Source organism: Pinus tabuliformis, chromosome 4_1, assembly GCF_031772625.1.
Source record: "Pinus tabuliformis cultivar Carrire ecotype Pingquan chromosome 4_1, CPIR1, whole genome shotgun sequence".
Lineage (NCBI taxonomy): Eukaryota > Viridiplantae > Streptophyta > Pinopsida > Pinales > Pinaceae > Pinus > Pinus tabuliformis.
Genome location: NC_142303.1, coordinates 314,228,137 through 314,372,315, shown reverse-complemented (window position 1 = coordinate 314,372,315; position 144,179 = coordinate 314,228,137). Strand labels below are relative to the sequence as shown.

The window sequence follows — 144,179 nt, the reverse complement described above, 5'->3', positions numbered from 1 at the left end:
TACCTTACAAAAGAATTCCATTTGGTCTTGTGAACATAGACACAAAATTTCAGCATGCCATCGACATTTCTTTCTGCAGAATTATCAGACGGAGCGTAGTGGTTTACCTTGATGGCATGACGGTCTTTTCCAGAAAATGGTCAGACCACATATGCCATCTGAAGAAGATATTCAAACGATGCTAAAAATAAGGGATATCCTTGAATCCAAAGAAGAGCGCATTTGCAGTCTTTGAGGGGAACCTCCTTGGGCACATTATTGCCAAGACTGGGATCAAGGTTGATCCAGACTGAGTTCGGACAATCACACAGATTCCTCACCTAGTCAACAAGAAATCCATGCAATCCTTCTTGGGAAATATCAACTTCCTCCAGAAGTTCATCTCGGATTATGCACAGACGGTGAAACCAATGCAAGACATGATCAAGAATGATGCAGTCTACAGCTAGGGTAAGAAGGAAAATGATGCATTCACCCGTATCAAGCAGGCTATAGCAGATGCACCTGCACTTTATAGCCCAAACTTTAACAAGGATTTCTTGCTATACACCTTCGCCTCCAAAACTTCGCTTGCTACAGTACTCACTCAGAAGGATGAGATGAACAATGAATGTCCCATCTCCTTCATGAGTGCAAGCATGTAGGGACCCGAAATCAACTACCTCGCCATCGATAAACAAGCATACACAGTATACAAGGTGGTGAAACACTTCAAACCCTACCTGTTGAAGAACCATTGCATAGTCTTTGTGCCACACCCAACAGTCAGATCACTGCTTGTTCAACAAGAGTTGGGTGAAAGACATGCGAACTGGATGACAGGATTGCAAGAGTATGATCTTGACATCAAGCCAGTTCACACTGTCAAGGGTCATGGTCTCTGCAGACTCGCAGCCGAAGCAATCCATGCACATGAGGAATAACAATAGCTCGTTGGTTGGGAGTGAGAAATCGAGAAGTACGATGTAGAGCGAGCACAACCCACTTCATACAGAGACTCTTGGTATGAAGATGTGCTCCAGTAACTTGAGCATGGAACCATTCCCTCTCACTTTTCCATGAGACAGAAGAGTGCACTCCTCAAATGTTTACCTTACCAGTTGGTGCATGGAGTGCTTTATAGAAAGCACAACAACAAAATTTTTCTCAGGTGCCTGGAGGGACATGATTCAGAGAAGTTCTTGCATGATCTGCACGACGAACCAACTGGGGGTCACTTCACGGGAAACACCATTTCTCACAAAGTCATGTGCGACAGTTTCTACTGGTACACATTATTCAAGGATGCACATGCTTATGCTTGCAAGTGCCTGAACTGTTAGCGATGTGTCGATAGAACAAGAAGTTCAACAACCCCATTGCACCCTCTTGTAGTGAGTGAACCATTTCAATAGTGGGGCTTAGACATCATTGGGGATATTTCCCCACACTCATCAAAGAAACACCGCTACATCTTGACAGCTACTCACTACTTCACGTAGTGGACAGAAGTCGTTCCGCTTAAGCAAGTGAATGACTAGGAAGTCATCAAATTCCTTCAATAGAACATCATCTCACGATTAGACATTCCAGTATCACTTGTTTTTGACAATGCAACTTAATTTTCATCTTTAAAGATTTATGATTTTGCATTGCAATATGGTATCCTGCTTAAACACTCAACTAGCTACTACCTGCAGGAAAATGGTCTCGACGAATCTATGAATAAAATCCTTATCTGCCTTATCAAGAAGACCATTTACTATGAACAATGAAACTAGCACTCTGTTTGGCGAATGCCTTATGGGTTGACTGTGTAACACCCAAACCCTCTTTGAACACTTCTCCATACTTCCTCTTTTATAGGAAAGAAGCCATCCTCCCGCCGAACATCTACTTGCCTGCTCTCCAATTATCCAAAGAATCCCAAGGCAAGACATGTCTATTAGTTTAGCATAGGATGGATACACTTCACAAGTTGCAGGAAGAATAGATGAAAGCAAAAGAAAATTTCACACTACACCAGAACGGTATCAAGAGATGGTTCGACAAGAAGTTTGCAGGGAATGCTAACTTCGATGTGGGTGAATTAGTCTTGAAATGGGACAAACCCCATGAAGACAAAGGAAAACATACAAAGTTCCAGTCCCTGTGGATTGGTCCATACACTGTCCAAGAAAATCTTGGCCCACACATGTATCATTTGCAATCACTTGACGGGAGGATTGGAAAACTTCCTATTGATGAACAAGACTTAAAGCACAATTTTCAGTAACCCGGGGATGTGCCCCATGCTATGTACATAGTATTTTTACTGCTTGTCTTTTCACTTTGATTTTCTATTTTTGCTTCACCTTGTTTTGTTTGCTTAATATCATGCTATTTTTGGTTTTTCCAATAAGTGCTACCCTATATTGAATTCTTGCTTTTGAATGAGTATGTGGTTGATATCCAAAGTGCAAGGCCTTCGCAAACTTGTCACGGTTGGGCGCCGGGTGCGACGGGTGCGCGGGCACGGCGGGCGCGCGTTGGTGCGACGGGCATGCAAAAATGCGACGAAAGGGCGCCACCATGCGACAAGAAATGCGACAATCCTACATGCGACATAAAATGTGACGATAATGTGAACACATAATACGACTAAGTGTTAATGTGACAAGTTAAAACTATGTAATATGGAGTTTATATATGCATGAAATAATAAAACAATAAAATATAAATCAAGCCGACATGTAATAAGGTATGTGGAGCATACGACAAAGAATATGAGGTCGGCCATGGATTAACACCATGTAACATCACATTCGAAGGCATATATATAAGATATGCGTGGGAGCTCATAAGGCATCGAATCATTCGCTCTAAAATCAGCGCAAAGGGGTAAAAGACTACGCAAGGATAAAGGGGAATACACATGTCTTATGTGTAGTTCTCTCCTTGTGTGGAGATGGAATTTTGACCCGGGTTGATGTGAAGGTTCAGTTATGCAGGTAATTGTGTGCAGGATTTGGCAAGGTGAATTAGGAGGCTCGGGTGAGTGTTTCACTTTGTGCAAAGGTGCACATAATTTGTAAGAAGGCTGCTCTATGCCTTGATGTAAAAATATCTTAAGTGTTGGCTTGAAGTTTGTCAAGCACACTTGTGTTGTAAAATTGAGGAAGCTGTTATATATATTGTTGGGCAGACTTTACCGGGAGTTGCCCCTCCCTTTATACTTGTGCATTGTTCTCGGTTTATTGTACATGGTTAATGATTGAGAATGTTCTTTGTTAAAGTATAAAGGATAAAACTTTATTCAGTTATAAGAACACAAGTTAAGTATGTTCATGTTGGAATAAGCGTAGCCCATAAACGTTAGTACTGTTAAAAAGAAAGCATTCGGTGGTGCCGCACCTCACTACAAGCGGTTGGAAGATCACCGTAGGTGTAGGGGCGTGACAGTTGGTATCAGAGCAAAGGTTGCTCGAGGCAGAGATAAGGGTACTTGCAAGTGAAGGAAACCGTTTCACACGAAGTGGAACAAGGGTTGGTTCAGGTTGCAAGATACTCGGTGGAGTTCTTGTATGGTCGAGACTAGATCACAAAGGAAGAAGAAGCTGGTCGAGATGGTAGCCGGGTCTCAAGCCGGGTCTAGTCATGGTGGCAAAGAAACTCCTATGGAATTCATGGAAAGGGTGTTGGTAAGGTTTGAAAGTAAGGAGATTTCTTTTGAAGAGAAACTCAATGAACTTCGAATGCAGTATGATGAGGTCAGGACACAGAATGAGTACACTAAATATAGGTGTGCACAACTCGAACAAAGGGTTAGAGAAGTCGAGGAATCAAGGGATCAAAGTCTTGCAGAAATTGAGAACTTGAAGAAGACTCTTGAAGATACAAAGAATGAGCTTACAATCGTGAAGAAGGCCGTGGGGCATAACTCAGGTGGAGGAGTGCCTCATGTGAAGGTCAAGGAACCAGAATCCTATGATGGAACAAGGAAGGCAGCAATTCTTGGCAACTTCTTATGGGACATGGAGCAGTACTTGGAGCGGTTGAACCTCGTTGATGGTGAGACACAAGTCAAGGTAGCTACTCAGTTCTTGACAAAGGATGCTAAGATGTGGTGGCGAAGGAGAGTGGACCAGATTGCCAATGGCAGTGCTGATGACATCACTTCATGGAAAGACTTGAAGAAGGCTTTGCAGACCCACTTCAGTCCTCAAGATGACACATGGGAAGCAAGGACCAAACTCAAGTACATAAAGCAAACAGGAAGCCTACAAGCTTACCAGCAAGAGTATTCAAGTGCAGCTCTAGAACTTCATGACATGGCAGAAAAGGACAAGGTGTTCAACTTCATCATGGGATTGAAACCTTGGGCACGTAATGAGGTAAGGAGGTAGAAGATCAACACACTTGAAGAAGATTTTGCTGTAGTTGATAGGATGGTGGATCACTTTGAGGAAACTTCTGATGACAAGAAGAAGAAGTTCGAAAAGCCAAAAGAGAAGAAGAAAGATGATACTCCAAAATCAGATGATGGTGCAAAGATGAAGAAACCTTTGAAGTGTTGGTTATGTGAAGGACCACACACAGTGAAGAGTTGTCCCTCTAAACAAAAGGTGGCTACGGTTGCACAATCTGATGATGAGGACAATGATGCTTCTGTGGGGATGATGCAGATACTTGGTGCTTCTACTACTACAAAAGAAGTCTCTAGGGACGATCCAGAAAGAAACAAGTTAGAGTATGTTCGAATGAAGATTGGAGATACTAATGTGCTCACTATGGTAGATAGTGGGGCTTCTCACAACTTCATGGGAGAGGATACTGCAAGAAGAATTGGGCTGAAATTTGTACCAGCAAAGGCGCAAATGAAGACAGTGAATTCTCCTCCTATGAACATCCTTGGTATAGCTGAGAAGGTGGACACTACACTTGGTGAATGGACCGGGAAGGTGAACTTCACTATAGTGCGGATTGATGACTATGAGGCCGTATTGGGGATGGAGTTTATGAAGCAGTTTGATGCTATGATTGTACCACATTTGAAGAAGCTCTACATTTATGATGGAAGGGAAGATGTACCTATTGGTGTGCCTACCATTGGTGCAACAAGGCCTCATTGTAAAGTGGGAGCAATGCAAATGGAGGATAAGAAAAAGGAGAACAAGCGGTTGTCCACTGTTGAGGCAAAGCTTGTGGAACAGTCATTGGTCATTAGATCACTCTCAGATAGCATCTTGGACTTAACAAGAAGGCTAGAGTTGGTGGAGGATGATGATGATGATGAGGTATATGTGAGGCCGGATGTCCAGAAGGAAGACCGGGTTGCTTATCTACAAAGGATGGATTGAATTGATTAGTGAGGAGGAGCCTTCAGGCTCTGCTCCCTCTACATCTTCTTAGATGAATAAGAAGATGGGCTCATTGTTAGCTGCTCATGGCAGTGAGCCCTCAAGCACATGGAGCAGGTACGATTGATGGTGGCACATTGCAGATGATGAAGAGGACTTCATAGACCTGAATGGGACACATCGAGAGTTGGTTTGATGAGATGATCTCTTCACTTTGGAGGGAACACACACATGGGCAACATGTTGCAGATGAGATGGATGGAGTTTCCATGGACCTGAGCATGGATTTTAGACATCATGAATGATGGTATGTTGTCGAGGACGACAACGATTTCAGGTGGAGGAGAATGTAAGGCCTTCGCAAACTTGGCACGGTTGGGCGACGGGTGAGACGGGCGCGCGGGAACGACGGGCGCGCGTTGGTGCGACGGGCGTGCAAAAATGCGACGAAAGGGCACCACCATGCGACAAGAAATGCGACAATCCTGCATGCGACATAAAATGTGACGATAATGTGAACACATAATACGACTAAGTGTTAATGCGACAAGTTAAAACTATGTAATATGGAGTTTATATATGCATGAAATAATAAAACAATAAAATATAAATCAAGCTGACATGTAATAAGGTATGTGGAGCATACGACAAAGAATATGAGGTCGGCCATGGATTAACACCATGTAACATCACATTCGAAGGCATATATATAAGATATGCGTGGGAGCTCATAAGGCATCGAATCATTCGCTCTAAAATCAGCGCAAAGGGGTAAAAGACTACGCAAGGATAAAGGGGAATACACATGTCTTATGTGTAGTTCTCTCCTTGTGTGGAGATGGAATTTTGACCCGGGTTGATGTGAAGGTTCGGTTATGCAGGTAATTGTGTACAGGATTTGGCAAGGTGAATTAGGAGGCTCGGGTGAGTGTTTCACTTTGTGCAAAGGTGGACATAATTTGTAAGAAGGCTGCTCTATGCCTTGATGTAAAAATATCATAAGTGTTGGCTTGAAGTTTTTCAAGCACACTTGTGTTGTAAAATTGAAGAAGTTGTTATATATATTGTTGGGCAGACTTTACCGGGAGTTCCCCCTCCCTTTATACTTGTGCATTGTTCTCGGTTTATTGTACATGGTTAATGATTGAGAATGTTCTTTGTTAAAGTATAAAGGATAACACTTTATTCGGTTATAAGAACACAAGTTAAGTATGTTCATGTTGGAATAGGCGTAGCCCATAAACGTTAGTATTGTTAAAAAGAAAGCGTTCGGTGGTGCCGCACCTCGCTACAAGCGGTTGGAAGATCACCGCAGGTGTAGGGGCGTGACACAAAGAGTCTTGTGACACTGCAACACTTGGCCAGTCCGGTGTTCGTCTTCTCTGTGCTTGATTATAACCTTTTGCTGATGAATTCTTGACGTAAAATATGAGCCGTCTGTAAGGGAAGCTTTGGTCCAACCATGAACCTGTGTCCACAATGGAAAACCCCATGCCTGTACTCAGTCTTTTGCTCTATGTGTTCAAGCTCATCCAACTAGTAGAAACAGAGAATGAGAAAATCTAAATCAGAGTTCTTACATGCTTATTTGAAGGAACAAACTCTTCTACTCTCAATAAGTTGGGATCCCTCTTCTGCCCCAAAAATAAATAAGTTCCTATGCACAGTTCTCTTTCAAAAAAATATAAAAGGCGAAAGAAGAGAAAGGCTTCTGGTGTAGAGAGGTGAAGCATGCAACTCCACTGGGGTACCACCGTGGCTCGCTGGCAATGGAGAAATGTGTGTGTTCATTCGTGACTCCAACGGGATATTGTCCAGGCCTACTAGCAGTGGAGCAACACCAGAGATGAAAACTTATACTCTGAAAAGTTTAAACTCGCGAGCTAAACTACCCTTCCTCATTTTGAAACATGGTGATGAAGCTGAAACTTGTGTTGTGTTTGATTGAGTTGGAAAAAGGTGAACGATGTTTGTCCATGGGGTAAGTGGGGAACCCAAAGTAAGCTTCATAGTTATTCAACACTACCTAATAAACCAAGGCCCTGTGCTGTCAATGGACCGAAACAGAGAAGCTGGTATTCAACCAGTGTGTCGCCAAGTGTTGTAGCGGCTGCAACACCCTCCAAAATTTTGGCCTGTATCCAATTTCAGATCCTTCCTTGGTTTTTCCTTGATGACTGACAACACTTGGGCTCATCCCATGAGCTCTTGTCGAGTCTTTACACCCTCTTTGCTTGACCGATCACCGGTCGTCTTTTAGCATGTTGGTTGCAATGTCATGCTTGTGGTCTTGTTATGGCTATGTTGAAGGTATGCCTTTGTGCGTACGAGTTTTGTTCACTATGAAAACATCTGTCACACTCACATAAGAAGTTGTAAACAATTTCACACAAGTGTCATCAAAGTAATTCAATAATCTATCTCAAGTTTAGCACTTGTCGCTCTCACCCTTTAGTCAGTCACACTGAGCATATGTTGTCTTGTGGCTTGAGGTGTCTTGTTGTCGAGTCATGTTGAGTGTGTTTTCATAAGGTCATGTATACATGAGTTCACTCGCTCACACACTTAACCATTTTCTTGAATATCTGTCGACCGTACCACCCTCCATCAGTCAGAGCTCCACTAAACTGCACTATGCAGTCTCAGCCCTCAGTGACGAAGCACTATTGCCCAGAATTGCGCAGAGCTTGAGGCTATCCTCTAGGTAGTCTGTACTATGCAATTATGGAATCAACCTGGCTGAATGTCACCCAGAAGATTGTAGAAGTTTCCCAAGAAGCCATCTCAGTCTGCTCTTCCCACAAGCCTATCTATCAAGCCTCCCACTCCTCAACCAGAGAAATTGACTTGAGTAGTGACCGAGGGCTTCACTCATCTCCAAAAATGCACAGTAGTTGTCTAGCCTGCCTGTCTGCACTGCTTGAAGAAATTGTGCAGAAATGAGGGATAGGTACCCACTACCTATCACTGTACTATCCTGGGAAATTGCGCAGGTTTTCCAGACAGTCCCCTACTAGCCTGCTCTCCACTCTTCCTAAAAACTGTGCAATTTTCATTGAAATTCCACCTGCTGCCCAACACCCCACTTAGCCTGGAAACTGCGTAGTCATGTCCTACTTGAATGCCTCCCAGAACTACCCCGTTCTGACCAGTAGTTTCCTGCAGCCTGATCCTGACCTACTCTAGGAAACTGTGCAGTTTTCACTACCAGTACCTCCTACTATCCGCACTACCTTCCATGGAAAAATTGCACAATTCTACCTCCTAGCTTAGCCATATCCCGTAGATGTCACTACTATCCTAGACTACTCAACCCAGCCCCTTAGTGACCTCTACGCAGTTTTTCTCGACAGTGTCCCAAAGCCTCGTACCCCGGCTTGAAATGTTCTCTATGTAGTTCCAGAGCCTTGTCCTCTCTCGTGATCACCTACTCCTAGAAATGAAAGATGATGCATCATGGTAGACTAGGGGATTTCTGGATTTGATGTCATCTCGTCATGAGTGATCACAAAAATAGGTACATGAATGAGACATTATTCGATGATGCACGAGATGAACAAGGAGCGCATGCTAGGATACTTGTTCGTGGATGGATGAACATATGAAGCATGAAAAGTATAAGCAAAGGGGACACATGTACATGAAACATCAAGCGAAAACCAAGACCATCAAAGACTCTACATACCTTTTCATGTGGAGGTGAAGCTATGATACACTAAGAGCACACTCATTACTCAGCAGCACAACAACTCGACATGGACACAACCATCAACTTGAACATACCATCAATTTCATGTCAAGTCATATCATAAGTTGTCTCGGCCACATCACTACTATGGGCAATACGTGTTGTGATCAATGTAATGTAACACGGAAGTCCAAGAGACGCACATATGAAGTTCAAGAGTCATGTAAGTCAAACATTCATGAGGGAAGTCAAAGAGTCACAAGGGTCAAGTTCACCCTTGGCTATAAATACTCCTCATTTGTACATGTAAAGGACTTTTCACATTGGCTCCTCCCACATAGCCTTGAGAGCCTGTTGTATTTTCTTTGAGGAGTAAGCAGTGGCTCCAAAGCCCCACTACTGGGGTTAGTGATGTATGGTGTATGTATGTGTTTTGGAACTTTTTCTTAATTTAGAAGCTTGTTAACAGGCCAACATTTTTTCACACATGTATCATATTCATTTGTAAGACTATTCTTTGGATGCTTGTAATTCATGTTGCTTTAACTTATACTAAGATAGTTGAACTATTTCAGTTGTTTTAGTGCATACACTATTGGAAATGTGTTGTATCAATTTTTATCGTTGTCTTTCCCGTGTGGACTATTCTGTTGGACACTAGAAAAACTCATTCTTGTAAACTTGTTATAACGCTCGTCGCACTCATGTGGACTACTCTGTTGGGTGTTGTACGTGCTATTTTTTCAGTTTGTGTTTGTGACTGCTGCATCCGTGTGGACTACTCTATCAGAAGCTACATAGATCCTATTATGTTGTGTGTCTCTACTTGAGTTGGGACTATTCCCTCTCGACTTGAGACTCAATCTCACCCTCTACCTCTGCAGTGAAAGAACTTAGACATAAGCTACACCAAGCACTCACCAGGCACACGAACATCTCTTTTTGAAGACTAGGTGAACCACTCTCATGTGTTGACATGAAAGAGCTAAGAATATCTTTAAGATAATGGCAACTGGGCCATCATACTAGATGGAACTCCTACACCGAATAGTGTGAGGTCTAGTTGGGACTTCATACGAGGAAAGTCCCCTAAATTTTGGTGGATCCAGCACCATCAACACCTCTCCAATGGAGCACTAGGGTAGCAAGATAAATGCAAAGGGTGTACCTTGGGGAAGTACACAAAATCTGCTTTCCATGATCGGGACAGTAGAGTACATGTAGTCCTTGAAAGGATCCATTATGATTTCTTTGGACCTTTCTCGATAGCCTCCACTACAATGCACAAATATTTTGTCATTTTTATTAATGACTTCTCGTGGAAGTGCTAGATCTTCTTCATGTGGAAGAAGAATGAGAATTTCTCCAAGTTCATAGAATTCAAAGCACTAGTCGAGAAAGAAACAAGCAAGAAGGTGAAGGCTCTCATGAGTGATAATGGAGGTGAGGATGTGTCGAATGAGTTTAAAAATGTATGTGCAAAAGAATGCATTTGATGAAGAATGTCTTGGTTGATAGGAAGAACCACATCATTGTAGGAGAAACGAGGGTGATGTTTGATTTGATAATGGAGTAGGTGCCTTTTTCCTCTTCTTCACAATAAAAATAAAATAAAAATAGGATCGTTTTGATGCTTTACAAGGTGTAACGGCCCCAGTGAAAAATCCATGTAATAAAAGTTAATAAAGGCAAAACAAGACCACGGCTAAGGGACACATATTCCAAGCTAAATTTTGGGGAAAGACATCCTAGTGGGCATCACTAGATGTATTTTTTGGCTAAGGAAAATTGGAAAAGGCTATGGCAAAGGAATTAAAAAGAAAGAAGGCATTTTTGGCACAATTATTTATGAAAATAAAGGAAATTAGGAGAAAATTAAGGTGAAGGGTCACAGGTTGCATGTGAGGAGGGAATTGAAGGAAAATAATGGAAAATGAAGATATTAGAGGCCCCATTCATAAAAAGGCTTTTGAGGATCAGTTGGTAACCTTTTTTTAGTTCAAGTTTGGAACTCCCTCATTATTCTCTCTCTCTCTCTCCCACTCTTGGTCACTTATAGTGTGATTGGAGCACTCTAACTTTGGATCAAGGAAGGAAAAGCAAGCAAAGGGAAAGCAAGGAAAGCAAGGATCAAGGAAAGGAAAGCAGGATTCAAGCAGCTTCAACAAGAATACTTGAAAGTAACCTTTTGCATGTGTGATTTCCTAGCTGGTTTGGACATGCATGTTGGTGTATGGTTTTCTGGCTATCAGTTGCATCATTTTTCTAGGTTATGATAGTGGTTTTCAGCCTAGACTTGGCTTTTATTGGATGCCATGGTATGTTGGGATGTTTATTTTTGGTTTTTGAGCTTTGGTTTTCCATATGGATTTTAGAATCTGGGGCGGAGGTGGTCTCAAGTTCCATTACCAAAGGCCTAGGAATCCCTTGACTGGTTTTGGCAGGATATAGGGTAAAGCCTGAGGCAGAAGTCTCGGTTTAGGGCCTAGTGATCTGGGTTTGGATTGTGTAAAGCCTCAGAGACTAGTCTTAGTTTAGGGCCTAGTGATCCGGTTTGGATTGCTGTAAACCGTGAGAGACAAGGAGATGGAAAATTCCTCAAGGATAGTGATGTATTTTGGATGGAATTCCATGTTCGGTTTGGTTGTGATCGAAGCATCGATTTTGGTGTGATCACAGTTTGATGAGGGTGGAGGTGGTTTAACATTTGGATTCCTTTGGTTGTTCTTGGATTGGTTTTTCTATGAGGTTGCACATTCATGCTTGGAATATGGCACGAGGGTGATTGGCTGAAAGAGAGATTTGGTTCAGCCACGTGTATGGTCGAGTGGTACGTGGAAGTCCCACACCTGGTAAGATTTTCCTATGAATAATAAAATCTAAGTTATCTTAATTTTTCAATGGTTTATATGTGGATTTAATGGCTATCATATCTTTGATATTTATGTGGTTTTATGCTGGTTATAAGCATGGTTGAATGATTGGTTTATGTCATAGTTATTTCATGTATTTACTTGTAACTATCAAATGAATGGATGCAAGTCCTAATTGATGATGTACTGGTTCAATGGAGAAGGAGCTGATCCTTCTGATTATGTTTCATAAGTTTTATGAGTCATTTACGCTATGTCTTGTATCCTAGACAGTAGATTGTGTTGATGCCAAGTGTTGGAGAGAATGTCGGTCTCGGTTGGGGATGCTCAGGCCTAATCCTGAGGTTGATTTTGAGTATTCAATATTGTTCTCATGTCATTGAATGATTCTAAAGGTTGTAACAAGTTCTAGGCAGAGGACAAGATTTTGGGCTAGAAAAGTGGCTCAAATTGCGGGGTCGCTAGCACAGGTCTACTGAGAAAAGTCCACAGTTGTTGGCACAAAGGCCTATGAGAGCGACTTTGAGTTTCTGGTCACTGTCTTGCCTATAGCATGAGAGCGACTCTAGGTTAAAAGGCTTAAATCATCAGTGGGACTGAGGGACAGGATGTCTAGGTGGCTGACATGTATCCTGAGGGCATTGTTATTGATATGGATGGGTTTGTTTAATGAGTTCCATCGATTCCATTTCCTTAAAGTCACCTAGGAGATTGAACCCCTTAGTAACCTCTTTCATCACATATTTTCCCAGCTAGTTGGTTGCTTGGGTGGACTTGGGAGGAGTGGGTGTTATAGATTAGTATCAGAACATGGTTCACCCCTCGGACTGGATGGGCTATGTGTGGTCATGCATGCATGTCAGTTGCGTGTGTGTCTCTTACACTTGTGTTCCATGTGCTTGTTGCACTGCATCATATTGATCATGGTTGTAGTAAGGTTATCATGAGGAACTTGATGTCATTTTATGGAATGCATCGTCAGGAGTATATGACTGGTTATATGATTATATGCAGCTTGATTACATCCTTGTATGTTGGGTTGCATTCTTGTTATTTGATTACATGTATCAATCTTGTAGGTTGATTACAAGAATTGATCGCTTATGCTCAACTACATGTGGTTATGCGTATGTGTAGTTGATTAGACATTTCTTATGCATGTTGATAGTTGCATATGGAAATGGGTACAATGGAGTAATGGTTGTTGTCATGCAGGAGGTCATAACCTTCATTGTTGATATGGCCTTGCATTGATGACTGGAACCTAGCTAGAATTATGTTTATGCATTGATGCACTTATTTGATATATGCCTATGTTATTATGGTTATGATATTCATGCATCACCTTGATTTGATGATCTCATAGACAAGGTATCCTCCCTGAGTTATGCTAAGGTACGTTGATTTATGGTGATTTGGTTTAGCTGACATAGTATGCCTTGTAGGAAAGAGATCAAATGGCTAGCAAGGTGGTAGACTACATAGAATATCCCTATGCATCAGATGGGAAACATGGTGTGGGGCACTCTTCTGACTTGGCAGACACATTGAGAAGCCTGAAGGAAGAAATAAGAAGTTGCAAATAAGACAATGGAAAAATCATGTAGGCACAAGAGAAAGAAGAAGAGGTGAATGTGACATTACTTCAGAGTTTTTCATATTTGGAGCAATTGGGACCAATTCGTATCAGCCATGGATAGGAGGACAGAACTACTGGGGCATATGGAAGCAGGTCTTCTAGTATACACAGGTCAGATAGATCAGACACGATCAGAGTTGGCAGGATGTTGGACAATCCGGATAGGAGAGGTGATAGGCACACATATTACTCTACTTCTAGTTCTGATAGACATCATGATCATCATTGTCATCATACTTATAGGAGGAGTGATAGGGGATACTTTCTGGACAAGTTTAAGAAAGAAAAGCCACCTACCTTTGATTGAGTAATGAAGAAATCATAGGATGCAGAATCTTGGTTTCTTGGTATGAAGAAATTCTTCCGATTGCATGATTATTCAGAAAACATGAAAGCAAAGATAGCCACTTTTAGTCTCAAAGGTAAAGTAGATATTTGGTGGGAAGATGTGAAGAATGTCAAAGATATACATGAGGAATATTTGACTTGGCATAAGTTTGAAAGACTCTTCAAGAAGAAGTACTTGTCTAAATGGTACTATGATGACAGGGCTAAGGCATTTTACGGGTTGGGGATGGGTTCTATGATAAAAGAGGAGTATACTAGAAGATTTTTGGAGCTGTTGAGATATGTGCCTTACCTCAGAGAGGAGAAGGCCAACGTTCAGATATTCATAAGTGGATTTCCGGTTGCATACAAAGACAAGATTGAGTTCGATGAGCCTATATCGTTGGGGGAGGCCATCCGAAAGTTGAAGCACTGTTATGAATAGTTGAAGCACACAGTTGAGCCTAAGCATGACTTGAAAATAAATGAGAAATCTAAAGGAAAATGGCCACAAACGAGAGGAAAACCTCAAGATGAAAGTGAGAAAGAAAATTCAGTTCCTTAAAAGAGATTCAATACAGTTGAGAAGCGACGTGGAGAGCAGCAGGCTAAAGGCAGTGGTAGGGAACCACTGAAGTGTTGGATATGTGGTAAGGATCATCATAAGAGGGTTTGTCGACATTATTAGAGTGGTGGTTGACCTCAAATCTATGGTGCTCATGAGGCGGATATAGTTGGTGATGTTGGTCATAGCCTTCCTCGGATTTATGCAGTTGTGGACAACAGGGAGGTGGATCATCAAGCATCAATCATTGAGATGGACGATAAGATTTGTAATAAAGTTGTTTCTATTTTGATTGATCTTGGATCTAACTATAGTTATATTAATCTAGACCTAGTGGATAAGTGTGGTTTGAGAAAAGAAGTGCATGTAGAATCTTGGTTGGTAGAGTTGGCTATAGGCACAAAGAAGTGATTTCACCATTGGGAAAGAGCTTGTGCATTTGAGTTAAATGGTATGCCTACAACTACACATTTGAATGTATTTTCATTGGGACCATATAGTATTATTTTGGGGATGGATTGGCTATACCTTCAATGAACCAAAGTGGATTTCTTCGACAAGGCCATTAAGTGTGTGGATGATGGTGGGGAAAAGAGAACTTTGTAGGGAAAGAAGAAGCCTACATCAGTGAGGATGGTTACCGCTATGCAGACTAAGCATAATTTCAAAAAAGGTTGTGTGATGTTTGTAGTACACATTTCTAGTTACAAGGGTAAGGAGGTTGAGGATGTCGATGTTTTGAGTAGGTACCCATTTTTGTAGCAGTTTCAGGATGTATTTGCTGAGGATATTTCAAAGTTTCCACTTCACAGGGAGGTAGAGGTTTCTATTGAGTTGGTTCCAGGGGAAACTTCGTCATCAAAAGCACCTTATAGGATGAGCACACCTGAGTTGGTAGAGTTGAGGCTGCAACTAAAGGAAATGTTGGACAAAGGATACATTAGACCCATTGTATCGCCTTGGGGCACACCAATGTTGTTCATAAAAAAGAAATATGGGACTCTTAGATTTTGCATTGACTATAGGCAGCTGAACAAGGTAATGATCAAGAAAAGGTACCCTTTGTCGAGGATTAATGATTTGTTTGATCAGTTAAAGGGAGAAACAATTCTCTCTAATATCGACTTGATAACGAGATACCATCGGGTACACATCAAGTAAGAGGATATCTTCGAGACTGCGTTCAGGACTAGGTATGGCAATTATGAGTTTTTTGTTGTTCCATTCAGTTTGACTAATGCTCCAACTACATTCATGTGTTTGATGAAAGTGTGTTGCATCCATATTTGGATAAGTTTTATATTGTGTTCATTGAACAGATTGGTATATTCTAAAAATAATGAAGAACATGTTGAACATTTAGCAGCAATGTTAAGGTTGCTAAGAGAGCATCAAATGTATGCTAAACTTAGCAAGTGCAACTTCTTTGCGACTAAGGTACATTACTTGGGTCTGTTGTCTCCAAGGATGGAATAACAATAGATCCAAAGAAGATAAGGACTATCATGGAGTGGGAAGCTCCCAAGAATGTAGATGAGGTGAGATCATTCATGGGATTGGCAGGTTACTACAGGAGTTTCATCAACAACTTCTCACGCATTGCATATCCTATCACATCCTTGCAGTGGAAAGGTAAGAAGTTTGAATGGACAGAATAATGTGAGGCTAGTTTTGAGTAGCTTAAGCAGTTGTTGACACATGCACCAATGCTAAATATTGTGGATCTTGACAATTAAACACACAATTAAGCACACAATTTCAATTATGCACAAATTTTACAACCTCAAAACATGTATTTCAGAAATATAAATCTTAAATGTTCTTGGAATAATTTTTTTGAACCAGGGAAATAAAATTTCAAACCAAGGTATGTTCACTCCCCAGTATGGTCATCGGGATGTTATCACTCCGTAATTTTTTAGGTTGTGGAAGACATCATAGAGGTAACCACAGAACCACTTTGGAAATTGGGAATCTAGCCATTCCAGTTTGAAAGAGAGATCTCTCTTTATGATTTAGCTTAATTTGGCTGAAGGTATTAGGCTAGCTATTAAGTTCAGGTTTGGGTTTTTTCGTGTTGTTTTGTTGAAACTGGGAAGAAAGGCCATTGGGAAAATGGAGTCACAGGTTTGACGTGATCAAATACAGAGTTTATAGGCTAAACTTACAGGGTAGGTTAGGCAAATTCACTGGATCCTTTAAGATCTATGGTGTGAAGGAGAGGAAAAGATTTAGAGATCCAATTAAAAAACACAGAAGTTAAGAATTATATTTTTAATATTTAGTGGCAAACATAAAAAATATTCTTAAGCCAAAGATAGAGTGTACATTCAAAACAGATTTGTTCTTTATCTTCTTAGAATAATTCAAATTTTAGAATCACATATGAGAATAAAAGGAAGACAAATTGACAAAGAGAGATGCACTTCACCAACAAAAATGACACAAGAACCCTATAATGATTACACTGTATTACTGAAAATATGATCAATGTTGGCTCTATGAGCTGCTTTACAATACATGTCATTCTATTCAGACACATCCCAACCCTTCATAATTCGAATTATGAAGTACTTATAGAAAATATTACAAAATATGTTGATTCTAAAGATCAAGATAGGATCCTAATAATATCTAAAAACTGATTACAAACGTTGTACAAAAATTTAGGAAATATCGAACTGCTGGAACAACTAGCCCTATTGATGAGGATGAATGTTGATGACTAAGCCTCCAAATTTGCTGCGTTGTTTACCTCACTGTAAAAAAGAATTACTCATGTAATTCACACAGCTTGTCCCATCTGTCTTCATTAGGGTTAGAAAATTTAACTAATTTTCTATAGGTCTCATCCACATCCGTGTACTTATGGAAAGTTGGCTTGGTGATGAACAAATGTCTGAGCTCATGAATGATGAACAAGTTGAAATCTAAGGCCTCCAGGAATGATTTCCCTATTAAATGCCCCTTTATACCTATAAATCTTGACTTGTCTTGGGAAATAGTACATAGTTTCTCCTGATACTCTATCAAGATCACAAGTTTATCTCCCATACTAATCAGTCCGAGTAGACCTTTCCTGTTCAGTACCTGCATCTTCTTATGAAATATTTGTATGCTGGTTTCTAGATTTTGACATTTATTGTCCAGCTGTAGCATAAGGTTTCTTTTGGTGTGCATCCTCCTCACTTCTAGAATAGTCTCTGTCCTGTCTTGAATTCCCAGCTTCTCTAATTCTTCTGTTTTTGGAATTCAAGATTTTGATAATTGTTATTGTTTCCCTAGGTTTCTATCCTAAGTATATTTTGATTTGCCTTACTACCTCTGTAGACCTTTGTATTAATTCTTGTTGATAGGAAAATAATTAGTATATAAGGCCATATTTCTGTGATGGCTTCATTGATTTCTGTCCATATGTTTTCTCTAGCTTGGGCTAGAGTTTGAGCCATAACTAATTCACTCTGCAACTGTTCAATTTTTAGATTAAGCTGATGGGTTTTCTGCAACTCTGCCACATAAAAATGATCAATTTTTAATTTTTGTTCTGACAGTGTCTTGAGCTGAGCTTTTAACTTAGAAATTTCTAGTTCCTGAATTGACAAATCGTCCATGGCTTTAACAAAACACTTGCAGAATCTGATGTGTGTACTGGTGTGCAAGTTGATGTAGATTCTCCTGGGGTTGTGGTCACTGAAATTGAGACTGTTGTAATTGGAACTATGGCCAACTATGTTTCCTACTCTTTTTCTTTGAGTAGTTTCTCCAGTTCTACTTCCATATTTGATATTTGGCTGTTTTGTTCAATCACTATTCAGAATATATCCTCTTTCTTCTTTTCCATCTCTTCGAATTCCTTAGACTGTGGATCTTCTGTGGTAGGCAATTTTAGTTTCTTCCTCAATGCTGCTATATCAACATCCTTTCTTTTCATAAGCTCTTCTGTTGCCTTTACATATTTGGGATTACATTCTAGTTTGATCACCAAGTCTTCCAGTGACTTGATCCCAGTATCCTTGGCTAAGGATGAAATCCTTTCCAACTTTAGTTGTGACTGTGTGTTGTTTAATGATACCTGCAATCTAGAAGTGGACATGGAAACATTAGTCAGTGTAGAATACATCATTTGATTGGTTTTTTTGTGTCCATTTGATTTATTGGATGAATTTGTTGTGTATCAAAACTAAACACAGATTCTTTATAATCTGTTGGTGTCCTTGGGGCTGCACTTTAGCTTCGAGGAATACAATTTGAATTTTTCCCTTTTCTGTGTCAAATGCTAAAAGGAGCCTGTGCTATGATGTAGTTGTTTGCTTCCAAAATTGTGTGTAGGTTGTGGATTTCAACATCTCATTCCTCTTTTTGGTTGCCCTGTATTTGGTAAAAATATTAGGCTCAACATTGTCTTGAGCCAACTCAACTATTTGTGGTGTTTCTGGATGATCTTGTGAAACTAAGGAAGATGGAGAGCCTAGAAAAATGTCCTCTTGTCTTTTACCTGCAAAAATGTATTCTGGTGTGATTCAAATATGTTTACCTTCCATGACTATAGTAGTCTTCCCTTCATCCTCCTGCATAAAAATCAGTGGTGGATTCTTTTTAGGCTTCTTTGTATAAATTAAGAACTGCTTGGCTTTGATTTTTGTCACTGTAGAAGAATCTTCTTCTCTAGGCCTTTTATCATGCTTCTCCTGAGGGACTGGTGTCTGTGAGGTGCTTATAGATCAAATATGCTCCTCTGCTTCCTGCAAGGTGTTCTTCTCCCACTGATATTTGTTCATGTATTGCTCAATCTCTAGACGAGGAGTATGTGTGTAGGGTGTAGTATTTTGCTCCACCCATAGCTTTGAAACTATACCAAAAGGGTCATAAGACCAAGTAAAGCTCAATTTGAAATTTAATTGTATCAACAAAAAATCAACTTATTTACTAGATGTTCTGATATTGCACACAAAAAGTCCAACTTGTGCTTTGATTTTAAATTGCACCTTCTTCTTAATTACCACAAAATGTAATTCATCCATATGTATCATTTGTCTTATGTACTCTAATGAGAACAATCTCATGGGATTTTTTTTTGAAAACCTATAGGGTGGAAATTCACACCCATAGATTCTGATCTCTGTATAGTTCTGGTATAAATACCAGTCATCTATCTTCACCTAGTCACCAAGATGCAAAAGCTTTTGAATAACTGCTACTATCCTAGGCTCCAAATCACTATGTAGCAGAAAAATAACTGTGTACAAGAACTGATCAACATAGTCTATGAAAGTAATCTCTGTAGAGTTTGTCCTAACCAGAGAGGTCCAATGTATGAATGATTGAGCATTAACCTGCTCATCCATCTTCTGTAAAGTAAAAGGAAACATGTCTACTTCATGATAAATAAACATGTAAACTAAAAAATAAGAATATTTAAAAGCTCCCTCTGTAGGAAACTTCATGAATGGATCATGCATTACATATGCAATAAATTCACTATAATTAAAAATAACAGGTTTCTTACCAGTGGTAAAAATTGACAAGAAGCCAACAATGGCCTCATCAGCCCATTGATCAGAGTGATAACCACGTATGTACAAGATGATGTTGATTATTTGCTTGGTTACCTCAGGGAACATAGAAGAGGAATATGGAGGGTTTATTTTAAGTAATTGGGCATCTTCGGGAAGAAAAATTTCAAATATCTTAGCTCTCTGTGGGAAGGTTAAATTATTGTAGAACTCAGTGAGAGAGTCTACTCACAGTGGCTTGGAACACTGTGGAATTATTACATAGAGCATTTGGGATATGGATTTGGCTGTGATGGTGATAAGAATTTAACCATTTCGACTCATAATTTCTCTTTGGGAGGGTACATAGCTGAATTGACACCAGGAGACTAGGTCAAGGAAATAATGGGTATGTGGGAACATGAATTGAGGGAGGGTAGACTCCCATAGATTCAATTCATCACTTTGGTCAAAGAATTTCTGCTTCAACCAACTATGACGTTCGGACAAGTTGAATTCACAGTTTGTCTCAATGATTTTATATTGTAGATCGAATAAGGGGCGATGATCTAGGTGAATAGGAGGCGGTAACATGGGATTTGCCTCTGGTTTCTTTCCTTTTTCCTTAGGGGTTCTACTTCTAGGAGGCATTGTCGATTTTTAAAAGTAAACATAGAGGGACGATGACACTAGGATTACCTGGAACAGGAAACTAACTGCAAAATGACAAAGTGGGGTCTTTGATAGTGATTGGATCACTGTCGCCGGGCAATTTTCTAGTTACTGTGATAATGTGGAAGATTGAAAACTTGAACAGGTCGTGAAAAACAATGAAGGAAAGGAATTATGTGGCTTAACAATGCTTAATAAGGTAATTTTAAAGTTACCATTTTGTTTTTAGCATTATCACGAGCGGGTCCATTGCAAAGGGAGCAGGAAAGATTTAATTTGTGTAACGATTTTCTGACGTGGGCGAGGGGGTGTCAGATGGCAGGTTTTGATTGGGAGTGAGAGAGTATACTTGGAGAAGTTTCAAGGATGGAAGTTTGGGGGAGTGATTACTATAGTGGTGATTTGGCAGACAATGATTAGAGGGAAGGTTAGCTGAGGGGGCGAGTGATCATTGGCGCTGGAGTAGGTGGTTAACGCCAGATGACTTTTTTTTTTGTGGGGGGGGGGGGGATGAGTGAAAAGGCGGGGGGGGGGGGGGGGGGGGGTGTGAAACATGGGGAGGGAGACATGTAGCGGAGCCTTTTAGACCCCCCCTCGTGGGTAAAGCGGGATGGAGCTCGGGGGGGGGGGGGGGGGGTGGGCAAAGCACTCCCCCGTCATTGATCCGGGTGGGGGAGATCTCAACCGTTGATTGTGCAATTGATAATCACATGCCAAAATAAGTTATTTGTCATATTCAAACTTTGTTAAAACCTTCACAACGTTTATGAATAATATATTCTATTACAAATAATTAATCACATTTAATCACATTATTAATTTATTCCAAATGAAATCAACTAATCTAAACCAAATTAATCAAATCTAGGGCACACTTGATTTTGAAAGACCCTTTTATTCATTTTTCTAAGTTTTTTTATTATTTTTTCTTTGTCAGTTAACCATGATTAAATGGTGTGATTAACTCCACTAATATAGCTCAATCATGATTAAACTGCGTGATTGATTTATTGACTCACCTAATTAAATTTATTTCTAGCCTAATCATGTTTAAACAATGTGATTAGACTAAGTATCACTAATTCTCCTATTTACAATGTGGCATTTAAACAAGCTCCACACTTTATTTACAAAAAATCCTGAAGTATGTTTTCAAGCAATTTTGAATTTTCTTGGTGATATTTGGACTTTCTCACCTAGGGGGACATTTTCATATATTTTTTATCTTTTTGTTTTTCTTTTATTTTCTTTCATTTCTTTCTTTATTCTATTTTTCTATCCCCCACAATTTCTTTTTCTTTTTCTTTTTGTATATCTATATCTATATATCTCTCTCTCTCTCTCTCTCTCTCTATATATATATATATATATATATATATATAGATAGATAGATATATGTATCTATATATATATATATATATATATATATATATGGAAATAAATTTCAAACATGAAACATTATTTACATTTTTCAAATATAAATCATGAGGTAAAAAAAACTCATTCTATGAAATATAGGACCCTAACAGTGGCTCCAACTGGGGATGACATCCTCCCAGTGAGGTGCCAAAGAACACCGTAGACTAGTAGCTTGATTCCTTCGGCTTGTTTCAAAAATCTTCCAACTGAATTGTTATACCTGTGTATTATTCATACCTATGGTAACACACCATCAGAAGCCCAAGGCCTTCGCTGTGGGCTTCTGTAGTTTTTAACCCTGTACAGAAATTACCTGCATACGAATTCTAAAACATAGAAAATAAACAATAGTGAGAGCATAACACATAAAACAAATATACACAGAGATTTTCCTCTAGATCCCAAAACCGGGACTACCAGATTGATTTTTCATTATATTCCTTTCAATGTTACAATACATATATATACATGCCGAAGCATCCAATACCATGGACCAAAAAACATCGCACCCAAAACCATGTGTGAAAACCATGCACAAAAACCATAGGTAGGTTCGCCCACCTAATATAGGGTCCAAAAAACATTTCCCTGGGGCGTTGCCCTCAATCCCGTAGAGGGGGGCTAAATGCCCCCTTCAAACCCCCTATGCGCACCCCTCCCCTCCTCTAACCCTCCGATAAACTAGGTGGGCTAGTTGTGGAAAGAATATAACACAGCCCAACATTCTCCCACTTGTTATTTTCTTTCCAAAGGGAGCCACATGAGAGCTTAGTCATTTATCCAGCCCTGCAATGACCATCGTGTCTCTACACCAAGTGAACTTCTCAGAGCTCACAAATTTTGTCAATGCATCTACAGTATTCTTCAAAGTGTCTACCTTTACCAGCAACACCTTTTTGTCTTGTATCATATCCCTCACAAAGTGATACTGAACATCAATGTGCTTTGTCTTTGAATGGTAAGCAGGGTTCTTTGCCAAGAAAATTTCACTTTGGCTATCACAGTCTATCCTTATAGCTCCCTGTACTAACTCCATACTTGAACACAATCTCTACAACCAAACTGCTTCCTTTCTTTCATGAGTGGCTGCCATGTATTTTGCCTTTGTAGTTGATAGTGCCACTACAGATTGTTTCTTACTCATCCAACTGACTGCACCTCCAAATAGGTTAAACACATACCCACTTATAGATCTTCTTTGATCCAGATCTCCAACCCAGTCTACATCAACAAAGCCACAAATATCCAAAACTTTGTCCAATCCTGGTTTTCCTTGGCAGCACAAATCATAATCACTAGTGCCACACAAATACCTAAAAAACCGATTCACTGTTGTCCAATGCTCCTTCCCTGGTTTTGACATATACCTTCTCAATACTCCCACTACATGTGCAATGTCTGGTCTAGTATAGACCATCGTATACATCAGGCTACTGACTGCACTTGCATATGGAACACGAGACATGTCTGCTTCCTCTTCTTGTGTCTTGGGACACTGTTTAGCAGATAACTTTACACCTACAGGAATAGGAACCTTCACTGGTTTGCTATCCTGCATATTAAACCTTTGCAGTATTGTCTCGACATACTTCCTCTGGTTTAACCAGAGCTTCCTCTTTGCCATGTCTCTTTTAATTTCCATGCCCAAAATATAGTTTGCAGCACCAAGATATTTCATGTTGAATTTGGAGGACAATTGGGTCTTCAAATCCTGGATAATTTCTTTGTCATTTCCAACCAGCAATATATCATCCACATATAAGGCCAGATAAATAACACAGTCACCAATTAATTTAAAATACACACAGTGATCTGCTTTTCTTCTAGTGAAGCCAAGTCCCCATATAAATGTATCAAATTTTTGATACCACATCCTTGGTGATTGTTTTAACCCATACAAAGACTTTTTTAACTTGCATACCAGTTCTTTCTTACCCTTCACTGCAAAGCCTTCAGGTTGCTTCATGTAGATCTCCTCTTCCAGATCCCCATGAAGAAATGTTGTCTTCACATCCATCTGTTCTACCTCAAAATCAAAAGCAGTAGCAACAGATAAAAGTAATCTAATAGAAGCTACCTTGGCAACAGGAGAAAAAATATCACCAAAATCAATTCCCGGCACCTGGGAATAACCTTTTGCTACCAACCAAGCTTTGTATTTCTCCACCTTTCCTTCTACATATGCATTCTTCTTGAACACCCATTTGCTTCCAATGGGTTTCCTTCTAGCCGACAACTCCACAAGATCCCAAGCCTCATTTTTGTGCAAAGATGCCATTTCATCAACCATGGCCTCTTTCCATAGTTTTCCATCGTTTGAATCTACTGCTTCCTTCACAGTTCTAGGATCATCATCAGTAATAGATAAAGCAAAATTTGAACAAAAAGGACCTGGACTATACCTTTCTAGTTTCCTTCTTTCTCGAATTGATCTTCTCACAACTAGAGTTTGTGGCTCTTCATCTTCTGATTCCTCTTTTGCTGTAGAGTTTGATTCTTCCTCATTTAGCTCAAACTCTATCTTCTCAGGTTCCTTTGGTTGGAATTCATGTTTAATAACATCTTTCACCTCTCTACACACCACATCTCGGTTGTACACAACCTTCCTAGTTACTGGGTTCTAAAGTTTATAAACCTTTAAACCATCATTATACCCAATAAAGATGTACTTTTTATATTTACTATCCAACTTTGTTCTTTTCTCCTTTGGAACATGTACATATGCATCACATCCAAATACACTCAGATGTGAAAGAGAGGGTTTCTTACCAGTCCACACCTCTTGTGGAGTCTTATCCTCCAACACTGATGAAGGTGATTTGTTGACCAAGTAACATGGAGTCTCCACTGCCTCTGTCTAGAATTCCTGTCCTAACCCGGCACCAACAAGCATGCTTCTTGCCCTTTCCATCAACGTCTGATTCATTCTTTCTGCAACTCCATTTTTCTCAGGTGTGTATGGAGTAGTATTCTGCCATGCTATACCACACTTCTTATAGAATTCTTCAAATTCCTTCTTGCAAAACTCTCCATCATTATCTGTCCTCAGCACCTTTATCTTCTTCTCTGTCTAGTTTTTTGCTAGAGCCTTAAATTCTTTAAACCTGTCAAAGACTTCAGATTTCTTCTTAAGGAAATATATCCATGTATTCCTTGAGAAGTCATCTATAAATGATACATAGTACACAGACTTACCTAGTGATGGAACCTTCACAGGTCCAAACACATCACTGTGCACATGCTCTAATATCTGTTTCGTCCTCTTACCACCAGAGGGGAAACTCACCCAATTCTGCTTCCCATATACACATTTTTCACAGAAATAAAAATCCAGAGAGATATTAATAATACCTTCTACCATACCTTTACCATGTTGTATTCGAAGGCCCTTCTCTCCAATATGTCCAAGCCTTTGATGCCATTGCATGGTATTTTCTCCAGAGACCACTAGATTTTCTGCTCCACTTTCAGGAACCACATAAATGTTCCACCCATCAACAACAGTTCCAATCCGAACTCCCCACATCGATACTAGTGCTCCTCGAACCATCTTGTAGGTATCCTTCTCGAACACTGTTTTTACACTCGCATCATCCAACTTGCTTACATAAATAAGATTTCTGGCCAATGCAGGAATATGCAGAACACCCGTAAGTGTTCTAATCCTTCCACCTTGCAAATTCAACTTAAATTTTCCGTGACCAACGATTTTAGCCTTCCTGTCATCCCCCAAGAAGAAATCTCCCCCATCACATTTCTCATACTCGCAGAACCACTCTCTATGGGGAGTGAAGTGAAAGGATGCACCTGAGTCAATCAACCATGCCTCATGATCTACATGTGTACTTGAAGAAGCCAAGTACACATCTCCACCTTCATCTCAGGTGGTTTTCGTCTCTGCAGAAGGAGCATCATCAGATCCCTTTCCTTTGTCAGGAGCTTTAGATTTACAGTCCCTTTTGTAGTGCCCTTCCTTTCCGCATTTCTAGCACACCTTTACAGGTTTTCCTGGAGATTTAGATCTCCCTCTAGATTTAGATCTCCCACTCGATGAATTATTTTTGATCTTGTTCTAGGACCTTCCTCGTATAGATAAGGCATCACCATTCTCGCTCTCCATATTTTTTCGTCTCATCTCCTCCGTCAGTAAGGATGAGACTATTTCGTCAAATTGCAAGGCAGTTGCATTGCTACCTATTGTAATAACTAGACTATCCCAAGAATTTGGTAGAGAACACAACAAACTGATGCACTTATCTTCATCTAAAATTTTAATATCAACAGATAATAATTGACTTACCATAGTATTGAATGCGTTCAAATGCTCTGTCACCGAGTCTCCATCTTTCATCCTCAGGTTATACAGCTTTTTCCGTAGGAACAGCTTATTCACCAGAGACTTAGATTGGTACAAAGTCCCTAACTTGTCCCACAAAGCCTTCACCATATCTTCCCCTGATACATTCAACAATACTAAATCTGAGACACATAATCATATTGTGCTCTTTGCCTTCCGATCCAACTTCTTCCATTCTTCATCAGACACTCTCGTTGGTTTAGTACCCAGATCTACCATGATCCACTGATCTTTGTCTACCAGCAGATCCTCCATCTTGAGTTTCCACAACTCAAAACTCTGACCATTGAATTTCTCTATCTCTATCTTTCTATTGCTCGCCATCTTCTTTCACCACCAAAATCGATCCCGCAGATCTCCCACTGAACAGGGTCTACCATAGGCTCGAGTGAAACCCCTCAGCAATAAAGGCGTCCCCTTGAAGCCAAAATAGCTCTGATACCAAATGTAGGTTTTAAACCTGTACATAAATTACCTTCATATGAATTCTAAAACACAGAAAATAAACAATAGCGAGAGCATAACACATAAAACAAATATACGTAGAGATTTTCCTCTAGATCCCAAAACCAGGACTACCAGATTGATTTTTCATTATATTCCTTTCAATGTTACAATACATATATATACATGCCGAAGCATCCAATACCATGGACCGAAAACCATCGCGCCCAAAACCATGTGCGAAAACCATGAAAAAAAACCATACGTAGGTCTGCCCACCTAATATAGGGTCCAAAAAAACTTTCCTCGGGGTGCTGCCCCAGACCCCGTAGAGGGGGGATAACCACCCCACTCAAACCCCTTGTGACCCCCCCACTGCGCAATCGGCACAACGAAGGGGGGGCTCCGCCCCCCATCTAACCCCCCGGTAAACTAGGTGGGCTAGTCGTGGAAAGAATATAACACAACCCAACAACTTCAACTTCTGTTGAGAGTCACCTGCAATCTTGCAATATAAAAGTTAAATGATATTTTACAATTTTGATGAGTGAATTGATCTAATTAGGTAGGAAATAATGCTTTAATTGTCTTCTATTCACCAGTCCACCTAGCAGCTCTTCTCCTTTCTAATATGAAAAAATGAATTCATTATTACCTCTCAAAGCACCAATCTTAAAATTCTCTTTCCATAAGTTATCAAAATTTACCATTTTTTCCATTATCCTCATTTCTGGAATCCCATTTCAAAACATCATTGAGTTGAAAATCATTGGCTTTAGTCCTTCTATCATAAATATTTTTAATATTTTCTTGGATGACTTGAGTTTTATGATAGATTTCCTCCCTTAACTGTTGTAACTGAATAGTCTGGTTTATCCTTCTTTTCATATCATTGGTCTCCACTTGTGTTTCTTGTAGAAGTTTGAGCACTGGAATTCCAAAAGAAGCTAGGAAAACTGCATCTGCCGCATACACTATTTGGAATGGTGACATTCCAATGGACTTCTTGGTAGTAACTCGATCGACCCATAGTGCGTTGATTATTTTTTTGTGTCATGACTTCTCGTTCTCCTGCAATAACTTCTTGATAATGTTTACCAAACTCTTGTTTGAGGACTCAACTAATCCATTACCTTGGGGTTAATAAGCAGTATATTTCCCTAACTTAATATGATATTTGTTACAAAAATCTATCATTTTCCAGGACTTGAAAGCAACAACATTGTCAGTTATAATTTTATGGGGGCAGCCAAACCTAGACAATATATTTCCTTCTAGAAATTGGATAATGATAGTATTAGTGGCTTGTCTAGTGTTTATGGCTTCTATCCATTTGGTAAAGTAGCCTATTTTTGTCAAAATCCATTTCCGTTGGCCAGATGAACTTGGGTCGATTTCACCAATGAAGTCTAAACCCCATTGTTGAAAAGAGAATTCTACTGAAATTGGTTATAATGGTAAAGGTAGTAGCTTTCTGTTTCCTTAAAATATTTGGTACTGATGGTAGGAGGTGACCTTTTTATGTACATCAGAGAACAGGGTTGGCCAGTAAAAACTAGATCTAAGGATTTTGTTGGCTGTAGATTTCTAGTATGTTAGAAAATTATATATTACATAGCAATGGAATACATAATATATATTGTAGAAATATAAACACAGAAAACACGTAAAATAAGAGAGACATAGATATACGTTGTTCACCCAATTTGGGCCACATCCACGGAGAAACAACCAATCCTTCCTTTTATATTATCTAGCAAAATGAAGAGATATGACCTATAGCAGATCCGTTGTAATTCCCTCATCTCTCTCACACAATATCCTCTCTCTTTGTCACTCAGAATACACATCTACATAGCAGCAATACAATTCCCCCATATATAGTGAGGGGTTTCCTTCTAGGGAGAAAAGCCCTAAATTAAACATAACTTCTACTGTCAGATTTCCGCCTAATGAACAACCTAGATTGACTACGAAATTACAACATTTTACGAGGGAATTTTAAATCTATTTTTAGCTTCGGGGGTGCTACCCCCTATCTGCCACCAGGGGGGCTCCAAAAGATCATTGCTGACCCCCTTGGACCCCCCTTACAGTGCAAATAACAAGTGGTGTTGCCGCCCCATTATGAACTAGGGTCCAATCCGTCGATACCTTTGAATAAAGAAGATAATCAGGCTCCACACCCAACACAGTATAGATGGATACCACAATCTCCTTGATGAAATTCCTCTAGGATCATGTCTAATTCATCTTTTAACAAACGCTTTAGTAACATCCCTCCAACATCTTTCCAATATAATTTTTTTATCAAGAATGCAAAATTTCATAGATTTCATTTTAAGGAACCTTGCTTTGGTTTTTGTTAAAATAAGAGGAGCATATAAGTTCTGTAAGACAAAAATTATGTTTATATACCATGGCGATGTGCTGAAAAATTCTGAGATCGGTGGAGTCGCCTGCTCTTCCTGTTCATCTAATTTTGCAATAAAATTGATGTCTAACACATTACAATTAGACTCTGCCATGAGTTTTTCTAACCCTTGACCCTTGATAAGCTTTGTTGGTCTGATTTCAATATCATATTCCATAATGGTTGCAATCCATTTGCCCCTTCTGCCATCTGGATCTGTTTGAGTGAGTATTTCCTTGACAACTACACTTGGGACAAAAGAAATAATGTGTGAATGAAGAATATAAACCCTGAAATATTTAAGTGCCTTTACCAATGAAAATGCATGTTTTTCCATGATGTTGTATTTCAGCGATGCATCTCTTAATTCTCTACTAAAAAAGGAAATTGGTTGTTCATGCCCTTCAACATTCTTCTGCAATAACACAACTGCTATTGTATGATCAAATGCTTAAGAGAATATCATGAAATCTTTTGTAAAATCATGACTTATTAGAATTGGTGCAGTTGTTAATGCCTTCTTGAACTTAGTGAAAGAATCATTTTCATTGTTATGCCATTTGATTTTAGTATCCTTCTTTAACATGTCAATCATTGCTTTTAATATTTCAGCCAAATTTTGTATAAATCTCCAAAGGAAGTTTATTTTTCCAATAAAGGATTGGAATTCTTTTTTGTGCCCAGGGGGATTTATTTTCAATATTTCTTCCACTCTGCTAGGGTCAATTTTTATGCCATCCTTTGAGATGATGTGTCCTAGCAATTTTTCCTCTTCTAAGCCAAATAACGCTTTCTTAGGGTTAAGAGAGATACCAAATTTTCTACACTTTTCAAAAACTCTCCTTAAATGGAGCAATTTCTCCTCATTTGTCTTTGAAAAGACAATGATATCATCTAAATAAATGACTATAAACCTACCTAATTCATCTGCAAAGGCAATATCTATCGCTCTTCGGAATGTAGTACCAACATTCATTAGACCGAAAGGCATTTTCACATACATGAAAGTGCCCCAGGGTGTTGTAAATGTCATTTTCTCTTGATCGTCCGGTGTACTAGAACCTGGTTGTAACCAAAAAATCCATCTCATAAGGAAATTCTCGCCGATCCAACTACCCTCTATAGGATGTGGTCCATTTTGGGCAAAGGATAGTTGCCTTTCAAAGAATATTTATTGATATTTCTAAAATTAATACATAGTCTGATCTCCCTAGTCTTTTTACTAGTAGGAACTAAGTTTGATACCCATTTTGAAGACTGCAAGGGTACAACGATTTTGGAATCATACAATTTTTTAACTTCTTTCTCAACTAGGGGCAAAAGCATTGGGTTGATCCTTCTGAGTTTCTGTTTAAAAGGTTTTTGGTCCTCTTTTATAGGAATCTTATGTTTTATAATGTCGGTGTAATAGGAATTTAAATCCTCATAACTCCAGGAAAATACATCTATGAATTCTTTGAAAAGCTCTATGTACTTCTGATGGTCCTCTTTTATAGGAATTTTATGTTTTATAATGTCAGTGTAATCGGAATTTAAATCCTCATAACTCCAGGAAAATACATCTATGAATTCTTTGAAAATCTCTATGTACTTCTGCTTTTCAGCAGAAGGCAAAGATTTGGACAATTTAACTATTTTAGGCTTTTCTTCATTTCCTATGTTGCATTCTTCCACATCGGCTCCAGTAGGTTCTATTTTAGGTTTTTTAGCCACATCATTAAAATCAAATAACTCTTCTAAGGGAACTAACCCTCTAGGAAAAACATTATCCTTCAATTGCAAAATTTCTAACTCTTCTTGATCTTTATCTAATTCATTCAATTCTACTTTATTCATCATTTTATCTACATTATTATCTACATCATAATCTATGTCTATATTGGCACACTCGAATTCATCCTTTGACTGCAAATTTTTTTCAATCTGTTCATCATTACCAAAGACTTTCCAGTACCTGATATTATCCAAGATAACTAGTCTATTTTTAACCTCAACTATGTACTGGTGATTTGGGCGATATGGCATTTTGCAAGTACTAGCTAAAGTAGCTAGATCATCAGCTATGATATTTTGACCTTTTAGAATTACATATAACTCATACTCAAAAAACATTCAAGGAAAAATAGAACAACATTCATATAAGCCCTTAACCTTCGATGTTTAGCTCAGTATTCCCCTTTGATTTGTTTAATTATGAGTTCAGAATCTCCATGAACTAAAATTCTTTTGGAAACTAATTTTTTCAAAAGATGCAATCTTAGGATTAAGGCTTCATACTCAACTATATTATTTATACATTGAAAGTTTAGTTTATATGAATGTCCTTCTGATTTATTAGTTTGTGAATTAGAAAACTACACACCTGCTCCCGATCCTTCCTTGCTTATAGCTCCATCAAAATCCATGTTCCATAAAGCCTCATTTTCTTCATCCAGTTTTACAATGTCTGTTTTGATTTCTTCCATCTTAGACAAATCAGTTTCTAGGTTGGGGATTTTTTTCTTCTATACCTCCATCAATATACAAGATAAAAGAGTCTAGGGAATAGAAGGGATGGTTGTTTGGTCTATCTTGACTGCTAACCATGTATTTTATTAATGTTTCTCTGTAAAGTCTCCTAGGATGACCAAATATAGATATGCTAGCATAACTCATATCCATTAGTAGGGTGCCTTTCATCTTTTCCCCACATGATCTAGAGAGTAGCATTCCATACTTTGGGGGCATGTTTGCCACTGCAATATCCATAACTAGGCTTTTGGCAGACATTTGAGCTAGGGTGAAACAAAGGTCACTGATGAGACCAAGGCATCCTACCTTGCTGAAATCAAATGAATACAAATATTTATATGGCCTAGTGATATCAAGATTAAATTTCTCCATGATGGCTCGGGCATTAAATTGTGTGAGGCACCAGAGTCGAGCATGACATTGTGAAGGATTTTATCAAGGATATTGAGACTGATGTAGAAAGGGGGAACAATTCCATCTTGGGGTTTACCTTCTACCTCTGGACCAAACAATAGTTCAGGCTTGTCATCAGTGAGGTTTACAATATATGTTCCTTCTCCTACTTTTAAGGCTTTCATTACTTGTGTCATGTATGCATTCTTATTCATCAGTTCAGTGAGGGGGATTGAAATTTTAACTTTAGCCAATTCATTTTCTATGTTGAAAGAGGTTTGTGGCTTCTTTATTTCCTTGATGTTCTGATCCTGTTTTTTAAGGTTTTCTTTTTTAGCATCTTCTTTGGATTGACTGGAGGAAGGAACATCTTTAGTTTGACTAGAACAAGGGATATCAGTCTGAGTTTTCTTGGATTGATTATTAGGAGTCTTTTTGGAAGGATTATCCGGGATTTTCTTCGTAGGAGTATCAATAGTTTTTCTACTCTTTAGGTTATATTGCGTATGCACTTCCATTATGGCATTCTGATAACCTTGTTTGTATTCTTTAGAATCTAATGGAATATTTTTTGGTTGTGAAAGAATAAATTGATCTTTCTCTTCTTTGGTAAAAAATATATGATCAATTTTTGTCTCCCCAAACAAATTAATTTTGTTTTCCTCTAAATATTCTTGTAGTTCCACCTCTTCTTCGACATAGTTTTCCTGGAAAGGAGGCCTAGGTTGCTGATCATTAGGGCCTCTGTTCTTTTTGTTTTTATCTTAAGTGGATTTCACCTGAGATTCTGATTTCTATTTTGAGAATTGCCTTGGTTATCCCTAAGAGGGGTTCTATCAACCACTATCATCCTCTTGATCATTCTTTCCATGGTTTTGACTAGGTTGTCTAGTTTTAAATATGATGAAGAGGAGGATGGTTCCTCCTTAATGGTAACCCTTCTTCCAGTTTTAAGCTTGCCTTTTTTGGCTAATAAATTAGCCTTTACTTTGACAACATTACTTTGCATTTCTTCAAGTGTAGTAGGGTCTCTTTTTCTTAATTGGTAGGCCATTTCAACATCAAATCCTTCAAGGAAATGAATGAGGGCTAACCCTGGTGGGGGATTTATAGCAGCTAGAATGGAATTATAGACTCGATTAAACCTATCACAATATTCTTCAATAGTTTCATTGGGGCCTCTTTTTAGATTTTTATATTCATTTAAAATCTGGAGGGGATTCTTTTTAGTTTCCCATCTATTGAGAAAAGATTGATGAAACATAGTAAGGTCATTTATGGTAGTTGTTGGTAAAGATTTAAACCATTTTCTTACCTCTCCATTAAGGCTTTGGGAAAAAAGCCTCATCTTCACATCTTCTTCATCAACCTCCTGAAGGTCAAAGTAGTCATTCATTTTGTCTACATGTTGTTGTGTAGTGATGGACCCAGTGCCATCAAACTAAGGAATCCTACTTTGATAGTCTTGAGGCATGTTATGTAATCGGGCAGGTAAAACCAAGGGAGCATATCGAGATGCCATGATTGGTATATGGGGATGAACAATATATGAACCTGTAAGAGGTGTAGATGTGGAAGGGATTAAAACAGTTTGAATTACGGTTTGTGATGTTGATGGGGAGGTAGTGGAAATTGTTGAAGAGATGGAACTAGTGGAAATAAGATGTAAAGATTGTGTGATGGGAGAGGAAACAGAGATTGATAGGGATGAAAGTTTAACTGATTCCTAGATGTAGGATTTATGGATATCTTGGTCTAGTTATATCACTAGGTCTTCTAATTTTCAAATTATTGGAGAGCTTGTTTGTTAAAATCCTGGTCTATAGACTAATGTTCAGATATGTATGGTCTTAACACCGACTCATCAATGACAGTTTTAGCTACAAAGCTTTCATATTTGGATCTAAACAAACTAAGTTCAAAGGGTATATCAAATTGAATGTTTTCTATGGGAACAAAGCTCTATGGAAAAGAATTGGCTCTTGGTAGAGGACTGTTACTCCCTTGACTTTCCGACAAGTTTTTCTTCCTTACCAACTTCTCAGGATTATCTAGGATATTCAGAGGATTTAGATCTGGATGAGCTCTGGTATGAATTCTTTTAGGAGCCAGATCTGTATAGTATTAAACACACAATTTCAACTATGCACAAATTTTACAACCTCAAAACATTTATTTATGAAATATAAATCTTAAATGTTCTTGAAATAAAGTTTTTGAACTAGGGAAATAAAATTTCAAAACAAGGTATGTTCGCTCCCCAGTACAGTCGCCGAGATGTTATCACTCCGTAATTTTTGAGGTTGCAGAAAAAATCACAAAAGTAACCACATAACCACTTTGGAAACTGGGAATCTAGCCCTTCCAGATTCAGAGAGGGATCTCTCTTTATGATTTAGCTTTGTTTGAATAAAGGTATTAGGCTAGCTATTAAGTTCAGGTTTGGGTTTGTTGTGTTGTTGGGTTGAAACTAGGAAGAAACGCCATTGGGCAAATGGAGTCACAGGTTTGAGGTGATCAAATACATAGTTTAGAAGCTAAACTTACAGGGTAGGTTAGGCAAATTCACTGGATCCTTTAACATCTATAGTGTGAAGGAGAGGAAAAGATTTAGAGATCCAATTAAAAAACATAGCAGTTAAGAATTATGTTTTTAATCTTTAGTGGAAAGCATTAAAATTATTCTTAAGCGAGAGATAGAGTGTACGTTCAAACAAAAAATTTTCTTTATATTTTTAGAATAATTCAGATTTTAGAATCACATATAAGAATAAAAGGAAAACAAATTGACAAAGAGAGATGCACTTCACCAATAAAAATGACCCAAGTATCCTGTAATGATTGCACTGTATTACTGAAAATATGATCAATGGTGGCTCTGTGAGCTGCTTTACAATAAAATTACTTTTCCTTAAACAAGTCCCAACCCTTCATACTTTGACTTATGAAGTAATTATAGAAAATATTACAAAATATCTTGATTCTAATGATCAATATAGGATCCTAATAATATCTAAAAATTGATTACAAAAGTAGTACAAAAATTTAGGAATTTTCGAACTGCTGGAAATGTTGGCCCTATTGTTGAGGATGACTATTAATGACTGAGCCTCCAAATTTGCTACGCTCTTTGCCTCGCTGTAAAAAAAAATTACTCAAGTAATTCACACAACTTGTCCTGTCTATCTTTATTGGGGATATAAAATTTAACAAATTTTCTATAGGTCTCATCCACATCATTGTACTTCCAAAAATTTGGTTTGATGATGAACAAATGTCTGAGCTCATGACTGATGAACAAGTAGAAATATAAGGCCTCCAAGAATTCTTTCCCTATTATATGCCCCTTTATACCTGCAAATCTTCACTTGTATTGGGAAATAGTACATAGTTTCTCCTGGTACTCTGTCAACCTCATGAGTTTATCTCTTATACCAATCAGTCTTGGTAGACCTTTCTTGTTCAATACCTGCATCTTCTTATGAAATATTTGTATGCTAGTTTCTAGATTTTGACATTTATTGTCCAGCTATAGGATAAGGTTTGTTTTTGTGTGCATCCTCCTCACTTCTAGAATAGTCTACATCCTGTCTTGAATTCCCAGCTGCTTTAATTCTTCTTTGTTTTTAGAATTCAAGATTTTGATAATTATTGTTGCTTCCCCAGGTTCTATCCTAAGTCTATTGTTATTTGCATTATTACCTCTTTGGACCTTTGTATTAATTCTTGTTGCTAAAAAATAATCTCTATGGAAGGCCATATTTTTGTGATGGCTTCACTGATTTCTGTCCATATGTTTTCTCTAGCTTGGGCTAGAGTTTGAGCCATAATTGATTCAGTCTACAACTCTTCAATTTTTTGATTAAACTGATGGGTTTTCTGCAACTCTGCCACATAAAAATGATAAATTTTTAATTTATGTTCTAATAGTGTCTTGAGATGAGCTTTTAACTTAACTGTTTCTAGTTCCTGAATGGACAGATAGTCCATGGCTTTAACAAGTTCACTTGCATAATACGATGTCTGTGCTGGTGCTGAAGTTGATGTAGATGCTGCTGGTGTTGTGGTCACTGAAATTGCGACTATTGTAAGTGGAACTATGGCCAACTGTGTTGCCTGCTCTTTTTCTTTGAGAAATTTCTCTAGTTGTACTTCCATGTACCAGATCTAGCTGTTTTGTTCAATCACTATTCAGAATATATCCTCTTTCTTCTTTTCCATCTCTCTGACTTCCTTAGCCTGTGGATCTTTTGTGGTAGGAAATTTTAGTTGCTTCCTCAATGCTACTATATCAACATCCTTTCTTTTCACAAGATATTATGTTGCCTTTACATCTTTGGGATTATATCCCAGTTTGATCATCAAGTCTTTGAGTGACTTCATCCTAGTATCCTTGGCTAAGGATAAAATCCTTTCCAAATTTAGTTATGAGTATGTTTTGTTTAATGATACCTGTAATCTAGAAGACAACATGGCAACATTAGTTAGTGTAGAATACATAATTTCACTGGTTTATTTGTGCATGTCCATTTGATCTATTTGATGAATTTGCTATGTATCAAAACTAAACATAGATTCTTTATAATTAGTTGGTGTCCTTGGGGTTAGCACTTTAGCTTGGAGGAATGAAATTTTCATTTTTCCCTTTTCTGTGTCAAATGTTGAAAGGAGTTTGTGTTGTGATGTAGTTATCTGATTCCAAAATTGTGTGTAGGTTGTGGTTTTCAGCATCTCATTCCTATTTTTGATTTCCATGTATTTGGCAAAAATATTAGGCTCAACATTGTCTTGATCCAAATCAATTGTTTGTCGTGTTTTTAGAGGATCTTGTGAAATAGAGGAAGATGGAGAGCCTAGAAAAGTGTCCTCTTGTCTTATACTTGCAAAAATGTCTCCTTGCGTGGTTGAAACATGTTTACCTATCATGACTATAGTAGTCTGCCCTTCATCCTCCTGCATAAAAACTGGTGGTGGATTCTTTTTAGGCTTCTTTGTATAAATTAAGAACTGCTTGGCTTCAATTTCTATCACTGGAGAAGACTCTTCTTCTCTGGGATTTTTATCATGCTTCTCTTGAGGGATTGGTGTCTGTGAGGTGGTTGTAGATAAAATCTTCTCCTCTTCTTCCTGCAAGGTGTTCTTCTCCCACTGATATTTTTTCATGTATTGCTCGATCCCTAGCCGAGGAGTATGTGTGTAGGGAGTAGTATTTTTCTCCACACTTAGCTTTGAAATTATACCAAAACGGTCATAAGACCAAGTGAAGCTCAATTTGAAATTTAATTTCTTCAACAAAAAATCAAATTCTTTACTAGCTATTTTGGTTTTGCACACAAAAGGTCTAAGCTATGTTTTGATTTTAAATTGTGCCTTCTTCCTAGTTGCCATAAAATGTAAGTCATCCATAGGTATCATTTTTCTAATGTACTCTAATGAGAATAGTCTCATGGGAACAAATTTTGGCAACCTATAGGGTGGAAATTCACACCCATAGATTCTGATCTCAGTGTACTTCTCGTATAAATACCAGTCACTTGTCTTCACTTGGTCACTAAGATGCAAAACCTTTTGAATATCTGCTCCTATCCTAGGCTCCAAATCACTATGTAGCATACAAATAACTGTGTACAAGAACTCATCAACATAGTCTGTGAAAGTAAACTCTGTGGAGTTTTTCCTAACCAGAGAGGTCCAATGTATGACTGATTGAGCATTACCCTGCTCATCCATCTTCTGCAAAGTAAAGGGAAACCTGTTTGCTTGATGATAAATAAACATGTAAACTAAAACAACAGAATATTTGAAAGCTCCCTCTGTAGGAAACTTCATGAATTGATCATGCATTGCATATGCAATAAATTCATTGTAATTAAAAATAATAGGTTTCTCACCAGTGGTAAAAATTGAAAAGAAGCCAACAATGGGCTCATCAACCCACTGATCAGAGTCATAACCAACTAGGTATGAGATGATTTTGATTATTTTCTTGGTTACCTTAGGGAACATAGAAGAGAAATATGGAGGGTTGTTTTTAGGTGATTGGGCATCTTCGGGAAGAAAAGTTTCAAATATCTTAGTTCTCTGTGGGAAGGCTAAATTCTTATAGAACTTAGTTAGAGAGTCTACTGGCAATGGCTTGGAAGACTCTAGAATTATTACTTGGAGCATTTGAGATATGGCTTCAGCTGTGATGGTGATCATAATTTCACCATTTCAACTCATAATTCCTCTTTGAGAGGGTACATAGCTCAATTGACACCAGGAGATTAGCTCAGGGAAATGATGGGTTTGTGGGAACATGAATTGAGGGAGGGTAGACTCCCATAGATTCAATTCATCACTCTAGTCCAAGAATTTTTTCTTCAACCAACTATGATGTTTAAAGAAGTCAAATTCAGAGTTTGTCTCAATGATTTTATACTATAGATCGACTAAGGGTAGATGATCCAGGTCAATAGGAGGGGGTAACATGGGATTTTCCTCTGGTTTCTTTCCCTTGTCCTTAGGGGTTCTAATTTTAGGAGGCATTGTCAATTTTTAAAAGAAAACACATAGGGACGATGACACTAGGATTACCTAGAATAGGAAACTAACTTCAGAATGCCAAAGTAGGGTCTCTGATAGCGACTGAATCACTGTCACATGGCAATGTTTTGGTTACTGCAACAACGTGGAAGATTAAAAACTTGAACATGTCTTGCAAAACAGTGAAGGAAAGGAATTATGTGGCTTAACATTGCGTAATAAGGCAATTGTGAAGTTACCATTTTGTTTTTACCATTGCCGGGAGCGGGACCGTTACAAAGGGAGCGAGAGAGATTTAATTGGTGTAACAGTTTACTAACGTGGGAGGGGGAGTGCCAGATGGCAGGTTTTGATTGGGAGTGGTAGAGTATACCTGGAAAAGTTTGACAAACAGAATTTTGGGGAAGTGGGGTCCATGGTGGTGAGTTGGTAGATGATGAGTGGAGGGAAGGTTAGCTGAGGTGATGAGTGATCGTTGGTGCAGGAGTAGGTGGTCAAAATTGGATGAGTTTTTAGAGGGGGCAGCACAATGAGTGAAAAGGAAAGGGCGGGTGCGAAACATGGGGAGGGTGACACATAGTGGAGCCTTTCAGACACCCCCCCTCCCTCGTGGGTAAAGTGGGATGGAGCTCGAGGGGGCCCGAAAGCACTCCCCCGCTGTTGATCTGGGCAGGGGAGATCTCAACCATTGATTGGATAGTTGATAATCACTTGCCAACATAACTTATTTGACGTATTCAAACTTTATTAAGACCTTTGAAACGTTTATGAATAATATGTACTATTACAAATAATTAATCACGTTTAACCACATGATTAATTTATTCAAAATCAATATAACTAATATAAACCAAACTAATCAAATCTAGGGCGCATTTGATTTTGCAAGCCCCTTTTATTCATTTTTCTAAGGTTTTTTGATTATTTCTTCCTTGTCAGTTAGCCACAACTAAATGGTGTCATTAACTCCACTAATATATCTCAATCATGATTAAACTATGTATTGATTTATTCACTCACATTATTAAATTTATTTTCAGCCTAATCACGTTTAAACGGTGTGAGTAGACTAACTATTGCTAATTCTCCTATTTACAATGTGGCATTTAAACAAGTTGCACACTTTATTTACAAAAATTCCTGAAGTATGCTTTCAAGCAATTTTGATTTTTTCTTGGTGGCATTTGGACTTGCTCACCTAGGGGGAAAATTTCATATATTTTTTCTCTATTTGTTTTTCTTTTCTTTTCTTTCATTTCTTTTTTTATCCTATTTTTCTGTCACCTACAATTTATTTTTCTTTTTCTTTTTCTATATATTTTATTTTTATTTTTTTGGAAATAAATTTTAAACATGAAACATTATTTACATTTTTCAAATATAAATCATCAGGTAAAAACAACTCATCCAATGAAATATAGGACCCTAACATATCCAACACATGATCTTGAGCTAGCAACATTAATACATGCATTGAATATGTGGAGACATGATCTTCTGTGCAGGAGGTTTACATTGATGAGCGATCATAGTGGGTTGAGGTATTTGTTTGACCAGCCAAATCTAAATGCCAGGAAAGCTATATGGATGGCTACCCTTAGTATGTTCGACTTCGAGATCAAAAACATCAAAGGGAAGGAGAACTGGGTGACATACGCTCTTAGTAGGAAGGTATAGGTAAATCATATAATAGTTATGAGCTCTTATGGGACAGAGTTACAGGATAGGCTTTTGCAGGCAGGACAGTAGGATGAAAAATATATGGAGATCATGCACAGGTTACATTAGAGTATAGGTACACGTATAGATACACGTGCAGGTATAGGTACAGGTGATCAGGATGGAGACTACCATCTCACGAAAGATGGGTTAGTGATATTTAAAGACAAGATCTATGTGCCGAATTGTAGTGAGCTCAAGAAGAATATCTTGAGAGAGTTTCACACGAAACCATATTCGGGTCAACTAGGATATCATAAGACATTGACGGAATTAAACAAGTTCTACTATTGGCTGAATCGAAAGAAGGATGTGGCAAAGTTCGTGGCTAGATTTTTAGATTTTCAGTAGTTAAAGGTAGAATGTAAGCATCCAGGTGGTCTACTACAACCTATAGCAATTCCAGAATGGAAATGGAAGGTCATTTCCATGGATTTCATCATGGGTCTTCCGAGGACAATGTGGAAATATCATTCTATTATGGTTGTGGTTGACAGGTTGAGAAAGGTAGCTCACTTCATTCCAGTAAAGACTACATATTCAACCAGTGAGGTAGCACAAGTGTTCATTAGAGAGATAGTGAGACTACATGGTGTTCCAAAGAATATTGTGTCAGACAGGGATGCAAAGTTCACTTCCAAGTTTTGGAAGGAGTTATTTGCAAGCTTGGGTACAGAGTTTACCTTCAGTAAATCTTATCATCCGAAGACTGATGGATAGACAGAGAGGGTCAAAAAAATCTTGAAAGATATGTTAAGGATGTGTGTGATGCACCAGAAGAGGAAATGCAAGGAGTATCTTCCATTGGTTGAGTTCACATACAACAATGGTTATTAGGAGTCATTGAAGGATGAGTCCTTTCGAGGCATTGTATGGATAGATTTGTAACACTCATATCAGCTAGAGTGATCCAGTGAACAGGGTACTTATTGGACTAGACATGTTGACAGACATGGAGCAGGAAATGCAGGTTATAAATAAGAATCTAAAGGCTGCAAAAGATAGAGAAAAGAACTATGCAGATCAACACAGGGTATTCAATAAGTTTCAAGTTGGGGAGCATGTGTATTTGTGCATCAAGCCCAAGAAAATCTCTTTGGGGATTGGTTCATGTGCCAAGTTGGCACCACAATATTGTGGGCCTTTAGATATCCTTGAGATGCTTGGACCATTGGCATATCGACTTGCACTGCCTCCAACTATGAAAGTCCATGATGTTTTCCATAATTCATTTCTTAATAAGTATATAAAGGATGTTGATCATGTTATTAATTGGTCTTTATTGCAGGTGAAGCGAGAAGGAGAGTTCCAACCGGAGCCTCAATGCATATTGCAGCAGAAGCATCTCATGCTTAGGAACATATCCATAGAGAAAGTTAAAGTGTAGTGGAAACACTTTGGGCCTGGAGAAGCTACATGGAAGATGGAAGATTAGATGCGGGTCCTGTATCCTTCATTGTTTTCCAATTGAGACAACGCAGTTTTGGTTTGGTGTTTGTATATGTTTGGCATAGGTTTTGCTAATGTTTGGTATATGTATGTATATGTATGTATATGTATATGGATGTAAATACCACCATGAGATAATATATAAATATCCAATAAGAGATATGGTTGTTATTTGGTCATGTTGTCATGATGTTTTGCTTTTGAGCAGATTATTCATTGTAAATACTGCAACGAGCTAAGTTATAAAGCTCCATGGGCAGTATGTTTTCTTTTCAGCGGTCTTGCTGAGGTCATGGTGTGGTTTAACACCAAGGATGGTGTTCCCCAAGAGGGAGGGTTATGTAACATCCTTGGTGAAAATTCCATGTAATAAAAGTTAATAAAGGCAAAATAAGACCACGGTTAAGGGCACTTATTCCAAGCTGAATGTTGGGAAAAGATATCCTAGTGGGCTTCACTGGATGTGTGTTTTGGCTAAGGAAAATTGGCAAAGGCTAAGGCAAAATAATTAAAAGGAAAAAAGGCATTTTTGGCACAAATATTTATGAAAATAAATAAAATTAGGAGAAAATTAAGGTGAAAGGTCACAGGTTGCATGTGAGGAGGAAATTGAAGGAAAATAATGGAAAATGATGAAATTAGAGGCCTCATTCATAAAAAGGCTTCTGAGGATTAGTTGGTAACCTTTTTTCAGTTCAAGTTTGGATCTCCCTCATTATTCTCTTGCTCTCTCTCACTCTTTGTCACTTAGAGTTTTCTTAGAGCACTCTAACTTTGGATCAATGAAGGAAAAGAAAGCAAAGGGAAAGGAAGGAAAGCAAGGATAGGGAAAATGAAAGTAGGATTTAAGCAGCTTCAGTGGGAATACTGGCACGTAACCTTTTGCATGTGTGCTTTCCTAGCTGGTTTGGACATTCATGGATTTTCATGTTGGTGTATGGTTCTCTGGCTATCGGTGGCATGGTTTTGTCGGGTTATGATAGTGGTTTTCAGCCTAGCCTTGCCTTTTTCCAGATGACATGGTATGTTGGGATGCTTTTTTCTAGTTCTTGAGCTTTGGTTTGAGGGATGGATTTCAGAATCTGGGGTGGAGGTGGTCTCAAGTTCCATTTCCAAAGGCATCCGTTGACCAATTTTGGCGGGATACATTGTAAAGCCTGAGGGAGAAGTCTCGATTTAGGGCCTAGCGATCTAGGTTTGGATTGTGGTAAATCCGAAGAGATTGGTCTCAGTTTAGGGCCTAGTGATCCGGTTCAGATTAGTAAAGCCTGAGAGACAAGGAGATGAAAAATTCCTCAAGGATAGTGATGGATTCTAGATGGAATTCCAAGTTTTGTTCGGTTGTGATCGGAGCACCGGTTTTGGTGTGATCACAGTTTGATGAGGGTGGAGGTGGTTTAACATCTGGATTCCTTTGGTTGTTCTAGGATTGGTTGTTCTATGAGATCCCACATTCATGCTTGGAATATGGCACGGGGGTGATTGGCTGAAAGAGAGATTCGGTTTAGCCATGTGTATGGTAGAGTGGTACGTGGAAGTCCCACACCTGGTCAGATTTTCCTATGAATAATAAAATCTAAGTTCTCTTACTTTTTCACTAGTTTATATGTGGATTTAATGGCTACCATATCTCTGATATTTATATGGTTTTATGTTGGTTATAAGCATGGTTGAATGATTGGTTTATGTCATGGTTATTTCATGTATTTACTTGTAACTATCAAATGAATGGATGCAAGACCTAATTGATGATTGAATTATTCAATGGAGAAGGAGGTGATCCTTCTCGTTATGTTTGGTACATTTTATCAGTCAATTATGCTTTGTCTTATATCCTAGACTTGTAGTTTGTGTTGATGCCAAGTGTTAGACAAAATGTCAGTCCTGGTTGGAGATGCTCAGGCCTAATCTTGAGGTTGATTTTGAGTATTCAATATTGTTATCATGTCATTGAATGATTCTGAAGGTTGTAACAAGTTCTGGGAAGGGGTCGGATTCTGGGCTAGAAAAGTGGCTCAAATCTCGGGGTTGCTAGCACAGGTCTGTTGAGAAAAATCCACAGTCACTAGCACAAAGGCCTATGGGAGAGAATTTTAGTTTCTGGTCACTATGTTTCCTCTAACATGAGAGTGACTATAGGTTAAAAGTCTTAAATCATGAATGGAATTCAAGGACAGGTTGTCTGAGTGGCTGACATGTCTCCTGAGGGTGTTGTTGTTGATGTGGATGGATTTTTTTTATGGGTTCTATCGAGTCTATTTTCTTAAGGTCACCTAGGAGATTGAATCCCTTAGTAACATCTCTCATCACATGTTTTTCCAGCTAGATGGTTGCTTGGGTGGACTTGGGAGGAGGGGGTGTTACAGAAGGTAAAATGGGTCTTGTCACCAAACAAGTTTTTCTAGTGTATCTTCAAGTCATGAGTTAGTCTTCACATGTAAAATTAACATAAGCCATATAATAGCACGAAACTCATACAGGCATAATGAAGAGCATACAAAAATATTTGTTGGTGGAGTTCACCCCTCCTAGGATACATCTCTTGGTCTACCAACATAACTAGACCACCCATATATTCAGTAGAAAAAGTCAGTACATAAATATTTTTTTATGGAAACATGTGGCTATTACCCCTACACGGTAATTTTCTCCTACAAAGAGCTCTCACATACAATAGAAAAACAAAGCATCTCTTACCAAGATTCCATACTCCAACTGAAATGAGATGATATGAGCATGTGAGCACTTCAATTCCACATTGAAGCACATAAAAAAAACTTCCCGCAACAATGAGAAAAGTAAAATTGATCTAAACCCTACAAGTAACAACTGCAGCAGTAGACTTCTAAAGGTGAGAAAACCCCTACAAGGCCTTCTCCATGCTCAAACACCTTCCAGAACTGCTTCCAAACCCTGATTGATACATACACCCTTAGTCCCAAACCTGCAAAGGACTACTTATATATACTCAAATCAGAAATTAGATGTCACTAGTGGATTAAGAACATCCAAAAACCCCTAAGTGGACTCTTTCTGAGCTCAATTTGGCAAAAAATTCCAAAAGATATGGCTCCCGAAGCTCTCATATGAGTTTTACTGTTAACTGTCCTACAAATAGGACGAACAATCTAACTATCCTACAAATCTTCCCTATTTTTCGCTAACTGAGTGACAAATTCACCATTCGCCGGTGCAATTTGTTGGAACTTTATCTTTTCCAATAACCCTTAATTCTGAAAAATATGGTCACATTGGCACATCAGGTCATGGGCTTGGCCTGAACATATGCCCCCATCGGCCTAGCGCCTAAATCTCCGTTGTGTGGTCACATATGGTGCCATAGGTCCAAGGGCTAGGATAACCACACACCCTTCCTACCGGGCCCCAAAATTGTTGCGCGTCGTTCACATGGGTGGTCCAATGGAGAGAAGGGCGGAGATATGGAGAGAGAGAGGCATATTGTAATAGAGTTGGAAGGTGAAGAGAGAGAGAGAGGGGTAGGGAAAGAGAGATGCAGATGTAGGGGGAGAGAGAGGGAGGTAAGAAGAAAGACAGAGAGAGAGAGGTGGAGAGAGAGAGAGGGAGTGATAAGGATAGATTGGATAAAGAAAGTTTATGTTTTAGGGGTGATATAGAGAGATAGAGGGAGATATATATATATATATAGATGGAAGGTGAATAGAGATGAGAGATAGATGGAGACAGGGAGGGAGGGACAAAGAGATTGTTAGATATGGAGTGAGAGAGTGTGTGTGTTTGGGGGGTGAGATAAAGAGACAAAGAAGCAGAGATGGAGGGAGATATAGATATATATGGAGGGGGGAGAGGGAAGAATATTTTTTTCACTAGATGCATTGATTTCAGTGTTAATGGAAATTTCTAATCCTATTTGATTGCTTGCACTAGATGCATTGATTTTAGTGTAGATGTTGATTTCTAATGATATTTGATTACTTGTACTAGATGCATTGATTTCAATGTAGATTATTTCTAATCCTATTTGATTGCTTGCACTAAATGCATTGATTTCAGCGTAGATGTTGATTTCTAATCCTATTTTATTTCTTGCACTAGATGCATTAATTTCAATATAGATGTTGATTTCTAATTATATTTGATTGCTTGCACTTGATGCATTGATTTCAATGTAGATTATTTCCAATCCTATTTGATTCCTTGCACTAAATGCATTGATTTTAGTGTAGATGGTGATTTCTATTCCTATTTGATTGCTTGCACTAGATGCATTGATTTTAGTGTAGATGTTGGTTTCTAATCTTATATTCTTACTTGCACTATATGGATTGATTTGAGGGTAGAATTTGATTTCTAATCCTATTTGATTACTTGCATTAGATGCATTTATATCAGTGTTGATGTTATTTTCTAATATTATTTATTTTTTTTCATTAGATGCATTGATTTCAATGTATATCTTGATTTCTGATTTGATGTAATTGGATGTATGATGGCACATTAATTTCAAAGTGATTGGATTAATAGTGTGCATTGAATTCATTGTAACCACACAAAATTATTGACAATGTACATTGATTTTTGTGTTATAGTAATTCAACATATTAATATTGGAGTGTAAGAGAGATAAGGTACGACGTTTACTACAACAACTCGAGCTAAATATTTAAATGGTTTATGATTTCAACTGTCATTTTCATATAATAGATATGAAAATATGACAACACTTAGAAGGGTGACAATAAGAATAGTAGAAGAAAATATTTTTAGATTGATCACAATGAAGACTATTTGTAATTGAATACATTTTTGTTATTCACATTTTCTATCATTTAACACTATTACATTGTCACTTTGCATTCAAATTTTTTATTTCATCATTAAAGTTATTGACAATATTTATCATCTCAACAAACTGAGGTAACTAAGAAAATTTAAAATTAAAATGACTAGATAAATCTCATACATATTTAGCATATTTAAAATGGTTATATTAATATTAGACATATTTACATATTATTGATAAAGTTAATCATATGTTAGATAGATTTTCCTTGACTTCACATGAATGAAACCAGCCTAGATCCATATTAACTTTGTATCTATCAAGTGCCGAGAGGGATCAAATCTCTCAAGGTGAAAACCTTTCCTCATGTTTTTCATTCAAAAAAGAGGTTTACACCTTGAGATATTTGAGATCTCTCGACGCTTGATAGATCCAAAGTTAGGATGGATCTAGGCTGGTTTTTATGTGGTCAGAGAACATGTGCATGAGTAAGAGGAAGGGTTTTTTCCAGGGAGGAGATCAATGGGGTGATGCAAAATCTTACCTTCCTTGAGATGATCATTCATATGTTGCTACCCTCATCAATTGCAATTTTCTTAGTAAGATTCCTCATCAATAACAATTTTCTAATCACCATGGTGACAACCCTCTCTATCCTCCATTACCTTGAAGGAAAATTCTTCCCAATGACATATAAAATAGGCACCTAGTGCAACAAAAGAAATTTCCTTGGAGGGTTTGTCATTGAACCTTCCATTTAATCACCATGGTGACATCCTTATCTATCTCGCATCACCCTGAAGGAATGTTCTAGACAATGACATATAATAGAGACACCTAGGGATGTATCTATTGTAGAAGAAGAAGAAAAATGACAAAAGACAAAAGGATCCCAAATTCCAAGACACAAAATGTGTTTTCTTGGAGCTTGGCTTGAAACTTTAGTACATGCAAATTGAGCCCACAAGTAATGAGTCTTCTACCTGTTTTGAAGCAACTAATCAAACATGGAAAGATATATGAAATTACATCTTTTAAAGAATTAAATTGGAAATTTTTGGCACTACCAACCCCAATGTGAAAAAGAGTTGATACGAATGAACATCTCAAGCTGTGGGCTTCAAAACTAGAGTGCCAAGACGAATAACTTTCGTAATTTTCTATATCACAATTTCTCGTCGACAATGATGTTTAATTGTAAATTTATTTTTATACACAAGTTAGACATGTCTCCCAAAGGATCAGAGAATATGAAGAATATATGAAAAGTGACCAAAGGATTCACACTACTTTGTTAGTGGCACTTTTTGAAACCCTAAAAATCTTCTTGGATACTACAACAATATTTACGGTGTGATCAACCATCGTGGTTCATCTCTCTGCATAGTCCACTAACATGTGCAACAAATGTAATATATTTTCACCGTGGATGAATATATAGGAAGCGTCACAAAATAAAAGGTTGACCTCACTCTATTACCAATCTTAATTTGAAGAGGAAACGATTCTCTTTTGCAAACCTGCATGTCCGTGTATATAATGTAAAACTGGCCATCACTTTGTAGAGAGTTTTGTGTAGAGATCTTTCTTTGTGTATGGAGATTTCACTATGTCGAGAGTTTTCATTGCGCAAAGTTTTCTCAACACTCCACAAAACTTTTAATCAATTAATTAACAATAGAAAGAAGGTGCATTGTAATTATTACTCTTATTTATATCAAAATGTTGCTTCACATATATGTTTTTTTAATATGATGTAATTTTTTAATATGATGTAAATACATTAACGTTGTGATATTTTTATATCTAATTTTTATATAATATGAGTTTAAATATTTATTTCTTAGGTTTTTATAATTATTTTAAATAATCTATGATATCTTAATTCTTAATTGTTTAAGAAATAAATAAAAATAAAACACATTTTCTATGCAAATAACTTTTCTACTTAAATACGAGTGTTTATGTATTTATTATTATATAAATGTTTTCACAATATATGCTAATTATTATTTTTCATATTTTGTATATACATGACCATAATGAATTACTTTATGTATTATTTTCTACTTACAACAATATAATGCAATTGAATTTAATTTATTACTGGTTTTTCTAACCGTTTATCGCTTTTAATTTACTAAATTATTTTTTTCCACAACGAAAAATCGTAATTTCCATTAATATTTGAAAATTACATATTGTAGATGCTTGAAGAAGCATATGATGTAAGTTGTGGCGAACCACCATTCAGATGTTCATGTACAAAAAAACCCATAGGGTATACTAGTAGTATGTGCATAATTACATATCAAAAATAAATATATACTTAAGATTGTTTCGTGAAAAAAGTACTGGCAGTAGCTCAAAAATCATGAAATCAGGCCTTGTCAAGCCCTTGTGTTCTGTGGTCGATGTACGGACGATGGTAGTACTGATAGTAGTAAATTTCCTTCTATTTCTGAATCATCCATAAACGCCAAGGCTGGATCGCGACCTCCTTGGATAGCTGGTTGGAAATATGGTTGTGCTCCCTGTAGATATGATGACAAACAATGGAGTCAAATTGGGATCTTAAATGCAGTGCATCATCCAATATATTCATGAGTGTGTGTGCATGGCAAATAGATATGTTGTTGAACCAATTTATGATGATCATGGAATCACCAAAAACTTGAAGGTGCCTACACCCTTTTTCTAAAGAAAAATGCAAAAGACGTCAGAGTGTGATTAATACTGCAGAGTTATTGGTGGCATTGCCCAAACCCATCTGAATTTTAAAGAAGTGGTTCTCTCATAGGTGTAATAAATCCCCCCACCCCCATAGCGCTGTGCTTGGGCAAATCCATCAAAATAGGCCCAAGGAATTCTTTTGTCAATGACTTCAGGGGTAATGGAACGATGGGGAGCAGGTCGATCATCCTCAGGTATATTGGAATAAATGGACAAGACATGTGCTGAAGGCTAATTCCATTGAGGCACAATATCGCTGAAAATAAATTTATTTGAAGTCAACCAGATAACCCAGCAAACCAATAGGGGGAAATTTCTAGCTTTATGAGGCTGGGTCGATGACCGCCATGTTTGCCAGGCTTATAGGATATTCCCCTACCATTTGTAGGTAATAGAGAGAGGAGAGGATTACGGCCCAAAAATCCATTATGGTGGGGTAGTGGAGGAAGAGATTCTCAATGGATTCATAGGCTTGATGACATAGGATTGTTACACATCATTTTATCACTCTCCCTGTACTCCCCGTTCCATGATCCTGGAGGACCTCTACAGTGAACCCTAAATGCTTCCCCTTCATGAAGAAACTCCCATTTTGTCTCTCTTCATGAGCAGAACAATTCCCTTTTGCATCATTTCCAACAAATCTTCTACTTTTCCTAGTTTACAAGACCGGCGCTAATGGTCCTTGTTCTCCTTGTGCCGATATGCAGGGATTATAACTATCCCTAGTGCCGACTGGAGCGATTGAGCCTTGTTCCAGTTGCACCGATCCTCTTTTGGAAAGTTTTTTAAATAAGGAGCTGAAGCTTCCAGCTCTAGAAGCTTCATAACGGAAGTCTGGTAAATGGTTGGGCCAGATGGAGTCGAGGATGTCAGTTTGGGCTCCTTTCCCCTATTAGGATGGAACTACCTCAAGAGATAAGACCTTCTCCCATGAGAAGAGGAACCATCTCCCATCCATTCATGCTATATAAACCTCCCTTTTTCCCAAGCACAAGCTAGTGTTAAGTGTTGGTGTGCTAGTGCTAATTAAGTTTGGAGTAATCAACAAGTTATTCATAGTTGTAGCTCTCTAGTTGTGTGTGAGGGAGAAGTGTGAATTTTGTTTAGTGTGAAGACTAAAGGGAAGAGCCTTAAAACTACCATTGTTGAGGCCATCATGGAATGCTAACAGAAGTGTGTGGGAACTCGGATTTGTCGGAGGAGAACAACAACGTCAAGACAATGGTTGTAATCTCTTCTTGATTTAATATATATGCAACTATCGATTGATTTCCTACATAATGTGTCATCTCACATGTTTATGGCTTAATGCTTCTTGACTTGTTAAGTAGGTTGAATTACAATTTATCTATTATCACGATTGTTGTTTGCTATTGTTTACTTGTTTCAGGTGTTCGAAGAAGGAAATAGGAGATAGTTGGAGCAAGCAAGGTCATCACCAAACGAGATAAGTGTACTAAGAGGTAGGCCCTCTTAATTGGTTCTAACCTAAGGAAATCTTCCATAGAATGTCTTGTTTGTGGCTAGACCTGCTATCGGGCTAGAGGAATTGTTTGTGTCCTGTTGTGCTGTACAACAACCCCCCATTTCATAAATTTTTTCTTTGAAATCATAATAGGAAATGGGTCCCTTTTTAAACATAGATATGTGAATAAATTGGTATTTACTTATTATTAGAAAAACCCTCATAAAAAGTCCAATTGAAATATGATTTCCCTTTTGAAAACAATGAGAAAAAGGCCTTTCTTAAAAACAAATGATAAAGCTTTTATTATTAGAATAAAGCGATCACAGGATTGCATATTGCAATAACAAAAGGAACATAAGAAAAGTCACATTGAATAACTCCGATCCGAAAAGGGAAATTGCTATCGGATATCGGGGAAAGACAAAGCGCATCACCTATAAAACATTCCCCATTCATCCAATGCGATAAAGGCATCGCTATCGGCAATCGGCATTGGTAAGCGTTACGTTAATTGTGCCACCCTCAAATCCCTCGACGCGATGAGGCGTATCTCCATCGGCCATCGGCGATTCGCAATGGCATAAATAAAGTGACCCAAGCCCTGCCCTGATTGCGACGCATTAAATCAGGGAGTGTGTTTCTAAACATAATAAAGATTGGCATGCAATGTATCACCTTCGGTGATTGAATGATATTTTGGATTATTATGTAAATCCTTCTTTTCACAACGCCAATCATCAAATGCGAATAACCGCCAAAATATAAGCCACGCTTGAATCAATATACGTTATGATGGATGATTTAAAAGCCTCCTTATCATCACTAACAGATGAAGCGGCCAATTAAAGAAGGAGTTATGCCGAGATTTTCCACTTAGATTTTATCTGTGGTAATTTTTATCACGATCTTTTATTATTCATACCTCTTTCATATCGGCTCTTGCAATCTGTTTCTCTGTATTACGCTAGTTTCCCTCCTTGTGAAGAATTACGCCGAAGTTTCAAGTTTTAAGCAAATGGGAAAGAAATCTAAGAGGTCCGCTGTAGCAGCAGCCCCTACAGTTACTATCCAGCCCACCAGCAACCTAGGACCAAGCAAGAAGGGATTGATTTCAGACACTATATGTCTCGGCCTGGGAAATACCAGTTGGCAAAGCATTTATAATCTGATTGAGGCTGAAGAACTAGAGGAAATAGAAGAAGAAGCTACTGCAGACTCAACCAGCAAATCAGAAGCCTCGCTGAAGGATTTGGCCGACTCATTTTTACACAGGATAGCAGCCCGGGAGAAAATTCTTCCTTACACTGATGTGGTCAGATGGGTGGTCGAACAAATTCCTGTTTCTAATAGGACCTTTTGCACAGTTGATGGAAGATTTTTTGGCTTGTTTCAGCCTGACGACTTGAGAAAAATGTACCATTTGCCCGAGCCGGAGAAGAAATACATCAAAGCTTTTCTAAAGAAATTTGCAGATGAAAATGAGACGGAATCAACCCTGATTAGACAGTGGAGACAGAATCCAACAAAGCACAAACACGAGTCATCAGGTAAGTACTCCGTGGATTCCTTAGCATCTCCTTACTGTTACGCTGGGGCGATGATGTGTAGGATATGGGGGATGCATGATTCTGCAAAATTTGATATCGAAATGGTTCCTTTAATGGAAGTGGCAACTAGTAGTTATATCATGGATTGGGCCAATATATTGTCTGATAAATTAGCCTCTGCAATTCTTGATTTTACATTCAATTCACGCAAAACTACCCAGACTATCCCTCCCTTCTATTATAGTGCTTATGTTATGGATATGCCTTGTTTTAATTCTAAATACCCGATACTCGGGTGGAGGTGGACGCCACAGCACCCCAAACTAATTCACATCTACCATCAGATGTTATGGAAGGCGCATTACAAAGACCACTTATATCAAATCTGTAATGGTTTTATGTTGCCCATCTATTATGCTATCTTTGATAGGCCTGCCCCAAGAATTTCAGAGGAGGCCGAAATTGATTTGATTGTAGTGGGGAATTGGTTCAGGGAAGATAAATTCATGTATATACGGGTGTTTGGCAGTGCCACAAAACCCCATGTTCTCCCATTATATGTGCCTGATAAACTGTTGGCACGTGAATTAGCCTACCAAATCATAACCGCTGGAACATCCAAAACTCTTATGACTTCCAAAAAGTAGCTATGGCCTGTATTCCCTTTAAGATGTGGTGTTTACACCATACTCGATTGGAAACATGCTGAGAATGAGGCAGGCAAAATTAATATGCTCAACCTTGCGACCATCCCTAGCAGGCAATTCGATCCCCGGAAGGTTGCCTACAATGTGCTTGAACAGGCCAAACTCACCAAGTTTGACCATGAAAAAGATCTATTTGATGATTTATTCTCTTCATCAGAATCTTTGTCTCAGGTTAAAACATTGGCTAGAATGAAATATAATGATGAAGCATTGGTGGAATTTAATAGGCTCAGAGAGCAGAGGTTGCAAACTCTGCCTCTGGACTTGTTGGCCACTACACCAACAAATAAGTCAAGTGAGCCTGGGCAGAAGAGTATTGATGAGCCTCCCGCTACAAAAGAAATTTCCGAAAAAGAAATAGAGCAGGAGAAAGGAAAGGAGCAGGAAAAAGAGCAGGAAAAGGGGAAAAAGCATGACAGTGAAGTTATTGATTTGGAGACTCAAATTGATCCAAAACTCCTCCAAGAGTGGCAACAATTTGACTCTATTATTAATAATCTCGAGACTCCACCAGGATTCGGCATGCCTCAAGTGACAGTCAGCCAAGAAACAACCACAACTACGGTTCCGATGGAAGGAACCAGCGGCCTACCTAGTAGTAAGGATGCAGAAATAATCCCCAGAGATCCATCCGATCAAATTGTTTTACAGGTAGAAGACATACCACCACTAGACGTCTTTTACAGTCCTAAACACAGGGCTGTGGTGAAAAGACAGAGGAAAAGGAAAAGACTTGATCAATCTTCCCTTTTGCCAGATCAAATAGAGATGGCTAACGTGGTGTGGAAGGAGGAACTGAACCCTTCCGATGACCTTACAAAACTCTCCCAGTATGCTGGAGCATATTCGACAGCCATAATGGATAAGGCTTCGGAAGTGAGAAATCTCCTCAAGGAAAAAGATCAAATGATTGATTCATTGCAGTTGCAGGTGTCCGAAGCACAGCGGAAAATAGAACAATTGGAACAACAGCTAGCAACACAGCGGCAGACCAACAGCCAATTAACTGAGCAATTACACAAAGAGAAACAGAGGATAGATTTAAGTGCAGTGCAAAAACAGAATGAATTGTCTGAAGCAGTAGCCAAATTAAAGGTGATGAACTAACAAATGAGCAAGACTAAGGATGAGAAAATCGCTCAATTGTCACAAGAAGTGGAAAAGTTCAGGAGTCTTCCTCAAATAGCAGAATTCAAAACAGAAGCTCTACAAATCAATAAGGCATTGATTACACAACTGAGACTGTTATGTCATAAAATTTCTTTGGCTGAACCTCTTTGTGAAATTACTACAGCTATAGTTGATAAATCAGTTGAAGCCAGATAGGAATTGGAACAGGCCGATGAAACCTTAACCAATTTTCTCGCTTGGCAAGACTCCCTTGAAGGACAGGCTTCAGATCTGCCCAAAATTATGGAAGCACACAAAGACATCATGTTCCTAGAGTGGCAGACCCAATTAATGAAGGCAGAAAGAGAAACCTTGAGATGTCGGTTATCTACTAGCAATTTAATTGAATTTGTTAATGACACTCTTTATCTGTCTAATATGATTTCACAGTGTAGTCTAGGAAAATTAACATCGGCTAAAGCCTTGGAACAAACATGCAACCAGGAGCTGGAAAAGAAAGGAAGATTAATCGCTGGCATCCAAATTTTAACTTGGGATACCTTTTGGTTTTTCCTAATCAAGCCATACAGTCAGAGGGCTGCGCTCAAGTGTTTAACTGATGCTATCAGTTGCATGATCCCCAAGATACAAGATGCCACATAATCAGATCAACTGAATTCTCACCTAAGCCGCCCCCCAGAGTTGCAACCGATGTTAGAAATCTGCCAGCTCAAGCCGAAGGGAGATCATTCGAAGCAATGAATCATGCTGTCGACTGAAGACAAGACGATTTTGAGGAGATCTTCATAGCATAGTTGTACCAATTTATTAGCAGTTTTATTTTGTAATTAGTTAGCTTAATTAGTATTTATAGGCCCTTTCATGCATTTGGAAAGGGTCCTCAGTTTTTGTATAAACTCAAATCAGGAAGTCACACTATTGTGCTTCTGATCTATTTTTTATAAAGACTGGGCCAGTATTCTGAATTTTGACAAAGAAAGCTTTGATGATCTGTGCACTATTGCCTTTTGTGGAAGTGTTTCTAAGTTGGAAAAAGGAATGTGAATGCGATTTATATTGGGAGTGACTCGAATAAACATATGGTACTATTATCTATGCTCTTTTTTCATTTTTACGTGAATTTTCATTCGTTTAAATTTTTCTATCATTGAATATATATATGTGCTTTAACAGCAAGCCTTGTACTTTTCACTATTGGATGCCCAAGGACTGTTATTCTTTCACTCATGTCTATGTCTATGATATAAATGAGAAATAGTGTAATAATGTTTGCTTGATTTCTCTGTTCAACTATTTGGGCTTAGTAATTATCATATGAATGAACATATTTGCTTACCAACAAGAGTCATCTATATGTCCATTTGTGAATGAAGACCATCTAAATTTACACTAAAAGCAGTAATTTCCTGGGATAGAATAGTTGTTTATATTTTACTTTTAGACTAGATCATTCATCCATTATTGTTAGATATTAGAAAATCAATCATTTATCCATCCCATTTACCAATCATTGGGAAACTGGTCCCATTATATCCAGTCGGATCCACCATACCAAACGGGAAAGGAGTTTCCTTTAAGGTCTGGACCGAGTGGTTATCCCCGATGTTGATGCAGCGATTTTCGAGGCATCAACATTTTTGGCGCTATAAGGAGGGCATGAACTGCGAATGGTGAGCAAACCCAAACCTACAATCCATTCTGAGAGTAAATCTCCCTCCACATCACCTCATACTTCCCAATTGCATGTTGAATCTCCAGTATCCAAGCGGGAAGAAGAGGAATTAACTACAACTGCTCAAACTCACCATACTTCAGAACGAATAAGTCCTGAGTCCCCTAAAGTTCAGTTACTCATCCATAAACTTCAAGGCTTTTTGATAACACCACAGAAATCTGAGGTATCTCAAGGCAGTGAGACTTCGCAATTCAATCTACCTCATCCTCTCACCAGACTTCATAGTGGAAAGCTCGGTATAGAACCTACTGAGTTACCTTTACCTAAGAGGAAAAGGGCAAAAAAGAATATTGAAGGATCTGATAGTGAGACTTTCTCATCGACATCTTCCATTTCATCTTCCCCAGTGCAAAGTCAGCCATCCACTCCCTCATTACATATTGTTGTTCATCAGGGATTAGGAACTTCAACATCCCAACCTGCTCAATCCTCAATATCAATTCCTTCCCAAACATCTGGAATTTCCTCAGCAATATCATCCACTACTGGTGTTTCAATGGCAGATCCATGGAATAGTCCCGGTGCGGTCAATATGCCTACACCATTACATGCATTGCCTGATTCTCCTAAAAAATGGTTACCCAAGTTTAATCCAAATGCTGGAACACAAGCTGAAGAACATATTAATAACATCATGTTATCAGTTAATTTGAAAGGAGTAACAGAGGAAGATGTTGTCGTTAGGCTTTTCCCTTATACTTTGCAAGGATTAGCAGGATCTTGGTATTTTTCCCTACCCTCTGGATCCATTACCAGTTGGATCATTTGCGAAGAACAGTTTCTTACTAAATATGGTGATGATAGATCTTTAGCCACATTAATCAATGATCTCTCCAATCTTAGGATAGAGCATAAGGAACCGATTAAAGAATTCAACTCATGATTCAATAAACTCTTGAATAAGATTCCAACTGCCTCCAAACCAAGTGAGCAAATCAGAAGCGAGTGGTATATAACTGCCCTACCCTCAAATATAGCTATATTCGTAGACAGGGCTGTAAAACCAACTTTAGCTGAAAACATGAAAGAAGCACTTGCTGTGGAGAAACGTATTAATGCTTTACAAAAGAAAGCTGCTCCTGAAGATAGAAAATCGAAATTTTTTTCTTTCAAAGATGATTCAAAGAAGAAAACCCTAAAGATCCATATGATATGTACGGTTTACAAAAAGTCCTCAAGACTATGTCAGATGAAATGGTCGAAATAAAAAAGCAAGTAGCAGAAGCTTCAACAAAAATGCCATTTATGAATTTCAAGAAAACTGAATCAAAACCACCAAATGTTATATCCAATGCCGATTCAGATCCTGAAGAAGAAGAAGAAGAAGATGAAACAGTCTTGACATCCGAGGAACCCGAAGAAGAAGAGACTGTCGAATGTCATGGGATGTGGGATTTTATTTTGCCCACTTCCGATACAGAAAACGAACAAGGAGCTTTCCTTGTGACCACCAGGAGTAAAGGTACTTCTGAACCTGTCCAGACAACTTCCAAGAAAAGGAATGCAGGTTCCTCTACTACCAAAGAAAAGATTCCTACAAAGAAAGCTTCAGCGACACCATCCCAAAATCAACCATCATCTTCAAATCTACCTTCAACATCTAAAACATTGGTGGTATCTGATTCTATGGACTACAATATTATCGAAGACATGAATAAGACTAAGGCAAATATTACTATGTTTGAACTTAGCAAACTCAAACATCAGCAAAAGTTACTTCTTAAAGAGTTAAATTCCGTTCCTTCTTCACCTATTCCCAATGCTGTATTGTCCAAAGCTGCTAATGATTCAGGCCAACCGCCTTCTGGTAGAGTGGAAGCTACTGACAAAGTCTTAATTGGGGATAGATCGAATTCTCATACTCTTCCCTTCCTCTTAACCTATGAGATCTATAATAGAAACCTACACAACTGTTTGATTGACTCAGGGGCTTCCTCTAATATAATGCCAGCTTCAGTTTGTTCCAAACTGAACATTGAACCCCAAAAGTCTGCAATTCACATTGTACAGTTGGATAGAACTAAGGTCCAGGTTATAGGGGAAATCAACTCAGTAACTATCAGGTTGTCAGCTGATCCTAGAGTAGTTCAAAGAATTGATATTTTGGTCGTTGATATACCTGAATTCTATGGGTTGATTTTAAGTAGGGATTGGTCCGAAAAACTCCACGGTTATATTTCCACCGATTGGTCTCATATGTGGTTACCTTATAAAGGAAAACCAAATCAGATCAAAATTGATCGAGAGAAACACATGACCCATACAGTTACCGAGTTTGAACAAGAAAACCAACCAATAGCATTTAATAATAATATCTTGGGGAATTATTCATCTGAATCATTCTTTGGCAACTTCGCTGCCCAACCATCTCCTTTCCCAGTTAATAATTTTACATCTCAGATCAAAAGCTTTTCAAAAACAGATAGGTCAAGATGTTTTAATGTTACTAAGGAATCTGTAAATAAAATTGTTGATAATTCTTTATTTTGGGCACTATACTTTGACGGGTCTAAGTCTAGTGAAGGCTCAGGAGCAGGATGTATTTTGGTTAGCCCTCAGGGAGAAAAAACTATGTTATCGTGCAGATTGGAATTTGAATGCACAAACAATATAGCTGAATATGAGGCCTTAGTCCAAGGACTCTACAAAGCGATTGGCCTCAAGGTTCAATATTTGAAAGTGTTTGGTGATTCAGAGATTGTTATTAAACAGATTAGAAATACAATTCATTGCCTTTCTGGTCATCTCAAACACTATCAGTCTCTGGTACAGGAACTCACCTCTCAATTTTTAGCATTCAATATTTCTCCCATCCCTAGGTCCTAGAATGCAGCAGTAGACCTGCTAGCTAATGTTGCTTCCAGACTCCTACCATCCGAAGATTACAGCCCGAATAGATTTTCAGTAGAGTTAATTCTAAGACCATTGATTCCCGACAATGTCACCAATTGGAGAGTGTTCAATCATGACGAAGACATTTTAAGCTTCTTGACTTCCGATAAGTCCTATGATGACCAAATCATTGATGAAAGTGATCATGACCTTCTGATGAAGGAAAAGCAAGAGGGAAACTCAATACCAAAACCAGTGGTTAAGCTTGAAGATCTTTATGATATTAAAGACAGACTTAAACAGGTGACCAATTCAAAAATCCAGAGTTCCACTTTAAGATTTGAATTGATAAACCTAGGTACTGTTGAGAACCCTCAAAACATCAATTTGGGACTAGGACTTTCTATAGAAGAAAGAACAACATTCATTAAGCTGTTAACAAAACACAAGTATGTCTTCGCTTAGAAATATGATGATTTGAAAACATATGATACATCAATTATTCAACATACTATTCCAATGCTTTTAGAACAAAAACCAGTGCAACAGAAGTTAAGAAAGATTCATCCTAACCTTGAGAGTCAAATAAAGGCTGAATTAAATAAACTCTTGAAGGCTAAGATAATTTTTCATGTGAGACATTCAAACTGGGTTTCCAACATGGTGCCTGTTCGGAAGAAAAATGGCGATATTAGGATTTGCATTGATTTCAGAAATCTTAATAAGGCAAGTCAAACGGATAACTTCCCTTTAACTACTATGGAGAAAACATTACATTCAGTAGCTGGTTAAGAACTAATGTCCTTTTTAGACGGTTTTTCAGGATATAACCAAATACTGGTTCATCCTGATGACAGGCTTAAAACGACCTTCAGAACTAAGTGGGGAACTTATGCCTACCAAAAGATGCCTTTTGGACTCAACAACGCAGGAGCTACATTTCAGAGAGCCACGGACATAGCATTCAAAGGATTGCTTAATAAATCAGTAGTTGTCTATTTGGATGATATTACTGTATTTTCCAAGAAAAGGTCTAATCACGTACATGATTTAAAACAAATATTTGAACGATGTAGAAAATATGGTATCTCTCTTAATCCAAAGAAGTCCTTTTTTGCCCTTAATCAAGGAAAACTTTTAGGCTTCATTGTTTCAAAAGATGGTATCTATATTGATCCAGACAGAATTAAAGAGATTTCTAAAATTCCATTTCCCCACAATAAAAAATCCATGTAGTCATTTTTGGGTCAGATTAACTTTGTTAAACGTTTTGTTCCAGATTTTTCCCAGATTATTTTACCATTGCAAATGATGATTAAGAAAAATTCAGTGTTTAGATGGGGATCTGTAGAAAAGGAGGCATTTGATTCCATTAAACAATCAATAATTAATGCCCCTGCTTTAAGCACTCCCAATTTTTCTAATCATTTCATACTATATACCCTTGCATACGCTTCGTCATATGCAACAATATTGACTCAAATCAATGATCAAAACTTGAAAGCACCAATTTCGTTTTACAGCTCAAATCTTCAAGGTGTTGAACTAAACTATTCGGAAGTTGAAAAACAAGCCTTTGCTGTGTACAAAGCCATAAAACACTACAGGTCGTTCCTCTTAAAAGCTCACACAAAAGTAATAGTTCCTTTTTTAGCAGTAAGACAATTACTGGTTCAAAGGGAATTAGGAGAAAAGAGAGCAAATTGGGTCACAGCATTACAAGAATATGACTTGGAAATCAAGCCAGCAAAGATTGTCAAAGGCCAAGGTTTTTGCAGGTTGTTAGTAGGAGCAGCCAACATTCAAGAACCTAAAAACATAAAAGATATTGAAGAAATCAATCAGATAAGTACTACAGGTTCTGAATCACAGTATACAGATCTAATTTTCTATCTAAGAAATGGGTACGCTCCTTCCAATCTCTCCTATAAAAACAAACGTGCCATTAGATTGAAAGCAAAAAACTTTACAATTATAGATGGTGTATTGTTTAGGCGAAATTATGATTCAATTTTATTAAGATGCTTAGAAAAACCTGAAGCACAAAAGGTTTTGCAGGAACTTCATGATGGACCAGCAGGAGGACATTTTGGAGCTGACACCACAGCTCACAAAATCATTCATGCTGGGTACTATTGGCCCACCCTATTCAGGGATACTCATGAATATGTAAGGAAATGTCAAAGCTGTCAAACCTCCAGTGGAAGACAAAGAAAGCCAGCTTTCCCTTTGCAACCAGTCAACATTGAGCAACCATTTGAGCAATGGGGATTGGACATCATTGGAGAAATCACTCCACACTCATCCAAACAGCATAAGTATATCCTTACTGCCACTGATTACTTTACTAAGTGGGTTGAAGCGATTCCTTTAAAGACAACAAATTCTAAGGCAATTATGGAATTCATAGATCAATTCATTATTACCAGGTTTGGTGTCCCAAATGCTCTTGTTTTTTATAATGCATCTTATTTCTCTGGAAATTCTATGTTTGAGTTTGCTATCAAAAGGGGATTTAAATTGAGGTATTCTGCAAATTACTACCCTCAGGGTAATGGGTTGGCAGAATCCACCAATAAAAACCTTATTAGAATTATTAAGCGAACTATTGAACAGAATCATAAAAACTGGCATAAATCTTTGATATTTGCACTTTGGGCTGACATAATAACTCAGAAAACTTCTATAGGCACTTCTCCATTCAATCTAGTGTATGGAAAGGAAGCTGTCATACCAGCTCACTTAGTGCTTCCATCTTTAGCCTTAGTGCAGTTTATCGAAGAAAGTCCCTCATCTTCTATTCAACTAAGACACGATCAAATTTTGAAATTAGAAGAAGAAAGGGAGAAAGCCAGGATTATACATGCAAAACATCAGCAAATTATCAAGTCATCTTTTGATACAACTTCAACCAGTTCAAAACAATTACAAGTTGGTGATCTAGTTTTGAAATGGGATAAAGCCCATGAGGATAAAGGAAAACACACAAAGTTCCAGAAAATGTGGCTTGGACCATTTCAAATCAATGAGAAGATAGGCCCTTCTACTTTCATTCTGCAAGATTTATCAGGAAAGAGAGATTCTCTTCCTGTTAATGGCCTTATCTTGAAAAAATTCTTCAATTGAGAAGGTAACTCCTTCTCCCTTTGTAAATATTCAATTTTCAGCTAAACTTTTGTACATAGCTTAGATTTTAGATGTTAAAAGAATAAAGTCAGCCTCCAATTGGTCTTTACTATATTGAAAAGTTTCTCAAAAGAAATGGTTATGATATTTGCTTTTAAAATAGAAACCTTAAATGAAAGGAAGATTTCTAGGAAGTTAGGTATATTTAGATTCTGAAACCCCATTTTATTTCTGTAAACTCTTCTCAAAGATTAGAAGTACTGTAAACCATTTTAATGTTTTTAAGCAGCCTGAAAATGGTTATCAATACAAAACAGATACTGATTCAATCTTAGCATCTTCAACTCTTATCTTGTCATCCATCCTCTCTTAAGGAGAAAATTGTTCATCCCATTCATCAAGAGTTATAATTACTTAGAATGTAATTCTAAAATATACTTGAGATAAAATATAAGAGGTCTTATCACAAGCCTGCTTACCATGATCATAGGGAAATAGTTCAACTGACATTACCAATACTGCATACCAAAATAGGGTAATGGCTTATAATTATAAGACAAGGGGTCTCATCACGAGCCAGCTTGTTCAGTTAAATTATCACCAGTGAATGGCATTGTCAAACAGCTGGCTACCAAACCAGGACAATGGCTTTTTATCTTACAAAATGAAGAAAAAGGAAAATGATACAAAAATATGAAAACATATTTCTGGATTCATTCTTTTTAATCATACTCTGAAATGGATGGGATAATGAACAATCAAATGGTTAAAAGGTATCCCTGTCGAAACTATAGACGTTTGCTGGCAGCAGAGGCTCTACCTATGGCAAAGGAGTCATTATAAAGCTAAGTTGGAGAAGTTTTTGTTTTATCATTAGCAACCAAGCAAGGCTAGTTTGAAACATAGAATGTATTTAATTATAACATGAGAAGAGAATAGCAGAGATAGTAACCATTACATTCAGAATTTATGTTACCCTATTTATATTAGATTCTTGAACTCAGATAAGATTTTCAGATTAAAAAGCTTAAGTATTTTAACTTTTCCCAGAGATAACTGTTTCTCCCAGTGAATCGCCAATTGTTGTGCTGTACAACAACCCCCCATTTCATAAAATTTTTCTTTGAAATCATAATAGGAAATGGGTCCCTTTTTAAACATAGATATGTGAATAAATTGGTATTTACTTATTATTAGAAAAACCCTCATAAAAAGTCCAATTGAAATATGATTTCCCTTTTGAAAACAATGAGAAAAAGGCCTTTCTTAAAAACAAACGATAAAGCTTTTATTATTACAATAAAGCGATCGCAGGGTCGCATATTGCAATAACAAAGGGAACATAAGAAAAGGCACATTGAATAACCCTGATCCGAAAAGGGAAATCACTGTCGGATATTGGGGAAAGACAAAGCGCATCACCTATAAAACATTCCCCATTCCTCCGATGCGATAAAGGCATCGCTATCGGCAATCGACATTGGTAAGCGTTACGTTAATCGTGCCACCCTCAAATCCTCCGACGCGATGAGGCGTATCACCATCGGCCATCGCCGATTCGCAATGGCATAAATAAAGTGACCCAAACCCTGCCCCGATTGCGACGCATTAAATCAGGGCACGTGTTTCTAAACATAATAAAGATTGGCATGCATTGTATCACCTTCGATGATTGAACGATATTTTGGATTATTATGTAAATCCTCCTTTTCACAACGCCAATCATCAAATGCGAATAACTGCCAAAATATAAGCCACGCTTGAATCAATATACGTTATGATGGATGATTTAAAAGCCTCCTTATCATCACTGATAGATGAAGCGGCCAATTAATGAAGGAGTTATGCCGAGATTTTCCACTTAGATTTTATCTGCGGCAATTTTTATCACGATATTTTATTATTCATACCTCTTTCATATCGACTCTTGCAATTTGTTTCTCTGTATTACACTGGTTTCCCTCCTTGTGCAGAATTCCGTCGAAGTTTCAAGTTTGAAGCAAATGGGAAAGAAATCTAAGAGGTCCGTTGTAGCAGCAGCCCCTACAGTTACTATCTAGCCCACCAGCGACCCATGACCAAGCAAGAAGGGATTGATTTCAGACAGTACATGTCTCGGCCTAGGAAATACCAGTTGGCAAAGCATTTATAATCTGATTGAGGCTGAAGAACTAGAGGAAATAGAAGAAGAAGCTACTGCAGACTCAACCAGCAAATCAGAAGCCTCGCTGAAGGATTTGGCCGACTCATTTTTACACAGGATAGCAGCTCGGGAGAAAATTCTCCCTTACACTGATGTGGTCAGATGGGTGGTCGAACAAATTCCTATTTCTAATAGGACCTTTTGCATAGTTGATGGAAGAGTTTTCGGCTCATTTCAGCCTGACGACTTGAGAAAAATGTACCATTTTCCCGAGCCGGAGAAGAAATACAACAAAGCTTTTCTAAAGAAATTTGCAGATGAAAATGAGACGGAATCAGCCCCGATTAGACAGTGGAGATAGAATCCAGCAAAGCACAAACACGAGTCATCGGGTAAGTACTCTGTGGATTCCTTAGCATCTCCTTACTGTTACGTTGGGGCGATGATGTGTAGGATATGGGGGATGCATGATTCTGCAAAATTTGATATCGAAATGGTTCCTTTAATGGAAGCGGCAACTAGTAGTTATATCATGGATTGGGCCAATATATTGTCTGATAAATTAGCCTCTGCAATTCTTGATTTTAGATTCAATTCACGCAAAACTACCCGGACTATCCCTCCCTTCTATTACAGTGCTTATGTTATGGATATGCTTTGTTTTAATTCTGAATACCCGATACTCGGGTGGAGGTGGACGCCACAGGACCCCAAACCAATTCACATCTACCATTAGATGTTATGGAAGGTGCATTACAAAGACCACTTATATCAAATCTGTAATGGTTTTATGTTGCCCATCTATTATGCTATCTTTGATAGGCCTGCCCCAAGAATTTCCGAGGAGGCCGAAATTGATTTGACTGCAGTGGGGAATTGGTTCGGGGAAGATAAATTCACGTATATACGGGTGTTTGGCAGTGCCACAAAACCCCATGTTCTCCCATTATATGTGCCCGATAAACTGTTGGCACGTGAATTAGCCTACCAAATCACAACCGCTGGAACGTCCAAAACTCTTAGGACTTCCAAAAAGCAGCTATGGCTTGTATTCCCTTTAAGATGTGGTCTTTACACCATACTTGATTGGAAACATGCTGAGAAGGAGGCAGGCAAAATTAATATGCTCGACCTTGCGACCATCCCTAGCAGACAATTCGATCCCCGGAAGGTTGCCTACAATGTGCTTGAACAGGCCAAACTCACCAAGTTTGACCATGAAAAAGATCAATTTGATGATTTATTCTCTTCAGCAGAATCTTTGTCTCAGGTTAAAACATTGGCTAGAATGAAATATAATGACGAAGCACTGGTGGAATTTAATAGGCTTAGAGAGCAGAGGTTGCAAACTCTGCCTCTTGACTTCTTGGCCACTACACCAACAAATAAGTCAAGCGAGCCTGGGTAGAAGAGTACCGACGAGCCTCCCGCTACAAAAGAAATTTCCGAAAAAGAAACAGAGCAGGAGAAAGGAAAGGAGCAAGAAAAAGAGCAGGAAAAGGGGAAAAAGCATGACAGTGAAGTTATTGATTTGGAGACTCAAATTGATCCAAAACTCCTCCAAGATTGGCAACAATTTGACTCTATTATTAATAATCCCGAGACTCCACCAGGATTCGGCATGCCTCAAGTGATAGTCAGCCAAGAAACAACCACAACTACGGTTCCGATGGAAGGAACCAGCGGCCTACCCAGTAGTAAGGATGCAGAAATAATCCCCAGAGATCCATCCAATCAGATTGTTTTACATGTAGAAGACATACCACCACTAGACGTCTTTTACAGTCCTAAACACAGGGCTGTGGTGAAAAGACAGAGGAAAAGGAAAAGACTTGATCAATCTTCCCTTTTTCCAGATCAAACAGAGATGGCTAACGTGGTGTGGAAGGAGGAACTGAACCCTTCCGATGACCTTACAAAACTCTCCCAGTATGCCGGAGCATATTCGGCAGCCACAATGGATAAGGCTTCGGAAGTGAGCAGTCTCCTCAAGGAAAAAGATCAAATGATTGATTCATTGCAGTTGCAGGTGTCCGAAGCACAGTGGAAAATAGAACAATTGGAACAACAGCTAGCAACACAGCGGCAGACCAACAGCCAATTAACTGAGCAATTACATAAAGATAAACAAAGGATAGATTCAAGTGCAGTGTAGAAACAGAAGGAACTATCTGAAGCAGTAGCCAAATTAAAGGCGATGAACGAACAAATGAGCAAGACTAAGGATGAGCAAATCGCTCAATTGTCATAAGAAGTGGAAATGTTTAGGAGTCTTCCTCAAATAGCAGAATTCAGAACAAAAGCTCTACAAATCAATAAGGCATTGATTACACAACTGAGACTGCTATGTCATAAAATTTCTTTGGCTGAAACTCTTTTTGAAATTACTACAGCTATAGTTGATAAATCAGTTGAAGCCAGACAGGAATTGGAACAGGCCGATGAAACCTTAACCAATTTTCTTGCTTGGCAAGACTCCCTTGAAGGACATGCTTCAGATCTTCCCAAAATTATGGAAGCACACAAAGACATCCTGTCCCTAGAGTGGCAGACCCATTTAATGAAGGCAGAAAGAGAAACCTCGAGATGTCGGTTATCTACTAGAAATTTAATTGAATTTGTTAACGACACTCTTTATCTGTCTAATATGATTTCACAGTGTAATCCAGGAAAATTAACATCGGCCAAAGCCTTGGAACAAACATGCAACCAGGAGCTGGAAAAGAAAGGAAGATTAATCACTGGCATCCAAAGTTTAACTTGGGATACCTTTTGGTTTTTCCTAATCAAGCCATACAGTCAGAGGGTCGCGCTCAAGTGTTTAACTGATGCTATCAGTTGCATGATCCCTGAGATACAAGATGCCACATACTTAGCTCAACTGAATTCTCGCCTAAGTCGCCCCCAGAGTTGCAACCGATGTTAGAAATCTGCCAGCTCAAGCCGAAGGGAGATCATTCGAAGCAATGAATCATGCTGCTGACTGAAGACAAGCCGATTTTGAGGAGATCTTCATAGCATAGTTGTACCAATTTATTAGCAGTTTTATTTTGTAATTAGTTAGCTTAATTAGTATTTATAGGCCCTTTCATGCATTTGGAAAGGTTCCTTAGTTTTTGTATAAACTCAAATCAGGAAGTCACACTATTGTGCTTCTGATCTATTTTATATAAAGATTGGGCTAGTATTCTGATTTTTGACAAAGAAAGCTTTGATGATCTGTGCACTATTGCCTTTTGTGGAAGTGTTTCTAAGTTGGAAAAAGGAATGTGAATGCGATTTATATTGGGAGTGACTCAAATAAACATATGGTACTATTATCTATGCTCTTCTGTCATTTTTACGTGAATCTGCATTCGTTTAAATTTTTCTATCATTGAATATATATATGTGCTTTAACAACAAGCCTTGTACTTTTCACTATTGGATGCCCAAGGACTGTTATTCTTTCACTCATGTCTATGTCTATGATATAAATGAGAAATAATGTAATAATGTTTGCTTGATTTCTCTGTTCAACTATTTGGGCTTAGTAATTATCATATGAATAAACATCTTTTCTTACCAACAAGAGTCATCTATATGCCTGTTTGTGAATGAAGACCATCTAAAGTTACACTAAAAGCAGCAATTTCCTGGGATAGAATAGTTGTTTATATTTTACTTTTAGATTAGATCATTCATCCATTATTGTTAGATATTAGAAAATCAATCATTTATCCATCCCATTTACCAATCATTGGGAAACTGGTTCCATTATATCCAGTCGGAGCCACCATACCAAATGGAAAAGGAGTTGCCTTTAAGGTCCGGACCAGGTGGTTATCCCCGATGTTGATGTAGAAATTTTCGAGGCATCAACATGTCCGCACTTATAATTTTACTCCACCACAAGGATGCAACAAGTAGGGCCATCGAAAGATTGCTTCATAAGGTTTTTACTAGTGGGTGATTTGTGGTGAAGTATAATCCACATGAAAATTTTGGTGCGGAGAGGAGCTTTTAGTTTCCATAATAAACTCCACCACTAGTCATAGATTGGTGGCTTATGAGTATGGTATATAATAGGGTAACCATCCTCGGGAGAGTAATGACCATGCTTGGCATGTGCCCAAATAAGTTCATATTCACCTTCAAGAATTCTAGCATGTGATTCAGTAAGTGCATTTGTGTAACCATGCTAGTTAGGATGCCAAGATGAAAAGCCGATTTCCATGCCTGAGAAAAAATATTAGTATATTCTAGGTCTGCAATTTGATTAAGATAGATAATATCAACATTAGATAAAAATTGAATGAGATAAGGTGGGAGCCTGAAAGCATTACCACTACTGGACCATGGATCAATTCCCACATGAACTGAGGTACCCGACCTAATTCTCCAGACCAGTCCATCACGAATATAAGATATAGAATTTAATATAGCTCTCCATATGGATGATATGCATGTCCTGTTCCAAGTAGGGAGCTAGATCCAATCAAGATTGTGTAGGGGCCATATGTATTTTTTATAAACAACCTTAGTCCATAAGCATTTTGTTGTGAGAATTTTCCAACCCATTTGAGGAGCAAATGATTTGGAGAAGGACTAAAGGTGTTTTAATCCCCAACCACCCCATTTCTTTGTAAGTGTAATCAAATCCAAATGAACCCATGCATAAATGTGATCATCTTGCTTCTCTTTCCATAAGAATCTGCAGCACAAGTGTTGAATCCTCGAGAGTATACCTTTTGGGATCGAGGCCATGGACATCCAATAGAGCATATTCGCTTCCAATACATATTTTATTAAGATCAATTGTCTAGCTTTGGAGAGGTATTTATGATGCCAAATATTAAGTCTTCTTTCAATCTTGGCTACAAGCCAAGTCCAATATGCAATCTTGTAATGTAGGGGTTTGAGACGAAACCCAAGATACTTCAAACCATCATCCAATGTTAGGAGTGAGTAAGGGAATCTATGGTGAGAAAATTGGATCTCATGGGGAGTGCATCCAAAAGAAGTGATAGTAGATTTCTAGTCATTATGCTCCATTGTAGTAACTAGATAGAATAATTACATTATATATTGTAAAACTGATGAATGGTTGATACCCCCATTGAGAAAAATTAAAACATCATCTACAAAAAGTAAATGCGTTAGGATGCAATTGTTGGTGATCTTGATACCCTAGAGTCGACCCAGTCTACGTTCTTCTGTAATGAGCCAGCTCAAGCCTTCCATAACAAGAAAGAACAAGAGAGGGGAGAGGGGACAACCATGTCGAAGACCCCGTTCTGCATGAAGAAAGGGGGATGCAGATCCTTTGATGAGTACACTAAATGAGACCTTGGTAATGCAACACATGATCCAGTTGACAAATTCCAAGGGAAACCCCAAATGGGTTAAGAGCATTCTCAAGTAAAGCCAATTTGTGTGATCAAAAGCCTTTGCAAGGTCAATCTTGAGGATCATGCCTTTCAACTTATTTATTTTGATGGAGTGTAAAACTTCTTGTGCAGTACCAATGGCATCATGTATTTGACGATGGTTAAGAAAAGAAAATTGTTCAGGAGAAATATGAGCAGATAGGATGGGCTTAAGTCAATTGGCAATGATCTTGGCAATGATTTCATAAATGCAATTGCAGAGTGAGATGGGTAAAAAATCGTTGAAAGACTTAGGGTAATCATATTTAGGGATGAGGGCTATGAAGGTCGAATTGAAAGCCTCATACATGCGACCACTAGTTCGACAGTCTTCAATGATTTGGAGCAGATCTTCCCCCAGTATTTCAAAGAAAGCCAAGTATAACTCGACTAACCATCCATCAGGGCCAGGACTCTTGTCCCTCTTAAACCATTTTAGAGTATTCTCCAGCTCCCCCATAGTAACAGGCTTGTGTAGATCCTCGGCAGCCTCCTGATCAAAAAAACGAGGAAAACATCTTGCCACCCTAATAATTTCTACCAAAATTTCTTCCCATGGGGCCTTGTAGAGATTTTTAAAGTGTGAGGTGATGAGAGATGCTAGGTGATGGAAGGAGTGAACTCTTTGACCTTCCTCATTGGTCATCTGCTAGATGGTGTTGATCGCTCGACGCCCATTAGCATATTGGTGGTATAATTTTGTATTGTCATCTCCCTCTTTTAACCAGATGGCTCTACTCCTAAGTCTCCATGTTTCCTCTTTGTCTTTTAAAATCCTATCCCGTTCAATCTCCAAGTTGATGAGATGGGACTTGGCATCAACAGATAGATAGCCCCTCCCATTATCATCCTCCAGACTTGCAATCTCAGACTCGATAGAATGGAGATTGTTATCATCCTTCTTTCTCTTGTTATGAGCCCAGTCTATGGTTAATTGCTTGAGTTTAAGAAGGTTGTTGGAGAAACCTTCCAATATAGATCGACCTAAACCTGGAGGGTGGGCCTTCCAAAATTCTGAGACTAAATGGGTATAGTTTGGATCCTTTAACCAAGTGGCATTGAATTTGAATGGGGCTTTTGGTTTGTGAGCTTGACCAATGATCTCAAGGTAAATAGGAGAGTGATCGGATAGGCCCCCCGATCCCACCCACTGCCTGTAATTATAGAGGGTCCCAATGAGCCTCTCCTTGATTAGGAAACGGTCCAACCTTCGAGCCAACATAGCCTCTCCAGTCCTTTTGTTCCTCCAGGTAGGTTGAAGACGCACCATGGGAAAATCAATAAACCGGTGATCCTCTAGTAGAGACTACAATGTGTCAGATAAGGGGTCAATCTAAGCATGGTGCCCCCAAGAATCAGCGTGACGAATGGAGAATTTGAGATAACCTCCCATTATGATGTTATCAGGTTATAAGAGGGCTGAATTGAGGAGGAGATCCCAAAAAGAAACTATGTTGTGTGAAGGACCATACACATTTATCAATCGAAGGTCCATGCCCAGATCAAATGAGAAAATGTCAGCACCAATGAATCCATTCCTGCCCCAAACATTAGATAGTCTAACCGACCTAGGGTTAAAACCAAAGGAAATTCCCCTAGATCGCCCATGAACATCTAGGGCATGGAAATGCCATCCAGGTACAAGAGATTCCAAATAGGTATAACCAAGTCAATAAGGCCAAGGGTTTCTTGAAGGAATAGGACATCCACCCTTTCAGATTCCATAAGTCTCCTGAAGGCTAGTTTTTTAGCAGGGCTAGCCAACCCACAAAAGTTAAGGGATAACCACTTCATGGGGGAGAAAAAAAGAGGGTACTCTATGCTCCAAGAACCGAGTCAATAGCGAGTTGTCGTCCTTGTGCTACATCTATACCATCTTGATGGATGGCTTTGGAAATGGTGGAGTGTCGTCCCCGAGCAGATTTAGGGGGCTTAAGGGGAGGGATGATACCAATTCCACATATATCCTTGGAGGAGGATCTATCCAAGGAGCAAAGATTGTAGGAGTGGGAAGGTCTAGAGGATTTTGATGCCTCTGACAGAGAAGCTGACAGGGGGGGTCTGGGAAGGAAGGAGGCGTATTGGAGAAAATAGGTGGGTGGTGAACTAGGGGACAAGACAGAGGAGGTGATGCTGGTGCAGATGCAGAGGTGAATAGTGATGTTGTGGATGATAAAAAAGACTGAGAAAGTGCATGAGAATTAACAAAATAATAGAGGAGAGGGTTACTTGATGAGAGCGCAGCAGTCGCAGCCGCTTGGGATCTAGTAAGCGGAGGCAAGGGAGGACAGACTGGAGTGGTGCCACACTTCTTCTCCTGTGCCTTTTCCCGTGACAAATTACTAGAAGCTAAGGGAATCCACTGTACATTTGAACCCTGCTTTTCCACCAAACCTTCAGTCGCTTCCTTCATGGGGGAACTGGGCTCACCAAAGGGAATTCCTTATATAAATGCCCAACCTTATGGCATCGTCTGCACCTGAAAGGCACCCCTTCATAGTCAAGGATCTGAATGCGAGTGAAATGCTTCTAGTGAAGGGTAATATGTTCCTCCAACCCTTCTCTAGTGTCAAGATGAACCAATATACGAGCCAAAGACATGTTTCCGGATACAATAAATAATTTATCATGATCCAGATAGGTACCAAGTGCATTGCCAATGCATTTGAAGATGTCTTCAGACCAGAAGTGTAGCGGAAAACCAGGTAGCCACACCCAAAGAGGACCAGCCCCCAATTTCTCCCACTCTGGATCGAACAAGGGGCTCCATCGCTTGAGCAGGACAGGAGCTAGCTCAATGTGCTAATATTTTGAGAGAACCCATGTAGTATAGTCAGCATGCTAAAATCAAAGGGTGAACCAACCACATGCAATAGTGGTAACCGATGGCAGTTTGGTGAGAATCTGTCCCCAGATTTCAATGATCCATTGCCGAAGCCTAGCTACAGAATAAGATCATCCTCTTACACACCCCACCAGAACACAGTTCGTCGTATCCACCACATCCCCCATTTGTATCCCTTCACCAAATCTGAGAGAGACGTCTTTGTTCTTGGCTTTGACACACTTAGACTTCTTCACGGATTTGGAATGCTTGTTAGCCCGAGAACCAGAGGAGGGTTTGGGAGGGGGGTCCAGATTGTCCTCAACCCTAGGGTCAGAGTCACAGTCTTCCAAGTTAATGGGAGGTCCTTCAAAATAGCTGGAAGAGGGAGGGCCAGGTACAAAGTGATGGGAATCCGGCAGGAGAGGGGTAGGCCTAGAGAGGTGATCCCAGGGGATAGATGCCGGTTTAGAGGGAGAAATGAGAGGGTGCTCAACAACAAAGGGAATAGAGGAATAACCCGACAGATAAGAGGGGGAGGAGGTATCAAGGCATGTAGCCAGGAATTGAAGGGATACCGCAGAAGGGGGGAGATAATCTGAATTCGGTTAGGGAAGCGAGGCATGAGGTAGGGAGACATCCAGACACAAGGAGCTAGGGTCAGTTGGAAAATCCCGTGTAACTTCCCTAGGGTAACCAACAAGGGAGACTAGGGGCGCAAACATCAACACATATGATATTGGAGGGGGTGATGTGGTCCAAATGGGCACAGATACATGCAAGTCGTCTGTATAGTCAACCAAGTCTACCTCCATTTCCATCGACCTACCGACAACGCATGATGCAAGTATAAGATCCCTAACAAGATTCCAGGTAGGGTGATGAAACAAAGGTTTGCAATGAACCCCAGGATAGCTGCGAGGTAGGGAGCAGGAGGGCGGTGCCCACAAATAGAATCAACACCCCTACAAAATGCTAACCAAAATCAGAGCTTTAGTAGATAGGGTGTAATCACGCCATCGCCATCCCTTCCTAGGTTGAAGAGTTATTTCTTCCTCATATATCTATATAAGTACGGATTTGAATTTTCTTCTAGAGGCATGTATTTATTAGTCTTCTTATGGGGAAAACTTGTTGTTTAGAAACTCCACTTTCATTTATAGGAGGGATGTACTTGGATTCAATTTACTAAATTATATATTAATTATTTACTTAATTAATAACCTTTTTTTTTAAATTAAATTTTTTCATTTATAAAAAAATATTACATCGTTGTCTATTGTTTGTTTTGTAAAAAAAAATTGGCCTCAATCTTATTAGATTTGTTGGCTAGTAGCAAATTTCCAAAAATGATTATACCAAACTAAAACAAGTTGGCAGTTGAAAACTGGAGAGGAACAAAAAATGAAATGACCATCAAAATGAAGACACAAAAGATCGCCATTAGGATTTAGATGAAGTTACTAGAACAAGATTCTTCAAACTAGAGCCAAGAGGAGGTGGAAGTTGAAATTCACAATGCACATGTTTTTAGATATGGCCCGAGTGGCCATCCAGACATTCCAAGCTATGCTATATGTGCCATTGATTCCATTGAAGACAAGTCAAACTATCCTGCATATGCCATTTATTCCTTTGGAGGTCATTCATGAAAGAAATTTATGTGTTTCAATCATCATACCTTGCCTTATGGAGTTAATCCAGTAACGTTTTGTGTTTCCTATGCAGGGTGAGCACCTCACTTAGAAGGTCAAAATAAAATATTGATTTCCCATCTCTGTGAACCAACCCCTTTAAATAACTAGTATCTTCTTGCATGTTGTGTCAATTTGGTGTTTGTAAGGTCATTGGCTCCTCTTGAGTTGGAGCTTGAAGGTGAGCGCGACTAGATTGGCACCGCTCACTAGCCCCCCGACGAGAATGACCATGTTGTCATGGCATGATGAGGCTGACTAGAAAGCAAAAGCACTAGAGTTTATAGAATTCATGTGAATTCCCCAAGAGAAGGGCCTCTAGCATCACCAGAGAGGAGAAACATCTCAGAAACTAATTGACACCAACATAGTCTATGGGTTGTGGATTTCCATAGCCCCGGGAAATTAAGAGGTGGTGTAGGCCCCATGTCCATACGTAAGGCCTACTCAAGACTAACAACACAGCCCCATCCAAACTAATATGAGATTGTTGAGGGGTATAACAAAGAAAAGGAGTGCTTGGGGTTAGTGGCTTATATTCCTCGCTAAACCCACTAGATGTGAACTATAAAAGAACACCCAAGTCTAGTTGAAGTAAACTAGGCAGGGCATAAAAACCAACATCCAAAAGAGATCGAGAGAGGGACTAGAACCTAGAGATAAGTAACAAAAACACAATAATATAGATTAACAACTAGACTAGCCAGGGACCCTAAGTTACTTCCTAAACCGACTAAGTGTGAAGAAGAAGGGTCTCTCGCAGGCTCGTAATTAGGCGAAGAACATTTTTCCATATCTCCTCTATGCCCAACAACTCCTAATCATCTGATATTTTTACGACACCAGGATCCCAGACTCTACTTTTCATCCACGGATTCACATAGAAGACAACAAATGTACCAGTAAATTTATATCAGACAAGTTGAAGGCTAGGTTTATAGGGCCTCCATTTTCCAATCCTTCCACCCTTGAATGTACTAGACCACCAACATCAACAAGCAACAACAAAAATAAGTCTCAAAGCGCTAAGCGATATCCATCTTAATTTAAACATATTTGTCACACATTTGGTGCATATGTGCGGCATACCATGACACCCCTTCCTTTATGAGTCCATGGAATTCGATAAGGTGTCTCACGACCCTTGACCCCACTAACACTTTGATCATCCGCCCCATTAAAATTATTTAATTATTTAATTTAATAATTAATTAATAACAATAAAATATAATAAATTAGTTCAATTATTTTTATAAACCTAGTTTACATAGTAAAATATATTAAATAAAACATGCTCACAGTAAACTCAAATAATATTTGTTATTTTTAACATCAATGTGCACTTCACTAAAAAAAATTTAAACCATTTAAAAGGTGTTGCTTTTACTTTATTAAATTAGGTATTAATTATTTATTTGACTAGTGATGTATTTAACTTTTCTCTTTTTGTTTTTTCTAATTTTAATTAGTGGGTAGTTAAAGGTATTATTTTTTCCTTGTTTAAGAAATTACTTTGTTTTTATTATATCTATTAAATTTATCAAAGAAAGTAATTTTTTTTTTCTATTAAGGTATTCAAGACTTTATCAATAAAAAAATTGGTATATATAGTTCAATTTATTTTTCATAAGAACTATAAGAAAAAGTGATATGCATTGACTAATTAATATGAGAGATGAAAATCATGTTGAATAATTTTTAAAAGTATTTTTACTATCTCATGCATTACAAGGTTTCTTTGATGTTAGGATTGTTAAATAAGGTGGAAATTTCTCTTTGTATCTATATATTGTGGGTGCAAATATTAGAACAAATTCCTCATCTTGGTCATGTAAATGCAAATGCATCAACATGCTTTCGCAACAATTTAACAAGTTGTTTCTTTTGTGGATATTCTAGTCCCACCGCTCCCTAAAAGCATGAACAACACATATACCCCTTCAACAAAAGGTGAGACTAGGATTGAGGTCAATTAGGACGATTAACATTAACCAAATAAGGTGCTTTTGCCCGCAAATGAACATGTTTTGCATGTCACCACGAGCATGTGAACCTTAAGTATTAAAGTATATTGATGAATAAATAACTTTTTTTTTGCAATGGCATACATAGGTTACCAAAAAGAGAGGACTATACTTGCACCTATCCAACTTGTTTTTCAAAACTATCAAACAGTGCACAAATTATTATGTTCTAGTTCTGTTGTTTTTCAAAGGATTCAAAACACTGCATATGCTTATATTAAACCTAACATGTAGGATATGATCTACTTTCTTTCCAGAAAGAGGATGACTAGATTTTTCTTTTTCAAATAAATGCCCATGACATTTTACCAGATAAAAAATCATAAAAAAAAAAAATAGTTTTCAATGGGTTCAGATCGTGGATTTAGGTTTTAAAAAGATAATTTAACGTTTTCAAAATGCTTATCTTTGTCTATGTAGATTGCAGTTTTCAGAAAATTGCAGAAAGTTAAGGCATACTATGAATTTGTTGTATGTCTTTCAAAATTTACAATAAGCTGAAAGATTCCAAAATCTGCAAATGAGTTAATTCCAGAAGTCTAAAATCAGGAATTTTACTTCTGAATGTCTGATTGAATAATAAGGAGTCCTATGACGAAGGCCTGATCGATTCCATGCTGCACCACAAGGCTGAGTACGTCGTCTCCTAACATGACCTCCGATGTCGCTTGCTTCCGTCTTGCCTGTTCCATTCAATGATGAATCCATTAAGTTACCCACTACACTCACCCTTTAATAAACTGAACAATGAATTCATAGTATTCAAGTTATAACATGACAACAAACCTGAGCGACAATTTCACCAGAGCGACCCAATAATGTGAAGGAGGTGGCTGGCTTGCAGAGATATCCCTTCATTTGATAATGGCAAGCCTTCGTATTATGACCTTTTATTGGATTTATGACAACTTTGGCGGAGGGTTTGCTTGAGAAAAGTGTCAATACCGACGTTATAACGGTAAACGCTGGCTTCCCACAGCCACGGCCATCTCCTCTGAATGCATCCCATCGCTGGTTAAAACTCAACCTCCACTAAACCCACAAATAAAATAAAAAACAATCAACATAAGTAAAGTCAATAAAATAAAAAACAATCAACATAAGCAAAATCAATAAAATCCATTGAAAAGGGGCAGGCCATCCCAGATTTCTAGAATATTTCAGAATTTAAAATATACTTGAGTTCAAACAATTGATTTTAGCATTTGCTAATATTTATTAGATTTCAAAATATTTTTTAAATCTACAATCTAATTAAGTTCAACTGAAAATAATAATACTTTATGGCGACGCATGGTGAGAAGAATGTTCCCCACAGCATCCATGAGGGAGAGTTTGTATTTGGCCTCAGATGAGTAATCATCAACTCTGAAGACCAGATTTCCATTTGAATCAAAGACTGTGAATCCTTTTCCATTAAGGAAGAGAGATCTCTTCCAAACTGTGAAGGTGGAAGGAGGGTGTACTTCACACAAATTATCATCATGGCAACTCGAAACTGAAACTCCCGGGGCCGAAGAACATGAAACGCCTGGATGCACCCGAGGATGCACCTGGAAAACAAAATCACAGATAATGTAATCACAGTTGATATCTTTCTGAATTCCCTAATTACAAAATAATATCAAATTAAATCATAAACCATTCAAAAACGAATTAGAAAATTCACTAAACATGTCACGTTAATAAATCTGTGAAAATTTAAGATACCAATAATTAGAAAAGTAAATTTTATAAAACACATACCCTGAGCGACGAAAGACACTTTGAAAGAATTCCTGCACTCCTTTCAGATTTATTCATCGGAACATACATTTTAATACAACAATGAAGGCTATATTTATTGGCCTTGAGTCCTGCGATTGAAACCTTCCATTGAATAACAGTAACTGAGTTTTGAAATCAATGTGTCAAGATGAGAGTCTTCTAGAAAGCCTTACCCTTTGTATTTAATTAATGCGAATGCAGGTCCAAAATACTAATAAAATTATCATTTATTCATTAGATAAATATCGTCAACCTATTCGGTGATGTAAATGACAAGAAAAGTCGGTTGTGCGCAAATATGAAGGTCGCTTTTAAGATTTTAAAATGTTATGAAGAAATCAGATATTCTCCATTAGCCTGGATTAACCTAAGAGTCATAAAAATTCGAACACAACTTGAGATATTTTAATACTCTTGCTATATCAGATGTTAACGTACGCTAGTTGCACACATATAAATATACTTATTACTTGTCATAACTCGTAAAATATTATGAATGCCTCTCGCCATCTTAAAATTTTAATAATGTTTCACTTCAAACCTAATAAAGACGCTTCTGTATAATAATCAAAAGTCGGCCACCTCATTTAATTAAAGACGTGTTGGCATATTTAAACTTCAGAGGAATTAAGTATCTTATTGCTAGAAATGCACAGCCCACGCTCGTTCAGCAAAATAAGATGTTCATAGTGACGGTAGTTGGCTTGAGTGGAGGGTCAATGGTTTTAGAGACCACACAAATAAAATATGTTATATTTCACCTTATCCAGGTATCTCATCTTTCCGTACAAGACAATAATAACACGTCATTTACTAAACAAAAAAATTGTTTTAATAATATTATTAATAGTAATTTCAAAGAGACCAGAGACAGTTTTAGCCCTTAATCTATTACTTTTTTATCTTATTAGGGATTGAAAATTCTTAGTGAGTGGTTTGATAAAGCTATATAGGAATATTATTGTTCTGTTTAAAAATATTTAAATTTATCAAAATAATGAATTATTGTGTTGAGAGGTGATTTGTAGTTTAGTATAGAAGAGAGGTTGTAATATTATACTATGCAATTTTTTTAATTTAATGAATTTAGATAAATATCATAATAATAATAATTAAATCAGTCTAGATATATCATAACTCTTGATCTATCAAGCGCGCCGAGAGAGATCAAATATCTTGATGTGCAAACATTTCTTCAAGTTTTGCACTAAAAAAGGAGGTTTGCACCTTGAGATATTTGATCCTTCTCTACAGTTGATAGATCCAGAGTTAAGATGGATCTAGGATGGTAATATAAGAGTTAATCAAGGCTTTCTCTCGTTACCTATTATTTTAGCATATGTAGTGTCAACTTAGAGATTATTTGGAAGTGATATGTTAGGCTATGTCAACATACTCTAGTCAAAATGGTCATCATCGTTCTTCTTTACATCATGATATTGTTCTTATGGTGAGATGTCCATATGATCTTGACAAGCAACTAAAAATTCTCAAGGATTTCTTCTTTATAATGAGTATGATTACTAAAATTAACAAAACTAATGTTATAATACTCAAATCCAAAAAGATCACTTATGTTAACTTCATGTATGACAACAATAGTTTGGAGGAAGTGACTTCATATAAATATCTCCAAATTAATCTTCTTCGTGAGCTTCATTGGAAATTTAGCATGGAGAAAATGATAAATGGAGGGTCAAAAGTTTATTAAGGCAAAGAAATTTATTGCAAATCAATGGACCTTTTGCTTTGGGAAAGGAATTTGCTCCTCTTTCAAACTTTGTTCACTCATATTATCTTATATGGTTGTGAAGTCTAAGGTTGTAACATGTCTAGAGAATTATGGAGAAGGATAGAGAAAATTAAGAAGCATTTTATAACTCATAATTTCAAAATTAAAGGAAATACAACTTTTTATCCCTCTCATGGAGATGTATCTTTTCCCCAAGAGTATGTTTATGACTACGTGCACAATGTATAATAACCAATGTTCCACGATGACATGTCCCTTGGGGTGGGGGGTGTATTCCCCATATTTTCCACACCCCAGGGATGGGGGGACGCTTTAGGAATCGTTTCCCCATGTCCCCATTCGGGGAAAACATGGAGAAACACATGGGGAAATGTCTCCCTAATGTGGGAGATGCATTTAGCCAAAAGGGGGATGTCTAGGCATCCCCCTCCAAGAACCTCCTCCTAGATTTCTCATCCAAAAACCCATTAAGATAGAAAAGAGAGAATTGAGGAGTTTGTAACCTTGTTAATTAATGAAAATATTAAATTCTTAATTTAAAATGATAGAAAAGGTTACTTCAATTTTGACATTACCATTAATTACTTTAGGATTTTTAAGAGTGGTTCCAATCTCATAAGCTTCATATAGAGAACATAAAATTTCATATGCCATTCAAAATTAAGAAAACTTGTCTCGACGGCGGAAACTTAATTGGTTAATCTGAGAAATGTGAAATCGTTGAAACTCGAAAGACCTAGGTTCAAATCTGCCCTATTGTGACTCGACCTATGGGGAGGAGGACATATCATAGTCCTGCAGAGGTTTACTAGTAGTTATGTGTCAAGTGGGCTACTAGGTTCCTCTAGGTTACAAAAAAAAACAAAAACAAGAAAAGAACACCAAACTTAATAGCTTTTATCATTTCAATATTGACAAGATTATAGTGTTTCCATTGGATTGCATAATGTTGAATTTGTACGGAATGGATTGTTGTTGGGATTTTATCATTACTATTCTTATTTTTATAATTTACAAATGGGGACCCTTATGCTAGGGACCTTGACATCCTCCCATCCTTCCTTAATTTCCCTAAATTTCTTGGGTGCTCCCACATGTCCACCTTGTGCATCTTCCTACTTGAGTTAGATTCTCTCAGCTATCAGAATTAACCAAGAGCTTTTACTTCTATGATGTTAGTAAAATTGCATGTGAAAGAGTATGAAAAACCACATGTACATACTTTTAAGGAACATGAAACATAAATGAAACCATCAAACCAAAGAACACATGCAACTTGATAATGAAGTTCACCCAATGTGGGTTACGTCGCTGGTCCAAGAGTTAAGAGTGGGGATGTTGTTTCGTTAATTGTTGCAAGATGATGATGAGTCCATGATGTGTTCTTTGTTAGTACAAGGACGGAATCACTTAACTAGAGTGGCATGTCTCTCTACACGATGTTATCCTACAAGAACTCTAACTCATATAAGCTCTCCTTTAGCATGACAAGAGCTCAATCTCTCACATGAAGTGGCAAACAAGGATCTTCTAACAAAGTGATAAACAAGGATCTCAACATCAAACATGGCATAAGTGCATGTTATACCTCCACTTCTGGGGATGAGCCTAAAAATGCACACCTCTGCTGAAGAAACAAACTGCACAGTTGAATTCTTGGCAAAAATTTGTGAAATATGACTATAAACTTAACCCCTTTATGACTCTGTCAAATGTGGGCTCCCTAGGAATCTCAAAGATTCCTCAAAGGTTCTCTTCTATGAGATGAATGAAATTTGGTTGCTTAGATGAAGAAACAAGTAATTCCATCATGTTCCTTGCAAAAAACTGAGAAAAATGAGTATAAAGTCGGCATAAATTTGACAGCTTAAAAAATCCCTCCTAAGGAATCTCCAAAATTCCTCACTGATTGTGCATGGGAATATTTTGTGAAATATTTCAGGGAATATCCCTCTAAAATATTCATGTCTTGAAAGATGTTCTAAGGCAGACCCCTCCTAGATATGTGGCTCATTGTTCCCTCTCGGTTCTGTTGGGTGCTCGGTTACATGCTCCTACTAGTATTAACTCTATCGGGTCCCTCCCACATGAATAAAGTATGCTTATGTATTGGATTATTGATAGAGTTTACCATGTTCCATCTATTTTGTGGCTTGGTTGGCACGCAAAATTATTAGGCGGTTGGGCACTAATTGGTCCTTTATTCGATTCATGTGTCAATCATTTTAATACCCAAAACAGCGTTGGTCAATGAATCAAAGTTTGTTATAACTGAATATGATTTGAACCTCCGTTGTCCATTATTTCACATTAATTGTTGCTAATAATAAAATTGTTATAACCATGTAGGTTATATATATGGGATGCATGTTAAACACTTTGGTTATACTTATATAACCAACATATATACCATTTAAATGTTTGACCACATGCACTATAAAATTTAATTTATGGAATATGACCATTTGGATGTTTTATATGATTGGGTTTAATATGGTTATACCGTCCATATAACACATTCAAACTATGTCAATAATTTGTTGACCAACAACTATTATTTTTTTATATGGTTAAAATAACCATATTTTAATATATGTAATTATATTTTAAATAGTTTTTTGTTTATGGAATTTTTTTAAATATTATATATATTTTTTTGTCTTTTCTCCAGGGGAAAAGAGCTAATGATTGCATGCCAAGTATCAATCATTACTTTTATAATTTATTTTCACGTAATCCTTATGGGTTCCCATGTAGCACATTGTGGGCTACAATTTTCTTACTTGTCCTCTCAATTTCAAACTACGATAATTTGGTCATACAAACTCGGATTTGAGTGATATTTCTGCCACCGAAATCGTAATGATGAGCGTTGTAGATTGACCTTAGTTTCACTTAGAGTTGAATACTTTAATATTTGAGACATTTTTGAGCCACTTGGATCACTATTCTTGTGCTCCCGTGGCCTAGAAACTTGGTAGAGCATAGAAAAGAACAAGATAAACAAAATGGGAGAAAATATGCTTCCTAAGGTGGTAGAATAAGATGCCATGTATTAGCTAATTGAATGGGGAATTGAGGAAGATGTTATTGTATAGAATAATGATAACATTAAAATATTATCACATATAAATTTATGGAAAAATTGTGGTGTGATAAACAATTAAAATATAAGAGAAAATTAAGATATTATAAGAAGGTGATCCACACTAATTTAGAATATCAAAAGTGAGTGTCTCTCCATTTTAACTACTGAGAATAAAATCAAAATTACTAAAAACAAAAACTCTTAAAAACTCCATAGTGAAAAAAGACATTAGACACTTCCTTATAATATCATACAATGACATTAGATTTTAATTCCAATATATTTTTTATGATATTACGAATCTCAAATATCCATCTCAACAAATCTATTATGATTATAAAATAATTATTTTAAAAGTTTACATAAAATCTATGCAATTTCTTCTCTTTTTGTAATTTTAAATAAACCAAAATTAATTTTAGTAAAGGTTAACAAACTATCATCTATCATCATAAAATAAACTAACTCATATATATATATATATATATATATATATATATATATATATATATATATATATATATATATATATATATATATATATATATATATATCTATATCTATATCTATATCTATATCTATATCTATATCTATATCTATATCTATATCTATATCTATATATCTATATATATATATATATATATATATATATATATATATATATACTCAAGTGCCCACCATTGGGACAATTTGAGAGAGAGACACAAATAAAATATCTTCTTTTTAAACCTCATTTACTTCATCTCATCTTCTCCTATGCAAGTTTGTCCTTTCAATATGATAAGAACCTAAGTTTTCTTTACATCAATTGTCTCATATAAATAAGAATAAAACATTTTCCAAGAGTATTTAATATAAGTTCTCAACCATGAATCAAATTTAAATTATAATTTCTCTTATTATATAAACTTTAAAATGTTGAATTACTCCTTTCATTGAGCTTCTCAACCAACTTTCGTATCTCATCCTGAAATCAACATGTATCATACATGCATTATGGCCAAGTCCCGAGTGATCTCTTCAGATGTCCCTTCGTCATCTTTCTCCATGCCAGTTGCCTCACCCAGGTTTTGTCCTCTCATCTCCCTCACACCTAGCTGACTTTCACCTCTGTGTTCAGGATTAGGCACTAAACCACCCCCCTTGGAAGCCCATGTTTCTTTCAGTTCCCCTCCATACCTCTTTACACAAGGAAACAACCATGACTTAGGTAGGAATATAAAGAGGTACTTTGACATTGAAAGAGTTTTCTCAGTTTTGTTGTCGATAAAGACATTAATGTTTCACAAGTGAATTCTCTAAAATTATTAGAGCACAAATATTGATCTAGTTGAAGAATAATTGCACAAACTTGCAAGAAATTGAAAAAGAAAATTGGAATCGAGAAATGAATTTAATTATCCAATATTGTTTTGAGAAGCAATACAAAAAGCAACTAGGTTAAGCTTATTTGTACATGCAGTAACTATGGATAATTAAATTTAATTGAAGCTAAGTGTGCTTTATGTTCAGTTAATGTGCACATGCACCACATGTGAGAACTAGAGTTAACTAACTAAATTCTAATGCACACCACATGTACGCATTAGAGTTAACTAACTAACGCCAAGTGAACACCACATGTAAGCACTCGAGTTAACTAACTAAAGCCATGTGCACATCACATGTAAGCACTTGAGTTAACGAACTAAAGCCAAGTGCACATCACATGTAATAACTAGAGATGAATTGAATCTAATTAAGGATAACTAGGTGCATGTACACCAACACTCCCCCTTAATCATAGCTTAGGTGAGTGTGATACAAAATGAATGAGTCTCGGTAACAAGGCCATTTAAGGTACCCATATATAATTCATGAAAGGAGGAAAGAGGGAAAACCCAGTGGGAAGAAACCCCTCCTCAAAATATAATGCAAAAAGTAGAGAAAAGACAACTTCTTGGCAATTGTGCCCTTCACCTCAAGATGATCTCGCAGAAATCGAAACTTTTGCTCAGTCAAAGTCTTACTGAAGATATCGATAGTATGATCGGAAATAAGACAGTATCGAAAATTGATGATTCGATCATGAATGACTTCTCTAATGAAGTGCATGTGGATCTCGATATGTTTCGTTTGTTTCCACTACATTGGATCTATGAAAAAATTTAGCGTACTTTGATTATCACACTAGATGATAGTTGGACGATGGACACTGATACCAATCTCATATTAGAAATGTTGTAGTGAAATGGCTTTAATAGTGGCATTGTCTACTCTTATGTACTTAGCCTATGCTGATGATAAAGCAATGACATCCTTCTTCTTGCTTGACAAAAAAATTGGGCTGGATCCCAAACCAAGTACATAACTGGAGGTGGACTTGTGATCAATGTTGTCGCCAACCCAATTTGAATATGTGAACCTATTGATGGTGTTGCAAATTGGTCAACGAAGGCAATCTCCTTGATTTGAAGTCCTAACTATACCTCACACCATTTGGTGTAGGAGTCCCATCCGGTATAAAGGTTCGGTTACCAAATACTCAAAGATCTACCTGGGCTCTACCTAGCAGCATATGAGAGTGTTACGTTGGTCTCTTCAAAAAACAAGGTAAGTGTGCATGGTGAGTGCGTAAAGTAACTGTGTCAAGGTTCTGTTACTGCAAAGGGATGTGGAAAAGTGATCCTCTAAGTGAGAGGTAATAGTACCACCCAGGAAGAGACACACGTGAACGAGGAATGGTCTATCCAACATCCAACAGAATAGTCTACAGCAAACGCGATAGTCGTTAAAAAAAAAGTACAAGTGGAGAATCGTCCACCATCCAACGAAGTAGTCCACAATGGATATGATGGTTGCTATAACCAATAAGCGAGGAAGGTCTATCTAGTATCCTGCGGAGTAGTCCACAAGGGTGAGACAATAGTGATAACCAATACACATTCCCACCAAGGTAAGTACTAAAACAACCAAAATAGTTCAACTATCTTATTACATGTGAAACAAACATGAATTACAAATGTCGAAAGAATAGTCTTACAAACATCTACAAGACATGCATGAAAATGTGTTAGTATGAACAGGCTACTATATTAAGCAAAATTTCCAAGAAACATATGCGCATCTTACATCACTAGCTTTAGTAGTGAGACGTTGGAGCCACTCCTTGCTCCTCAAAGAACTAACTAAAAACTCTTTATGCTTCGTGGGAGGAGTCAAGGTTAAAAGTACATGCTCATATGATGGGAGGGGTATATATAGCCAAGGGTGATGCTTGAACCTTGTGACTCTTGGATTTCCCTCATGACTGTTCATCTTCCTTTGACTGCTCAATTGACATGACTCTTCATCTTCATTGTGTGTCCATTGGAATTTCAATTTAGATTACATTCAGTTACAACAGATATGGCCCATAATAGTGATGTAGCCTCGACAACTCATGACACGACTTGACATGACACTGTTGACATGGACTGGTTGCCTGTGATGGCAATGTCAAGAAGTTGTTGTTGCTAAGTGATGGATGTGTTCTTGGATGCACTTTTTCTTCTTCTCCACATAGCTTGATGCTATAGGGTCTTCAATGATCATGGTATTATAAGATGGTTGTATGCATGTGCTCCCTTCACTTATTCCTTGATGAGTCTTCTACCATGTTTTATCCTTCTCCATATCATTCGTCTTCTCACCATGATCTATCAGTGTGCCTGTTCCTCCAATTCACTCATGATGGGACAACATCAAATCCAAAACCTCCTAGTCTAAGATGATGCATTATTTTCCATGGACCGGGCTCGAGACAGATGAAGGCTGGGGAAGAGGGCCCAATAACTGTGCACTGCAAAGTTCTAGGCGAGAGGGTGGCAGACTGGTCACTGATACTTTGTATAGCACAACTCAGGCTTGACTGAGGAACTCTAGGGCACAATATTCACTATAAGGGAAAACTATGTAGTGGCCAGTGGGAGGTAGGATTGCACACTTAAGGTCACTAGTAGAAGCTGCAAGGAGGACCCATGGGGCACCTCTTCATAATTTTTTCAGGGAAGACAAGACAGGGCAGCAGAGGGACCATATAGGACAGTTCTGTGCATGTTCTGGGAGTAGCGAGTCCTGGCTGTGGGAAGACATTGGGAGGACACCTCTACGCAGTTATGGAAGGAAAATACGGTTCAAGTCTCTGCGCATTGCGGAGTTCCAACAGGAAGGGAGTAGGGTTGATGACTGATCTTGTGAAGTGCATAGTTCAGGTCGGGCCTTGAGGAAGTTTCTATGAAATTATGGTAAGGAAGGAAAATTGCTCACCTCTAGGATTACGTAGTGCAACCGCCCTCGGGGGAAACCTCAAGCACTGTGTAGTCCCAGGAAGAAGAGAAGCATAAATGAGGGTTGAGACTGCACAATGCAGCTTAGTTAGGGTTTGGTGAAGTGGAGTTGTTTAGTTGGGATGATTTTCTGGAAAATGGCTAAGTGTGGGAGGCAAGTGAACTTGTGAGGAATCGACATTGTGATAAAACACTTATCATACTTCAAAAACATGACAATATAGACCATAGGACAAAAGGACAAAGCATTTCCCTCTGTGAGACTGTATAGAGTTAAAAGCAACAAGTGTGACACTTGGGATAGACCTTTGGACGACTGTGACGACACTTGTGTGACAGTGCTTAAAAATTTGTGTATGAGTGTGATAGATGTTTACATGGCTAAGAAAACTTGAATACACAAAAACCAACCTTCAAGGTTACCAGAACGATTCACAAACATTACATAACAACCAAACATGTCAAAAGAAGATAATTGATCCAACAAGCGAAAGGGAGCACGACACGTAGAGGAAACACATGGAATTACTTTCAGTGCTTGCAACCATGCATTTCATTGAAGACAAAATGATATGAAAATGATAAGCAGTCCCTAAAGCTACACTAAGAGGTTTATTTCAATAGATGTGCTTTGTTTTCCATACCTACCCTCCAAAGGGTTATGCATCAGATGGAGTCTTCATGTGGTCTCAATCTTCTATCATACCTTGGGTTTCTTGGTCTACTTATCTTTCTCCTCATCTCCTTGAGAGTCATCTAGCATGTCATCCTTATTCATGGCCCCTGAGAGACACAATTGTGAAGTTTCAGTGGGTAGTGACAATTGCAGGATGAGGACTTGGGAGGACACATCTATGCAGTTTCGGGATGCATGGTATATTGGGAAACTGAGGGAAAAAATGTGCAATTTTAAGATGCAAGGAATTGTTGTGGGATGAGCCCCTGGAAGGACACATCTGTGCAGCTTCAAGATGCAAGGCAGACTGGGCAACTGAAATGTCTGAGGGACAAAACTGCACAGTTTTTGAAGACAGTGGGTTCCGCCTAAGGGACGAACACTGGAGGAAACCACTATGAAGTTTTGAATGCCAAGGGAGGCTAGGTTTTCTGTGCTTTTCACACTTCCAGCAGGAAAGGGAAAAAGCTTGAGGGTTGCATATGTGATGTGCACAGTTCAGGAAAGCTGTATGAGGCTAGGTTGTTAGGGAAAATCCAGAATTTGGCTAAGTGTGGGATCAGTGGAACTGATGTGAACAATGATATAACTTGACTATGATCATATACTTGAATACTTAGTGATACAACATAGACTATCTAGAACATATAACACATGCTTCGCTTATTGCAACAACCTTTGTGGAAACTTACGGCAAGTGCAGCTCTGATGATAGAATTTGAGAGGATAAAGGTGAAACTTATGTAAGAGTGTCTGGAATGAGTGTGAGACATGTCTATTTATTAAGGACAACCCATTCTCGCAAATATTTTCCCTTGAAGAAAAGCAAACTTCCCTTTGCATGACAAACGATAATCCCCATGCCCAAAGATGACACATACTATATAAAGATAAAAGCGTGAATGACTCTTAATACCGAAGAGGGAAGCTTGAGATCATCAACTTACCAAATAAGAGACTAAGGAATGATCGATCACAAGATCCACAGTAGGCTTCGACATTTAAGTATAGGCCAAAATTTTGGAGTGTGTTGCAATCGCTACAACACTTTTCAACACACTGGTTGAATACCAGCTTCTCTGCCTTCGTTCATTTTAGTGAAGGGTCTTGGTCCTTTAGAGAGTATTCATTCATCGTGAAGATTACTTTAGATTCTCCACTTATCCGATGGTAAGACATCATCCCCATTGTACCATCATAGTTGAACACAACATAAGATTCAACCAGATCATAGTGTTCGAATTGGGAAGGGTTGTTTAGCTTGTGAGCTTAATATTTTCAAAGTATAGTTTTTAATCTCTGGTGTTGCTCCACTACCGGCACGCCTGGATAGTACCCCCATAGATTCACACAGGAACACAAGAATTTCTCCACTGCCAGCAAGCCTGGATATACCCTAGTGGAGTTTCCTACTTCACCTCTCTGCGGAGGAAGTCTTTCTCTTCTTTTGCCTCTATTATTTTTTAAAGAGAAATGTGCATGGTAACTTATTTTTTTTGTGGTAGAAGAGGGATCCCAACTTATTGAGAGTAGGAAAGCTTTTTCATTCAGAGAAGCATATAAATACATCTGATTTAGGTTTTCTCATTTAGATTTCCTCCTTCTCTATTTCTACTAGTTGGATAAGCTCGAAAACACCAAAGCAGAAAAATGAGTATAGGCATGAGGTTCCAAAACTGGACACAAGTTCACGGTTCGATCACAACTCTCCTTATAGATGCATGACATTTTCTGTCAAGACTTCATCAGTCAAGAGTTACAACCAAATATAAAGAAGATGGACATAAGACTATCCAAGGGTTGCAATCTCACAAGATTCTTTAAACTTCAACCGCATACACATTCAGAAGTGAGGACGCAATAAGGCACAACACTTATCTGCATAATGGAGATGAAAGGAAAACTAAACAAATAAGACAACAAAGAAAAAGAAAGAAGAGATAGAAGTAGGAAACAAAATCAAAACACAAGAGAATAAAATGACCAAAGTAAACAGGATGTAAGACCAGAATATGAAAACTAGGACACACTACGAGTGCAAGATGAGTGCAAGGAAGGGAAAGCTAAGATGCCCCTAATCCCACTCCTAACCTAACAACTAGAAGGTTAGGGTCGGGTAAAATTAAATTTCCAGTGAAATCACTGTGATTCTTCCCGACCTGCATCCACAAAGATATGAATGATCAAAAGAGATAAAAGATGATGTGCAAGATAAGATATAAAAACTTGAAAAACTTGCACAAGAGAAGGAAGGTCTTTCCTACGGGCAACAAGATGTGTCACAAACACTACTTTTATCCAATCCACATGCTTACATTTTTCAACAAACCTCGAAAGCCTCTTGTGAGTTTATCCTCATCTGCACCGAGTTTCTCAACAAGCATGGGGAAGTATTGAAACTTTCTGCCTGCAAAAGAGCTTTCCAAGTAAGATTGTTCCATCCATTCAGCGATTGGAACGTAAAATTCATGATGTTCATCATGAAAGTCTCATGATATTTGAAAAGATGAATTTTGGATTTGAGAATCAAGATCTAGATGACAATCTTGTAAGGAAAAATATATCTGATCCTTCTTAGCAGTAATTCCAAGAGAGAGAGGACATGCCATAATCATCAGCAAAGGCTGAAGTGCCCCCCTACTTGACGGAAATATGAAGAGAGAGATGTTAAACAATGAAGATCACAGAGTGTGAAGTGAGTGTAATTGGAAGTGGTGATGGGAAAATGATAAGTTGAATGATAGTCACCCAAGATAGAGAATTGGTGAGATGAGTTTATTGAAACATCAAATTCCCAGTTTTCAATGAACAAAGAAAAATCAATTTGAACAATCTTGTGAATGCTCTGAAAAATCAAACCAAGTTCCTTGGGAGTGAGATATGACAGATCACCTTGCTACAACTGGTGACCAATTGTATAAGCATCATATTCATCACAAGAGTTTAAAAAGGATGCTAGCATCGCAAATGAATGAAACCAATTGAGGCATGGTGAATGGGGAAGAACTTGATTCATATGAAAGCTTGTGCATTCATCATCACACAAGGATATTTCTGGTGTGATGAGAGGACATATTTGTAGTACAAGATTCGCAAGAAGACTGAGGAGCTGACCATTGAGGGAGAAATTCGATAAGTATGATTGTAGGGAAATATAGTTTTTGAGATGATCAACTTCACAATTCCATGACCTCATGAGAGATGAACATTCCCAACCCAAGTTTGATGTGAGAGATGTGCATGAAGACGAATGCACCGTAACAAATTCGTGAATTCGATCATAAGTGAAATTTTTAAAATTTGAGAGATCACACTTGGAATACCAGACATTTTTTACATAGGAATTCACATCGAGTGAAACCATGTAGACATACGAATTGTGCAAGAAAAACCACATCTGATTTAGTTCTGGGGGCTTACTAGAGTCGCGAGATCCTGACTAACCATCAACAAGAGTTGAAGTTCCTTGACTCCTTAGAAGGTCTCAAAACTTTCTAGAATTGTAGAATTGCATTTTGAATCTTGAACGAGATCATCCCATGGTTTGAGGGTGGTTGTTGTTTCTAATTTCAAAACTTCTCTTGGAATGGTAATCGTCTCTATCACAAATTTCACCAGATTTTTTAGCATCAACAACAATCAGATTACTCATTTGAAGAGGCTCTTCTGATAGTACATTCAAAGATAAATTCATTGGTGATATCTCATGAGAAAGTTGATTTGAGAGGTTGTCTTCATGTAAAAGAAGAGATGTTGAGGGGTGGGAAGAGTTATCTATGATTTTATTGTTTTCAACTTCATCATGGACAACCTCACTTCCTTGAGTCAATCGAGGAGATAGCTCATCGGATGAAGAAACAAGAGAACATGGAGTATCTCTGCCGCATCTAGATGTGTTGTGAATGGTAGGACACAAGGGAAAGTGAGGTGAAGAGGGAGTTTCGGTATGAACATATTATTTGATCGAAGCATATTCCAAATCTAAATTAGAATCTTCATGAGAGACAGAAAGATCACATGATCTACTTAGGCGTTCGTCATGGCATACAGAAATATCAGAATGACCACTGCCCAAGTCTAGGGGTTGATTGAAAGAATTGATTGTATAGGATGGTCCATCGAGATTGGAGTATTGGGAATTGTTCAAGAATTGAAACTCATTGTTTTAAGGGGGAAAATTTTGAAACAAAGAGTCAAAATTGAGAGTTTCCTCACCTTTCTTCTCCTCTACCTGCATAATGTGATTGCCTTGCATTTGATCTCAATTTGAGGCAGTAGGTTGAGAGTTAAGAGGATGTGAAAAGTTGGCTAGTGAAGCAAATTGATCAAGTGAGTCATTGTACTTAGAGTCATGATGTGGAGAAGATGGAGGAGAACATAAATCTAGATCAATATTGAGATTCAAGTTGTGAATGTTGACATCGCCTTGGGGAATGGAGGAGTGAGTATTCATTGTAGGCTTCCTAAGCCATTCTGGATTTTACTCCATTAAAGAGGGAGATGGATGAGAATATGGGATGGGTACTTGATTTGTAGATTTCTTAGCTTCATTATCACCGTGATGGGGCACCCACATCGGGATGGGAAAAGTAGGAGGACAAGGAACAAACGGGGTGGTGGGGCCCTCCTCTGACATCTGAGGAACCTCATGATCTGCAAGAGTCTGGGAGGAAGGGAAATAAGGAGGTTCACCGTATTGGAATACATGAACCAAGAGTCTAAACTCTTGTCTCAAGATATCCAAGCTCAAAAGTTTATCAGGAATTTTGCAATAGATGTAAAGGAACTGATCAACAAAGTCCTCAACTGATTCGTCAAGCTCCATTCTTAAACGACAGATTTTTTCACAAACATCCCGATGGCTATATTTTTCGAAAGCTTTAACCATCATCTCGGAAAGCTGGTGAATGAACCCATAGAAGCAATGGGTAATGTATGACACCATGTTTTAACACGACCTTCGAATGTGGGGGTGAGTAATATAGCCCAAACATCTTTGAACTTTACTTCGTGACGACGACAAAGAGTCATAACTTGAATCAGATGTACATGAAAAGGTGATTCACCTTCACCATTGAAATTCAACTCGAACAGGTCATGCATAACTTCCATGGGGATGGTACAATTAAGCCTTTTAGAAAAACATCCTAGGAATATGATTTTAGGAAGAGACATTTCAAATAATAGATTTAAACTAGACTCTACAGGCACAACCTGTCGTCTGGCCCTCCTAATGCCATTTTGTTGATGGTGCTAGAAATATGTCAAACAAGGGGTCTCCCCTCTATGAAGTCCGAACTAGACCTCACACAATTTGGTGTAGGAGTCCCAACTAGTACAAATGCCTAGTTTCAAAATACTCAAAGATTTTCCTTGGCTCTTGCTATCAGCACATGAGAGTGTTGTGCTGGTATCTTCAAACATTGTTAGTGTGTAGCGAAATTGTGTCAAGGTTCTCTTACTGTAAAGAGGGTTGGGGGGGGGGGGGCGCGAAGTAAGCCTATAAGTGAGAGGTAATTGTACTACCTAGGAAGAGACACATGCAAACCAAGAATGGCTTGTTTAGCACCCAATAAAATAGTCCAAAACAGACACGGAAGTCGTTAAAACCAAAGTAACATGGGAGACTCGTCCACCATCCGGCGGAGCAGTCCACAACAAATGTGATAGTCGTTATAACCAGTAAGCGAGGAAGGTATTTCTAGTATCCTACAGAGTAGTCCACAAGGATGAGACAAAAGTGATAACCAATAAAACAAATTCGCAACAAGGTAAGTACTAAAACAACCTAAATAGTTCAATTATCTTAGTACATATGAAACAAACATGAATTACAAATCTTGAAAGAATAGTCTCACAAAAATATACAAGATATGCATGAAAATGTGCTGGCATGGACAAGCTTTTGTATTAAGAAAAAGTTCCAAGACACATAAGTAAATCATACATCACTAGCCCTAGCAGTGGAACATTGGAATCACTCCTTACTCCTCAAATAACTAACTGAAAACTCTCTATGCTACATGGGAGGAGCCAAGGTGAAAATTCCTTGCTCATACAATGGGAGAGGTATATATAGCCAAGGGCGATGCTTGACCCTTGTTACTCTTGGACTTCCCTCATGATTGGTCAACTTCTTATGACTTTTCAACTGACATGACTCTTCATATTCATTGTGTGTTTGTTGGACTTTCACTTTACATTACATTCGGTTACAACAGATATGGTCCATAGTAGTAATGTGGCCTCGATAACTCATGACACACCTTGACATGAAACTGTTGACATGGATTGGTTAGTTGTGGTGGAAATGTCAAGCAGTTGTTGTTGTTGAGTGATGGATGTGTTCTTGGATGTGATTTCTCTTCTCCTCCGCATAGCTTCATGTTGCGGGGTATTCAATGATCTTGGTATTGTAAGATGGTTTCATGAACGTGTTCCCTTTGCTTGTTCTTTGATGAGATTCTTTTGTTAATCCCACTACAAATAAGTCTTCTAGCATGTTTTCTCCTTCTCCATCTCCCTAGTCATATTGCCATGATCTATCAATCTACCTGTTCCTGCAATTCATTCATGACGAGACAACATCAAATCCAAAACCTCCTAGTCTAAGATGATGCATTTTTTTCCATGGACCAGGCTCGGGACAGATGACAAGCTATGAAAGATGGCCCAGTAACTATGTGTTGCATAGTTCTAGGTGACAAGGAGGGAGGCTAGTCATTGAGACTTGTAGAGCACAACTTAGGCTTGATTGAGAACTTCGGGGCATAGTCTTCACTACTAGGGAAAATTGTGCACTTGCCACTGGGAGGTAGGATTGTGCATTTTGGGTCACTGGTGGAAGTTGTAAGGTGGCACCCTAGGGCACCTCTGTGCAATTTTCTAAGGGAAAACAAGATAGGGAAGCAAAGGGACCATAGAGGACAATTCTGCGCAATTTCTGGGAGTAGTAGGTCCTAGTTGGGGGAAGACATTGGGAGGACACCTCTGTGTAGTTATGGAAGGCAAAGCAATTTTAGGTCGCTACACATTGTGGGCTTCCATTCGGTAGGGAGGAGGCTTAATGACTGATCTCACGAAGTGCGCAGTTTAGGTGGAGCTTTGAGGCAATTTCTGCATAATTCTATGAAGTAAGGCAGTCTACTCAACTCTGCGATTGCGTAATGCAAATATCCTGGGGTTCAACCTCAAAAACTGTGTAGATCCAAGAAACAAAGCACCATCACTGAGGATTGAGACTGTGCAATGTAGCTCAGCTGGGGTCCGATGAAGTGGAGTTGTTCAGTTGGAAGGATTTTCAGGAAAATCGCTAACTGTGGGAGGCAAGTGAACTTGTGAGGACTCGACATTGTGATCAAACACTTAACATACTTCGACAACATGACAATATAGACCACTGGGACAACAAGTCAAACCATTTCCCTCTGTGAGACTGTCTAGAGTTGAAAGTGACAAGTGTGACACTTGGGATAGACCTTTGGATGACCATGATGACAATTGTGCGATTCTTACAACTTTGTGTATGAATGAGATAAATGTTTACATGGCTAGGAAAACTTGTATACACAAAGACCAACCTTCAAGGTTACCAAAACGGTTCACAAACATGACATAACAACCAAAAATGTCAAAAGATAACAATTGATCCAACAAGCGAAAGGGAGTGAGATACATAGAGGAAACACATGGAATGACTTTCAATGCTTGCAACCATGAATGCCATTGAGTACACAATGATATGACAATGATAAGAACTACTAAGAGGTGTATTTCAAAAGATGTGCTTTTTTTTCCATACCTACCCTCCAAAGAGTTATGCATCAGATCAAGTCTTCATGTGGTCCCTATCTTCTATCATACCTTGGGTTCCTTGGTATGTTTATCTTTCTGCTCAGCTCCTTGAGAGTCATATAGCATGTCACCCTTCTTTGTGGCCCCTGAGAGACACAATTGCACAATTTCAATGGGCAATGATTGTTGTGGGATGAGGCCCTGGGCGGACACATATGCGCAATTTCAGGATGCAAGGCAAGCCGAACAATTGAGGAACAAAACTACATAGTTTTAGGATGCAAGGCACTGTTGTGGGATGAGGCCCTGGGAGGACACATCTACATAGTTTTGGGATGCAAGGTAGACTGGGAAGCTGAAATGCCTGAAGGACAAAACTACGCAGTTTCTGGAGATAGTGGGTTCCTGCTGAGGGATGGAAACTGGGGGACTCCATTGCTTAGTTTTGAATGCCAAGGGATGCAAGGATTTCTACACATTGTGCAGTTTCAGCAAGCAAGGGAAAAGTCTTGAGGGTTGGAGATACGAAATGTGTTGTTCAAGAAAGTTGGATGAGGTTAGGCTTCTAGGGAAACTCAAGAATTTGGCTAACTATGGGATCAGTGAAACTGATGTGAAAAGTGATAGAAATTGACTACGATCACACACTTGAACACTTAGTTATACAACATATACCATCCAGAACATATAACACATACTTCGATTAATGCAACAACCTTCGTGGCAACCTAAAACAATTGCAGCTCCGATGATAGACTTTGAGAGGATAAAGGTGACACTTGTGTAAGAGTGTGTGGAATGAGTGTGAAACATGTCTATGTGGTGAGGACACCCCATTCAAACAAATATTTCCCACTGAAGAAAAACAAACTTCCCTTTGCATGACAAGCGATAATCCACATGCCCAAAGATGAAAAATACTATATAAAGACAAAACCGTGAACAACTATTAATATCAAAGAGGGAAGCTTGAGATCACTAGATTACCATATAAGGAACTAAGGAATGATTAATCACGGGATCCACAGTAGGCTCCAAAATCTAAGTATAGCCAAAAAATTTGGAGGGTGTTGCAGCCGCTACAACATAACCCAATGAGATCCAAAGAACAATTTGTTGCATAATGATTTCATTACTTGCTTGTTTTGCATCCTTTTAAAGCTTGGATTCAATTCTACAATTAAAGATCACACTATAATTCTTTGGGTTCGAATCATGTACTATTATAGTCTTCTAGTTGGAATCTGGTAATTTTCAAAGCTCGTATTTCACTTCTCTCGGTTCAAGTCCTGTAATTCCAGAGTTTGTATCTTATTTCTCTTTGTTCTAATCCCATCCTTTTAAAAGCTTGGATTCAGTACTACAATTGTACTACACTTCTCCTAGTTCGAATCTTTTTGTCTCAAAGCTCATATTACAGTTCCCTGGTTTGAATCCAGTAATTCTCAAGGCTCATATTTCAGATCTGACTATTCAAATATCATTCTATTAAAGATTGTAGTTTATTTATTGTAGCTAAAGTAGGTCCATTTAATGATCACACTTCACTCTGCATTTAACAATCATTATGGAAGAAATTAGGACACAGTGAAACTTGAGTTTGAATCCGCCAACCATTTTCAGATGCTTTCATTGTGTGAAGTTGGTTATATGTGTTCCTTCTCCACACCTGCGTTTTCATTGTAAGAAGGTTGTCATATGTGTTCTTACTCTGCAAATTAATAATTACACTCAATTTATAAATTGTAAATGCGTTACAATATAAATGATCGATTAAGGAAACACAAGTTCGATGCTGAAGTTATTATTGCTCCCGATGAAAGAATGCAGAATAATATTGTGAAATTCAGGAAGCTTTTTCTTTGTCCAATTCGGGAAAGTAATTTTATCTGTTTCTATGTATTATTGATCAATCTCATGCTTTTACTTTTCCCAATTCAAGAAACTGAATTTCTCTACTTCTAAGTATTGATCAAGGCATAACCTTTACTGAAGAAAGTGTTTCACCCATCTATAAAGAAATATTCGATCAATACAAATGGCTCCAACACAATTTAAAGACAGTTCATGATGAGTTTAACAGTGGAATATCTCAGTTGTAGAAATGTAGTCATTGACATTCCTCTTCACTCTCCCCCCAAGATCTTTCCTGCACAATTGCAACATTTTTTCCATCGTTGGTATTCCTCAGCTCAGGAATGATTCAACCCTTATTACCATCTCAACTTTCCACATTTCACTGGGAATTTTGGATCCAACATCAACAAGGCATACACTAATGTTGAACTTTATTTATTAAGTTTTGACACCACTGCAGGTGCTCAAAGGATGGTTTTATTTCTCAAACACGATTTGGGTAGGGTGGAGCTTCGGAAAAGTTGTGAAATCATATGTTGGTATCACCATGTTCAACTACTTTTTGGTAATAATTCCCGGACCTAGAGGCATTGGTTTACCCTAAAAAAAAATCAAAAGCGTGGCAAGCAAATGCAAGTTTGATCGTTTATAAGATTTTTTTTGAACCAATAGCAAGTGCGCCGCACCAATAGGAGGTCTAGTGAGACACCAACGTAGACATCATGAGGACAAGATTCCAATCTGGTCAACTCAGTGACGAAAAACCCCCACTTGGTGGTTTCACCCGTGATATACTAGCTCGATCACTACCTTAGTTGTTCACTAGGGTAGGTCGAAACCAGAGCCTAATCCCAAATTTCTTAGAGGTTTTCATCTACCACGTATGATGGTAAGGCACATTTGTCTTTAGGCCCTTCTATCTCTATCTAGAAAACAATTGATGTGCATATATGTTCATTAGGTATTATATGTCATTTGGACATATGTTCGGTCATAGCCAAGCCAATTAGATTACATATAGTCAAGGGAACTATAATTATAAATATAAGTGGAATTAGGGAATAGTTTATATAGCTCTATAGTCAGGCTCTCAATCGCTAGTTCATGAGTGTGGAGCTACTAATGGTGTTCATTCTCCCGTTAGAAGCTGAAGACAAAGAATATATTCAAAAAACTGAGTAGCTGGCAGGTGAGGGCTTCACCTAGAGACTTCCTCTGGTAGAATGTTCTATCAATGTATCATAAATCATCATGAATAAATAGTTAACATGCAAGTAGGAGAGTTAGAACAAACTCCTAGGATGTAGGAACTAAATCCTAATCTAAGGCTCACACTCAACTAATGAACGAACTCTCTCCAAGAATACATTCTAAATTAATTTCAACACTCCCCCTTTATGAAGAAAGGGTTCAATAGCACTCCTAACATCTCACTAAATATCTCAAATTTAATTCTTCCAAGAGACTTAGTAAAAATTTCTACAGAATTTTGACAAGTATTACAATATTCAATATGGATTTCCTTTGACTGAAACTTCTCCCTAACAAAATGAAACTATGTATCAACATGCTTGGTGTTTTTGTGAAACATTGGATTATTTGCAAGTTTGATTCAACTCTAGTTATCACATCTGATAACAGTTGCATCTTTTTGTTCTTCTCCAACATCATGGAGAAGTCACCTCAACCAAACTTCCTCACATGTTTCTGCACACATGGCTTGATACTTTGCTTTTGCTGAAGAAAAGGATACAATGTTCTGCTTCTTGTTTCTCCATGAAATGACCCTGGACCCAATGTTGAATGCATAGCTTGTTATGGATCGTTGATCATCTAGATTTCTAGCCCAATCTGAGTTTGAGAAACTTGTCAATCTAACATCAAACGAATCAGTGTATTTAATACCAAAGGCTAAGGTTCCTTGAAGATACCTTAAGATTCCTTTCACTACAACGCAATGATTCTCAAGAGGCTTTGACATGAATTGGCTAAATACGCTCACTGCAAAGGCCAAATCCGGCCTAGTTGTAGTCAAGTAAATTAGACTCCCAACCAGTTGTCTATACAGTGTTGCATCGAGCTACTTAGAACCATCATTATTCTAAAGCTTAGTATTCTATTGTAAAGGTGCTGATGCAGCTTTTCACTGATCCATTCTGAACAATTTCAATAAACTCCTGACATACTTTCCCTGAGACAGAAAAGTTTGGCCAGAATCCCTCCAGACTTCAAGACCCAAACAATAGTGTAACGATCTCCAAGTTCTTTCATCTTAAACACCTGTGACATATGCTCTTTGATTTCTTTAATGAGTTCATCATCATTTCTTGTAATGATAAGATCTTCTACATATAAAGAAATCAAAACAATTTTCCCCTTTTCATCAAACATGGTATACAGATTAGGGTCATTCTTTCTTCTTTTATAACTATGTTGTAGGAAAACTTAATCAATTTTATCATACCATGACTTGGGTGCCTGTTTCAGTCCATACAATGCTTTCTTAAATCTACAGACTAAGTCTTCCTCTCCTTGTTTAACAAACCCTTCAGGTTGCATTAAATACACTTCTTATTTTAATTCCCCATTTAAGAATGAATATTTCATATCTAGCTGGTGTATCATCCAATGATGTTTGGTATCTAAATCAATTAACATTCTAATTGTGTTTAATTTAGCTATAGAGGTGAAGGTTTCCTCATAGTCCATTCCTTCTTTCTGCGAGTACCCCTTTGCAACTAGCCTAGCTTTAAATTTTCTTATGCTCCCATCTACTTTAATCTTAGTCTTGTATAATCATTTGCAACCTATGGGTTGTTTTCCTTCAGGGATTTCAACTAGATCCCAAGTTTTTTTTTTTAAGTAAGTACTCATATTCCTCTTCCATGGCTACCCTCCATTCACTATATTGACTTTATTCTTTATAATTAGAGGGTTCAAAAAAATTTAACATGCTAGTTATAAGAGCATGATCCTTATATATTGCTAGCAACTGAATTTTCCTACCTGATCTCCTCAATGGTGGACTGGTTTCAAATCTGTTTGATAATCCCTTGGTGGACTTAGCCTTCTACCTGCATCTGTACCATCCTAATCGTCATTTTTCTGTTGTTGTGGTTGTTGTTATTGCTGCTACTCATGGTTTTCCCTTTCATCACTTGCATCTTCCACCAGAAAAGGCATGTGCCATTCTTCATTGCTTCTATCACGATTTACATCATCAAATTGCTCATGGAATACTTGCAAACAATTTATGAGTAGAGGGATTAAACAATTTATAATCTTTAAACTTTGTGCAGTACCCAACAAAAATGCATTTAATGGCCTTTCAATATAGTTTCTTCATATCCTCTTTTGGAACATGAGAAAAAGATTTGGAGCCAAAAACTCTTAAATGATTAACTGCAGGCCTAAAACCTAATAAAGCTTCGAATGGAGTTTTAAAATCAAGGGTTTTTGTTGGAATCCTATTCTTCAAATACACTACAGTATTTATTGCTTCTTCCAAAAGCCATTAGAAAAGTTCTTACATTTTAGGATGCTTCGAGCACGCTGCACAAGGGTTTTGTTTTTCCTCTCTGTAACCTCGTTTTGTTGAGGAGTGTGAGGTAATGTGAATTGTCAAATTATCCCATGGTCCTTGCAATATTTTATGAAACACCCTTATTTTATTCTCCCCCTTGATCTGAGCAGAGAATTTTGATGAATTTTCCTGTCTATTTTTCAATCATGTTTTCTGAACTCTTTAAAATATTCAAAAGTATGACACTTCTCTATGAGAAAATATACCCAAGTAAATCTCATGCAATCATCAAAAAATAATAGGAAATAATAGGCACCTCCTAGTGACCTCATTTGCATCGACCCACACAAATTAGTGTGCACAATGTCTAGTATATCTCTCTTCTTGCTATCTACATTTGCAAGAAACTCATCTCTATGCATCTTCCCAAGAGCACATGATTCACAATCAACATGAAAATTATTTAAAACAGGAAGACCATTGACCATACCTCGTTTCTGAAGTAGCAGAAAGTCATTGAAAATGATATGACCAAATCTTTGATGTCATAAGTCTTCTGCAGTCATAATTGATGAGGTCAAGGCTTGGTGTGGTGTGATTCTTACATTAAGCTTATAAAATCCTTCCACTCGAATACCTGATGCAATTGGCTTCATACGATCCAGAAGATCTTTAATAACATAATAAGACTTAAAAAACTCTACCTTAAGGTTCTGATTTGTTATCATACAAACAAAGATCAGATTCCTTTTTATTCCGGGTACATGCATTACGTTTTGAATATGTCTAATATTTCCATCAGGCAAAACGACAGGAACATTACCATACCCTTTGATTTGATACCCTCTATCATCACCGAGATAGATATTTGCACCACTATTGGTTTCTTTAAAATTCTCAAACCAATGTCTATTACCTATCATGTGAGTGGAAGCTCCTAAGTCCATAAACCAAGTTTATGCTTCATCATCCTCAACAAAGAACACAAATCAGATACAAACAATTTCATATTTGATTTTGATCTTCATCCGCAAAGTGTCCTACATTCTTCTTTTGTCTATGCTGACCTTCATCAATCCTCTTCTTATGGAAATTTTTAGCTATGTGACCAACTCTACCACAATAAAAACATTTGGGTCTTGAATCACTTTTGTTTGAGGACATACCTTGAGGTGGTTTTCTTTGTGGTGTACTTCCACCTTTTTGTCCTACACTTGTCTTTCCTCTGAAGGAATTTTTCTTTGCCATTAGAGCAAGATATGAACTCTGGGGTTTGAGAGTCATCCACCTATCTTCCTCTTGCATTGGAATCCCTGTGAATTCTTCGAAATTGGGGGCTTTTTCTCTTGCATTCAAGCTTGTGATAAATATTTGATAGTCATCAGTCATACCTTTCATGGTGATTGTGACGAGATCAACGTTTGAAACTGTCTGTCCTATGTCGCCTAACTTATCTTTGAGGTCCTTGATTCGAGAGATAAATGCAACCACTGATTCATTCCCCTCCATTTTAATGGAGAGAATATTTCTTTTCAAAAACAAGAGGCAATTTGTGTTTATGATCTCGTACAGGTCCTTGAGGGCTTTCCAAATGTTGTTTGTTGATTTGCATTCACGGATTTGAGAGATAATATAATTTTTCATGGACAATTTTAACAACACTTTTGCTTTGTTCTCCCTCTTTTCCTAGTCTTGGATTTTTGTTGTTGTTCCATCTGTGGCTAGGGTCGGCTTCAACTCATCACTGCTTGCAATTGCCCATGCCTTTTGCCCCTCCATCAGGATCTACAACTTAAATTTCCAATTAGAGTAATTAGATCCGTCGAGCTTATTGCTCTCGTTCAGATATGCCTCTGCCATCCGGTTATTCATTTTGAAAAGTCTCCCTAAAAAAAAAAATCAACCTCCGACAATTAAAAAACAGATCTATCTTGAGATCCAAAGAGGAATCTCTCAAAAATATATGGATGCCCTCTATTGAAAAAATATAATTTAAAAAATAATACAACCCCTCTCCCTCTTTTTTAAAAAATACAACCCCAGAACTTGCTTTAAAAAATGTGACCCCCCTTTTTGAATGCACCCCAAACTAGTCAAAGGAGAAACAATTTCTTTATTGTGCATACAACAACATGCCACATTGAAAAGAAAACATGAAATTGCACCGTCTGCAATTTCAGGACAGTCCACCCTTGCCCACACTATTCGATGGTTGGAAAAAAAGAGAAGGCCTGCAGCTCACTCACAAAGAATCAATGTTGGGTCACCGTTGGTAGAGCTGCAAACTCCACGCTAACCAGTTCCGATTTGCTACACCGACACCACTTCGTCCTCGCTACACTAGCTTGCACGCAGATCCTCTGTTGGATCTATGGAAGCACGCGAACTCTAACTCGTGTCTCTGCTATTTATATTTTTCTCTCCAACCATAGTGATTTGTAGCTCTCTGCCTAAATTTTGGTTGGTAATATGTCTGTTCTTCTCATTCTCCTCCTCGTGCTTTCCCAAGAGCAATGTAGACATTGTGTTCCAACGCGGCTGCTTACACCACAGGTTTTGCAAGGCAATTTTTTTTACTCCCTGGATGGCTCCACGCTATAGCTACTCAGAGATCTCTGCAAACCCTGATGGAGGAGCTCCTTCAACAATCACACGTAGATCTCCATGAGAAGATAATAATAAACATCACACTGTTTCGGCTTTCATGCAATCAAGAGAGGCGCGAGCTACCTCATCACCGATCCCCGATCTGTCACTCTCCTTGGGAAATCAACATCTAAAGAAAACTGGCGATGTACCAGGATATGTTTTGTTGTTCTTCCACACTAACCGCATCGTCAGCAGCTCTATCTCCAGTTTGGCCAATGCTGCCAACAGGTCCCAGCTGCTCAACAGAGGTGTCACTTATTTTCCACAAAGCCACACCATGATCCGAGCAGCTCGATCTTCCGAACTCGACGGAATTGACCAGCAAAAGGGAAGATTCGACCCCCACGTAGCACACTGAGCCACTTCGCCATAAATTCAGTCAAACTCCACGGTTCAACCTCCACGTGGATAGAGAAGCGCGTTTTCTCCCTTCAATGTCGCGTTGATGGCCTACGCTGAGAGGAATTGCTTAAAGGAATGACCTAAAAGCACGTTTTTCTCTCCATGAAGGGCGTTGATCAGCACCTAAAAGTGCGTTTTTGAGCGAAAATGCGCGTTGATCAAGTAGAGGAAAAAAAAAATTCTCGAGACTTTCTCCACCACCAAGGACAAACCCACCACTAGGGGCCACACTACAGCGACCAGGCACTCTCAATCACCAAAACACTTTGGCTTTGACTCACTCAAAGCATAAAACTCTGATAGCATCTTAGAAACGGAAGACAAAGAATATATTCAATAAACTGAGCAGCTCTTAGGTGAGGGCTTCACCTCGAGATTGTCTCTGGTATAACACTCTAGCAATATATCATTAATCATCATGAATAAACAGTTTACATGCAAGTAGGAGAGTCAGAACAAACTCCTAAGATGTAGGAACTAAATTCTCATTTAAGGCTCCCACTCAACTAATGAACGAACTCTCCAAAAATACATTTCTACATTAATTTCAACATCTCCCCCACATACCTCCTTCTCCACAACTCCACACATAATTTATGAACTAGAATCATTTTCTATTGTTTCATCGGAATAAGAGACACTCCAGGGACATTGTACCACCTCCAAGAAATAGTTATTACAATTCAATTGAATGTCTTTCTTGGAGGTCATTAGATGTGGTTATGTGGAATCCTGGGTGACTTATATTGTATTCAAGCATTAAAATCAAATCAAAATTCTAGTTTTCTTCTCGGTCAAAACTTGTTTGTAAATCCACCAATTACACGTCAATTACTATTTGTAATATCATAGAATACTACCATTTATTTGCTCGAACATGATGCAATACTTATTATATTTATGTGGTCAAAGAATGTTTGTGTGCACAAGAGGAAGGGTTTTTCCTAGGTAGGAGATTGATGGAATGATGCAAGTGCTCACCTTACCCTAGATGATCATTCAAATGTTGTTGTCCTCATCAATACCAATTTTCTTGCTAGGATTCCTCATCAATAGCAGTTTTCTAATCACCATGGTGACAACCCTCTCTATCTCGCATCACCTTGAAGGAACATTTTTCCAATGACATCTAAAAGAGGCACCTGCTGCATCAAAAGAAGTGTTCTTGGAGGGTCACATATCGAACCTTCCAATGCAATCATCATGATGACATCCTTCTCTATCTTGCATCACACTGAATGAACATTATAACCAGTGACATCTAATATAGATGCCCAACGATGGAGCTATTGTAGAAGAAGAGAAACCCCCAAAGACAAATGGATAAAAAAATTCAAGACTTAAAATTTGGTTTCTTGGAGCTTGGCTTGAAACTTCAGCACATGCAAATTGAACCCACGAGTAATGAGTCTTCTACCTAGTTTTAAGTGACTAATTAAACATGGAAAGAGATTTGAAATTACATATGACCAAGAATTACAATGGACAATACAAGCACTTCCAACCCCACTGTGAAAAAGAGGTGTAACAAATGAACATCTCAAGTCGTCGGTTTCAACATTGGAATACAAAGATGAAATTTTTTTTTGTGAATTTTTGTATCTCCATTTATCCTCGACAATGATATTTAATTTCAAATTGATTTTTTATACACAGTTTAGACATGTCTCCCAAAGAATTAAAGCATATGAAGAATATATGCAAACTGACCAAAGGATTCAAACTTCTTTATTAGTGCCACTTTCTGACACCCTAAAATTATTCTTAGATACAATAGCAATACCCATCATGTGATCAACCATGGTGACTCATGTCTCTACACAATCCACTAGCATGTGCAACAAATGTAATATATTTTCAACATGTATGAATATATAGCCAGCCTCACAAAAAAAATGTTTACCTCGATGTATGACCTATATCTCTATTCCCAATTTTAGTTTGAAGAAGAAACGATTCTCTTCCTCAAAATCTAGGTCATATAGATGTATAGGCATTCCAAATTCCACACAACGATGAACGATGGGGACCCACATGTCCATGTATATAATGCAGAAGTGGTGGTCACTTTACAGAGAGGTTTGCGCGGAGAGCTTTCTTTATGGAGAGAATTTTGTGCAGATAGATTTCATTGTGTGAAAAACTTTCATTATGCAAAAAAAATCCGTACTCCTCACAATTTTTAATAATTTAATTAGCGGTAAATACAAAAACTATATTGCATTGTAATTATTACCCGTATTTGTATTAAAATTTAACTTCTTATACATGTTTTTTTAATATTTTTTTTAATATTATGTAAATAAATTAACATTGCTATATTTTTATATCTAATTTTTATATAATATGAGTTTGAATGTTTATTTCTTAGGATCAGTTAGTTATATTAAATAAGATATTATATCTTAATTCTTAATGGTTTAAAAATTAAATAAAAGTAAAACATTTTGCCAATTTAAATAGCCTTTATATATTTATTATCACATAAATGCATTGACAATATATATATTTATTATTATATAAATGCATTGACAATATATGGTAATTAATATTTTTTACATACATTACGATAATAAATTACTTTATATAGTATTTACTACTTATAACCATAACTTGCAATTGAATTTATTTTATTAGGGTTTTTTCTAAGTGTTTATTTAGTGTATAATACTTTACTTAAAAATATATCACTTTTAATTTACTAAATTATTTACTTAATATATGCTTTGAATAAAAAAATTCATTTATAAGGAAATATTATATTATTGTTCACTTTTTTATTAAAAAATTTGGGCCTCTTTCTTATTAGATTTGTTGGCTAGTAGGAACCAACAGTCCAAAACTGGAGAGGAACACAAAATGAAAAGACCATAAAAATCAAGACACAACACATCACCATTAGGATTCAGATGAAGTTACAAGAGAGGGATACTCCGGCCTCGAGCCAAGGGGAGGTGAAGGTTGAAATTCACAATGTACATGTTTTTCCACATGGCCTAAGCAGTCATCCGGACATTCAAAGCTTTCCTGCATGCGTCATTGATTCCATTGAAGATGAGCCAAGATATCGTGCATATGACATTAGTTCCTTTGGAGGTTATTCATGAAAGAAATATGTGTGTTTCGATCTCATGCCTTCCCTTGAGGAGTTAATCTAGTAACGTTTTATGTTGCCTGTGCAGGGTGAGAAACTCACTTAGAAGGTCAAAATCAGATATTGATTTCCTATCTCACGAGCCCCACCAAGAGCATGACCATGCTATCATAGCATGGCGAGGATTACTAGAAAGCAAAAGCATGAAGAAAATCACTAAAATGATTCGGGAGAAGGGTCTTTGACATCACTAGAGAGGAGAAACATTTCAAAAAATAATTGACACAAACATAATCTATGGGTTGTGGCTTTCCACAACCCCAGGGAATTAAGAGGTGGTGTAAGCCCCTATCCATAGGTAAGGCCAACTCAAGACTAATAGTGAAATCCCACCCAAACTAATATGAGACCTATGAAAGCTATAACGAAGAAAAGGAGTGTTAGGGGCTATTAGCCTATATTCCTGGCCAACCCACTAGATGTAAACCGTAGAAGAACACCCAAGACCATTTGAAGTAAAATAGGAAGACCATAAAAACCAACATCCAAAAGAGATCGAGAGAGGGACCATAACCCAAAGATAAGTGAGAAAAACAAAATAATAAGGACTAATAACTATGCTAGCCAAGGACCTCGAGTTACTTCCTGAACTGACTAAGTGTGAAGAAAAAGGATTTCCTACATGCTTGTAATGAGGTGAAGAACATTTTTACATCCCCTTCTATGCCCAACAACTCCCAAGCATTTGATATTTACTACAACACCATGGTCCCAGACTCTACTAGCGAGCACTTTCCATCTGCGAATTGACATAAAAAACAACAAATGTACCAAGAAATTTATATCATAAAGGTTGAATGCGAGGCTTTTAGGGCCTCCATTAAGTCAATCCTTCCACCCTTAAATGAACTCGGTACCACTAACATCAACCAAAAAAAACAAAGATAAGTCTCAAAACGTTAACATATGCCCATCCTTATTTAAACTTATTTGTGCCACATTTGGTACATGTGGGTGGCATGTAATGCCACCCTTTCCTTATAAGATATGGAAGTTAGTGAGGTGTCTAACGCCCCCTGACCCCACCAACACTTTGATCTTCTGCCCATTGAAATTATTTAATTAATAGATTAAATAATTAATTAATAATAATAAAATAATACAGTAAATTAGTTGAATTATTTTTATAAACATAGTTTACATAGTAGGATATGTTAAATAAAACAGGCTCACAATAAACTACGTTATATAATATTTTTTTCTTTTAACCACCATATGGACCTCACTACTTTATTAGTGGGTATTAAATAAAACATGGTCACAATAAATTGTTTTATATAATATTTGTTATCTTATTTCTTAATGGGTTTCCAACTTCTGTTTTTTTTTAAATCATTTAAAACGCGTTGTTTTTACTTTATAAAATTAGGTATTAATTAGTGACTTATTTAATTTTTTCCTGTTCTTTTATTAATTTTAATGAGTGGGTAGTTAAAGGTATTATTTTCTTGATGCTGAGGAAATTATTTTGTTCCTATTACATCTATCAAATTTATCAAAAAAAAGAAATATGTTTTCTCTATTAAGGTATCCAAGACTTCATCATTAAAAATATGTCTATGTAGTCCACAAAAATTCATCATTTTTCATAAAAACTACAAGAAAGAGTGATATAAAATTACTAATTAATATGAGATATATAAAATTCATGTTTAATAATTTTTATAAATATTTTTACTATCTCATGCATTACATGGTTCAATTAATGTTAGGGTTGTAAAATAGGGTGGAAATTTCCCTTTGTATATATATTATGGGTGCAAATGTTAGAACAAATTCCTTCATATTGGTATATTCCCATGCAAATGGAAATGCATCAACATGCTTCCGCAACAATTCAACATGTTGTTTCTTTTGTGGATATTCTAGTCTAGAACTTATATTGAATGTTTTTTGTAAACTAATTTTGATAGGTATATTGTTTTTGTAGTGGATCCAATGTAAACATAGGAAGACATATGATTATATTAATCTTTTAATAGTAGATATTGGATATCTAGTTGCCAACATTTGCACAAATGATTAGTAATGGAATAAAGATCAATTATAGCATCCTTGATCTGAAAATTGATCGTCCTTTGACACTTTGGAAGATTTGATAAATTTGGGTCTTGAAATGCTCACATAAATCGTAACTTATTCAAAAGTGAAATGGTAAGTTTTAAATGAGCTTAAAAATGAAACAAAATCATATGAAATCCAACATGGTAAATATTAAGAAGAGAATTACCATGTGATAATGGAGTTCATCCCTCTCGTGCTACGTCTCTAGGCCCTTACTCTAATGGATAGGCCGTTTTATTGATCTCAGCAACAAAAAGAGTACATTACAATTTTTTACTGATAGAGAAAACCTCCATCTAGAGTGGCAATGTTTCTCCTTCACAGAAATCTCACTCACAAGTTGACTCCCTTTTACATAGATATTATAGAGCCAAAAGAAAATGACTGTGTCACTCAATGTGGCAACAGGTCCTCATACTCATTCTGAGATAAAAAAGAAAGCAAAAATTCAACTACATCATAATGAAGTGTTGAAATGGCATTTTTCCACAATAATATTGAGAATAGACTGAAAAGATGGCTGCTCTATTGAAGAAACAATGGTTGTAGATGTGTCTGGAATACTCAAGAACCTTTGTCTAATCACTTTCCATGCTAAAAAAGGTCTCCATATGGCCGCAAAAAGTAAAAAACTTCTCTATTTGCAACACAAAAGGAATTTCCTTTGCAATTTTCTAACTTACAATGCTCAAATCACGAAAATAATTTTTCCATTATGTCCAGAACACCAAAAAACCCATGCGTAGGCCCTTCTTAGGCTCAAAAAGACTGAAAAATGGCCAAGTTAAGCCTCCTGGAACATTTTTTTTGCTATTTGTTGTGTAAATTGGAAAAATTGGCTAACTAGGCAACAAAATTCACCTTTGATAGAACCTACATGTGAAAAATTAGTGTCAAAGTGGCGGAAATACTATCGAAAAAGGTGAATTTCATTGCCTCTTTAATTGTGACAACAAGTCCTTAGCTTCAATTTACCAACTCCACTCTCGTTCATGTGGCACCATGTGGCTATGAATTGGGCCATGCAATCGCCCCTTCGACTCTAAAACCCCCGTTATCAGTTGCATGCATTCATTATAGGAGCCGGGGCTAGGGATAACCACCCAACCCCTCCACTTCTACCATGCCTGTGTTCATGTGGCTTAAATGTGACCGGGTTCGAGATAATAGCCTGCCCCCTCTACCTTCGTACTAGGTCATGTTGACTATCATGTTCTAGGGGTTAAGGCCACGTGCCTCGCCCCCTCCGCAATCCCTGAAACATTTGAATTTCAAATAAAACCCTCTGACGTATATTTAATAAGTTTCATATGTGGTTCAACGATGGAGGATGATAGTTGTAATGGGTAGGTCATGGGTTCAAATTAGGTGGAGGCATGTTTATTGACACATTCGAATTTTCTGCAATTTTTGAGGGCCACCTGGTGCCCTCCCATTAGGCCATGGGGTGCCTCCCAATTGGGCTGCCTCAAACCAAATCAACCAATCAAACTTCGACAAATGTCCTCATATGGCTGGGACATGTGTCAGCACATGATTGAACCACATGTCCACTGTACAACCCCATCACCTACTAACATCAGTGCCACATCACCTATATGACCTACCTAGTTAGTAGCCCAGTCAACCCTGCAAGTTAACTTTTTTGTTTGTTTGCCAAAAATTTCAAAACGCGATAACTTTCACATACGATGTTTGATTGAGGCGATTCAAACATCATTGGAATCAGAATGATAAGATTTACGATTTGGCATCATCTTTGGGCAATTCTGAGAACTTTTATTTTTCAACATATTTTTGATCTCCTAGATCATTCCTCCCCACCAGAAACTTTTTCGACCACCAAAAGTCTATTTTTACTCAACAAGTACGTGATAGTACAACTCCCTCACTTGATCGATCTCAATCCACCTTGATTTACTTGGATTGGTACCTTTGAGCCCCACTCGAAGATAATCCACATTGCCTCTGTGTGAAGTCCTAATTCTCCTATAGCAACTCATATAAATATTAAGGAGAAGGATATTTAATAGATGGAATTTGAACATTCTCTTCATGATCATCAATCATTTGAGACTCATACAATCTCAAGTTTTCCACATTTACAACATAATCAATCTACATATAAGGTGGAAAGTCTAATCGGAAAAATTTGTTACTCATCTCCTTCAAAATTTTGAAAGGACAATATCTGATTGGCTTGAAGTCTTTCCTCACTGATATAAACCAAATTTTAGCTCCCACTTGGAAATAATGATCAATGTGATGCTTGTCATGCTTTTCTTTCTACTTTTCTTTGGTGTTTTCAAGCTTCTCTTGTACTCCTTGATGAAATAGTTCCATTTTTTGAATGGAATGCTTGGCTTTGTCCACACCACTATGTCCATCTATTGCAATGCCTTTACCAAAGATGACATCAAAGGAAACTTTGGAAAATAACACAAACAAGTTTCAAATGGAAATACTTGCGTAGATGAGTGCTTAACATGATTATAAGTCTACTAGATGTAATGCCAAAGAAAACATAGTTACATATAAGTGGTTTATTCATAACATCACTTTTACAAAATACCATACTATGGGGATATGCAACATGTGGAATGTAACAAAAGAAATGAAGTATTAACTAGACCAATAGTCCAACCATTTCTTACCTAAGGAGGCTAGGGAGTTTTCCTGTTGCATTTCACTTTATTATGGAGCTATTTCCGAAATGGGTATAGTGTGCCTCACACTTTAATCGTCCTTTTCTTCCTTAGGTGATTTCATTACCTATTTTTCCTTCTTTCGATGAATATGTGGATGCAACTTCCAACATTTCTCGATCCAATGCCCACTTATATTACAATGAGTACAAAAGTTTTTGTGAGCAATTCTTGGAAAAAATGTCTTTCAACTTGGAAGTGGATTTTCCTTCCTAGTCTCACTTCGAAATGACATATTCATTTTCTTGACAAATGATTTCCTTTTTTGACACTTGACTACACAATGTTTAGGTACATCAAAAAAGTGCAAGGAAGCACATTCCACAACATTTTATTCAAATCATCATGTTGTCAATAGGCGTAGAAAGAATTTAATCACGACATTTATACCTTTTATGATTGTCCTTTGGAATATGAGTCTGGTGAGGAGAACATGATTGATGAGGAGAACTTGACTTAGTTCTTCCTTTGAAGCAATCATCTCTCCTTGGAGATGTTTTTCCATCAATGTCATCATCAGGATATGATACTCCTTCAACTTGTAAGAGTTCTTCCTTCACACTTGAAGAATTCCTTGACTTTGCAATTTTGGAGCATTCTCCAACTTCTTGTTGAACATATCCCAATCCTTCATGCCAAGGTTGTGCTCTCACCTCAATAGGATTAATGATATTGTAACTATGAATTCCAAAACCCTTACCATTGTATCCCATTTTAGTCAAAACATTTATACCAATACCCTTGTTATGTTTCTCAAATTATGAAAAATAATAACTATCATTATTAAGAGAACGAATTGAACATGAAGTATATTTTACCTCATTTTTTCTTGCGACTCTTGGTCCTCTTCCTAAAGCTTAGCCATATCCTCCTTCTTCTCTTTGTAGACAAAGTGGTAGATGAAGGCTCAAGAAAGCCACTCTTCTGATTTAACATATAAGAAATGTCCTTCAATTGATAAATGATACAAACATCATTCATCCCATGAACACAAATTTGTCGAGTCTTGGGGGAAGCTTTGGTAGTTGAACATTCCCCATTTTTCTCTTCAGTGACATTCTACAACATTAGGTGCAACTTATTCTTTTCATCCTCTCCTCCTTCAAGCAATATTCTTATTTCCATGTTCTCCACTTGAAGAAAAGAATTCCTCTCTTCCAATTATAGGATTCTTGCATGTTGCAAACTTTTGCCCATGCTTGCAATTTGGCCAGAACCTTCTCTGATACGAGTGATCTGAAAATCCATTGTCCTCTGACACTTTGCAAGATTTAATAAATTTGGGTCTTCAAACGGTCACATAAATCGTAACTTATTCAAAATTGAATAGTTAGGTTTTAGATGAACTTAATGATGAAAAAAACTTATATGTAGTACGACATGGTAAAAATGAAGAAGAAAACAACCATGTGATAACAAAGTTCACCCTTTCTGGGCTACGTTGTTGGGCCCTCCTCTAATCGCTAGACTACTATATTGATCTCAAGAACAAAAATAATACATTACAAATCTTCGACTCATAGAGTAAACCTCCATCTAGAGTGGCATTATTTCTCCTTCAAAGAAACGTTCTCCTTTAGAGAACTCTCACTCATAAGTTGAATCCCTTTTACAAAGAAAAAGGTCTGCATATGGCCTCAAAAATTAAAAATCATTTTATGTCTGCAAAACAAAAGGAATTGGATCTAGAAATCATCCAATTTACAATGCTCAAAACACAAAGATAATGCTTCCATTGCGTCTGGAACACCCAAAAAGTGATGTGTATGCTCTTATTGGGCTCAAAAACACTGAAAACTGGCCAAGTTAGGCCTCTTGAAACATTTTTTTGCTATGTGTTTAGCAAATTGGTAAAATTCGCTAACGAGGCAATGAAATTCGCCTAGTATAGAACCTCTAGGCAAAAAATCGGTGTGGGAGCGGTGGAAATCCCATCAAAAAGGGTGCATTTCATTGTCTTTTTAATTGCACTAATAAAGCCTTAACGCCGATTTTCCAGCTCTGCTCTCAGTCATGTGGCCAAGGGCTAGGCCAAGTGCCTACTTGTCCGACTCAATGCCCCCGCATCGATTACATGGGTTCATCATATGACTCAAGGCCAAGGCTAACTACCTGACCCCGCTTCTGCCATGCCTGTGGTCATGTGGCTTAAATGTGACTAGGGGTTTGGCTAACCGCCTGCCCCATATGTGTTCGCAGTGGGTCATGTGGGTTATCATGTGACTAGGGGTTGGTGCTACATTCCATGCCCCCTCCCCAACAGGTTATGTGGTTCAATGATGGAGTTTGGTAATTTTAACCAATAGGTTATGGGTTTGGAACTAGCAGAGGCTTGCCGTTGACCCATTCAATTTTCGGTGCAATTTCCAAGGGCCACGTGGCACCTACCAATTGGGTCACTTGAAACCAAATTGATCAATAAAACTTTGACAAATGTCCCCGTACGACTGGGCCACGTGTCAACACATGATTGACCCACCTATCCACCATACATCTCAGTCACTTGTTGACGTCAACACCATGTCATCTATATGACCTGCCTAGTCAGCAGTCCAGTGAACCATACAAGTTCACTTTTCAGTTGTTTGCCAAAAACTTTAGAATGGGATAACTTTCACATACGATGTCAGATTGAAGCGACTAAAGCATTATTGTAATTAGAACGATGAAAGCTATGATTTGGCACTAACTGCAAGTAATTCCAAGCACAACACTTCTATTTTTGAGCATATTTTTTTATGTCTTGGATCAGTCCTTAATGAGATCATGAGTCAAATATTTTTTCAAAGCAATGGATAAATCAACCACGGACAAATGATGGGTTTTTTCATCATCACTATCTTCATTTCCTACATACATATTTCTTGATCTAAACTTGGTTTAGAAAAAAGATATAGAGTGAGCTTCTTGGTAGAATTTCCATGAAAAATAGTCATATCACCATATCTACATCTAATATAGCCATCTAAAATGGCTAACCATTGTCTCCATAAAAATAAATATTAACCACCATGATTAACTTTTGATTGCAAGACCATAAAGTCCACTATATAATCTTGGGAGTGTATAGAGGTATCATTTTTTTTATTTTCCATGTGTCCTTGCCATGGGCGCATCCATGTCATCACTCTGTACACATAATCAGCTATACGTTGGCAGGTGCCAACTCAACTTAACAACAAGTGCTTGAAAGCGTTAACTTTACCATTTATTGGCATACACATTTCCCGTCCCACGGCCACATTTTATCAAAGTGATACACAATCACAGCTTCGCAATAATATTAATTAAGTTTAATTATCACTAATCATGTAATTAAGGTTTAATAAAGGGGGTTATAAAATGTTAAAATCCCAGTTTTATAATGAATAAGTTTGATGTCCCACCACGCCGTAAAATCATGAACAACACATATATATCTCTTCACCGAACGGCCAAGATGGAAATTAAGGTTAACTAGGATGATTAGTGTAAACCAAAAACAACTTATAAGCTTAAGCTAGAAATTAAGGTTATTTCTATGTAATTAAAGAAGGTGTTTTGGCTAGTAAATGCACATGTTTTGCATGTCACCACCAGCATGTGAACCTCAATATTCAAGTATATTGATAAGCATATAACTTTTTGGGCAGTGCCAGACATAACTTACAAAAAAAGAAGACTATACCGCAATGCAACGCGTTATCCAACTCGTTTTTCAAAAAAAATCAAAACAATGCACAAGTTATTATGTTCTAGTTCTGTTATTTTTCAAAGGATTTAAAAGACTGCAAACGCTTATTAAACCTGACACGTTGGATATGATGTACTTTTTCTTTCCAGATATAAGGGAAAGAGGATGAGTAGATTGTTTTTTCAGATAAATGCCCATGACATTTTCCCAGATATAAAATCATAAAAATCGTTTTGTAGTTTTCAATGGATTAAGATTATGGATTTAGGTTTTAAAAAGGTAATCTAGCATTTTCAAAATGATCATCTTGCCTATCTAGATTGCAGTTTTCAGAAATGAAAGGCATAGTATGAATTTGTTCTGTCTTTCAAAATTTACAATAAGCTGAAAGATTCCAAAATCTACAAATGAGTTAATTTCAGAAGTCCAAAATCTGGACTTTCACTTCTGAATGTCTGATTGAATAATAAGGAGTCCTATGACGGAGGTGTGATCGATTCCATGCTGCACCACAAGGCTGAGTACGTCGTCTCCTAACATGACATCAGATGTCGCTTGCTTCCGTCTTGCCTGTTCCATTCAATGAATGAATCCATTAAATTATCCACTACGCTCACACTTTAATAAACTGAACAATGAATTCGTAGTATTCAAATTATAACATGACAACAAACCTGAGCGACAATTTCTCCAGAGCCACCCAATAACGTGAAGGAGGCGGCTGGCTTGCAGAGATATCCCTTCATTTGATAATGGCAAGCCTTCGTATTATCACCTTTTATCGTATTTATGACAACTTTGGCGGAGGGTTTGCTTGAGAAAAGTGTCAACGCTGACGTTATAACGGTAAACTCTGGAGCCACGGCCATCTCCTCTGAATGCATCCCATCGCTGGTTAAAACTCAACCTCCACTAAACCCACAAACAAAATCAAAATCAACATAATTAAAATCAATAAAATCAACTGAAAAGGGCAGGCCATCTGAGATTTCTAGAATATTTCAGAATTTAAGACATACTGGAACTTCAAACAATTGATTTTGCTAATATTTATTAGATTTCAAAATATTTTCTAAATCTACAATCTAATTAAGTTCAACTAAAAATAATAATATTTTATGACGCATTGTGAGAAGAATGTTCCCCACAGCATCCATGAGGGAGAGTTTGTGTTTGGCCTGAGATGAGTAATCATCAACTCTGAAGACGAGATTTCCATTTGAATCAAAGACTGTGAATCCTTTGTTGAAATATAATTTCAACTGTGTTCGTTCATACGTATTGCACCCAAAACTGCCGCAGGGAAACCTTAAACTGCTTAACGATTTCGGACCGCCATCGATCGAAAGTGGTTTCCGTATAAACGAGCCCGATACAATCTCCTGTTGACGCGTGGCTCTCTCCATACATCATCATTTCTGACTTTTCGGGACGTAAAGTTCAGCATAAAGAGGCGTTCCGAAATCCTCCACCGCCGTCCGATCTGCCTGATCGTTCTCCGCCGTCCATCAACCAAACCTGCATACGAGCCTGCATCGAATTAAAAATTATGCGTGGAGTAAAATTCAAGTTTTGTTGACCGCCGGTAAAATAATTTAATGAATTAAATGTGCCCGTAGGAGTATTGGTAAGAGTTTTAAATTTTAATTTGTTGACCGCCGGTAAAATAATTTAATGAATTAAATGTGCCCTTAGGAGTATTGGTAAGAGTTTTAAATTTTAACGTTTTTTTATATATCGGAGGTATGGGCGCATATACATGTTAAGTAATTTTTTGTATGGCATATGTGTACCATGTAAGTCATGTTTTTTCGGCGTACGTTGACCATTGTGTAATGGAAACATAAGAAGTGAAAACGTGCCCTATATGTTTTTTTTTTCGTTGTAATTTTTGCACATGGGATGAACTTGAAGCTCGCGGCAGCGAAAGAACAAGAGAGCAGCGAAAAACGATGTACTAATTTAGCACAGCAGTGCATAAAGGAAAAGCAGTGGAGCGCATGTATTTTTTTTGTTGATCTTTGTTGATTTTTGCAAGGACGAAATGCACAGCAGTGCGGGGAGTGAAGCAGACATATAATGATTCTGAGCTGCATATGTAATTTTTTTTTACAGCAGTATGTGTAAATTTTTATTACAGCAGTAAAAGTAAAAAGAGGTTTTACAGAAGTAAACTCAGCACAGTAAATTCTTAGGTGGAGACAGTTTTGTTGAATGTATTTTTGGTGAATCCCTCTCAGTAAAAGAGGATGAATATGTATCAGGCTTTATATTTTAATGAATAGAAATTCCTTTTATGGTGGTGTAATACTCTGTTCTCAGTAAAAAAAAATTAAAAGCTTCCCTGTGCAAAAAGATCCTGGAGTAAAGGAAACAGAGCATTGCCTCTGTGTGTTTGAATTGTTTGTTTTTGAGATTTTACCAGAAAAATCCCAACAGTGGTATCAGAGCAGGCTTAGGCTATTTGAAGGTGTTCAAGAAGCTAAAGGGAGGAGTCTTTTGTTGCAGCAGTAAATCTTCTCCAGCAAAGTGAAGTCACAGGCAAAGGATTCAGGTATTTCACAAAGTTTTTTTGTGTTGCTGAAGAAACAGTCAGTTGTTTTAAAATACACAGTTAAGAATTTAAAGCATAGTTGAGGATGCAAGGAATGGCTAGTACCAACACTAGCATGGGTATGTTTAATACCCAGTTCCCACAGTTTAATGGGAAGAACTATGACTACTGGTCAATAACCATGAGAGCTTTATTTATCTCTCAAGATTTATGGGAATTAGTTGAAAATGGGTTTGAAGAACCAGCAGATGAAAATCAATTTAACAACTTAACTCAGGGAGAGAGAGATCTGCTGAAGAGCAATAGGAAGAAGGATGCAAAAGCCATTGTATTGTTGTATCAAGCAGTGGATCAGAGTGTGTTTCCAAGGATAGCAGCAGCTAAGACATGCAATGAAGCATGGCAAACCCTCAAAACAGCCTATCAAGGCATGGAGAAAGTAAAGATTGCAAAACTACAGTTGCTGAGGAAAGATTTTGAAAATCTGAGTATGAAGGAGTCAGACACCATTGACTCATTTTTCACACATGTAATTGATCTGGTCACACAGATAAGGACTCATGGAGAAACCCTTGAAGAAAGGAGGATTGTGGAGAAAATATTGAGGGTCTTACCCTCAAAGTTTGATGCGATTGTCACCACCATTGAAGAGACAAAGGATCTCTCAAACTTTTCAGTTGATGAGCTTCATGCATCACTGATAACACATGAGCAAAGGTTGAGTAGAAATGAAAACTCATCTCTAGAGCAAGCCTTTAAGACCCAGATGTCTTTTGGAAGAGGAAGAGGTCAAGGCAGAGGAAACAAGAGAGGAAGAGGTAGAAGCCAGAATAGAGGTGGAAGGAACAGCCCAGCAAATGCTCAAGGAAGAGACAACAACCCAAATCAGAACCAAGGCCAAGGCAGCAGCCAACAAAGAGGACAACATCATGCTCAAGGACAAAGGTATGAAAAATCCAATGTCCAATGCTATTATTGTAAAAAATATGGGCATTATGCCAGTGAATGTAGGAAGAAGCAGCATGATATGAACAATAGACAAAATGCAAATGTCACTAGAGAAAACATCAGCCAAGATAATGTGTTGTTGGCTTGTAACATGGCTGAAACAAACAGTGAGGACATATGGTTTTTAGACTCAGGTTGCAGCAACCATATGACAGGAAACATAGCTCTCTTTTCTGCCCTTGATAAAAATATGAAATCATAAGTCACACTAGGAACTGATAGCAAAATTTCTGTTATGGGAAAAGGAGAGGTAAAAATATTTACAAAGAAAGGAGAAAAGAAAACCATAGTAGATGTCTACTATGTCCCTAGAATGAGATGTAACCTCTCGAGTATTGGACAGCTTGTTCAAAAGGGTTACAATGTTTTCTTTGAGAATGATGTATGCACCATCATGGATATAGCACCCAGCAAACAATGCATTGCTGAAGTGAAGATGACAAGGAACAGGATGTTCCCTCTTAGAATAAGGGCAGATTTGAAAAACAAAGGAGAAATCGTAGCAGTGACCCAAGAGGCTTTCCAAAGCGTGCCAAAGGATGAAAATTGGTTGTGGCACTTGAGATTTGGACATCTCAATTTTGGAGGTCTAAACTTGTTGAGCAGGAAAGGAATGGTAAGAGGATTACCCGGACAGCCTTTGTGAAGGTTGCATTTTGGGAAAACAACACAGAGAAAGTTTTCCATTAGGGAAGAGCATAAGGGCAAAGGCACCCTTAGATATCATTCACTCAGATTTATGTGGACCGATGCAAGCTCCATCATTAGCAGGCAGCCAATATTTCCTAACATTCATTGATGATTTTACAAGAAAAACTTGGGTATATTTCCTTAAAAAAAAAGTGAAGTGTTTGAGAAATTCCAAAATTTCAAGGCATTTGTGGAAAACCAAAGCGGGCTGCACATTAAAGTTTTGAGAACTGATAGAGGGGGTGAGTATATCTCCAAGGAATTCCTACGATTTTGTAGAGAAAATGGGATTCACAAACAGTTTACAGCAAGGTACACCCCACAACAAAACGGAGTTGCTGAAAGGAAGAATAGAACCATCATGGATATGGTGAGGAGCATGCTGAAGGCAAAGCATTTGCCAAATGATTATTGGGCTGAAGCTGTAAATTGTGCAGTCTATATTTTGAACAGGTGTCCTACAAAAGCAGTGTTGAACAAAGTGCCGGAAGAAGCATGGAGTGGGAGAAAGCAAGGTGTCACCCACTTGAAAGTTTTTGGATGTGTGGCCTATGCACACATTCCAGATCAGCTAAGGAGGAAGTTGGACAGCAAAGGGGAGAAATGTATCTTCATTGGATACAGTGAGGAATCCAAAGCTTACAGGTTGTATATCCCATCTACCAATAAGTTTTTTGTCAGCAGAGATGTTCAATTCATTGAGGAAGAAGCTTGGGATGGAAGCATAGAAAAAACAGTGAATGTTAAAAACTGTTTGTCTCATGATGAAGATGATGAGGAGGTGGCTAAAATGCATCCCCAAACAGCAGCGCCAACACAAGGACAACAAGGGACACCATTGAGGATAAATGAAAGTGCTTCTCCAAGCACATCAGAAGGAGGAAATTCAAGTGCATCTTCAAGCACTTGCACACCAAATGAAAGAGCTAAGAAATTTAGAAATCTAAGTGACATTTATGATGAAGGAATGAATTCCTTATTTTCCTTGTATTGTCATGTTGATGATCCTATTCATTTCGAAGATGCAATTAAAGATAAGAAATGGATAGAAGCTATGGATGAGGAGATGAATGCCATAGAGAGAAACAAAACATGGGATTTGGTTGAGCTACCAAAAGGCAAAGAAGTCATTGGAGTTAAATGGGTCTACAAGACCAAAAGAAATGCTGAAGGGAAGATAGAAAGACACAAGGCAAGGCTGGTTGTCAAAGGGTACAAGCAGCAATATGGGAGAGATTATGAGGAGACTTTCGCACCGGTTGCAAGAATGGAAACCGTGAGAGCAGTGTTGTCCATAGCAGCTCAAAACAAGTGGAAAGTTTACCAAATGGACGCGAAGTCAGCATTCCTAAATGGAGTGTTAATGGAAGAGGTTTACATTGAACAACCTCTAGGCTATGAGAAGAAAGGTGAAGAGCACAAAGTGTGCAAATTGAAGAAGGCTCTTTATGCGCTGAAGCAAGCGCCAAGAGCATGGTACAGCAGGATAGATTCATATCTATTGGATAATGAATTTGACAAGTGTGAAGGAGAACCCACCGTCTACATCAAAGAAAAAGATGGTAAAATTTTAATTGTTGTCTTATATGTTGATGATGTTATTTTCACAGGTAATGATGATCAGCTCATTGAGAATTTTAAATCAGTCATGAAAGAGGAATTTGAAATGACTGACATGGGTTTCTTGAGATACTTCTTAAGCATAGAAGTAGATCAAAATGAAAAAGGAATTTTTATCTCACAAGCTAGATATGTAAATCAAGTGTTGGGCAGATTTAACATGCAAGAATGCAAGGCAGCGATCACTCCCACAGTAATGGGATTAAAACTCAGCAGAGAGGACAGCAGCAAGGATTTTGATCCTAGTTTGTACAAGAGTATTGTTGGCAGCCTTATGTATTTAACAGCAACTAGGCCTGACATTATGTTTGCTGTTAGTTTAATTTCCAGATTCATGGAGAGGCCAAAGGAAGCACATTGGCAGGCAACAAAAAGAATTTTGAGGTATGTCAAAGGTACCAAAATGTTTGGAATTTTATATAATGTCTCAGAAAGTTCAGATTTAATTGGATACACTGATAGTGATTGGGCTGGAAGTGTAGATGATCGGAAAAGCACTTCCGGTTATGTTTTTCATATGGGTTCAGGAGCCATTTCATGGGCTTCTAAGAAGCAGTCCATTGTAGCATTGTCTACAGCAGAGGCTGAATATGTGGCAGCTACAACAGCAGCATGTCAAGCAATTTGGATGAGAAGAATGTTGAGGAGCTTAGGCCAAAAGCAGGCAAAAGCGACAGTGATTTTTTGTGACAATAGCTCAACTATTGCATTGTCAAAGAATTCAGTGTTTCATAAGAGAACGAAACACATTGATACAAGGTTTCACTACATCAGAGAATTGCTGAACAATGGAGAAATTATCCTAGAACATTGCAGGACTCAAGAACAGGTAGCAGACATTTTGACAAAGCCATTGGATCAGAAAAGCTTTGAATTTTTGAGGAAGTGTCTGGGTATGACTGAATGCCCAACAGTTGAAATTAAAGGGGAGTGTTGAAATATAATTTCAACTGTGTTCGTTCATACGTACTGCACCCAAAACCGCCGCAGGGAAACCTTAAACCGCTTAACGATTTCGGATCGCCTTCGATCGAAAATGGTTTTCGTATAAACGAGCCTGATACAATCTCCTGTTGACGCGTGGCTCTCTCCATACGTCATCATTTCTGACTTTTCGGGACGTAAAGTTCAGCATAAAGAGGCGTTCCAAAATCCTCCACCGTCGTCCGATCTGCCTGATCGTTCTCCGTCGTCCATCAACCAAACCTGCATACGAGCTTGCATCGAATTAAAAATTATGCGTGGAGTAAAATTCAAGTTTTGTTGACCGCCGATAAAATAATTTAATGAATTAAATGTGCCTGTAGGAGTATTGGTAAGAGTTTTAAATTTTAATGTTTTTTTATATATCGGAGGTATGGGCGCATATACATGTTAAGTAATTTTTTGTATGGCATATGTGTACCATGTAAGTCATGTTTTTTCAGCGTACGTTGACCATTGTGTAATGGAAACATAAGAAGTGAAAACGTGCCCTGTATGTTTTTTTTTCGTTGTAATTTTTGCACATGGGATGAAACTGAAGCTCGCGGCAGCGAAAGAACAAGAGAGCAGCGAAAAACGAGCACAGCAGTGCATAAAGGAAAAGCAGTGGAGCGCATGTATTTTTTTTGTTGATCTTTGTTGATTTTTGCAAGGACGAAATGCACAGCAGTGCGGGGAGTGAAGCAGACATATAATGTTTTTGAGCTGCATATGTAATTTTTTTTTACAGCAGTATGTGTAAATTTTTATTACACCAGTAAAAGTAAAAAGGGGTTTTACAGCAGTAAACTCAGCACAGTAAATTCTCAGGTGGAGACAGTTTTGTTGAATGTATTTTTGGTGAATCCCTCTCAGTAAAAGAGGATGAATATGTATCAGGCTTTATATTTTAATGAATAGAAATTCCTTTTATGGGGGTGTAATACTCTGTCAGTAAAAAAAAATTAAAAGCTTCCCTGTGCAAAAAGATCCTGGAGTAAAGGAAAAAGAGCATTGCCTCTGTGTGTTTGAATTGTTTGTTTTTGGGATTTTACTAGAAAAATCCCCAACATCCTTTTCCATTAAGGAAGAGAGATCTTTTCCAAACTGTGAAGGTGGAAGGAGGGTGTACTTCACACAAATTATTATCATGGCAAGTCGAAACTGAAACTCCCAGGGCCGAAGAACATGAAACGCCTGGATGCACCCGAGGATGCACCTGGAAAACAAAATCACAGATAATGTAATCACAGTTGATATGTTTCTGAATTCCCTAATTACAAAATATTATCAAATTAAATCATCAACCATTCAAAAACGAATTAGCAAATTTACTAACCATGTCACGTTAATAAATCTGTGAAAATTGAAGATATCAATAACTTGACAACAAATTTAATAAAACACATACCCTTAACGACGAAAGACACTTTGAAAGAATTCCAGCACTCCTTTCAGATTTATTCATCGGAACATACATTTTAATACAACAATGAAGGCTATATTTATTGGCCTTGAGTCCTGCGATTGAAACCTTCCAATGAGTAACGGTAACTGAGTTTTGAAATCATGTTAGCCCTGTGTCAAGATGAGAGTTCCCTGTCCTTGAGAAAGCCTTACCCTTTGTATTTAATTAATGTGAATGCAGGTCCAAAATACTGATAAAATTATCATTTATTCATTAGATAAGTATCGTCCACCTATTAGGTCATGTAAATGACAAGAAAAAGTCGGTTGTGGTGCCCAAATATGAAGGTCCCTTGTAAGATTTAAAAATGTTACGAAGAAATAAGATCTTCCCCACTAGCCTTGATCAACCTAATATTCGTAAAAATTCGAACACAACTAGAGATATTTTAATACTCTTGCTATATGACATGTCAACTCATACCGTTTGCGCACATATAAATCAGCTAATTACTTGTCATGACTGGTAAAATATTATGAGTGCCTCTAGCCATCTTAAAATTTAATAATGTTTCACTTCAAGCGTAATGAAGACGTTGCCTTATGGCTAGAAATGCACGGCCCATGCTGGTTGAGCAAAATAAGATGTTCATAGTGAGAGTAGTTGGCTTGAGTGTAGGGTCAATGATTTTAGAGACCACACAAATAAAATATTTTGTATTTCACCTTATTCACGTCATCTCATCTTTCCATGCAAGACAATAATAACACGTCATTCAGTAAACAAAAATTTCCTTAAATAATAATTATTATTATTAATTTCAAAGAGCCCTCAATCTATTACTCTTTTATGTTATTAGTGACTGAAAATTCCTAGTGACTTGTTTGATAATGCTATATAAGAATATACGAATATTATTGTTGTGCTTACTGAGTTATTTGATAAAGTTATATAAGAATATTATTGTTGTATTTAAACCATATTTTAGATTTATCAAAATAAATTTGTGTTGAGAAGTGCTGTTTTGTCTAGTATAGAAGATAGGTTGTAATGTTATGTTATATAAATATTTTAATTCAAATACTTTTTATAAAAATAAAAATAAAATAATTATTATTAATAATTAAATCAATGTAAATCTATTTTAATTTTGGATCTATCAAGTGCTAAGAGAGATTAAATTTCTCGATGTGCAAACATGTCCTCAAGCTTTACACTAAAAAAAGAGGTTTGCATGTTGAGATATTTGATCCCTCTCTATGCTTGATAGATCTAGAGTTAAGAGTGATTTAGGACGGTAATATAAGAGTTAAGCGGGGGCTTTCTCTTGTTACCTATTATTTTAGCATATGTAGTACCAACTTAGAGATTATTTGGAAGACATAGGTTAGGGTGTGTGAACATACTCTAGTCAAAATGGTCATCATTGTTCTTCTTTACACCAATGATATCATTCTTATGGTGAGGTGTCTATATGATCTTGACAAGCAACTAAAAATTCTAAAGGATTTCTTCTTTATAATGAGTATCATTACTAACATTGACAAAACTAAGGTTCTAATAATCAAATCCGAAAAGATCACTTATGTTAACTTCGTGTATGAGAACAATAGTTTGGAGGAAGTGACTTCATACAAATATCTCCAAATAAATCTTCTTCCTCAGCTTCATTGGAAATTTAACATCGAGAAAATGATAAATAGAGGGTCAAAAGTTTATTATGGCCATGAAATTTATTGCAAATCAATGGACCTTTTTCTTTGGGAAAAGAATAAGCTCCTCTTCAAAACGTTGTTCACTCATGTTATTATATGGTTGTGAAGTGTAGGGTTGTAACATGTCTATAGAATTATGTAGAAAGATAAAGCAAATTAAGAATCATTTTATAACTCATAATTTCAAAATTAAAGGAAATACACCTTTTTATCCCTCTCATGGAGATGTGTATTTTCCCCAAGAGTATGTTTGTCACTAGTTGCACAATGTATAAGAACCAGTGTTCCACGATGACATTTCCCTTAGGGTCGAGGTGTTTTCCCCATATTTCCCACAATCCAAGGATGGGGGGACATTTTGAGAAACATTTCCCCATGTCCCCATTTGGGGAAAACATGGAGAAACACATGGGGAAATGTCTCCATAATGTGAGAGATGCATTTATCCAAAAGGGGGATACCAGACATCCACTTCCAAGAATCTCCTCCTAGATTTTTCATCCAACAAACCATGAAGATAGACAATAGAGCATTAAGGAGTTTGTAACCTTGGTAATTAATGATAATATTAAATTCTTAAAGTAAAATGATAGAAAAGGTTGCTTAAAATTTTGGCATTACCCTTAAATTATTTCAGGATGTTTAAGAGTTGTTCCAGCCTCATAAACTTCATATAGAGAAATTAAAATTTCATATACCATTCAAAATTAAGAAAAATTGTCCGGAGGGGAGCATCTCAAATGGTTAATCCAAGAAATGTGAAATCATTGAAACTTGAAAGACCTACGTTCAAATCCCCCCTATTGTGACCCGGGCTATGGGGAGGAGGACATACTGTAGCTCCCTAGAGTTTTACTAGTAGTTACGTGTCAGGTGGGCCACTAGGTTCCTTTGGGTTACTAAAAACAAAGAACACCAAACTTAATAGATTTCATCATTTCATGATTGACAAGATTATATTGTTTCCATTGAATTGCTTAATGTTGAATGTGCATGGAATGGATCGTTGTTGGGATTTTATCATTACTATTCTTATTTTTATAATTTACAAATGGGTCCCTTATGCTAGGGACCTTAACATTGTCCCATCCCTCCTTAATTTCCTTAAATTGCTTGGGTGCTCCCGCATGTCCCCCCTTGTGTGTCTTCCTACTTGATTCAGATTCTCTCAGCTACCAGAATTAACCAAGACATTTTACTTCTATGATGTTAGCAGAATTGCATGTGAAAGAGTATGGAAAACCACATGTGCATACTTTTAAAGAAGATGAAACATAGAGGAAACTATAAAACAAAAGAACACACACAACTTGATAATGGAGTTCACCCAATGTAGGTTATTCATACCCATTGTTAAGAGTGGGGAGGTCGCTTCATCAATTGTTGTAATATGATGATGAGTACATGATGTATTCCTTGTCAATACAAGGACAGACTCCCCTAAATAGAGTGGCATGTCTCTCAACAAGACGTTCTCCTACAAGAACTCTCACTCATATAAACTCTCCTTTAGCATGACAAAATATCAAACTCTCACATGAAGTAGCATACAAGGATCCTCAAACAAGGTGGGAAACAAGGATCTCAACATCAAACATGGCATAAGTGCATGTTATACCTCCACTTTTATGGATGGGCCTAAAAATGCACACCTCTGCTAAAGAAATAGACTACACAGTTGAATTTCTAGTGAAAATTCGTGAAATATAACTATAAATTTGACCCCTTTATGAATCGGTCAAATTTGGGCTCCCCGAGAATCTCAAAGATTCCTTAAATATTCTACTCTATGAGATGATTGAAATTTTGCTGCTCAACCAAAGAAATTGATCGCTCATCAAGTTTCTTGTAAAAAAAAGAGAAAAATGAGTATAAAGTCGGCATAATTCTCACACCTTAAATAATTCCCCTTAGGGAATCTCCACGGTTCCTCACTGATTCCGCATGGGAATATTTCGTAAAATATGTTATGGAATATTCCTCTGAGATATTCATATCTCGTAAAACATTCCCAAGCAGAACCCTCCTAGTTATGTGGCTCGTTGTTCCCTCTCAGCTCTGTTGGGTGCTGGGTTACATGCTCCTTATGGTCTCGACTCTATCGGGTCCCTCCCACATAAATAGAGTATGTTTGTGTATTGAGTTATTGACAAAGTTTATCATGTGTTGTCTATCTAGTGGCTTGGTTGGAACGCAGATTATTAGATGGCTGGGCACTAGTTGGTCCTTTGTCTGATTCATGTGTCAATCATTTTAATACCCAAAGCAATGTTGGTTGCTAAACTAAAGTTTGTTATAACTGAATGTTATTTGAACCTCTATTCTCCATTATTTCACATTAGCCATTGCTAATAATAAACTTGTTTTAACCACATAGGATATATATATGGGATACATGTTAAACACTTTTGTTATATTTATGTAACCAACATATATACCATTTAAACATTTGACAACATGCACTATACAATTTTATTTATGGAATATGACCATTTGAATGTTTTATATGATTGGGTTTTAATATGGTTATACCAACTATATAACACATTCTAACTGTGTCATAAATTTGTTGAACACCAGTTACTTCGTTTTTATATGGTTGAAATAACCATATTTTAATATATGTGATTATATTTTTAAATAGTTTTGTTGTTTATGGATTTTTTTTTAGTATTGTATATATATATATATATATATATATATATATATATATATATATTTGAGCCATTTTTGAGCCACCTTAGTCACTACTCTCATGGTCCCTTGGCCTAGAAACTTGGTAGAACATAGAAAAGAACAAGATAAAAAAAATGGAAGAAAATATGCTTCCTAAGGTGGCCTATTATGCTTCCTAAGGTGGTATAATAAGATGCAATGTAATATCTAAATGAATGGGGAATTGAGGAAGATGTTATTGTATAAAATAATGGTAACATCAAAATATTATCACATCTAAATTTTTGGAAAAGTTTTTGTGTGATAAAGAATTAAAATATAAGAGAAAATTAAGATATTATAAGAAGGTGATCCACCCAAACTTAGAATATCAAAAGTCACTGTCTCTCCATTTTAGCTACCAGAAAAAGGAAAGTCAAAATTACTAAAAGCACAGACTCTTAAAATCTCCATAGTGGAAAAGGACATTGGACAATTCCTTATAAATATCATACAATGACATTAGATTTTAATTCCATTTTTTTCTTTTATGATATTTGGCATCTCAAATATCCATCTCATTAAATCTATTCAGATTTAAAAATAAGTATTTTAAATTTTACATAAAATCTATGCAATTTCTTCCCTTTTATAATCTTAAATAAACCAAAATTAGTTTTAGTAAATGTTAACAACTATCATCTTTAAATTATATAAAATTTAAAATGTTGAATTACTCATTTCAGTCGGCTTCTCAACCAACTTTCATATCTCATTTCGAAATCAACATGTATCATGCATGTGTTACGACCAGGTCTGAAGTGCTGTTCAGATGTCTCTTCGTCATATTTCTCCATGCTAGTTGCCTCACCCCGATTTTGTCCTCTCATCTCCCTCATGCCTAGCTCACTTTCCCCTTCATGTTCAGGATTAGGTGCTCAACCCCCCCCTTGGAAGAATGTAATCCCTCGGCATACCATGTTTCTTTCAGTGCCCCTCTGTACCTCTTCGCATAGGAAAAACACGATGGTTTAGATAGGAAGAAAAAGAGGTAGATTTGAAATTGGGCGATATTGGTTAGTTTTTGTTGACGGTAAAGATATTAATGTTTCACAAGTGGATTCTGTAAACTTATTAGAGCACAAATACTGGTCTAGCTGAAAAATAATTGCACAAAATTGCAAGAAATTGAAAAAGAAATTTGGAATCGAGAAATGAATTTAATTACCCAATATTGGTTTGAGAATCAATACATAAAGAAACTAAGTTAAGATTAGTTGTACATGCAATAAATATGGATAATTAAAGCTAAAGGAAGCTAAGTGTGCTTTATGTTCTATTAATGTGCACATAGACCACATGCAAGCACTAGAGTTAACTAACTAAAGTCAAGTGCACACCACATGTAAGAGTTAACTAACTAACGCTAAGTGCACACCACATGTAAGTAGTCAAGTTAACTAACTAAATCCAATGACACACCACATGTAAGCACTCAGCTTAACTAACAAAAGGAAAGTGCACATCGCATGTAATAACTAGAGTTAAATGAAAGCTAATTAAGGCTAGGTTCATGTACACCAACACCCCCCCTTAAGCATAATTGAGGTGAGTGTGATACAAAATGAATGAGTCCCAACAACAAGGTAATTTTAGGTACCCATTTACAACGCATGAAAAGAGGAAAGAGGGAAACTCCAGTGGGAAGAAAACCCCCCTAAAAATATAATGCAAAAAGTAGACAAAAGACGATTTCTAAGAAGTTGTGTTTCTCACACCAAGATCATCTTGCAGAAATCGAAACTTCTGCTCAGTGAAATTCTTCGTGAAGATATCAACATTTTACTTGGAACTGGGATAGTACTGAAGATCAATTATCCCATCATGAATGAGTTCTCTAGTGAAGTGCATGTTGATCTCGATATGTTTGGTCGGATGCCGATGCATTGGATATCTACAAGACTTTACCATAATTTTATTATCACACCAACTAACAGTTGGACGATGGACACTGGTACCAATCTCATATAGGAAATGCTATAGCCAAATTTCCTAAATAGTGGCATTGACTACTCCTCTCTACTTGGCCTCTGCTGATGATAAAGCAATGGTAACCTGCTTCTTGGTAAAAAATTGGGTCGGATCCCAAACCAAGTACATAACCAAACGTTGAATTATGATCAAAGTTGTCCCTAGCTCAATATGAATCTATGAACCCAATGAGATGCAAAGAATAATCTGCTACATAACGAATCCTATAGGTGATTGTCCCTTGGAAATATCGAAGAATGCAATTTCTTCTGATTTTGCTTTCGTTACTTGCTTGTTTGGCGTCCTTTTAAAGCTTGCATTCATTTCTACCATTAAAGACCATACTATACTTCTTTTGGTTCAAATCATGTACTATTATAGTCTCCTAGTTTTAATATGGTAATTTTAAAGACTCTTACTTCACTTCTTTCAGTTCGAGTTTTGTAATTCTAGAGTTTGTATCTTATTTCTCATTGTTCTAATCCACTCCTTTTAAAGCTTGGATTTAGTTCTACAATTGTACTATACTTCTCCTAGTTCGAATGTTGTTCGTCTCAAATCTCATATTACAGTTGCCCATTTTCAATCCAGTAATTCTCAAGGATCATATTTCACATCTGAAATTCAAATATCATTCTATTAAAGCTTTGATTTTAGTTCTTGTAGCTAAATCAGGTCCATTTAATGATCGAACTTCACTTTGAATTTAACAATCATTATGGAAGCAATTGGGACATGATGACACTTGAGTTTGAATTCACTAACAATTTTCAGATGCTTTCATTGTGCATAGGTGGTTATATTCGTTCTTACTCCACACCTACACTTTCATTGTGCGAAGGTTATTATATGTGTTCTTACTCTGCACAATTAATAATTACACTCAATTTCTAAATATGCAAATGCCTTACAATTAATAAATGCTCGATTAAGGAAACACAAGTTTGATGCTCAAGTTATTCTTGATCCAAGTGAAATAATGCAAAATAATATTGTGAAACTCAAGAAGCTTTCTCTTTGTCCAATTCGAGAAAGTAGATTTCTCTGTTTCTATGTATTACAGACCAAAATCATGCTTTTACTTTTCCCAATTCAAGAAACTAAATTTCTCTACTTCTAAGCGTTCTGGATTAGAATCTCCATTGTTGATTGAAGTGGAATATGTATTGATCAAGGCAGAGCCTTTATTAAAGAAAGTGTTTCAACCATCTATAAAGAAATTTACGATCGATATAAAGGGCTCCAACACAATTTGAAGATAGTTCATGACGAGTTTAACAATCAAATATCTCAGTTGCAGAAATGTAGTCATTGGCATGCCTCTTCACTCTCCTCCCTAAGATATTTCTTCCACAATTACAACATTGTTTTCATCATTTGTATTCCTCAACTCAGGAATGAGTCAACCCTTATTACCGTCTGAACTTTCCACCTTTCACTGGGAATTGTGGAGCCAACATCAATGAGGCATACACTAATGTTGACCTCTGTTTAGTAAGTCTTGACACCACTACGGATGCTCGAAGGCTGCTTGTATTTCTCGAGAATAAGTTGGGTAGGGTGGAGCTTTGTATGGCTTAGGAAATTGTATGGTGGTATCACCATGTTCAACGCGTTTTTGGTAACAATGGCTGGACCAAGAGGCATTGGTTTACCCTAAAAATAAATCAAAAGTGTGGCAAGAAAATGCAATCTTGATAGTCTACAAGATTTGTTTTGCACCAATAGTGAGTGCTCGCTGCACCAACAATAGGAGGTCTAGTGAGACATTGACGTAGAAATCATGAGGAAATATTTTGAATCTTGTCAACTCAGTGACAAAACCCCACACTCAGTGGTCTCATTCGTTGTATGTTAGCTTGATTACTACCTTAGTTGTTCACTAGGGTACTAGGTTGAAACTAGAGCCCAAGCCCAAATGTCTTAGAGATTTTCATCTACCACATATGATGGTTAAGCCCATTTATCTTAGGCCCTTCTATCTCTATGTAGCAAATAATTGATGTGGATATATTTTAGTTCTGTATTATATGTCATTTGGACATATGTTTGGTCATAACCGGGCCAATTAGATTACATATATTCAAGGACGCTATAAATATAAATATAAGTGGAATTAGGGAATAATTTCTATAGTTTTATAGTTAGGATCTTGCTGGTTTAGATTGGTTATCATTCAACCAAGAAAATAAATGAACATAATTAGGAAACCGAATCACACACATGATCTAACATGAAGAATTACGTGGTAAAACCCTGACATTGTGTTAAGGAAACTTCCACACGGAAAGGGATTGGAAATATTTATTAATCAAAGATGATTGTCCATGATACGACCTCTTGGGCATTCACCAATTAATTTGGGCCACTCTGTTACATAACTCCTATTCATTACAAATCTCGTTATAAAACTAACTGGCAGTAAAAATACGATTTACCCACAATTACATCATTTACATTGCTTTGTTGTCGCATTTCAAGAATCTCTATGTTGACAAAAAATTTCCTAATCCATTGTCCATGTTTATTCATCATCTCTTCTACAAGCCAAGAGAAACCAAACACCATTTTAGCTTCTCTACTATAACTGCCTTTGTGAATATGTCTACATGATTCTCCTGTGTATGGACCTTCTTGAGAGCTACTTTTCTGCCATCGATCACATATCTCAGAAAATGATACCATGCATCAATGTGCTTGGTCTTGCTGTCATAAGCTCTATTTGTAGCCAAATTAATAGCACTCTAACTATACAAAATATAGTCATGTTCCTTTGCATCCTTCTAATCTCATCAAGTAGATCTTTTAACCAAATTACTTCTTTACTAGCATCTGAAGCAGCTATATACTTTGCTTCGGTAGTGGACAAAGCAACTATTTCTTGAAGCACTGACATCCAACTAATTGTTCCACCTGCAAGAGTAAAGACATAACCTGTGGTAGAGCTTCTTTTGTCCAAATCACCTTCATAATCAACATCCACATATCCACAAACTGATCCTTTACTACTATTAAAGATGATGCAATGGTCACTTGTGCCTTGCAAATACCAAAGTACCCATTTCACTACTCACCAATGTTCTTCTCCTGGATTTGCCATGAACCTGTTGACAACTCCAACTGCATGTGAAATTTCAGGCCTTCTAGATACCATCACATACGTTAAGTAGCCTACTAAATTTGCATATGGTACACGAGACATATACTTCTTTTCTTCATCAATTCTAGGACTCAAAACCAAATAAAGTTTAAAATAAGATGCTAATGGAACATTAACAAGTTTCACATTGTTCATACTGAACTTTTCAAGTACTCTTTCCACATACTTCTTGTGTGATAACCAAATCTTTCCATTTTCCCTTTCTCTATGTATATCCATGCCCAAGATATGTTTTACCACTCCAAGATCCTTCATATCAAACGTCCTAGAGAGCTGAGCCTTTAACTTGTTGATCTCTTTCATGCTTTTGCTTGCAATAAGGATATGTCAACATACAAAACCAAGATAATTAATATACCACTAAAACTCTTGAAGTATACACAATCATCATACTCACTTCCAATAAAGTTTTGGCTCACCATGAAGGAGTCAAACATCTTGTACCATTGCCTGGGAGACTGCCTCATACCATACAGTGATTTCCTGAGCTTGCAAACTAATCTTTTGTTGTGACCTTGTACAAAACCTTCTGGTTGTTCCATATAAATCTCTTCTTTCAAATCATCATGTAGAAAGGTTTTTTTAACATATAACCATTCTAAGTCAATATTACTTAATTCAGTTAGTGCTCACATAGTGCAAATAGAAAGAAGTTTTATGACTAGTGAAAATATCTCATGAAAGTCAATACCTTCAATCTGTGAATACCCTTTTGCTACCAGCCTCACCTTATACCTCTCGATATTGCCATCAACATTTCACTTCAATTTGAAGATCCATTTGCACCCGACAACACTTCTCCCTTGAGGAAGTTCTACAAGATTCCAGGTTTTATTCTTGGCTAAGGAATCCATTTCTTCGTCCATAGTGTTTTTTCCAGTTTTTTCTATCTGCAACATCCACTGCTTCCTAATAAAAATAAGATTCCCCATCCTCAGTAATCAATGTAAAAGATGAAGTAGAATGTTCATACCTTTTGGGTGTTCTTCTTTCCATTGTAAACCTTCGTGGAGTGATTGGTTGCTGAACTGGTTCTAGAACTTCAATAATTTCCATTGCATCTCCTTCAACTTTTCCTTCAGAAGTCTCTCCTTCCTTTCAACTTTCTGAAAAAGGTCTAGCCTCCAACTGAATTTGATGATTTGGTGATACCTATTCCTCTTCAACTTTTTCAACATCTGATTTTAAAAGAGAAGATTCATCAAATGTTACATCTCTACTAATGACTATCTTCCATGAAGAAGGATCCCACAACCTGTATCCTTTCACTGCATAGTCATATCCAACAAAGACCTAACATTTCGATTTTCGATATAATTTTGAGCGTTGAGTCCTAGGAATAAGAGCATATGCATCACAACCAAAAATCCTTAAATGCGAATAATCACAACAATGAACCGACCAAACTTCTTCATGAGTTTTACAATTAATGGAAACTAAAGGTGATCTGTTAACTAAATAACAAGCAGTAGATATTGCTTTTGCACATAACTCCTTTTGGAGGTTAGTGTTTCTAATCATGCTTCTGTCTCTTTCCATAAGAGTTTGATTCATATGTATAGTAATGCCATTCTTTTTAGGAGTATAAACGTCAGTTTTGTGTCCAAATATTACTTCATCCTTACAATATTATTCAAATTTTAGAGAAGTAAATTCGACACCATTGTCAGTTCTTATACATTTAATTGATTTTCTTATTTTATTTTCCACCATAGACTTAAGTAGTTTAAAAACATTAAATATGCCAGCTTTCCTTTTTAACATATATCCAAAACCTTTTGGGAGAAATCATCAAAAAATGTTAAGTATAATGCACCTCCATAAGAGATAGTAGGAGATGGTCCCCAAATGATCAGAATTGGATCCTTAAACACTCTTAAAGTTCCCTGAACTCTGTAAAACTCATACCGAAGTTTCAAAGTATTATGGATGTCTAAGCCTATTAGAAATTACCTCTGAACAATGGCAATTTTTGGTCAGCACAGAACAACGAGGACCCTCAGTCAAAGCACGCAAACCGTTGGCCCATGGTGACTGCGCAAAGGCACAAATTGACAAACGGGAGGTCAAATCCAAAAATAGAGGTAGTTTCTGATATGTGATTAGCACTAAAGCACTAATCGCATATCACAGGGCATCCCCTTAGTGAAGGAAACCCTCGAGCGCTCGGTCACAAGGAAAAGCATAAAACTGTACAGAAATCGTCGATTCTGTCAGAAGGCGGGTCCTGTGCTAAAACTAGCAGGATATCAGAAGGGTTTCAAGCAGTAAGTGGGTTCGACTGAGTCCCGCCTAATGCCATACACTGTGTGACATGCATCCAGTGGATGAGAGAGAAAAGCAATCACATCGCGCGGGTAAAGGTCATGCTACTTACCCGTGCAATATGGACAGAGACCATAGGATCTGGAGGCTCCAGATCAATGGCGAAGAAATGATCGGTGGATGACCGGATTTGACGGGGAAATAGGCTGATTCATATAAATATTTGAGGTCTAGCATGACCGATGAGTTGGCAGGGGAATCATTTTCGCCAGCAATGTTGGAGCAATGGAAATAACGACCGTTCAAATAGAACTAACACTCAGTTCATGAGAAAACAAATGGCCACCTCTCTGTGAAGAGTTACACAGTGATGATGACGCAGAGTAGGCGAATTCAAGTGAACAGAGGCAAGAGATCCAGAGAGTCGAGAAGAGAAAACGAACAATTAGGGAGTAGATTGGCTTTAAGCCATGAATAGACAAGCAGGAAAGGAGGCAGAGAAAGAGAAGCAAACAGTTGAAAGGCAAGAAAGTAGTAAACTACAGAGAACAAAGAAGCCGAGCTAACCTGTAGAGCAAAGGTAGCATCGAGCAGACAACGACAGAGAGAGTCCGAGAGTCTGTGAACTCTAGAGAAGGCTTGAGAGGTTCAAGCAATTATTCTGTGTATACCTGTCAGGTATTGAGTACCAAATTAGAGTCATACCACTGAGACCAGATGAGGTCAAGATTCAGTAAGGGCAGTCTGTGTACTCTAGAGACTTTGGGAATCCAAGTACAATCCTAATGATCATCATCTGTTAAGTGAGACTCAAATTGAGCTCCTTATTGTGAAAACTCTGCTTTAAGGCACAATAGAAAGGCCACCACTGAAGGCTGGACTGGGAGACGTAGCCCAGGAGGATTGGGTGAACTCCTTATTAAATTTTTTGTGTTTATGTGTTTGCTTACTATGTTATCTTACTATTTCAATGTCTGTGTATATCGTAATCTTATTGATCCATTGCATAAAATAACATAGGCACACCCCAGCACCTTAGTCTGTAATACCTTCATTATTTCTCTGAGGTCATTTACAGGTGATTTCAGATGAAGTGGCATTAGAGCTCTAGGTTGTTAAGGTTAGACAATCTTGTGCTAGATTTTGTTGTTGAATGCTAACTAGATCAAAGCTTAAATTAGGAGAAGGAGAGTTGGTTGAAACTAACCCAGAAATTGGAAGAGTCTATCCTCAGAAGAAAATGTCAGAAGAAAGTCCCTTGGGTCCAGACCCCCAATTTATAGATAGTTTCCCGACCATCGGGTCCATGGTAGAGGAAAGGTATAGTGACTTTATGAAACATAAAGATGAAGATTCATCAGGCTCCAAACAATATAAAGGAGAAGAAGAGTCTCTCCTCCATGACCATTCCAAAGGAAAATGGAAAGAAGAATACTTTCTCACACCTCCTAATAGCCTTGAACATAACAAGAAGACATCTTTGATTAAATTAGATGTTAAATTTGATTTAGCAATATATTATGGAGAGTTAAATGCAGAGAAGTTGGATAATTGGATTAGAAAGATTGATGTTTATTGCAGAGTGCAGAGCATTGACTCAGACAAAAGTAAGATTTAGCTGGATAGCCTAAGCCTTGGAGGCATTTCTTTGGTATGGTGGGAAGGTAGGACACAAGCTGACATGAAGAAACATGGTAAGATTCTTTCCGTCTGGAGTGAATTTGTTTTTTCAATCAAAAAAAAGTTCTATCCACTAGCTTACATGCAACAAGCCATGATGAGCTAGCAAACTCTTCGCCAATTGAAAGCACAACGTGTACAAGGTTACACCCAAGAATTTAGGAAAGGAGCTTTGATTCTAGGAATTTCATTAGACTCACCTGAGACTCTGTTGAAGTACATAGGTGGTCTACACAGCTACATGAGACACACTATCCTCATGTTTAATCCCACTAGTATAGATGAGGTATCTATTCAAGCTATGCATCTAGAAGCTAGAGGAAAGAATGGGAACCCAGAAGTTGGGGGATCATCCAAGCCCATTGCAAGCAAGAATAAGGAGAAAAGAAAACAAAAATGCAAAGAGAGGAAGGCCAACACTGCATAGAAAAACAAGTATTCATGCACTCACTGTAAGAAGGATGGGCATGATGATGAGCACTATTGGATTCTGCATCCGGAGCTGAAGCCTAAGAAGTTCGAGGGCAAGAAGAAGAAGACTGCTGCAGCTATTAAAAAATATTTGGGGTTAGACTCAAGAGATGAAACAAGAATTGTAGCCACAGGTATAAAACATAAAAATTCTGAAGCATCTACTAGTAATTCTGCGCAATCCACTAATAATGAAGAAAATAAGAGAAAAAGACATGAGATTTTCCATATTCGAGTTATTTCCAAGCATCAAAAGATTGAGAATTTGTTTTATAGTGGCTCACAAGTAAATTTAATTTATGAAGCAATTGTAAATGAGTTGCGATTACTGACTACACCTCACAAGAAACCATACCCATTAGGTTGGTTAAGTGATAAAGCAGAACTACAAGTGACTAGACAATGTAAACTTAAGTTTTCTTTTGGGTCAACATTTGTAGATGAGGTTGAGTTAGATATAGTTCCTTTGGATATATGTGGAATTGTTTTAGGAAGTCCCTACTTGTATGATAGAAAATCTATTTTCTATAGAGCTGAGAATAAGTATCTCCTCGTTAAAGATGGAATTGAATATATTGTAAGAGCTCATAAGATCAAGAATAATTATACTCTCATAAACTCACGGTAGATGAAACGAATTGTAAATTCATGTAAAAAAAATTTACTAATGGTTGTAAAGGAAAAGAAACTTGATAAAACCAATGTATTTGAGGGTTGTGATGTTAAATAGCAAGCTGATTTAGAAAAAGTTGTTTCAGAATATGATATCTTGTTTCAAGAACCTAAAGGTCTTCCACCCAAAAGGAAATAGTGCATGATATTAATTTGCAGTAAGATGCTCCATTTCCTAACATCAGAATGTATAGGTTGTCCACTTTAGAGAATGCAGAAATCAAGAAGCGGGTGTAGGAGTTGCTCGAGAAGAGGTTCATCAGACTTAGCACATCACCATGTGGGTCTCCAATCGTTTTGGTGAGAAAGAAAGATGGTTCGTGGAGAATGTGCATTGATTACCGAGCATTGAATAAGATAACAATAAAAAATCATTATCCCCTTCCTCACATAAATGATCTATTAGATCAATTAAAAGAAGCTGTTTATTTTTCTAAGTTAGACTTGCATAGTGGATATCATCAGGTCAGAGTTGCAGAACAAGATGCATGGAAGACTGCTTTCAAAACAAAGCAGGGATTGTATGAGTAGTTGGTTATGACTTTTGGCTTAACTAACGCTCCTTCTAATTTCATGAGAATAATGAATGATGTACTCAGACCTTTTCTTGATGATTTTGTTATTGTATATGGATGACATTCTTATATTTAGAAAAACGTGGGCAGAACATTTAAACCATGTTAAGTAGACACTAGATGTTTTGAAAAAAGAAAAACTTTATGTTAAACTCTCAAAATGTGAATTTGGCAAAACATCTTTGAATTATTTGGGACACATAGTACGGGGTGGTGAATTAAAGATAGATCCCTCTAAGGTGGTAGTCATTGTAAACTGGCCTAAACCCAAATCCGCTACAGAAGTTAGAAGCTTCTTAGGAGCAGCACAATATTGGAGAAAGTTCATTTCTAACTTTTCGTTAATTGCAGCTCCCTTACATGCTTTAACACGATTGAATAAGGTGTTTCAGTGGGGAGGAAAATAGCAGAAAGCCTTCGACACCTTGAAAGAAAAGATTAGTACAACACCAGTACTAGCACTGTCTGATCTTCAAAGACCATTTGAGATCCAAACGGATGCTAGTGACTATGCCATGGGAGCAGTGCTGATACAACACGGTAAACCCATATGTTATCATGCAGAGACATTTAATTCTGTAGTAGTTAACTATCCCACATATGATAAAGAATTGTATGCATTAGTACAGAGTGTGAAAAAGTGGAAACATTACTTAATGGGAAAAGAGATAGTTATAGATACTGATCATCAACCACTTCAATATCTACATTCCCAAACTAAGTTGCAACAATCAAGACACTATAGATGGATGGGTTTTCTACAACAGTTTCATTTATTCATCAGATATAAATGAAGCATAGTTTCCAAGTTGGTGATCAAGTCTAGTTGTATATCAGCAAAGACAGAATGCAAGGTGAAGGTAAAAAGCTAAAGCCAATAAGGTATGGACCTTTCAAGATACTTGAGAAAATTGGTGAGAATGATTTTCGCCTTGATTTACCAGCTTACATGCACATCTACTCAGTCGTTAATGCAGACAGCTTAAGACTATTTGAACCTTCATTAATTCAAGATCTTGAAGAGCAGAGTCAATTTCCTTCTGTTAATGATCTGTTGCCTAAATATTTCAATGAATTGCAAGAAGATACAGTTCTGGACAAAAAGGTAAGGACGACACGCAAGGGAGATGTTGAGTACCTCAGGATTGGACTCCAGGGTTCAAAGCCAAGCAGTGCAAAGTGGATAGAGATGGGACAAGTGAGACAGCGATACCCTCACTTAGTCGATGCTTCGAAACCAACTTTTGGTGGTCCAAAAGCTTTTTCAATGGGAAGGCCATGATTCAAATTGGATCCTTAAACACTCTTAAAGTTCTCTAAACTCTATAAAACTCATACCAAAGTTTCAAATTATTAAGGATGTCGAAGCTTATCAGAAATTACTTTTGAACAATGGCAATTTATGGTTAGAATGGAACAACGAGGACCCTCGGTCGAAGCGCGTAGACCGTTGGCCCATGGTGACCACGAACTGGCACAAATTGAAAAACGGGAGGTCAAATCCAAAAACAGAGGCAATTTTTGATATCTGATTAGTGCTAATCACATATCGCAGGGTGTCCCCCACAGTGAAGGAAAGCCCCAAGCACTCGCTCACAAGGAAAAGCATAAAACCGTACGGAAGTTTCTGATTCCATCAGAAGGTAGGTCCCATGCTAAAACCGGTAGGATATTGGAAGGGCTTCAAGCAGTAAGCGGGTTTGACCGAGTCCCGCCCGATGCCATACACTGGGTGACACGTGTCCAGCGAATGAAAGAAAAAACTGCTCACATCGCACGGGTAAAGTTCATGCTACTTACCCACGTGATATGGACAAATATTGCAGGATCTGAAGGTTCCAAATCAATGACGAAGAAATGATCTGATGGATGACTGGATTCGACAGGGAAATAGGCTAAGTCATATAAAGATTTGAGGTTTGGCAAGATCGATGAGTTGGCAAGGGAATTAGTTTTGCGGGGAATCTTGGAGCAACGAAAATAACGACCATTCAAAGAGAACTAACACTCAGTTCGTGAGAAAACAAGTGGCCACCTATCTGTGAAGCGTCACACAATGATGATGACGTAGAGCAGGGGAATTCAAGTGGACAGAGGCAGGAGATCCAGAGAGCAGGGAAGAGGAGATGAACAGTTAGGGAGCAGATTGGCTTTAAGCCATGAATAGACAAGTGGGAAAGGAGGTAGAGAAAGAGAAGCAGAAAGTCGAAAGGCAAGAAAGCAGTAAACTATAGAGAACATAGAAGTCGAGCTGACCTGCAGAGCGAAGGCATTATCGAGCAGACAGAGACAGAGAGAGTCTGAGAGTCTATGAACTCCAGAGAAGGCTTGAGAGGTTCAAGCAACTCATCTGTGTATACCTATCAGGTATTGAGTACCAAATTGGACTCATACCACTGAGACCAGTTGAGGTAGAGATTCAGTAAGGGGAGTTTGTGTACTCTAGAGACTTGGGGAATCCAAGTACAATCCTACTGATCATCATCTATTAAGTGAGACTCAAGTTGAGCTCCTTATTGTAAAAAATCTGCTTTAAGACACAATAGGAAGGCCACCACTAAAGGATGGACCGAGAGATGTAGCCCAGGAGGATTGGGTGAACTCCTTATTAAATTTGTTACGTTTATGTGTTTTCTTACTGTGTTCTCTTACTGTTTTAGTGTCTGTGTATTTCGCAATCTTATCGATTCGTTGCATAAAATAACATAGGCACACCCCAGCACTTGAGTCTGTAATATCTTCATTATTTCTCTGAGGTCATTTATGGGCTATTTCAAATCACCAAAGATCATAATGGATATAGTCCAACATTTCTATACTATTATGAATTCTAGTTTTAAATTTATTTTTACATTGTTTACCATATACAAAAATCCAACTTCAAGGATTTCAAATCGGAAAGAAACGTGTGATTCATTAGTACCTAAAGACCCTTCTCTCTCATGTGACCCAATCGATGATTCCATAGGTGAGTACCTTCTTCTACCTTCTCTGATACAGTTGTTGCCTCACTGACTTCATTACTTCCTTTGACTCTGTAAATATTTCCGATCTTTTCTCCCTTCATAACAACCAGGGCACCTTTTGAGACTTTCATCACTCCATTCTGACCTGTAAACATGTAACCATCAGAGTCCAACACTCCCAAAGAAATAATTTTTCTTCTCAATTCAAGTACATGTCTAACATCAGATAATGTTATAACTATATTATCATAGTTTTGATTTTGATTTCCCATACCAATAGTCTGACAGGATACATTATTACCCATAAACACAAAACTATCATTCATAACTTGATATGATGTGAACCACTTTCTATGCAGACTAATGTGATGAGAAGCACCAGAATCTAAAAACCAATTATCATAATCTTGAGAGACATTACAAATAGGTAAAGCTTCATCTACCATACTCAACTCAGCAGATAAAACTCCATCAATCATTCATGACTTAACTTGATTTACTTCCTTCTTTTGGTTTTTAGACTCCTTTCATTTCCAACATTATTTCTTCAGGTGTCCAATTTTGTTACAGTACCAACATTTGGCTTTCTACCTTTTCCCCTTTGATTTTGACCTAGAAGAGCCCTTTGCTTTCTCCCCTCTTTCCTTTGACTAGCCTCTGGCTACCATGGCTTTTGATACAAAGGATTGAATACTGGACTTCTTCCTTAGTTATTTATCTATCTGATATCCTACAACTGAATCGAATTCCAAAGACTTAATTGTGCTCAAACGATAGAAGTTACGAAGTGGTCCCATGACTTGGGAAAAGATCACAACAAAGTGATAGCCTTGTCTTCTTCCTGAAATTTAAATTCCATATTTGACAATTGGGAAATAAGTGTATTAAAAACATTTAAATGTTCCGCAATTTTTTGTACCCTCCTTCATCCGAAGACAATATAGTTCCCATTTTAGATAATTTTTGTCGGTTAAAGACTTGGTCATATACAACGTTTCTAGTTTTCCCCACAAACCTGCTGCTGAAGTTTCTTTAGCAACAGTGAAGAGAACTTCATCTGCAAGTCATAACCTGATGGTACTGAGAGCTCGGGCATCCAAGTCCTCCCAATCTAGATCTATCATGCCAACATGTTTCTTCTTCACACCGTCTAATGCTTTATGCAACCCTTGTTACAATAGAAAGTCCCTAACTTTCAGTTTCCACAATGAGAAATTCTTCTTGTCAGTGAACTTCTCCACCTCGAAATTTGCATTCTTAATTTTTCCCATTTATTTCTACAAATCCTCCTACAAGGGTTTATCTTATAGGGTTTCACTCTTACAAGGGTTTATCTGCTCAGGTTTCATTTTCTTCTTAAAGATTTTCCAAATTTATTTAATTTTTTTCATAAATTTTGATACTAGGGTTTAAATTTTTGAATTTTATTCCCCCAAAAAACTTCCAGAATATCCAAAAAACATTCATAGAAACCCTCTTCAACAATTCTATTTTCTAAATCCTTTTTAAATAATTCTAATTTATTAAGAATAACTATGTTTCAAAAAACTGCAAATTTCTACTTTCAAAAAAAAATCGTAACCGAATCCTTCAACAAGACTCCCTAAGGAATGCTTCTCTTCCACAATGGCCTCATTTTTTTCAACTGGCCTCATCTTCCATGACTTCGTGTCTCTATGCATCTACTTTAATATTTGGTGGGTCTTGGCATTAAAAAGATGGTGGTTGAGACTTCAAACAAACATAGCTCGAATCTTTAACCTCTCTCAGCGATTGCAGTCTCTCTCCAACTCTGACATATTTCTTTCTAGTGGTGGCTTTTCCTGATGGCTACAAAAGCTCAAATTTTTTTAGTCTCTTTTCTCTCTCCATGTAGTAGGACTCACACAAATCTCTCTGCATAGACACAACTCTATTCTCATCTTCAACAATCCCTCCTTAGACAAGCAACGACTCACTGCATTTCTCTCGGTTTCAATGACCTTATATAGTCGCATAAACAACCCAAATTGACTCTTTATGATGCACGTCTCCTCTGTTCAAGTGCTCCTCAACAATGATTCTCCACAGGTGGCAGTCACAGTGGCTCGGTGGCTCTCAATTTCCAGGCAAGTTTTGTCTGCACTTCAATATTAAACGATGGAAATTCATTTCATTCAGAGGCCATCATTTCCATGGGATCAAGATTTATTTCTCTCTAGCGGCAGGCTTCAAAATTTTTTCACACAGACTTTACAACTTTCGTTGCAACAACACCTTCTCAACAAATCAAGGGTTTCATAGAATAGTCACAATTACAGCATTCACTATATTTTGATACTCGACAAACTTCCCAAGTTGAACATGCACTCACTCCATGCACATGCTTTGATACCACTTTTTGGTTTATAGCA

At 37.6% G+C, this 144,179-nt stretch overlaps 1 protein-coding gene and 1 pseudogene across 1 annotated transcript; both read right to left on the bottom strand.

Annotated features, from left to right (window-relative positions):
• Positions 1–76,293: 76,293 nt before the first annotated feature.
• Positions 76,294–77,842, bottom strand: LOC149175548 (protein LURP-one-related 11-like). Its single transcript, XM_089422881.1, has 4 exons — positions 77,688–77,842; positions 77,222–77,494; positions 76,728–76,973; positions 76,294–76,624 (listed from the first exon to the last, which is right to left on the bottom strand). The coding sequence occupies exons 1-4, from the start codon at positions 77,754–77,756 to the stop codon at positions 76,496–76,498; spliced, it is 717 nt and encodes a 238-aa protein (XP_089279007.1). The 5' UTR covers positions 77,757–77,842; the 3' UTR covers positions 76,294–76,495.
• A 37,952-nt stretch (positions 77,843–115,794) lies between these two features.
• On the bottom strand, positions 115,795–123,668 carry LOC149175547 (protein LURP-one-related 3-like; annotated as a pseudogene).
• Between the last annotated feature and the right edge of the window lie 20,511 nt (positions 123,669–144,179).

What these genes read in the sequence shown, in the direction of transcription:
- LOC149175548 (XM_089422881.1), bottom strand. Translation starts at nt 77,756, where the DNA reads ATGTATGTTCCGATGAATAAATCTGAAAGGAGTGCAGGAATTCTTTCA. An exon ending in AGTGTCTTTCGTCGCTCAGG is followed by an intron (nt 77,495 to 77,687) that starts GTATGTGTTTTA and finishes TTTGTTTTCCAG; the next exon opens with GTGCATCCTCGGGTGCATCC. An exon ending in TCACCATGCGTCGCCATAAA is followed by an intron (nt 76,974 to 77,221) that starts GTATTATTATTT and finishes TTGTGGGTTTAG; the next exon opens with TGGAGGTTGAGTTTTAACCA.